Source organism: Capricornis sumatraensis, chromosome 3, assembly GCF_032405125.1.
Source record: "Capricornis sumatraensis isolate serow.1 chromosome 3, serow.2, whole genome shotgun sequence".
In the NCBI taxonomy this organism is placed as follows: Eukaryota; Metazoa; Chordata; class Mammalia; order Artiodactyla; family Bovidae; genus Capricornis; species Capricornis sumatraensis.
The window spans coordinates 14,859,243-14,995,688 of NC_091071.1; the positions used below are offsets into that span (position 1 = coordinate 14,859,243).

Here is a 136,446-nt window from a genome sequence, read left to right on the forward strand (position 1 = left end):
GCTGGAGATTCATCAGTGAACCAGGCAAGGTCCCTGCCCTCCTAGAACTCATGTTTTGGTGGGGAGATGGGTACCCACTAAGTGAATAAATGTCTAATAATGTCAGGATCACAGCACTAGAAGGAATGGCAATCGTTACAACCCAGCTGAGAGGGGGGAAATGTAGGATTCCTATACCCACCTAGGAAAGAGAGCCAGGATTAAAACTGAAGACTGTATGGCTTCAAGCCCACAGCAGTGAAAGCGTCGAGTCCTAACCCCTGGACTGCCAGGGTATTCCCAAAACTGCATCTTTCTAAAGAGCTTATGTGGAAGGTAGGGCTTCCCTTGTGGCTCTGCTAGTAAAGAATCCACCTGCAATGCAGAAGACCTGGGTTCGATCCCCGGTTTGGGAAGATCCCCTGGAGAGGGGAACGGCTCCTCACTCCAGTATTCTGGCCTGGAGAATTCCATGGACTGTATAGTCCATGGGGGTCACAAAGAGTCAGACACGACTGAGCGACTTCACTTTCACTATGTGGGAGGTACACTTTTAGTTACTGGTATCTCCCTTGAGTCATGAGGCCTATTCACTCATTGTTGATCCCATAAAAAATTTATTGAGCTCCTTTAGGCCCAGCACTGCTCTGGATGCTGCAGATTATAACAATGAGCTGGGCAAGCATATTTACAGCCTGTCAGGGAAGACTGATGCTAAACAAGTGCACAGAGCTAGTTGCAATTCACAGTCACAGTTGTTACGAGAGCTACAAATAAGTAGCAGGTGTTTTGAATTGGAGAGAGTCTGAACTTGGTCTCCAGAGAAAGTAACATTTCCCTTAAGACCTAAAATCGTGAGAGCTTGTTAGACAAAGAGTGAGGGAAGAGAGTTCCAGGTGAAGGGAATAGTATGTCCCAAGGCTTGGAGAAGCAAAGGACCCTGGCACATTTGCGGAACTGAAAGGACAATGCAGCTGGAACTCAGAGACCGAATGGGGGCAGGATGTGGTGCAAGACAAGGCTGGTGTGGTCCACAGGGGCAGAGCAACAGGGCCCTCCCAGCCACGTGAAAGGCCAGTGAAGGGTTCCAGCCTCGGCCTGGCCTCCAACATCAGCCCACGCCACCTTGCATGTACTCTTCTGGGTCAAGCCCCTTGACCCCAGAATGACTCTCTACCATGACTTTCCCCTCAGCAAAGAATTTTCTCAACCATTACAAGTGTGTCTTGTGATCAATTTCCAAGAAATTCAGTTCCTGGGGGACCAAATCCTGGCTCTTCCAGGAGGTATTTGGCAAGGTTTCAGGCACCATCAGGTTTCCCTGGTGGCTCAGATGGTAAAGAATATCCTTGCCATGCGGGAGACCTGAATTCTCTCCCTGGGTCAGGAAGATCCCCTGGAGAAGGGAATGGCTGACGGGTGGACTACAGTCCATGGGGTCGCAAAGCGTTGGACACAAATGAGCAACTAACATGCTTTTTTCAGGTTCCATCAGGTAACCCATGTTATGTTGGAATATTTACAGAGTGGACAAAGGCGTGTTGTCATCCCCGTTTTGTACATCAGGAAACTGAGGCTCAAAGAGAGAAAACACACATAGTTACCTCTACCCTCTTTTTGACACCTCATTTCTCCCCAGTTTGTGGAATTTGGGAAGCTACCTGGTTCTGGCTGTTAGACATGTGAGAGGGGATGCTAAGATTTAGGGAAACATGGAGATTTCAGGGCTCTAAAATGCCATGAGTCAAAGCCCTGATGCTCCAGTAAACCTGGCTCCTGATTTAGCTAGCTAGTCCAAGCCTAGAAAAGCAGGCACCACCCATGAGCCCTTTTCCACTGGTCTCCTGGGTCACTCCTCAGAGATCAGCCAAAGGATGAGATCTGGGCGCCCCCCCTCACAGATCAGCCAAAGGATGAGATCTGGGCGCCCCCCGATGGCCAGGAGAGGACGGGAAGACGCGGGATAGTAGTTAAGTCTTACACCCGAGGGCAACGTTCTGAGGCAGAGACAGGAATTGAGAGCAGGCGGGGAGTTTCTGGTCCCGCCCCAGAGGAGGCTTTCCAAACGGCAGACACCCGAAGTGAGCGGAAGTGGCGGCTGCGGCGGAGGACCCCGGAGACATGGGGTGCACACGCGATGCCATCCTGGATGCTCTAGAGAACCTGACCGCGGACGAGTTCAAAAAGTTCAAGATGAAGATGCTTTCAGTGCCGCTGCGGGAAGGCTATGGACGCATCCCCCGGGGGACCCTGATGCCCCTGGACGCCGTGGACCTTACCGACAAGCTCGTCAGTTACTATCTGGAGGCGTACGGTGCCGAGCTCACGGCGCTCGTGCTTCGCGACATGGGCATGCAGGAGGTGGCGGAGCAGCTGCAGGAGACCATGAGGAGCAAGGGTGAGTGCGCCCCCGCCACGCTCCTCCTAGGTCCACCCCAGTCTCCCTCCCTTCATCTGCACCCTCCCAGCCCCAACGTTTGCCTCTCCAGGCACTTTCTCTTCCTGTTCCTCCTACCCCTTCATAAAAGCTTCTCCTGCTGGGGAGGCTTCCTGCACTGGGTACTGACCTTGGCTTCCAGACCGAGACTTCAGAAAGACTTGGAGACACCATTGAACATTTTCTTACAGGTGCTAGAAACGTGCCAGCCGAGGTCAAGGCCCCTCTCCAGAAGATAGCCAAGCCAGGTAAGGCCTTCAAATCTCTGACCTCACCTACCTGAGCACCTCACCAGCCCCGCCCCACCGCACCCCTGCACAGCCTAAATCTGTTGTCAAGGCCAAGAGCATTCAGGGCTTACAAAGTTGGGCCAACTCTTCCCACTCACCTACCCACACTCCTGGGGCCACGTCTGGCTGAAAAGGAAGTAAAGTTAAGCACATCCCACTCTATGTAGGTCCTGCTGAGCCCTGCCCCTTAGATCTGCATTCAGGGGCAACCTGAAGGAAAAGTGTTCAAGAGGGATAGACAGGCTCCAGTGCCCACCCTGGGTGCCAGCTCCGCCCCTCTCCTCCCTCTCGCCCCAGGACTGCACTTTGTGGAACAGCATCGGGCGGCTCTCATCGCACGGGTCACAGTCGTGGATGAGGTGCTGGATGCCCTGTACGGGAAGGTCCTGACAGAGGACCAGTACCAGGCAGTGCGGGCAGAGCGCACTAGTTCGGATAAGATGAGGAAGCTCTTCAGCTTCATTCCATCCTGGAACATGACCTGCAAGGATCTGCTCCTCCAGGCACTGAGGGAGACCCAGCCCTACCTGGTGGACGACCTGGAGCAGAGCTGAGGCGCCTTCTCCAGCAATGGCTCCCACATACCACCCCTGGCTGTTCCAGCCAACTTATCTGGAATCTCTGATTTTCTCATACACAATACATGAAAATCCCACTTGTACTTGGTGTGTTTTCCTACTTGCAGCCTGGAAGCACATGTGGATGAGCTACAGATCCCCGCACAGGGCAGCAGGCTCCCCAAACACTTCACCCTTCCTGCCTCAGGCACATGGAATAGTCCCTCATTCACCATTTGGTGGCTCCTTCGATGCCACCCTAAAGGGTCTGCCCTTTAGACCTGTGAACCATGAGTTAACCTTGTGGCCAAGGTCTAAAAATTAAAATAGAGATATGATCAAAGGGCCTGGAATTGTGGGGGGCTGAATTTGACAAGGAACCCTGGCATGCTGCAGTCCATGGGGTCACCAAGAGTCAGACACGACTGAACAAGATCCGACAGATGCGCTTAGAAGCAGACTAGTCTACAAAGCTTCTCTTTCATTTTTCATAGGGAAACAACTACAAAATTAGAGCCATTTTCAGGAGAAATGATGAAAGTGAAAAGTGAAAGTGAAGTCGCTCAGTCGTGTCTGTCTCTTTGCGACCCCGTGGACTGTAGCCTACCAGGCTCCTCTGTCCATGGGATTCTCCAGCCAAGAACACTGGAGTGGGTTCCCATTTCCTTCTCCAGGGCATCTTCCCGACCCAGGGATCGAACCCGGGTCTCCCTCATTGGAGGCAGACGCTTTAACCTGAGCCACCAGAGAAGCCTAAAAAAAATAAGAATACTGGAGTGGGTTGCCATTCGCTACTCCAGGAGACCTTCCCAACCCAGGGATTGAACCCAGGTCTTCCCACACTGTAGGCAGACGCTTTACCGTCTGAGCCACCAACAGGAGAACACAAAGCAAGTATTCCTAGGGTTCCTTCAGGCACTGACACCAGTGGACTTGGCTGCTCCCTCCCACCCCCTGCAAAAAGGGATTATAGGTTACACTTTGCCCAGAAAACACGCCAAACACAAAAGCAAAACTTCAGGAAATGACTTCCAGCAGCTGTTTCTTCTCTTGATGGAATTGTGTCAACAAAAGAAAATAGTATTTATTTCTAGAAAACAGCACCTGAAGAAGTCTTTCCAGAGGCTGTTACAGAACCAGCATCCTAAGACCACATCCTGGGTACACTTTGCACCCCAATTCTTTCTGGCTTGGAGGGATGGATGCAAAGCAACAGGCAGACACCAAGGAGGCCAGATACTCCATACACAGGAGTCAGATCATCAGACTTGGGGATCCAGGTATGACAGTCCAGGGTGTGCCATTCATAATGATACACCAGCACAGAATGAACAAAGCCATATGAAGGCTTCACTTGGAATACCTTCCCTAGACACAAGAACTAGCAAATGCAGCATTTATTCTCCACGCCCACCCCACCCCCACCACACACACACAGTCTGTGAAACGTTTCCCTACTCTGATTACTGAATCAGCCCATGGATGGAGGAGCCTGGTAGGCTGCAGTCCATGGGGTCGCTAAGAGTTGGACACGACTGAGCGACTTCACTTTCACTTTTCACTGTCATGCACTGGAGAAGGAAATGGCAACCCAGTCCAGTGTTCTTGCCTGGAGAATCCCAGGGATGGGGGACCTGGTAGGCTGCTGTCTCTGGGGTCGCACAGAGTCAGACACGACTGAAGAGACTTAGCAGCAGCAGCAGAGCAGCAGGAGAAAACAAGTGGTTTGCGGTAGGAGGAAGCTACCAAGAAGCTAAGCTAATGGCCACTGTCAAGGCTACGCAGTCACCTGAGATTGCTTCTAATGGTATTTAGGACTCCAAAAGGAAAGCTGAGCTTCTCCCATTGCCCCCCTCAGTCCCAACGCTCAGGACCCCATGGACTCATCTTCTGTCGCTAGCCACCCGATAAAATGAATGCAGGTGCTCCCCATTCCATCTCAGCCCTTTTCTGCCAAGTCTTCTTAAATCTATAAACCAAGCCTTAATTCAGCCTAAGACGTGTGTTCACTTATGTTCTACAAGGACCTTGAAAGTGAAAGTGGAGTCGCTCAGTCGTGTCTGACTCTTTGCAACCCCATGGACTGTAGCCTGCCAGGCTCCTCTGCCCATGGGATTTTCCAGGCAATAGTACTGGAGTGGGTTGCCATTTCCTTCTCCAGGGGATCTTCCCGACCCAGGGATCGAACCCGGGTCTCCCGCATTGTAGACAGAAGCTTTACCGTCTGAGCCACCAGGGAACAAGGACCTTACCACTTCCCAAACCGGAAGTTGTCTTCCTTTTACTATGCTTGATATGACAACAGCCGCAGCCTAACCAGAAAACAAGAAACCCTACCATGTTCCATAAAGCCCAGGTGGAGTCATTCTTCCAACTCACATCCAAACACCTTCCTTTTCAACTTCACTGCCCCATCTGGTTTATTCCCTCATGTCTTACACACAGCAGGCCTCTGACCTCCCTACTTCTAGTTAAACACCATCAAGGGCCTGAGTGATCAAAACTGATGATGGAAATGGACTCCCTCCTAACGCTAGGACACCTGAGTCCGCCTTCCAGCCTGACCCTGAGTGGCCCCATCCAACCTCTCCTGCCTTTCTCTTCACATAGCCCCGGATCCCAACACTGCTTCCTCACACCCCATGTCCTACCTAGCACACCCTGGGCCCTTAGACCTGAACACCTTGAAACCCCACCCCGGTCCTCGCATGCCCACAGGTGGCCTTCCTCTGGGCTCCAGCGGCACTCCCACCTACTGTCCCTATGGTAGCGCGAACCACCCTATCATATTTTTATACCAGACTCCCCCATTAGAGTAAGCTCCCCTCAAAAGACATCTTTTCAACCTGTGTCATGCTTTGAATTTGAAAAATAATAAATAGCAGTTACTGTGTATGTCTAATAGGTAATTTAAAAAAAAGACTTCATAGAAAGTTAATGTTTTGGAGATGGAGCCATAACTAACACTTCCCTGCACAGCAGATGCTCAAACAGAGCAGCTACAAAATCCAGTGCAGGCCTGAGGCAAGATAAGTCTCTAAAAAACAGCTCCCCTAAGTTGAAAGACTTCTTGGGGGCTTTCTTTTTCCTTTTTATTGGGGTGGGGAGGGAGGGAGAGTAGGGTGAAGCTCAGTTCTACCAGCCACAGCATACTAGTTAAGCACACAACTTCTACAGCCAAACAATATTCAAATCTCTGGTCCACCTCACTCATCAGTTATGAAACTTAAAGTCAGTTTGTACCTCAGCATCTCCAGCTATAAAATAAGGATAATAGGACCTAACTCATCACCTAGCAGCAACTGGCCCATTAGTGTCAACAGTGATCTCCAGGATACTTTTGTTCTTAGTTCAATGGCTTCAAAAAGCACCTGAAACAATGGACATGTTCTGCCCAAACCTCTAAGCATCACAAGACTGAAATAAGAGCAAACAGAACAAATAGTCTGTGTTAGCTAGGCATATGCTAACTAGGAAAATCCATATGCAGAGCCCCGCCTTCCCTGAGTGACCTTTTTCTTAGCTCCTGGCTCAAACTGTCTTAGAGTAAGTTTTATACAAAATCAAGTTCCCCTTCACGGAGGGGGCAGGTGGTGAGCAGACGAGTCCCTGCAGGACTTCAAAGTCTGGCTCTAAGGGTGTGCTGCTCAAACAGCTCCATCAACATTGCTAGAGAACTTGTACCCCACAGGGACCTACAAGCTAAATTAGAACCCACCGCCAAGTGATTCTGGAGAAGGAAACGGCACCCCACTCCAGTACTCTTGCCTGGAAAAATTCCATGGATGGAGGAGCCTGGTAGGCTGTAGTCCATGGGGTTGCGAAGAGTCGGACACAACTGAGCAACTTCCCTTTCACTTTTCATTTTCATGCACTGGAGAAGGAAATGGCAACCCATTCCAGTGTTCTTGCCTGGAGAATCCCAGGGACGGGGGAGCCTGGTGGGCTTCCGTCTATGGGGTCGCACAGAGTCAGACACGACTGAAGCGACTTAGCAGCAGCAGCCGAGTGATTCAGGTGCATATCCAACTTAAGACACACATTGTCAGAGAGGATTTGGCTTTGCCACCTTGGTCAGACTGCCAAGGTTTGCAGAAGCAAGCCCTCCTCGTGGCTCTAACGGTAAAGAATCTGTCTGCAACACTGGACACCTGGGTTTGATCCCTCGGTCAGGAAGATTCCCTGGAGAAGGGAACAGCAACCCACTCCACAATTCTTGCCTGGAGAATCCCAATGGACAGAGGAGCCCAGCAGGCTACAGTCCATGGGGCTGCAGAGTCAGAAACTACTGAGCAACTACACTGTCACTTTTTTCAGGGATTTGGCTTGCTGGTGACTCAGAAAGTAAAGAATCTGCCTGCAATGCGGGAAACCTGGGTTTGATACCTGGGTCGGGAAGATCCCCTAGAGAAGAGAATTGGCTACCCACTCCAGTGGGCTTTCCTGGTAGTTCAGCTGGTAAAGAATCCACCTGCATTGCAGGAGACTCCGGTTCAATTCCTGGGTTGGGAAGATCCCCTGGAGACGGAACAGCTACCCACCCCAGTATTCTTGCCTGGAGAATTCCACGGACAGAGGAGCCTGGTGGGTTACACCCCATGGGGCCAAAGAATCTGACAGGACTAACTAACACTTTTCACTTTCATTCAGGCAAAGAGTACACAGGATGGGGCCGCTCCCCTTCTAATTCTGGGAAAAACAAAATACCCATGGCTGATGTATGGCAAAAACCATTACAATATTGTAATAATCCTCCAATTAAAAAAAATAATAAAATAGCCATCAGGCTAAATCTAAGACAAGTTAACCCTGAGGGGGCTGCACTACAGAGCCCTAAGGATCCTGCGGGAACAGCTACTGGGAAGCAGCGTGGGTGCAACGCTGCCACCCCGTGGCACACCTGCAGGACGCTACCCGAAAAGCCTGGCTCCTTGTTCCCTTGTTTTTTCTCCTCCCTCCTTGGCATTCTCTATCCAGAATCGCCTGAGCTTGGTCCCCCACTACATACAAGGAATCTCCAATCAGACCCCATAGTCCTAGCTCCTTTTCTGTCTCCAATCTCCATGTTAGTGGCTCTCAATCGTCCTTCCTGTTAAAAGAGCCCTCCTCACTAGCACCATTACCCTGATTTAAGGTTGAAACCACAATCCAACAAGCTGAGAGCACAATCCATCCACAGAGCACTATTCCCAGACCCAATCTCATGACACTTCTGTTCCTGCCTCGAGTGTTAAGAATTTTTTAACCAACAAGGAGTGACCTATGTATAGTAGAGGGAACTCTGCTCAAAGTTATGTCCCAGCCTGGATGAGAAGGGAGTTTACAAGAGAATGGATACATGCATGTGTATGACTGGGTTGCTCTGTTGTGCACCCAAAATTATCACACATAATTAGCTATACTTCAATATTTTAAAAAATAGCAATTTTAGATTCAGTGGTTTCCTAAAGCTCTAATAACCAACACCATAAGGACTGTGAACCAGACTTCTACAAGCCCAGAAGTCAAACCTGATGGCAAGTTCCACCTGACACTACTTCCTCAGTTCTTATACACCCAGCAGCATGAAGACCACTGCATGGGGAGGTGAACAGATATTTGTAGAAACCTGTTGTCTAAAATTATTAACACAAAAAGTTCAGGAGGGAAGAGTCAATTTTGAGGGCCCAAAGGTAGCAAAGGTAGTCTGAGTTCTGGAAACGCTGGAGAGCAATGGCTGCAATGGACCCGAGCTGAGTCTATGAGACTAGTACTGGGATGAGATCTGGTAAAAACCCCTGGTAGGGAATTCCCTGGCAGTCCAGTGGTTAAGACTCCATCCTTCCACTGCAGGAGGCTCATGTTCAGTACAGGTCAGGGAACTAAGATCCTGCATGACTCATGGTGCGGCCAGATAAATTCAATTAAAAAAAATTTTTAATTAAACCCTGGTGGATGATTGACTCAATGACCTAACCTCTGCACTATATTATCTGAGCTACTGAAATCCAGTACGTGATGGGGGGCAAAGGTGAAAAAGATTAAGAAATCAGGCAGTGGCAATCAGACCTCCAGCACACTTCTCCCCACCCACCCATAACATTCTCCCCCTGGCTTCCTCCTAAGTTAGCCTGTCCCAATTCAAAAACGCCAGATGCCTAGTGCTTCAAGACCGCAGGACATTTTCAGTAACTCAGTTAATAATAACATATTCTTTAGAACTCAAAAGACCAGCCAGCCTACAATCCTCATCAAAAACACATGCCTGGCTATCACCAGCCAGGTGCTGCTTACAGGGGAATACAGCAAAGAGCAGAGGATCCAAAGTTCAAACCCCTCAGGGTCTATTTTTTCACCAAAGGATGAACTGGCACTGGAATCAACCACCAAAACATTCCCTCAGTTGCTATTTCTGTCTTCACCCATCTCTACCCATCCTCCTCGAAGTCCCCCAAACTCATCTACCCACTAGACACTCGGGACTCTTTTTGTTTGACCACCTCAGCTCTTAGTTGTAGCACAGTAGGACCTTCGTTGTTGTCACACGTGGATCTTAGTTTCTGACCAGGGATCAAACTCAAGCCCCCTGCACCGGGAATACGCAGTCCTTAACCACTGGACCACCAGAGAAGGCCCAGGACCCTATTTCCTTTTACTGAAGGGTGAGGCCAATCACTGAAGCCTTCTAAAGGACAAGAACTAATTGCTAATAATCCCACTTATTCCCAGAGCTTGGGTGAGACCAGACTCACCTCTAACAGCAGGGATAAAGGAACCACCATCAAACCCTAACACCAGAGCCCTACCAGGTGAAGCACCCATAAACCTCTCAGCTGTGTTCGTGCCATTCAAACCAAACATCATTTTAAGATGGATCAAAAGCAGAAGAGGGCAGGAGAACCACTGTCATTTCCTTGGCTCTAAATCTCAGGGATTCTCATAAGTACCAAGTTCCACAAGCCAAATAGAAGCACTGCCTGGAGAACTTCAGCCAAGCTCCACCTCCTCTTGACAGAGCACCTCCACCCAGCAGTGAAGTGAAGTGAAGCCGCTCAGTCATATCCGACTCTTTGCGACCCCATGGACTGTAGCCTATCAAGCTGCTCCTTCTGTCCATGGGATTTTCCAGGCAATAGTACTGGAGTGGATTGCCATTTCCTTCTCCAGGACCCTATTTCCTTTTACTGAAGGGTGAGGCCAATCACTGAAGCCTTTTAAAGGACAAGAGCTAATTGCTAATAATCCCACTTATTCCCAGAGCTTGGGTGAGACCAGACTCACCTCTAACAGCAGGGATAAAGGAACCACCATCAAACCCTAACACCAGAGCCCTACCAGGTGAGTGGATTGCCATTTCCTTCTCCAGGGGATCTTCCCGACCCAGGGATCGAACCCGGGTCTCCCAAATTGTAGACAGACGCTTTACCGACTGAGCCACCAGGGAAGTCTCACCCAGCAGGGCTGTCCAAAGCTATTCCTCTGGACAAAGCCACAGCCTCATCTCAAATCACCAGAGGTTTGAGAATGAATCAACTCTTAAAGGGAACAATTTCAGAAATAGAAAAGCACTTCCCACAAGGGGTCCCAGGCACTCTTATGAGCTGTTTCTAACAACAAAGAACACTGTTTGCTGTTGGTTATAAGTTCTGTGTAGCCAAAATTCAACTGCTTGGCAAGAGTGGGCAAGCTTCCTAAATTCAAGTTTTGAGTTGGAAGGAGGGGGTAGTTTTCTGGGGTCAAGAAAGATATATCAGGTTAAGGGGCACTATTGAGGTGGCAACTCATTGGCCCAACCCCTTCCCTTTCTCAAAATACCAAAGACTTTTGAGTACTGGCTGATGTGAACGTGACCTAATTACACCAGTCTCAACAGACAATACCCGGAGTCCCACCTTCAGGAAAACTACTGTTGTGGGGAGGGAGCCCACTCACTGAAATATCAAAGAATTGCCTTATCTTACTTTCTCAGCTAACCTTCCCCTTTCACCATCTTATCTCATTCCCAAGTCTTTTTTCCTAAAATTCAGCATCCTCTTAAGCCAGGCCTACATTCAGGTATGACCTAAATCAAATCCCTATGATTATACAGTGAAAGTGAGAAATAGATTGAAGGGCCTAGATCTGATAGAGTGCCTGATGAACTATGGAGTGAGGTTCGTGACATTGTACAGGAGACAGGGATCAAGACCATTCCCATGGAAAAGAAATGCAAAAAAGCAAAATGGCTGTCTGGGGAGGCCTTACAAATAGCTGTGAAAAGAAGAGAGGTGAAAAGCAAAGGAAAAAAGGAAAGATATAAGCATCTGAAGGCAGAGTTCCAAAGAATAGCAAAAAGAGAAAAGAAAGCCTTCTTCAGCGATCAATGCAAAGAAATAGAGGAAAAAAACAGAATGGGAAGGACTAGAGATCTCTTCAAGAAAACTAGAGGTACCAACGGAACATTTCATGCAAAGATGGGCTTGATAAAGGACAGAAATGGTATGGACCTAACAGAAGCAGAAGGTATTAAGAGGTGGCAAGGATACACAGAATTGTACAAAAAAGATCTTCACGCCCCGGATAATCACGATGGTGTGATCACTCATCTAGAGCCAGACATCCTGGAATGTGAAGTCAAGTGGGCCTTAGAAAGCATCACTACGAACAAAGCTAGTGGAAGTGATGGAATTCCAGTTGAGCTATTTCAAATCCTGAAAGATATGCCAGCAAATTTGGAAAATTCAGCAGTGGCCACAGGACTGGAAAAGGTCAGTTTTCATTCCAATCCCAAAGAAAGGCAATGCCAAAGAATGCTCAAACTACTGCACAATTGCACTCATCTCACATGCTAGTAATGCTCAAAATTCTCCAAGCCAGGCTTCAGCAATACGTGAACTGTGAACTTCCAGATGTTCAAGCTGGTTTTAGAACAGGCAGAGGAATCAGAAATCATTGCCAACATCTGCTGGATCATGGAAAAAGCAACAGAGTTCCAGAAAAACATCTATTTCTGCCTTTACTATGCCAAAGCCTTTGACTGTATAGATCACAATAAACTGTGGAAAATTCTGAGAGATGGGAATACCAGACCACCTGACCTGCCTCTTGAGAAATCTGTATGCAGGTCAGGAAGCAACAGTTAGAACTGCACATGGAACAACAGACTGGTTCCAAATAGGAAAAGGAGTACGTCAAGGCTGTATATTGTCACCCTGCTTATTTAACTTATATGCAGAGTACATCATGAGAAACAATGGGCTGGAAGAAACACAAGCTGGAATCAAGATTGCCGGGAGAAATACCAATAACCTCAGATATGCAGATGACACCACCCTTATGGCAGAAAGTGAAGAGGAAATAAAAAGCCTCTTGATGAAAGAGAGTGAAAAAGTTGGCCTACAGCTCAACATTGAGAAAACGATCATGTATGGATGTGAGATAGTCATGTATGGAGTACTGTATGGATGTGAGAGTTGGACTGTGAAGGCTGAACGCCGAAGAATTGATGCGTTTGAATTGTGGTGTTGGAGAGACTCTCGAGTCTCTTGGACTGCAAGATCCAACCAGTCCATCCTGAAAGTGATCAGCCCTGGGATTTCTTTGGAGGGAATGATGCTAAAGCTGAAACTCCAGTACTTTGGCCACCTCACGTGAAGAGTTGACTCATTGGAAAAGACTCTGATGCTGGGAGGGATTGGAGGCAGGAGAAGGGGACGACAGAGGATGAGATGGCTGGATGGCATCACTGACTCAATGGACGTGAGTCTGAGTGAACTGCGGGAGTTGGTGATGGACAGGGAGGCCTGCGTGCTGCGATTCATGGGGTCGTAAATAGTCGGACAGGACTGAGTGACTGAACTGAACTGAAGCAAATAAATGTTTGGGGTAGGAATTTGTTTCAGAAAGAAACGCCAAGAAATGAAAATCAAGTTGGAAGATGACAAGGTCTGCATCCTGGCATCAAACCATTTCCTGACTGTGAGAGCTACAGAACCCAGGCACTTCGTTTTCCATTTCCATCTGCGAAAACTTGTGAACAGCCTATCTGCCACTAGGCAGGTGCTCAGTTAAGTTTCTCCCCTTCCTGGGAAAAAAACCCAACTGGTTAACTACATGATCTAATCAGGGTCAATCAAACTTGAGTATCACCCTCAAGTTTAATTTGTTTGAGCCCCACCCTTAGAAAAGTGCCAGAACTCCTTAAAAGGAACAAAACTGCTAAAAATAAGCCCACAAAAATCAGCACATCAATCAACACGGTAGAAGAAAAATTTCCACATGGCTGGACAAAAATGGGGGGCAACACACGATGTTTTTCATTTACCCCTTTCATTCATCTGATTTTTACTGTGAACAGAGAACTTTAATCTCTACTTTCAAGGATACACTTGACCTTTGCTCCCCTGAACCAAGTATCAAACACTTTATTCTAGTTCCTGCTGAGCGGGAACAAACACATTTATTCCAGTTCCCACAAGGCAGGTTGGTTGATCTGAATAGAGGAAAAACTCCCCACGTTCTCGACCTGGACATCCACGCTCCAGGAGAGTGAAGAGGGGGAAAAGGAAGAAAATTTAACTAAAATGATGGTTTTTAATGGGAACCAGAGGTATGGTTACAGATACATAGTCCGACACAAAAAACCCGTGGGTGATCAGGAGGTGGAAGGTTACAAAATAATGAGGGCAGTAACACTGGGTACAGGAAGAAAGCTGCTCCAAGGCCTCGGGAGCCAGGCTAGTACGGCCTCTCCCTGCGATCCTGTCTGTGCTCACCCCTGCAAGAAAGAGCATCCATGAGGTCTGGGTTCCAACCTCTCTACCCATCCACCCCCAAAACCCAACGTGCCCTGCTACCCACCCCAAGAGACAGCTCGTCTCCCTGGGCACGGAGTGCACACGGGCATCCAGACCAGCTCCCCCAGGTAAGTCTCCTTCCCTTGTCTCCTACCCAAGCGTTAGTCTCAGCTTCCCAACCCCGCCCTCAAAATGAAACCACGCTCCCCAAACCCTGCAATCCCATGACCTCTGGTCAACTGCTCTAGTTCCCTTTCAATTTAGTCTTACTTACCTGGAGTCCATCTTGCCAGGGCCGAAACCACCTCTGTCCCCACCACCCCGGCCCCCTCGGAAGCCCCCACGGTCCCCTCCTCGGCCTCGGTAGCCACCCCGATCATAGCCTCCTCTGCCACCACGACGATCATCTCCGTAGTTACCCCCTAGGAAATAAACAAACATGATTCAACCCTCTATCACATCCCCCAGACCCCTCCTCCCTCCCCTTGTCTAGCCTCCTTGCAGATCCCAACACCAGCTCTGCCTCTTCCTTACCCATATGAGAGCCTCCTGGTCCCCCTCCTGGGCCATCTGGTTTAGGGGCCTTACACTGGTTACATTCATTCCTCCAAGAGAAGTTCATGTTTTCACAGGTACTAAGGAAAAACAAGACAATCAATGTGTGTAGGAGGGGGGTGGAAATGGCCAAGACCTAGAATTATGAAGATTCCAGTGACCCCAGGGATACGTGAGGAGAATGAGGCCTCGGAAAAGCAAAGAGGCCTGTTTCTCAGGAGCAGAGACAAAGACTGCAGGTTACTGAGCTGTCTAGATGACTCCCAGCCACGCCTATCCCTGACATTAGCAGAAACTACAAGCTCTGTCCTAAGGTCAAGGTGGTGCTAGTGGTAAAGAACCTGCCTGCCAATGCAGGAGACATAAGAGGCTTGGGTTTGGTCCCCAGGTTGGGAAAATCCCCTGGGGAAGGGAATGGCAATCCACAGTCCTTGGGGTTGCAGAGTCAGACAGGACTGAAGCAACAACTTGGCACATAACTTAACATCAAAGGGCACATGTACAAGAGGGCTGAGAAAAAAATTAAGCAGTTTCACTCACGGATTAGGACACTTCCAGTCCCCTGCTCGCTGCTGTCCTCCGCCACCGCCACCGCCACTGGGGAATCCTCCTCGGCCACCGCCGCCGCTGCCACCACCTCCATAGCCTCCACGGCCCATAGGTCCTAGAACAGAGCGAAGAACAGGTCTGCTCACCTTCCAAGTGTGGTTAACCTGTCTTTCCCACACAAGCCCTTACCATCCTCCTTCCCTCTTCTCTCCCCATCACTTCTTTACAGCAACACAAAGAGCTCCTTACCTCCTCGCCCTCGGCCTCCACGACCATTGCCGCCACCCCGATTGAAGTCTGCTCGCCGAGTAGCAAATGAGACCTTGATAGGATTCCCAGAGAATTCTTTACCTATAAGAAATAAAAGGGGTATAAAAGAGACTTCTAATTAAGACCTATGACCTGTGGGTCCAAAAGTATACCTGGTACAATCAAGAGAAGACTCTGCCTTCTTACAAATGTTTACAATCTCATGAAACATAACCAAATATAAGACTACACCAACAGGGTAGTGCTGTTAAGTCTTGGAAGACTCAAAGAAACCCTAAAATGCAGCCTGTTTCTCCAGGCTAGCTGCCCTCTCCCCCAGCCTCCTCAGACATACCATCAAACCAGTCAATAGCTGCTTTGGCGGAAGGTGGATCATCAAATGATACCGTGGCCTCTCCCTTCAGCTTGCCTGTTTCCCTGTCTGTGTACAGATTAATCATGGGCTGTCCTGTTTTCTTATTTGTCTGAAGAAAGCAACATGAGATCACATCAGTCTATCAGAGAATACAGCACTATCAAAACCATACCTTCCTATTTCATACATAACTTGAAAGAAAGCCATCCACTGTTAACTGCTTCTCCCTTCAATATTAAATGACAAAGATTATAGACTACAAATTCAAAAGTTTTAATCATCTTTTAAATCAATTGTACCTTTTTGTGTTAAAATGATTCCCTTTGGAATGGCAACAGTTAATGCTTTTTCCTCAACAAATGAAGCAGGCAACCATTAAGACTTCTATTTTCACTAAGGTATGAAATCCCAAAGCCTGCAGCACTAATAGAATGCACCCACTCTGCTCCAGAAGTACCTTTCTTTGGTCTTTTAGGGCTGGGAGGGACATAGCCACTCTCTATTGGGGCCGGGGGGAATCTTAGTTCCCCAATGAGGGATCAAACCCGTGCCCTTGCAGTAGACGCGAGGAGTCCTAGCCACTGGACTGCCAGAGAAGTTCCCATAAGTACCTTAATGATACCAATCTGCTTGAAGTAATCAGCTACAGACTCAATTGTAACATTCTCGCCCAGCCCTTGCACGAAGATGGTGTTGTTGTCTGAATTATCCTGTTCTGCTTGCCCAACACAGCAGGAAACATGGAGACAGGAAACAACCAGAGATAAAATAAGTCAGTGACACTTAGTAACCTGAACTTTGATACTTGATAGTTTGCTTTCAAAGAAAGAAAATTTCTAAACCAATTAATATAAAGTACTGGTGCTGTAGGTCCTCCAACTCTACTTCATTATCTGAGTGCCTGTATGCTAGCCGCTTCACAAATTAAAATTTAGTTTTACAACTACCCCTTAAAATATGTTGAAATTCATAAAAGAATCCAGGGCTCAGGATTTAACTGCCCAAGACCACACCACTGTTTGTCAACTTTCAGTTGAAGACCCGCAAAAAACTAATTTTACACTAAAATGCAGCATTCCCACCAGGGAAGCCCTATACAAACATTATCAAAACAAAACGTACACTAAGCGCGTCCCTGTGTCATTTTTGTTAAATACACTATTCAACACAGCTACTCCTAAACGCTCTTCCCCACTCTTCTCTAGCCCTGCTCTTCTTCAGATTCCCTTAAGTTTGAACAACATCCAAGCAAAGTCCTGCTACCACTTTTGCCTTTCTTTCCTGCTACCTGCGGACTTACCAGAGTCATGACGTGATCCTTGGTCCCGAGGGCCTTAAATGACATAGAAGAAAAAACAAAAACAAAAAAACAAAAAAACAAGGAAAGAGGAGCCGTTAGTTAAGAGGCTGAGAAAGACAAGCAAAAAAATTAACACCAAATCCAAACTTTTGCAAAATATCAGGTAAGTGCTCACAGCCAGCCTCACTCCAAACCCTGTTCTGGGTTGCCTGCCCAGAGAAAACCCTAGGCAGGTCTGGGAAAGACACAGGCCCCTTTTCTTAAGGTCTGCATGTAACTTGAGTCCCCACAGGGACAACTCCACACTTCAGAAAATGCTGCCTCCCCCAGCTCAGGCTGGGAAATGTCCTCAGCACAGACTGGGAGGGCTAGGAGGGAGACCCATTGAAGTTAACAAACCAACTCATAGCTTGGCCCTCTTCTCTCGCCCCAGAGAGAAATGGGCTCACCACCAGCAATGTGATATGCATTCATACAGTTTCTCCAAACTTTAGCACCAAATACACTTATCCCTTGTGGAACAATTTTTAATGTCATCTTTCGAAACCAGTCTTAAAACCATGTTGTTTCCCCAAAAACCACATGAAAATAAAAATCATACAAAATCGCTATTGTATGTTTTAAGCATGTCCCAGGGAACAGACCAGAAATCTTATTTCCATAATGCAGCCTCTATTTTTTTTTTTCCAGAGACCATCTTCGCCCAAAGTTTATCTGAATTCACCATATATAAATGTTGTACCCACACTCAATGACACACCTAAGTCATGAACCCAAGCCTTTGGCTTTACATGTTGAGACAAATCAAGAAACCCTTTGTTAGTTAACCAGACCAGAAAAGTTCCAGCTTACTGGGAGACTTCTCCAATTTGCCATTTTTCCATGAATTCAGTTTGTGCTGTTATTAAGACCTGATTATTTCCCATGAGCCACACATGCTCCCAACCTTTCTTGGAAGCAGTTCACACCTTCCTGCCCAGAGCTAGTTGCTATTTAGCCCATCTGAGTTGAGTTTAAATACGTGTAAGTAGGATTGCATTGACACCATTCAGTATTTAATACATAAATATATACCAACGTCACCATCCTCAGGGCAGGGCAATACTTCATCCCTCGTCCAGAATTAAAACGTTTGGAGGTTGTTACCCACACACACACACACACAAGCCTCGGACACACTGATCAAAGGATCGATCCTAAAGCCAAGTTGGCACCACATGCTCCAGCACACTCTCCAGTTTCTCGTAACGGTGGTCACTAACTGCCGGGTGTGGCGACACTCGTCAAGAGGCCTACTAAACACCTCTTATTAACCTGGGTCAAACCAATTTGGTACCAGACGACTGCTGAGTCTCACTCCCTGCCTGCCTCCAGGTTAGCACACATCTGGCAGCAGGTGGCATTCCACCCCACCCCTTTCTGGAGGTGGATATGGACACTCCAAAACTTTTGACACTTAAAACACGCTAAGACAACTGCAAATGAACAATCAGACAAAGCATTGCTGGGAGTTGGGAATTTTGGAAACTCTGTTCACTTACCACCAAATTTATTGAAGCCACCACGGTCACTTCCGCTGGAGAAGACAAGTTAGAAGAAAGGACATGAAGCTTCCAACGGCTACAAAAGGGCGGTTTTTGGTTTTGTTCAACATTCCCCAAACATAGGTAGGTGTTTTGGGAAAATGATAATGCAAGTGGCTACTAAAATACATTCCCCTTCCTGACCACCCCTTGTCTGACCTGTGAGCATGTCACACACACGTGTGCAATTTCTCAGACACAATTGTTAAGGATTTTGCTTAAAAGGTTATGTATCTATTTCCTCTAGGAAAAAAAAAAAAAAATGACCCATTTTCCTTGGCCGTTCTTCCGACGTAGCAGATGTTTTTCCTCTTGTCGCAAGCAGTTGCCAACCCAGTAGTTGGTTTAAAAAACCCTACCCCCAGTTTACCCAGAAGACACTTCACACCAGGCTGGGGTAGCCCTGAACACATTTTTGTGATTTTTTTCTTTTTTTGCTTTGAAAGCAGCAAGCAGACCCAACCCCATTCCATAAAAAGTCAAAACCAAAGGCAATTTCCCCTTAAAGCAAGACAAAACTTAGCTAAGCCCTTCCCTAACTACTGAGCTGGTTTTGATCTCTCCCCACCCCCGGGGTCACCCCTTCTACACTGCGAGAAGAGCGGAGTATTTTGCAATGTCACCTTTCATACCTGTGGCACATAAAATGCAGAGCAAGTTAACAGTCACATAACAGTTGCTTTTCTTTTTTTAAAGTTTTGCATTATAAACACACGCACACAAGAGTTTTCCTTATTTCTGTAAGGTTTTTGGCACTGCCCCCACCCCCCCCTCTGAATACTTACCATACACAAACTTTTTTAAAAACTTACTTTTTCCCCAAAAGGAGTAACACACTGACATTCCTCCCCTTCTCAAGAGAGACAGAGAAGGGTGCCTCCAATCGTTATTTACCAACAGACTTGACAAATGCTCTAACATCAAATCTAAGGTTTTACTTCAGCTTCAGCAGGAAGGGGAGGAAAGAAGGTCCAGCTGGACAAGTAACCGGAGGAAGGGGGACAGTGGAGCAAGTGGGTGGGAGACCACTGTCGAGTGTACTGTACTTTGTCCAAAAGGTCTGCACACTTCAGAGAGCCCCATGAACCAAGTCACACACAAAATCATTACAGTCCGTCAGATTAGTACAAGTCAAGTTCGTGGATTCAAGTGACTAGAGAATACAGGAAGAGAGAGCAGCCAATTCCTGGAAGCTCAAGTCAGGTTAACCATTGACAGCTCCTTTAGCGGACACATGGGAATACAAGTAACAAGTTTCCCTGTCACCAGGAGTGGGATCATCGGTTTCCCTTGCAGAGAAAGAAGCCTTTACTTCCATGTTTCTTGCCTAGGATATCAATGACTCCAATCCACATACACCCCTACATTTCTTTTTCTTTAGAGATGAAAGTTGTCAGTACTCAAATCTCTGTACAGAAGTGTGGATAGAAGTTCAGGCTCCCAAGTTCTCACAAAAATAAAATGGGGATGGATGTACGAAAAAGAAACAGTCAAGACCCCAACTCAAAGCCCTCACAAATTCCCAGATCAGACTAACCATGCACTACAGGGCTAGGCGTCAAGGGAGACTCATGCAACCCTCCTCCCGTCCCACTGATGGTACTCCCTGGCTCACAAGACACCTACCCCATGCCGCCTCTGCCTCCACGGCCACCTCCACGACCTCTGGGTTCATAGCCACCACTGCTGCGGTTGTAACCACCGCCACCGCCCCGGCCACGGCCCCCACGGTCCTGCTGGCCTCCCCCGTAGCCACCACTCTGGTCCTGGTTGCCATAACCACCGCCGCCGCCACCACCGCTCATGGAGGGCTGATCTTGGCCATAGCTACCTGTCAGGAAAGAACAGCCTGCCTTTAAAAAGGACAAAACAGACTGGGGGGTGGCATGAAACAGTTCAAGAGTGCCAGGGAATAAACGTCAACAGAAATGCAGATAAAGCTGAGGTTTTTAAGAACCCTTTCAGGGTAAGGACCTAGAATATAATTTCTCGCGAAAAGCAGGCATGAGACAGAGCAGAAGGAAACCTCTCACCTCCGCCACCCCCTCCGCCGCCGCCACCGCCACTACTGTACTGGTTCTGCTGCCCGTAGCCCTGAGGCGGGTTATAGCTCTGCTGCTGCCCATAGCCTTGCTGCTGCCCACCATAGCCAGACTGCTGGCCATAGCCTCCACTCTGGGGCTGCCCATAGCCGCTGCTTTGAGAACTGCTACCGTAACTAGGGGAAGAGAAAGAGACAAGAGTCACAATGCCAGTGTGTCCAGGACTTCACTTCTGGTACATCCCATTCTCTGCCCCAACAGAGACCACCTCTCCTCCATTACCCCTGATAATTACTCCCACTGCTGAACTCCTAATCTTTTCAGTCCTCTCCACACCCACTCCTTACCTTCCTGAGGTGCTGCTAGGAGCTGGCTGCTGGCCATAGCCAGGGTACGAAGACTGTTGCCCGTAAGACGACTGAGAACTCTGGCTACTGCCATAGCCACCAGCTGAGCCATATCCCTGGGGAGCTGACTGCGTGCTGTAGCCTGCTACAAGGAAAGGAAAAGGGAAGTCACAGAAGCTATGAGGAAAGAGAACAGGCAGGGAATGCATTGAGAACAACACTGTATACCACTTAATGCTTCCTGTACTTGATAAGTCAACTTCTTAGAAAATGCTTGGCAATCTTGCAACTCATAGCTAAAGAGATTACCTTTCTACCTGAAAGCTGTGTTTCAACTTCTACTCAAGTTTTGAGTTCTAATCTCATACCACACACCCCCAAAGCCAGCCTCCAGGACCACCACTAGTCACAGCCCAAGAGATCTCTTGTCACTAACAGCATTTTAACCTGCCCACCCCTGGCAGAACAAATAAAGACAAAGCGTTTTATTTACACTCCAGGGACCTCAGGGCAAATTCCACTTCCTGGTGTATCCATGTGATGCCACCTGACTTCAAACGTCTTCAAGCAAGTCATTTTCCCTCTTTAAAAGCCTAAAGCATTTCTCCCTCTAGAGAATATTCCTCCCACCTTCATTTCACTTTCATGCTTAGGGGAAACTGGGAAAATAGCAGCATAAACAGAAAAGTAAAAAGTCACAGAAAATAAAAGGAAACAGAATTACAAACCAATTAAGTCTTTTTGTTTCAAAGGACTCAAAACATCAAAGAGCTTTAAGGGTCAAAGACTGGTTAAGGGGAATGTTTCAGCACTGCTTAGGTTTCAAGAAAAGCAACATTCACAAAGAGCAGAAGCGGTGGGGTGACCCACTAAGACTCACTGTTCTGGGTCTGTCCGTAAGAACTACCGTAGCTGCTCTGGCCATAGCCCGAAGTGTCCGCAGACTGGCCGTAGCCACCGTAACTCTGTTGCCCGTAGGGTTGACTGCTCTGCTGGGAGTAGCCTTGCCCAGGCTGAGTTGGGTAGGCCCCATAGCTGGAGAAAAAACAGTGCTTTCAGGAAAAGACACCTTAACCACCCTCACCCTCTACAAACTCTGGAAGTCCAGAAGGGACACTCACCTTTGGGTTGCTTGCTGGGTATAGTCTGCAAAAGAAAAACAGGATTATATTACCTTCAGCCATTTCTCAGAATAGACGAGCTAAAAGACTTAAGCTTCGGGGTCCCCAGATAAGAAAATCAACAAAGGAGGCATATATTCCCTCACGAAACTCTATGCAGAGGGGCAGTCTGTGAGACCCCAGACAAGTTTTCTTACAATGAAAAACGCAACGAGAAAGCGTATTTCCACAAAACCAAGAAAGAAGCCTTAAGTACTTGAAAAAGCAAGAGTGCTAACGGACAGCAGCAACCTGTCCGCAACTTCAATCGATGTCAGAACTGCAAAGATTTACACATTTCTTTCCCACGCTCCCTCGAGAAAGAAGACATCGCCAAGAGTTAGGCTGAAATCACACAGCTGTTTCAGCAGGACAGGTTTTTAGTTCAAGCCAGAGGCAGAACTGTTCCGAAGGGAGCCTCCGCTTTCTCAATCCAAAGAACAAGAATGTCTCACAAAACGCCACGCTTCACCCTTTGCCCAATCTTGGAGCCTGGAAATGGGAGCTTCTGGTGCAAAGCCAGCTAACCAAGGGAAGAGAGCACTCTGATCAGCACGTTGGCTGGTACTCAAGCCCCCAGCCCTGTGGCTCCCAAACGAGTGCGTTTTCCTATCCCTCTTGCCTAACTCGGGGCTGCGGGAAGACTAGGCGAATCCAAAGCAGCGAAAGTGCTTTTTAAAACGCCACATGGAAGACGCACGGGCCTGATCGGCTCATCTCCTCGATACAGGAAACGAGGCGCTTCCCCCGCAGGAAAGAGCCAAAGCACCGAGAGAGGGTGTGGCCCCAGGCGGCCGTTCTTTTCAGTTCCCACCTCTGTAAGAGGAAATTCAGGCGGGAAAGGCCTCGGGCCCAGTCCTCAAGACCGTTGGACCACTCCCCAGCCCCCCACCCCCAGCCGTTAAGCGGGCGCGCGGCCCAGACCCCGAGCCTCCGCCTCCGGCCGCGTGGCAAGGGAGGCGGGAACGAGGCGGTCCCGCCCCTTCCCGAAGGACCCCGGGGGCGCGGCCCACACCGGACGCGCGCCGCGGAGCCTCCAGCCGAGGGTCTCGCGACAAAAAGCAGGGCCGACAGGAGACCGGAGGGGGGGCGGTTCGCGCCGCCAGAAAGGGGAGGAGGGGCTAGCAGAGCGCGTGCGCGCTCCTCCGAGTGCCCGGATGCAGCACTGCGACAAAGCGGGCCCGAGCGCGGGGCTGGGAAGGAGGGGGAGAAGAGGGTACGGAGACCGAGCATTTCCATCCATGCCTCCCATTCCCAATCACTAAGCCGCGTCTCTCCCAACCCTCACCTCAAGGAAGGGGGCAACGAAGGGACGACCTCCCGCCCCACGCGAGGCGCCAGATGAGCAAACCAAAATGGCGACATCGGCCTCCCCCTTCCACCCCTCTCCGCTGCTCCCAGCCAGTGGTGCGAGGAAAAGATCCTGCACTCGATAGCCGCCCGGGTCCCACCGAAAAACAAAAGCCGGACTGGGAGGGAATGAGGTCCGGGGCCGGCGCGCCACGATCGCCTCGCGCCCTTACATACCGTTTGAGGCCATGTCCGCGCACGCGCGCACAGGCCGACAAGCAACAAGGTTCCAACACTACAGAGCACCGACGCCTCGAGGACTGAGCAACCCCGCCTCCTGCGTCGAGGTTTATGTACGCCTCCCCCGCCTACGTCTCCCGGGGGAACGTACCAACTACGGAAAGGAAAGGGGGAAACATGGCCGGACTCCTGGCCCTCTTCAGGGAGTATAGAGGATCCTAGCAGGCAGAAAGGAAATATGTTAACTAAGAATAGTTAAGATCATATAGATAACCGTGTTTTTTCTGACAAAGAACTATTTGCTTTGCAAGACTAGCCCACGTTTCACCTCCGCCCCTAGGATGGCATAATGGTACGATCCGATTAACCCCTGGGGGCGGGGCAAGGGGCCCAGGGCTGCTGCGGGCGGAACTGTAGTCAAAGCCGGGAGTCGTAGGGCGGGAACCGAAATTCCTCAGGCTGGCCCCTTTCACTGGGCCTCACTTTCACTCGGGGTGTAGAGTTCCTGCGTTCCGTTCCCCTTCCACTTTTTCAGACGCGAACTGCCTCCGGCACATCCTCCCTCTCTGGCTCTAATGTTCCTCCCAAAACAACAGACACAGACCCTCTCCCAGCGTCTCGGTTTTCTCTCATCGTCCTTTTGGCTTACCTCTCTTGAGTCCTTTATCAGGGTTTGTAGATTGTGACTTTTGACATGAAAGAAATAAAGCAGGGAGTTCAGCCCAGACCCTTCGGTCCTAGTTTGATCAAGCACTGATCGCCCACCCAGCGTCCTCAAGCCTTGGCCCCTGACTAGCTGTTGGACGGGAAAGCCCAAACCCTCCGGATCTCAAAGAGCGTTGAGATTAGATAGGTATCTCCCACCCTTTCACAGATGTTTTCCTGAAACTCTATCAAGAAACCAATGTGGAGATCCAGTAGTAACTGATATTTGTATAGAGCTGAAGTGGTTTCAAAATGCACAGTTAAATGCTTTCCCAACACAGTCTTATGAAGAAAGTAAGTTATCCCCATTTTATAGATAAGAAAAATAAGACTCCGACCAAGAACAATCCGTGATTATAGAACAGGTATCCTGATTCGAATCCAGGTCTGTGCAGCTACAAAACACTCCTTTTGTTGGTTATATGAACACTTTGCAGTATTCTGAAGTCTTTTCACTCTCTATAAGAACGAGGACAAAATGTGAAATTCAAATTAACTTGCAACTTGCACTCTAGTCAAAGTTCCTAGAGAAGGAAATTTGAAAGTATCTACTAAAACAAGACAAAGGAGGTTATTCCTGGTACATGTGCCATACAGATGTTCCCTCCCAATTTACCTTTGACCTGAGTTACCAGAACTTCGTTTGTAGACACGTTTTAGACACGTTTTCCTAGAGAAATACTTTTGGACTATACCCACAAACTTCTAAATTTCTGATTTAGGCCCTAATGGCACTTGAACACCCTGTCACCCACCCCAGCCTTACTGGAAGGGCACTGTCACACTAGAATGAGGACAAACAGAGGGAATTCCATCACTCATGCATTCATTGATTCTGCAAATATATAAAAAGTATCTACAGAATTCCAGGGATTGTTCTGAGTAACAAGGATGCTTTAGGGTACAAAATAGATGAAGCAATTTAATAACAAAGATAACATCTAATAATAGTATTGATAGGGTTTCCAAATCCACCTGCCAAGCAGAAGATACGGATTTGATCCCTGATCTGGAAAGATTCCACATGCATCGGAGCAGCCAACCCTGTGCGCTGCAACTGTTGAGGCTGTGCTCTAGAGCCAGGAGCCCTAACTACTGAGGCGGTGCGCCCTAGAGCCTATGCTCCACAACAAGAGAAGCCGCTGCTGTGAGAAGCCCACGCACCCTGACTAGAGAGCAGCCTTCACTCGCCACAGCTAGAGAAAAGCCTGCGCACAGCCAAAAATAAATAAATACTAATAATATTTATATAGAGAACGTATTTATAATAACATAGCACTTTGATAAGACTTTTTGAGTATTAAGCACTGTTCCGAGTGCCGAATATAGCTTGTTTAATTTTCTTCTTCACAGTAAAATGTTGACCTGAGGATTACATTTTACAGATGAACAAATAGGGATGGAAAGGTTAAAAACAGTGCCCAGGGCTACACAGAAAGTGGAAAAGCTAGGTTCCTAGCCCTAGGAACCTGGCTCAGAATTTCTGCCCTTAACTCCTGTGCTTCAGCAAACATCGCTTGAGCACTGCACAGTATGTACCAAGCCTGGGGCAGACCTAGAGAGGGAAGGATTAAAAAGGACCTTATTGCCTGGGGGTGAGATGCGGGTGAGACCCACCGAATCCAAAGTGTACTTGGATCAAACGTGGTAACTGATGTAACTTCAAATCAAGGACTGTGGAAACTTCCGGGAGAGCGAGTCATCCAGCAAGTAGACAACCACAGAAGAGGAAAGAAAGGTGGAAACACTGAAGCCAGGGTAAGGGGGGGTTCACAAAGCAGCCAAGGAAGTGCTGGAACAGGCAGAAGGGATGGCAGGGTCAGGGAACCGCACTCCTAGAGCAGCACGCTAGTGCTCGCGAGTAACAGGCTCCAACTGTGACTTCTGAAACGCTCCCTCACATGACTCTTTTTCCAGGCTTATCTCTCTCAGTGAACCTCTTCTGAAACAAAGGGGCCTCTCACTTGTCCTTCAAAGTCTCCTTACTGGCCATCCCTGCTCCCCCTCCCACCTTTCCCTTTGGCCATTTAGCTTCTTCCCTGCCTTCTCCTCCTCTGCTCGCCCTGCAGATAGCAATGAACCCTAGTACTTCAGAGTTCTGTCTTTCTTTGCTTCTCCCTCAAAGCCCCAAATGCAGTCTGGTGGTGTGAAATGCAGCAACCCTCAGACCGGTTCTCTGTAGCCTACATGTTGTTTTTAATTTTTTTAATATTTACTTATTTGGCTGCACAGGGTCTTAGTTGCAGCACTTGGGATCTTCGATCTTAGTTATGGCAGGTGGGATCTAGTTCCCTGACCAGGGGCCTTCTGCATTGGGAGTGAGGAGTCTTAGCCACTGGACCACCAGGGAAATCCCTCAAGCTTGACTGTTAATGTTCTCAAAAATGTGGTCATCCCCTATTATAATCCCTTTCTGTTTAAACTAAAGTAAATCATATCATCTGCAACTAAGAACTCCAATTTATACCATTGTCACTACAGCAGGGTCTATATATCAAAATATTAAAAACCACCTAAATGGTTATCAACAGAGAATCTGGCTAACTGAGTTATTATACAGCAAAATTTTTCAGTCTCAGCACTATTGGCAATTGAGGCCAGATAATTCTTTACTGTGGGGACTGTCCTGATATTGTTTCAGTTCAGTTCAGTTCAGTCACTCAGTCGTGACTCCTTGCAGCCCTATGGACTGCAGCACACCAGGCTTCTCTGTCCATCACCACCTCCCAGAGCTTGCTCAAACTCATATCCGTTGAGTCGGTGATGCCATCCAACCATCTCATCCTCTGTTGTCCCCTTCTCCTCCTGCCTTCAATCTTTCCCAGCATCAGGGTCTTTTCCAATGAGTCAGTTCTTCGCATCAGGTGGCCAGAGTATTGGAGTTTCAGTTTCAGCATCAGTCCTTCCAATGAATGTGCAGGACTGATTTCCTTTAGGATGGACTACTTGGATCTCCTTGCAGTCCAAGGAACTCTCAAGATTCTTCTCCAACACCACAGTTCAAAAGCATCAATTTTTCAGCATTCAGCTTTCTTTATAGTCCAACTCTCACATCCATGACTACTGGAAAAACCATAGCTTTGCCTAGATGAACCTTTGTTGGCAAAGTAATGTCTCTGATTTTTAATATTGTTGTTGTTTACTGTGTAATGTTTATTGTTGTTTAAATCCTAAGTCATGTCCAACTCTAGCCTGCCAGGCTCCTCTGTCCATGGGATTTCCCAGGCAACAATACTGGAGTGGCTTGCCATTTCCTTCTCCAAAGGATCTTCCCAACCCAGGGATCAAATCGGGGTCTCCTGCATTGCAGGCAGACTCTTTACTATCCGAACTACCAGGGAAGTCCTGTGTTTGGTGTGATATTTAGCAATATTCCTGGCCTTTACCCACATTGGATGTTTGTGAAAACCCCAGTCCTAATAACCAAAGTCTTCTCTTGACTGGAGAGGGTGGGATACAAAGTCACCCTAGATTGGGAACCACTGTGATATAGCTATAACATGAGATTAAGAGAATGAGGTGAGGGACTTCTCTGCTGGTCCAGTGGATAAGATTCCACGCTTCCATTGCAGGGGGTGCAGATTCAATCACTAATCAGGGAACTAACTAAGGTCCTGCATGCCTTGCGTCGTAGTATGGCCAAAAATTAAAAACAAGAAAGATGGATCTAAGTGTACAGACACCACACCTTGAGACTTTTGTTTTTTAATGAGGTGGATCTAAACCCACAGATATAAAGACTATTTAATCTCTATTAATAATGGGAAGGGAGGAGCAAGTACTAAACAATATAAAGTAAGGGGGAAGTGTTACTGATTTACATGTTTGTTTATGCATAAAATATCTATGGAAGAAGAAAAACCAACTAGTAACAGTGGTTATTTCTGGGAAAAGAATATGTGAAACTTGGGATTGAGTGTATGAAGAAAACTCACTTTTCCCTGGATCCTCCTTTACCTTTTAATTTTTTTAAAAAATTTTATTTATTTATTTATTTATTTGGCTGCACCAAGTCTTCGTTAGGGCATGTGGGGTCTAGTTCCCTGACCAAGGATGGAACCCAGGCCTCCTGCCTTGGGAGCGTAGAGTCTCAGCTGCTGGACCATCAGGGAAATGTATATTGACCAAAAAAGAAATTGACTCTTACAAAGTGACATAGCAGTAGGTGGTAAAAGGATATTGTAGGGTGGGACCAGTGGTGGGTAGTAAAAGGGTATTATTATAGGAGGATTAGTTTGGCAGTGGTGTGGAATGGATAAGCCTTCCCTGATGACTTTTCAGTTGGGAGTTTACCAGATGAACAAGGCATTTATCTGCCCAAGAATGACAGGAACAGAGGAAGAGGGAGGAGCCAACTTGACTGAGAGCCTGTCTTCTGGGCGCTGTGGCTGGGTCCCTGACTATAGGGCCCCAGCAGAAGAGCAGGCAGCATCGGTCTTCTTAGGGACTTTGACAGGTATGGAGTGGGGCTGTGGGCCAAACCTCGGCACTTCTCACCTGCAGTGCATCTTTGTGTGACTTGAGAAGGCATCCCTTCCTCCAGGCCAGTACAAGCCATTCCAAGTCCAAGGCTTAAGGAGTAAAGTAGGAGCTGAACTTCACTCAAGGTGGGACAAAACCCTCACCAGCCTAAGCATAAACTCAGGTGTGAGAAGACCCCACTACTTCCTATAACTCAAGGTAAAAATGAAAGAAAGTGACCTGGTAGGTCTAATGTCAATATCAAATGATATTTCCACCTGCAAATCACCTGTATCTCGGCCTAGAACATAATTGCATGAATAAATGTCCTTTCTCTCTCTCATATGTCCTTCAAGATGCCTAGCCTCAAGGCTTCCCTGGTGGTCCTGTGGCTAAAACTCCAGGCCTCCAATGCAGGGGGCCTGAGCTCCATCCCTGGTCAGGGACCTAGATCCCACATACCATAACTCAGAAATGAGAAATAACTGCTTTATTATTTCCTTGGGCAATGCCCAAGATGGGGAGTGTCTCTGTTGGCTGCTCTGGATTCGTATCTCCATATGAAGTTGTCACGGTAAACAGTTGTTGTTCAGTCACGAAGTCACGTCTGACTCTTTGCAACCAGCTAGAAAAGGGCCACATGGTTCACTGGCTATGAGCAAGAATGGCAGAAGGCCTCCGAGGAGGCAGAGCCAGGAGACAGAAAGGACATGGGGTGAGGAGTCTGGTGGTTATGGTGGCATGAAAGGGCACAACTGTCCATTGGAGTGGTACATCCACTTCCAAAGGGGCTAGAGGTCCCTGGGGAACAAACCGGCCAAACCCAAATACTGGTCCCCGGTTCATGAAAATGAAATGTGAAAGGCTCATGGTGGCATTTCCGCATCATTGCCTGTGAGGAGAGTCTCTTGCTCTGAAGACAAAGGAGAAAAGAGAAGGGCCAAGAAAAGGCAGCAGTACAGGGGCTTCCGGAGAAATAAGCAGAAACTCTAAGGAAACCTGTTTTTGCTTGACTTGTTTGTGCAAAGACCTGAACCCTGACATGCCAAATATATATATTTTTTTCCGATTCATTTGCATGTTTTGACAGGAAGCAAATAGCAAGTAAAAGTTCTCCTTATTTTCTTTATAGGGCAACTAAAATGAAAACTACACATATACAAATATATCTCTAATGAATGTGCAAAGGAACAATCTAGAGCCTTAAGATCTGCTTCTGTACTTTTAAATTTTCTAGGCCACATTTTAAGAAGTAAAGCAAATCAGTGAGATATTCTGCCCTATTATTTTTTCATCCTGTCTTCAGACCTAGTGAGTTACTGCCAGAACCTAAGCAAACTGCACTTACCAAGAATATACAAACCGTCACAAACACACACCTAGAAGGGCCTCTGTTATAATTTCCACAAGGAATTCTATTTCCTACTAAACAGCTTTTCTTTAAAATTCTTTTTAAGAATTTTGCTCTAAGGCTGTCTCCTCTTAGCTGTCTCGAAACCAGAGAACTTAGCATCTCCTTTCTTTAGTGAAAGCTTCATATGAAATAACTTAGGAAAGTCTTACTTAAAAAAAAAAAATGTGAGGACTTCCTGGTAGTCCAGTGGCTAAGACTCTTTGTTCCTATGCAGGAAGCCCAGGTTCAATCACTGATCAGGGAGCTAGACCCTATATGCTGCAACTAAGACCCAGCCTAGCCAAATAAATACATATCTATTTTTAAAGTGTGAAAAAAACATGGCATAACAGAATTAGATTTGCTTCTCATTTCAGGGGGTTTCCATGTTTAACATTATCTGTTTATTTTTTGGCTGCATCAGGTCTTAGGTGTGGTAGGTAGGCAAGCTCTTTGTTGGGGTGCTTGGGCTCAGTAGTTGTGGCATGCAGGCTCAGTCCCCACCTCCATCTGCCCCCCACCCCCAGCACATGGGATCTTAGTTCCTCGACCAGGGATTGAGCTGGCATCTCTTGCATTGGAAGGCAGGTTCTTAACCACTGGACCACAGGGAAGTCCCTCAAGGGTTTTCTTACCTGCTGATCCCTACTGAAATAAGACATTTCTACGGGTAAATTTTTTTTTTAATTTTTGTACTTTACATTTTGTTTTTTGGCTACACTGGGTCTTCATTGTGGTGCATGGGCTCTCTAGTTGTAGAGCTTAGTTGCCCCATGGTATGTGGGATCTTAGTTCCCTGATGGGATGGAACCAGCGCCCCCTGCATTGCAAGGTGGACTTTTAACCCCTAGACCACCAGGGAAGTCCCTCTGTGGGTAAATTTGGCTTTAGCAGTTTTTCAGTGGAGCTGTATTTCTTCTCTGCAGTAGAAGAAACACATCATTCCGTCACCCAGAAACCTAACCGCCGTGGTATGTAAAATTGGAGATACAAGCATGGTCACCCAACTGTGTTTAATTGAGGCTTCTGTTCCTTTTTTTTTTTTTAACAGTTTCTCCTTTTGATGAAGTTGTTTCTCTGAATGCATTGCTGGTCAAGAGTCAGTTTTCTAGTTTCAGCAGTTTTTGTCATAAAACACCAGGAAGGACCTTTCCTGGGTATAGTCTCTCTTGTCAGAGGGTACACAGATTGGAAACCTGTTGAGCTCACATTTGGGTGACAAGAAGAGGAAGGAGGGAGAACTCTCAGACGCTTTTAATCTAGAGTCCACATGTCATGCCTCGGAGCAGCTAAGCCCATGGCCCACAGCTGCTGAAGCCCACCCACTCTAGAACCCACACCCCACAACAAGAGAAGCCACCGCAATGAGAAGCCCGTGCACTTCAACTACAGAGCAGCCCCCGCTCACCATACTAAGAGAAACCCACTGCAACAAAGACCCGCAGAGCCTTCAGGGGTCTTCTCTGGTCTCTGTATGGGCCACCAAAACGCTGACCTAAAATAAACCCACTGCCAGATATTTTTCCAGCAAAGATGGGTTTATTTAGGATCAATGGCTGCACTTATCTCACACGCTAGTAAAGTAATGCTCAAAACTCTCCAAGCCAGGCTTCAGCAATACGTGAACCTGATGTTCAAGCTGGTTTTAGAAAAGGCAGAGGAACCAGAGATCAAATTGCCAACATCCGCTGTATCATCGAAAAAGCGAAATTTCCAGAAAAACATCTATTTCTGCTTTATTGACTATGCCAAAGCCTTTGACTGTGTGGATCACAATAAACTGTGGAAAATTCTGAAAGAGATGGGAATACCAGACCACCTGACCTGCCTCGTGAGAAACCTAGATGCAGGTCAAGAAGCAACAGTTTGAACTGGACATGGAACAACAGACTGGTTCCAAATAGGAAAAGGAGTACGTCAAGGCTGTATATTGTCACCCTGCATTAAATAACTTATATGCAGAGTACATCATGAGAAATGCTGGGCTGGAGGAAGCACAAGCTGGAATCAAGATTGCCGGGAAAATATCAATAACCTCAGATATGCGGATGACACCACCCTTATGGCAGAAAGTGAAGAGGAACTAAAAAGCCTCTTGATGAAAGTGAAAGTGGAGAGTGAAAAAGTTGGCTTAAAGCTCAATATTCAGAAAACGAAGATCATGGCATCTGGTCCCATCACTTCATGGGAAATAGATGGGGAAACAGTGGAAACAGTGTCAGACTTTATTTTGTGGGGCTCCAGAATCACTGTAGATGATGATTGCAGCCATGAAATTAAAAGAGGCTTACTCCTTGGAAGAAAAGTTATGACCAACCTAGATACCATATTCAAAAGCAGAGACATTGCCAACAAAGGTCTGTCTAGTCAAGGCTATGGTTTTTCCTGTGGTCATGTATGGATGTGAGAGTTGGACTGTGAAGAAGGCTGAGCACCGAAGAATTGATGCTTTTGAACTGTGGTGTTGGAGAAGACTCTTGAGAGTCCCTTGGACTGCAAGGAGATCCAACCAGTCCATTCTGAAGGAGATCAGTCCTGGGTGTTCTTTGGAAGGAATGATGCTAAAGCTGAAACTCCAGTACTTTGGCCACCTCATACAAAGAGTTGACTCACTGGAAAAGACTCTGATGCTGGGAGGGATTGGGGGCAGGAGGAGAAGGGGACAACAGAGGATGAGACGACTGGATGGCATCACCGACTCGATGAACGTGAGTTTGAATGAACTCCAGGAGTTGGTGATGGACAAGGAGGCCTGGCGTGCTGCAGTTCATGGGGCTGCAAAAAGTTGGACACAACTGAGTGACTGAACTGAACTGAATGGCAAATTGCAGTTCAGGGTCAGCAACCACTGGGAGCCACATACAAGTCCCTGTATAGCAGGAGAAGGAGAACTCTTCTTTTTCTAGAAGGGAAAAGGAAGTTGGGAAGGTTGTAGTAATCAAAGAATCCACGGCTTTTCATTGACTAAGTCTTTTTGCCAGAAAAGAAGAGGAGTCTTTCTTCTTTCTGATGTTGCTCTCTTTCCTGTTGCAAACTCTTCTGGTCTCCCAACTCTATTTAATTGAGGTTTCTGTTTATTTTTTAAAAACCTGAAATAATGTGCTTGTTCTTTATTAATATAGTCTGAATGGGTTTCTGTTCCCTACAGCTTCTCCCCTCATACACACTCTCGTTTTGTATGTTTAAAATTCAGAAAACCCAAGAAATATACAGGAGAAACATCTGCTCCAGTATGATTGCCCAAGGTCCCACCTTGCTTCATTCCTCATCTTTACAGAAGGGTCCAGTGAGCTTTCAAACTCAGACCTCCAAGTCAAGGCCTTGTTGCCATGGTTGCTTCTTAAAAGTCTTGCCCTCAGCGCTTCCCCCATCATCTCCTGGCCTCCTCTTTATCCCCAAGGGCTAAACCCCGCTCAGCCATCCAGTTTGGAGAGCCCCACAGCTGCTCTCCTCCGTGGCAGAGGATCTCTCTCCCAGACCCCAACCCAGATCCTTTCCTCTCTCTCAAAAACCACCCTCCATGTGGCATAGAGCACATCTCACTAAAACGACTACTCTTGAATTAGGACTGCTCGTTTGAGACCAAAGTGCTGAGTCCTGGGACAATTTCTGTCTCCAGTACTCCTCGGCTGCTTGGGGGCTATATTGGAGGCAAGGATGGGAGACCGCGGTGGTGACTTTGTGCCAGCGTGGTCCCTGGAGACCACGTGATAGCGGCAGAGGTGGGAGGCGGGTGTCTGGTAGAGTGAAATGGAAAGCAGAAGGGGTTATGTTTTCCTGCCACAAGGGGGAGCTTCAGGAGACTTCTTGACCATACTGTCAACTTGGCTTCTGGTACAGATTGAAATCAACTCTGTCAGACTTGATTAATGATCTTTCAAATATTCCCACTCAGAGGAACACTCCATCCAGTAATATGGTATATGCATTTTAGAACCCACCTCAAGTTATTTTGGAGCACACTCCAGAAAGTCTCATTCTTCCGAGTAGAGAGGCAATAACACAGTAACTTAGCAAGACAATGTTATAGCCAAGGGAATAGGGTTGCCAAATTTAGCAAATAAAAATGCAGGATGCCTAATTTAACCTGAGTTTCAGATAAACACAAATAAGAATTTCTCAATATTGTATGGGACATAGTTATACAAGAAATTACTTGTTGATTATCTGAAATTCACATTTAACTGAACATCCTCTATTTTATCTAACAATCTCACCAGGGGTTACATCTACTTTAAACAGTTTTCCAAACTACAAAATGTTTGGAGCCTTGCTGTGTGATGGCACCCTTCTGGTGTGCGTTAGAGCAGACACCCCTGATTCTTTTCCAATTTTTGCACATCCTCTTTTCACAAGATGGTGTAGCACTATCTGGCTTAGTCACATAGTGTACGTGGCCCTATCCTTAACCTGTTGAAACAATCTCCTGCTCCTTCTGCTCAGTTCAGTTCAGTCGCTCAGTAGGGTCCGACTCTTTGTGAGCCCATGGACTGCAGCACGCCAGGCTTCCCTGTCCATCACCAACTCCCAGAGCTTACTCAAACTCAGGTCCATCGAGTTGGCGATGCCATCCAACCATCTTATCCTCTGTCATCCCTTTCTCCTCCTGCCTTCAATCTTTCCCAGCATCATTGTTTTTTCCAGTTCTTTGCATCAGATGACCAGAGTATTGGAGTTTCAGCTTCAGCATCAGTCCTTCCAATGAATATTCAGGACTGATTTCCTTTAGAATTGACTGGTTTGATCTCCTTGCAGTCTTCTCCAACACCACAGTTCAAAAGCATCAATTCTTGGGCACTCAGCTTTCTTCTCAGCACCTTTCAAAAGCTTGGCTGAGATAAACAATATTTTTTTAAAGATTATCTGAAGAATGTCTTTTTTTCTAGGTCAGTGATTATCAAGTTTTTTAGTGAGAACATTGATTCAGAAAAACAGTAACTTGTTACCCAATTTTTAAAAAGAAGCTATCTTCTTTATCAGGAATGGAATATCAACAACTTTGTTTTACTGTGCTTTTATTGTTTCTCCAATCACTACAGGGCTTCATTCTTCTGGTTAAACTTTCAGAAACTATGTAGTATGCCAGCTCTGGTGTATCTGATGGAATGCGCCACCTTTTACCAAAGTCCATGGTCTAGGCAAGAATTTTTGGAGCTGACTCTGTTTTTCCTTAACAGACCCTGGAATCCACTTAATTGTAAAATGTGTTTTGTCATTGTTTATTCAGGCTAAATGACCATACGGTAAAATTGCACAAAGTGTGCTAAGTTTAAATCTTGATGAAATTCTACATTTGTATACATCTGAATAACCACCACCTAGATCACGATATAGAACTTTCCTGCACTCCAGCAAGTACTTTTGTGCTCTTCCTGGTCAATACTTCCACCAGAGGTCACCACTATTCTGACTTCTATAATCATTGATAAGTTGTGTTTATTCTGAAATTGCATATAATTGGATTCATACAGTTTGATACTGATATTCACTGAACATAGTTTCTGTGAGATCCATTCATGTGGGCACACATACCAGTAATTCATCTTTTTTATTGCTGCATAGTATTCCACTGTATGACAATATCACAGTTGATTTACCAGTTTTCCTGTCACTGGGCATTTATTTTGGTTCTCATGTTTTGGTCTTATGAATACAGCTTCTACAGACACCCTGCTATGCTCACGTCTCTTGGTGCACTCATCTCTTACATCTAATTGTAAGAATATTGTTATTGAATCATGATAGAAGTATACGTTCAGCTTTACTGAATACTGCTGCTGCTGCTGCTAAGTCGCTTCAGTCGTGTCCAACTCTGTGTGACCCTAGAGACGGCAGCCCACCAGGCTCCCCCGTCCCTGGGATTCTCCAGGCAAGAACACTGGAGTGGGTTGCCATTTCCTTCTCCAATGCATGAAAGTGAAAAGCGAAAGTGAAGTTGCTCAGTCAAGTCCAGCTCTTCACAACCCCATGGACTGCAGCCTACCAGGCTCCTCCGTCCATGGGATTTTCCAGGCAAGAGTACTGGAGTGACTACTGAATACTACCAAACAATTTTCTACCCACCCTCTCCACCCCACAGCAATGTATGAGAATTACACTCAGTCTGCATCTTTTTCTTTTTTTTTTCAGTTTATTTGGCTGTACCCATCTTAGTTGTGGCACATGGGATCTTCAATCTTCCTTGGGTCATGTGGGATCTTTAGTTGTGGCATGCTAACTCTTAGTTGCAGCATGTGGGATCTAGTTACCTGACCAGGGATTGAACCAGAGCCCCCTGCATTGGGAGAGTGGAGTCTTAGCCACTGGACCACCAAGGAAGTCCCTAATTATTTAATTGAAGTATTTTGCCTCCCAGGTGGCATAGCAGTAAAGAATCTGCCTGCTAATGCAGGAGAGGCAAGATTGTTTCAGGGTGCAGTCCCTGAGTGGACAAGATCCCCTGGAGCTGGAAATGGCAACCTACTCCAGTATTCTTGCCTGGAAAATTCCATGGACAGAGGAACCTGGTGGGCTACAGTCGATGGGGTCCCAAAGAGTCAGACACAACTGAGCACATGAACATCAGAGCACATATCTGATTTACAGTGTTGCGTTAGTTTCAGGTGTACAGCAAAGGGATTCAGTTACATATATATATACATATAACATATAATAGATAAGAGATACTATATTATGTTCTATTATAATTAGATAACAATATGTTATTATCATAATAATATGATAATATAATATATTATTACTATATTAGTATAATTATATTATTTAAATTATATATTATATAATATATTATAATATATTTTAATAGATTATATATAATATAATAATATGACATAATATAGTATATAATATATAATTATATAATATTGTAATATATAATTGCTATAATATATAATATTATTATATAATTATATATTATATATTATAATTATGGGATTATATAATTATATTTATATTTATATAATTGTATAATTATAACCTATAATAAATATATAATATAATATTTATAATTATATAACTACAATATATTATAGTTATATAATTATAATATCAATAATATTAAAATTAATAATTATTAATGATATAATAATTATGTGATTAAATTTATGATATTTATAATTTTATAATTATAATATTTAATAATATAATATTTAACAATATATTATATTATATAACAATATATTATATATAATAATAAATATAATTATACATAATATATAATATATCTATTATATTATAAGATATTATGATAAAATATAATACAATATTTTAATATATTATAATTATATTAAATTTATATCACATAGTAAATATATATTGAATATTAAATGTTGATATATTATATATTAAAATGTATTAATATATTAATAATATATAATAATAAAATATGATATATACATGTATGTTATATAGTTTATATAATATATTTATACATAAATATATTGTATAATATAATTATATATAATATAGAATGTTTATATATAGCGCTGAATATATATATATTCCTTTTCAGATTCTTTTCCCTTATAAGTTATTACACAATATGGAGTATAGTTCCCTGTGTTATCTGTTTTACACGTAGTAATGTGTGTATGTTAATCCCAAGCTCCTCTAATTTATCCTTCCCACTCTTTGTTAACCATAAGTTTGTTTTCTGTCTGTGAGTCTATTACTGTTTTGTATATAAGTTCATCATATTTTTTAATGGGTTCTAAGTTACTAGGTTTGGGGATAGTTTATTACACACCAACAGATAACTAAAACAAAATATTTTGCCCCTTTTTTAAATTGAGTTGTTTTGTTTTTTTCCTTAATGATCCTTAATTAAGGATTCTTTAAAACAAGAGTTTTTCCACTGCAAATAAGACACACAATCATATCATAAAAATCAATACCCTTAGGACCTCCCTGGTGGTCCAATGGCTAAGACAAGGGGCCCAGGTTCAATCCCTCAGCAGGGAACTAGATCTCACATGTTACAACTAAGAGTTCGTGTGCTACAACTAAAGCCCTGGTGCAGTAAAAAAATCAAAAGATAAATACAGTTTCCCACATGTGTCCGTTAGCTGTTTCATAAGCCATCCTCCTAACTTCTGAAATGCCTGGAATGAGTCAGTATGTTTTCATAGCCTGCATGGACAAGAAGTGCAGAATTAGGCTAATATTGGTGTCAGGTGAGTCCCAATTTCCCCATTGAATATCTGGGACTTCCGAATATTTGATCTTAGAATACATTGGAAAGACAAGTGACATAGTGCTCACCACTTCTCTGGCTGTGGTGGTCAGGATAATGGACCTCAAAGAGGTTCACACTCTAATACCCCAGAAACTAAATATTTTACATTACATGGCAAGAGAGGCTTTATAGATATGATTAAGAGTGAGACTTTGAGGACTGCCCTTGCAGCTCAGTGGTTAAGACTTCACACTTCCACTGCCAGGGGCACAGTTTCGATTCCTGGACTGGGAAATTCCACATGCAATATGCTGTGGCCAAAAAAAAGAGAGGAGTATGGCCTTTGAGACGGGGAAATGGTCTTGGATAGTGCAGGTGAGGCCAGTGTAAGCACATGAATTGTTTTTTTTTCTTCCAGTTTTATTGAGATATAATTGACATATAGCACTGTATAACTTAAAGGTGTATAGCATAATGTACACATGAAACGATTATCACAATAAGCTTAGTGAATATATCTGTCATCTCATATAGACACAAAATTCAAGAAATAGAAAAAATACTTTTCCTTGTGATAGGAACTCAGGATCGACTCTCTTAGATTTCATATGTAACACAGGGCACTGTTAATTATATTTATCTTGCTGTACATTACATCCCTTGTACTTATTTATCTTATAACTGGAAGTTTATACCTTTTGACTACCTTTATCCAACTCTCCCCACCTCCACCCCCTCTGATCACCACAAACCTGATCTCTTGTTCCACAAGAAGAAGTTTTGTGTTTTGAAGTATAATTGACCTACAACACTATTTTAGTTCTTTGTACACAATATAGCTGGACTTCCCTGGTGGCTTAGATGATAAAGAATCTGCCTGAGATGCAGGAGACCTGGGCTCAATCCCTGGGTCAGGAACAGCCCCTGGAAATGAGAATGACTACCCACTCCTGTAGTCTCTCGTGGAGAATTCCATGGACAGAGGAGCCTGGCAGGCTACAGTCCATGGGGTCACAAAGAGTCAGATATGACTTAAGTGACTAACACGTTTCAGAGGCAGCCTACATGAAGTCGTAAGGTACTTGTCTTTCTCTGTCTGGCTTATTTTACTAAGCATAATGTCTTCTAGGTCCATCCATGTTGTAAATGGCAAGTTTTCATTCATTTTTATAGCTGAGTAATATTCCATTGTGTATATATATATTATATATATATATACATTTTCTTTATCTGTTCATCTACTGATGGGCACTTGGGTTGCTTGTATATCTTGGCTATTGTAAGTAATGCTGCAATGAACATAGAAGTGCGTACATCTTTTCTTTTTTGCTTACTTATTTATTTATTTTGACGGCCCTGGGTCTTTGTTGCTGCATTCAGGCTTTCTCTGGTTGTGGTATTCGGGATTCTCATTCTGGTGGCTTCCCTTGTTGCAGAGTACAGGCTCTAGAGCATGGACTCCGTAGTTACAGCGCACGAGCTTTGTTGCCCCCGAGACATGCGGAATCTTTCCAGACCCGAGGTTGAACCTTTGTCCTGTCCACTGGACCACCAGGGAAGTCTGCATATACCTAGTCTAATTAGTGTTTTCACTTTTTTGGATAAATACCCAGGAGGAGAATTGATGGATCATATGGCAGTTCTGGGCTGCCCTGGTAGCTCAGCTGTTCTATTTTTAATTCGTTGAGGAATTTCCATACTGTTTTCTATGCTAGCTGCAACAATTTGAATTCCCACCAACAGGGCACAAGGGTTCGCACTCCCCTTTCTTTACATCTCCCAAATCACGTAAACCCTTAAGCTCAGAGAACCTTTCCTGGTTTTGGTCAGAGAGAAAGATGTGAAGACAGAAAAAGGGTCCGAGAGATGCTACAGTGCTGATTCTGAAGATGCAGGAGGGGAGCCATGAGCTGTGAATACAGCCTCCGGAAGCTGGAAAAGGCAAGGAAGTGGGTTTTCCCTTTGAGCCTCCGGGAAGGAACTAGTCCTGATGACCTGGTGATTTTAGCCCAGAGAGACCCCTGTCAGACCTCTAACCCTCAAAACTGTAAGGTAGCAAATTTGTGTTGTTTTAAGCAACTAAATGTATGGCATTGTGCTACATCAGTAGCAGAAAACTAACACAATAGCTGATCTATACACTCCCCGCCACCAAATACAGCAGCAGTGAACCGCGCGTCCATGCACTGCCTCTCTTACCAGAGGCATCGCCGTATAATTAGTGTGTTGATGATATTTGACCACGGTGTTATTGGCTGACATTCTGCCATAGTATAAAAGTCAACCTTATGAAACTTCTTGCTGTTTTTGCCAGAATGATACTGTTGAGGGAGATTTCCTTACACCAAGGTGTCCTCTCCCTGAGGACCTACAGGAGAAATTGATATTCTGTCCTAGTTGCTTGGGTTTCCCTCTTTGTGTTGGCTATTAGGAAACTTAGAGCAGTGATTCTCAAGCTAGGGCATGTTGGGGTAGAGGAACGAACTATCAGAATCACCAGGGCAGCTTTTGCTAACTGCACTTGCACTCCCAGAAATTCTCATCTGTCTCTCTAGAGAAAAATGTTCCCTCTGCTTCCCACAATATACATTGCTTTGGTGACTTCCTGTCCTATTTAGAGAGGTAAGTTCTATTCCTCAGGCCTTTTGGGTTGGGGAAAAGGTAAGAATTATTGTCTTTTGGAGGGGGTACATCCTGTGTCAGGGAATTTTAGTTCCCCGCCCAGGGATGGAACCCACACCCCCTTCATTGGAAGTGTGGAGTCTTAAACTCCGGACTGCCAGGGAAATCCAGGAATTAGTCTTTTTTTTTTTTTTTTTTTTTTAAGAATTATTGTCTTTAAGCAGTATTTCTCAAGTATTCTTGGTAACCCCTGGAGAGACCCCAAGACCCTTTCAAGGGGTGCCCAACAGCAGAACTATTTTCATCACATTAAGTATACAGTGTAGGTTTCCAAAGGATTCTTGACAATGATAACCCAATAGACTGGGTGCAGAAGCAGATATGGGAATCCAGCTGTATTCTATTAATACAAGGAGACACTAAAGGGAATTCCACACAGTCCGGTGGTTAGGAGTCTGCACTCTCACTGTTGACAACCGGGTTCCATCCCTGGTCAGCCAACTATAATCTCACAAACTGCCCAGCGTGACACTCTTATTAAAATCAGCTCTCAATGGCTGAGCTGTTGCCAGGAAGGGAGAAAATCTTTCTTCCCCTTGCTGGGGGGTAGAAAAGTAGTGTCACTTTCTGCTGGAGATGCAAAATACTCTAGTGTCTCTTCTGACTGGGACCTGTATAGACATCAAGGAGTGTGTGCATGGGGCTTCCCTGGTGGCTCAGATCATAAAGAATCTGCCTGCAATGCAGGAGACCCGAGTTCGATCCTTGGGTCCGGAAGATTACCTGGAGAAGGAAATGGCAACCCACTCCAGGATTCTTGCCTGGGAAATCCCATGGACAGAGGAGCCTGGCAGGCTACAGTCCCTGGTGTGGCCAAAGAGCAAAAGAGTTAGACATGGCTTAGTGACTGAAAAACAATAACCAATATGTGCATGAGAGCTCCTCCTTCTGGCCTCCCAACTCCATTTCAGTGAGGTTTCCCTTTATTAATTTTCACACCACCTCATTTACCTTCATTGCCAACCACGGATTAGCTAAATTTAGCAAGATTATCTGGAGAAAGCAATGGCACCCCACTCTGGTACTCTTGCCTGGAAAATCCCATGGATGGAGGAGCCTGGTGGGCTGCAGTCCATGGGGTTGCTAAGAGTCGGACACGGCTGAGCGACTTCACTTTCACTTTTCACTTTCATGCATTAGAGAAGGAAATGGCAACCCACTCCAGTATTCTTGCCTGGAGAATCCTAGGGACGGGGAAGCCTGGTGGGCTGCTGTCTATGGGATCGCACAGAGTCGGACATGACTGAAGCAACTTAGCAGCAACCGCAGCAAGATTATCAGTTGAATCCAGTCAATTGTTGGGTCTCTGTATTTGCATTTCCTCTCCCTGATCATTTCTCATTTTCCCTAACTCTTGCCACCCTGGGATTGTACCTCCCCAAAAAGCAAAAGTACTTAGGTTTTGCCTAGACCTCCCAAAGAAAGGCAATGCCAAAGAATGTTCAAACTACCGCACAATTGCACTCATCTCATACACCAGTAATGTTCAAAATTCTCCAAGCCAGGCTTCAGCAATACGTGAACTGCAAACTTCCAGATGTTCAAGCTGGTTTTAGAAAAGGCAGAGGAACCAGAGATCAAATTGCCAACATCGGCTGGATCATGGAAAAAGCAAGAGAGTTCCAGAAAAACATCTATTTCTTCTTTCTTGATTATGCCAAAGCCTTTGACTGTGTGGATCACAACAAACTGTGGAAAATTCTGAAAAAGATGCGAATACCAGACCACCTGACCTGCCTCTTGAGAAACCTGTATGCAGGTCAGGAAGCAATGGTTAGAACTGGACATGGAACAACAGACTGGTTCCAAATAGGAAAAAGAGTACGTGAAGGCTGTATACTATCACCCTGCTTACTTAACTTATATGCAGAGTACATCATGAGAAATGCTGGGCTGGAGGAAGCACAAGCTGGAATCAAGATTGCCAGGAGACATATCAATAATCTCAGATATGCAGATGACACCACCCTTATGGCAGAAAGTGAAGAACTAAAGAGCCTCTTGATGAAAGTGAAAGAGGAGAGTGAAAAAGTTGGCTTAAAGCTCAACATTCAGAAAACGAAGATCATGGCATCCTGTCCTATCACTTCATGGGAAATAGGTGGGGAAACAGTGTAAACAGTGGCTGACATTATTTTTCTGGGCTCCAAAATCACAGCAGATGGTGATTGCAGCCATGAAATTAAAAGACACGTCCTCCTTGGAAGGAAAGTTATGACCACCCTAGACAGCATATTAAAAAGCAGAGACATTACTTTGCCAACAAAGGTCCGTCTAGTCAAGGCTATGGTTTTTCCAGTAGTCATGTATGGATGCGAGAGTTGGACTATAAAGAAAGCTGAGCACAGAAGAATTGATTCTTTTGAACTGTGGTGTTGAAGCAGACTCTTGAGAGTCCCTTGGACCGCAAGGAGATCCAACCAGTCCATCCTAAAGATCAGTCCTGGGTGTTCATTGGAAGGGCTGATGTTGAAGCTGAAACTCCAATACTTTGGCCACCTGATGCAAAGAGCTGACTCATTTGAAAAGACCCTGATGCTGGGAAAGATTGAGGGCAGGTGGAGAAGGGGGGGGGGGGATGACAGAGGATGAGATGGTTAGATGCCATCACCAACTCAATGGACATGAGTTTGGGTGACCTCTGGGAGTTGGTGATGGACAGGGAGGCCTGGCGTGCTGTGGTTCATGGGGTCACAAAGAGTTGGACACAACTGACCGACTGAACTGAACTGAAGACTGCTATTTTCTAGGAAAATTGGACAAATCGAGTATTTTTAAAAATCTATTTATTTGACTGCGCTGGGTCTTAGTTGCTGCTCACAGCTTCTGTTAGCTGCATCATGAGAACTCTTATTTGCAGCAACCACACTCAGAGTTGGGGTTATGTGGGATCTAGTTCCCTGACCAGGGTTCGAACCTGGCTGAACTTTGGGAGTGCAGAGTCTTAGCCACTGGACCACCAGGGAAGTCCCTGGACAAACGGAGTATTGTTAGTAGTGTTATTAGTTTATATTATTGTTAAGAAAATGGATGTATGTGTGTGGATACTGTTTGTTTGACCTTCCATTTCCACTCCCTATACTTCTCCATCCTGATCTGTCCCCTCAGAGGGTGACCTTTCTGGGCCACATCATGGGCTGTCTTGCACTCTGACTTCCAGTAGGTTTCAGGTAATGGGAGGAGCCAGCAGGTGACCAAAGTGAGTGAGATGGGGACTTGTTTTTGTTTCTCCCCTGAGGCACTCCTATTGGCTGGTCCTCTCCTACAGCCCAGCTCTCTCTTTCCCAGCTCTAATATCTGCTTCCTCTCTCTGCCTCTTCAGGAGGGGCTCTCCAATATTGCTGGCCCCCAGGTGCTTCACCATCCCTGATGGTTGCCCAGTTCCCTGCCTACCATCTATAAATAGTTCTTTCCTTAAACTGTTCTCGATTCCTCTTTGAAGCATCGTATTTCTTAAGTCGACTCCTACCGTACCTGGGTTGAGTGACTTTCCTGAGGTCATACGAAGTAAGTGGCACAACAGCCGAGAGTACTTACGCTAACACAAAGAAGGGTACAGCCTTTTTCGGGCCCTACCAGCCTGCCCAGCCCCCTCCCAGAATCCTCTGCCCTGCCCCAAGCTGCCGGAATCTGTGATCCCTTTGTTGGGATGGGATTGAATTCCCTAGGGCTCCCGTCCCAGACCTGGCCAGCAACTCCAGTAACCAGAGCTGTGTGAGAAGAAAAGGCCAACCCATTGGGGTAGCCGCACCCTAAAGAGAGATGAAGTCTCAGGTGAGTCACGCCACTGAGGGGCCACCTTCCCTGTCCCAAGGGCCACTGCTGACCTGCCTCACCAGGGACCCAGGGCTTTGGCCTCCTAGCCTCTGGCCTTCCCCCCCTTCCCCCCTTGAGGGTTCTCTGCTCCTCCCTCCCCCACCCAGTAGGTGTCCAGGAGCTATGACCTCTGCCTCCCACCCCCACCCCGGGCCTCTAGAGACGTGAGATGTGCACAGGGCTCTGGGTGGGGCCTTCAGGCTCCCTACTTCCTCCTTCCAGCCCCAGATCCACTCAGATGCCCAGAGATGGGCTCCAGCCAGGGAGGGCGGGGCTCTTTCTGGACCCTCAGGAGTCACGGGGTGCCGAGGCAGAGACAGAGCTGTGTGGCAGGGGGTGGCTCTTCACCCATCGCCGTGCCTCCACCTGACTCAGACGGACCATGTCCCAGCACCTGCTTCTCCCGCTTGTGATCCTTGGTAAGCTCGGGGACAGGGCATGGCTGCAAAGGACCTGGGTCCTAGCTTCTGGGGAGCTGGAAAGCAGGACTCCAGGGGTCCACCTGGGGAGTAGGGTGTCAGAGGAGGACACCAGAAGATGAGAGTAAGGTGTCGGGAGGGGCAAGAGCAATAGCCTATGAGAAGGAGGGGCATGGAGGTCTGGGTGCCATGGGGAGATGGAGTATTTGCAAAGTTTTGGGGGAGGGGCCATGGAGGGCGCATCGTCCTAACTGTAGGTCTCCAGCCTCTTCCTGCCTCCATCTCTCCAGCCATCAGCCCCATCCCGGGAGCCTTCCAGGACTCAGGTAAGGCAATGCCACTGGGGGAACATCACCGGCAGAGGCAGAAAAGATGGGACGGGTAGCCTGGGTGCTGGCAGGGCAGCTGAGAGAGCAAGGAATTGGGGAAGAAGAAAGCAGGAAGGTGGGGGCTGTGCATTGTCAAGAGCTGGAGGTCACCAATATTTCCCTCTCTTTACCCCTCTGACTCCCAGCTCTCAGTCCTACTCAAGAAGAACCTGAAGATCTGGGTAAGGAATCGGGGTGGGGAGGAACCTCAGATCTTAAAAGAAGTTAAGGTTGGCTAGACAATGAGGTTAGAGAGCATCACCAACTCAATGGACATGAATCTGAGCAAACCCTGGGAGATAATGGAGGACAGGGGAGCCTGGAGTGCTGGAATCCATAGGGTCTCGAAGAACCAGACAGGACTTAGAGACTGAACAACGAAAGGTGATGAGAGGTGGAAGTGATCAGAAACTTAAAAATGCGAAACTTCTGTTTGTTTCTTTCGCGGGGCACGGGGGGGGGGGCAAACTAAGGGGAGTGGGCGATGGGGCTTTGTCCTGAGTTACCTGGGCCTCCGGCGTGGGGGGCAGGGACAGGCGATGACCTCCACGGTACCCCTTTCAGACTGCGGTCGCCCCGAGCCGTCTGCCCGAATCGTGGGGGGCTCAGACTCTCAGCCGGGCACCTGGCCGTGGCAGGTGAGCCTGCATCATGGCGGGGGCCACATCTGCGGGGGCTCCCTCATCGCCCCTTCCTGGGTCCTCTCGGCTGCTCACTGTTTCGTGACGTGAGTATTCGCGCACGTCCAGTCCCTCTCCTTCAAAAAGCCGAGCCCGACCGGCAGCTGGACTTCGCGGACCCAAGCTTAACTTGGAGCCCGGCCGCCCCTGCCTCCCCACCCTTCTGACGCTAAGTGCTCTGCGGGGTATCCGGGTTCTGACTATCTGGGGAGGCAGTCAGCGGACTCGCCCCGTCACCCCACCAACTATCCGAATCTGAATTCCATCTTTCCAGTTCTCCGCCCCAACACCTCCAAATCGCATTCGCTCCTCCCCCTTTTACGAAGCTAGCTCAACCCGGATCGCCCCAGCCCTAAGTCTAGATGGGACGCACCCCTCCTGGGGTCTGGCTGACCCTACCTTTTCCCTGACTCCGAGCCCCCACCCCACGAGGGTCTGCCCGCTCCCTCGGGTCCACCTGACCCCCTTCCTGCCTCGGCGCAGGAACGGGACCTTGGAGCCCGCGGCCGAGTGGTCGGTGGTGCTGGGCGTGCACTCTCAGGACGGGCCCCTGGACGGCGCGCAAGTCCGCGCGGTGGCCGCCATCCTGGTGCCGGACAACTACAGCAGCGTGGAACGGGGCACCGACGTGGCCCTGCTGCGCCTGGCCTCTCCCGCTAGGCTGGGCCCCTCCGTACGGCCCGTCTGCCTGCCCCGTGCCTCGCATCGCTTTGCTCACGGCACCGCCTGCTGGGCCACCGGCTGGGGGGACGTCCAGGAGGAGGGTGAGTGGAAAAGGGGGGTGTCTCAGGAGGTGGGCGATTGGGGGGTGGAGCCTACCGGGTGGGTCCCTCCCCGGGTACTTGATGGGGCCATTCCTGCAATGATGATGTCGGGAGAGGAGCCGGAGGGGACACTGATTTTGGATGTGGTGGGTTTAAATGCCATGGCGCAAGGAGACAGAGATGCCCAGAAGACAGTCGCAGGGGACCTAGCCGTTATTGTTCAGTCGCTCAGTCGTGTCCAACTCTATGGGACCCCAAGGACTGCAGCACTCCAGGCTTCCCTGTCCTTCACCAGCTCCTGGAGTTTGCTCAGACTCATCTGCATTGATTCGTGCCATGGCGCATGGGGACAGACATGTCCAGGAGAGCCCAGGAGGGTACCAGGCTAAGCCCTGGGGAAGAGAGAGCTGCGTTCCTGCCTCACAGCTTTCTTCTCTGGTTCTGTCCACAGACCCCCTGCCTCTCCCCTGGGTGCTACAAGAAGTGGAGCTGAGGCTGCTGGGAGAGGCTGCTTGTCAGTGTCTCTACAGCCGGCCTGGCCCCTTCAATCTCACTTTCCAGCTATTGCCGGGGATGCTATGTGCCGGCTACCCGGAAGGCCGCAGGGACACCTGCCAGGTGAGGGGAGGTGCCTGCACCTGCCTGCAAGGCCAGGCAGAGCCCTAACCAATAGGAAGCAGTGTGAGGAATAGACTAATCCTCCCTCTTCGTATTTCTGAACGTCATCTGCAAAAAGAGGGCAAGATTGCCAGCAGGAAGGATCGATGTGAGGATTATAAATGGACAGAACTTGGGGCTCAACAAATGGCCACTATTATTGATGGGCAGTATAGTGCAGTGGATGTCCAGTTTAGAAGCTCAGCGCCATTGCTTGTGAGCTGTGTGGCCTTGGCCAAGTTATTTAACCTCTCTGTGCAGACTTTCTCATCAGAAAGATGGGGATGATAGCGTTACCTACTTCGTCAGGAGGTTATAATGATTAAATAAATTTGTACATGTAAAAAGTATTTCTGGAATCCCTGATGGCTCAGTGGTAAAGAATTCGCTTGCAGTGCAGGAGACCGCCTGTAATACAGGAGACATGGATTCGATCCCTGGGTCGGAAAGATCCCTTGGAGAAGGAAATGGCAAGCCACTCCAGTATTCTTGTCTGGGAAATCCCATGGACAGAGGAGTCTGGCGGACTATAGTCCATGGGATCTTGAAAGCTGGACCCCACTTAGCAACTAAACCACCACCGAAAAGGATTTAGAACAAGGTCTGGTCCTTGTGCATGCATGCTAAGGCACTTCAGTCATGTCCTGCTCTTTGCACCTCTATGGACTGTGTAGCCCACCAGGCTTCTCTGACTATGGGATTCTCCAGGCAATTATCCCATACTGTAGCCTAGAGCACAGGACCTATTACTTAGAGGATACTCAACAAATAGTTCTTTTTAAAAGTGAATTAATCCTTCACAGAAGGGAATTTTCCGGATAATGGGCTGAAGGCCAAAACATGATATATTTTAACCATTGTCCCCAGAAATGTTCCTCAAACGGCACACATTTTTTACAGCACTCAAGCATGCATGGTAGTGATGGGAATTCAATTTTGATGATTTTCAGGGTCCCTCCCAATTGATTTCAGGGTCCCTCCCAATTATGAAAAAGGGGATTCCGTGGTATAATGGTGAGCACTCCAGACTCTGAATCCAGTGATCCAAGTTCATGTCTCAGTGGGACCTTTCTGTTTGGGCTTCCCCAGTAACTCAGCTGGTAAAGAATCTGCCTGTAATGCAGGAGAACCCGGTTCAATTTCTGGGTCAGGAATTCCCCTGGAGAAGGGATAGGCTCCCCACTCCAATATTCTTGGGCTTTTCTGGTGGCTCCATCAGTAAAGAATCTGCCTGCAGTGTGGGAGACCTGGGTTCAATCTCTGGGTTGGGAATATTGCCTGGAGGAAGGCATGGCAACCCACTCCAGTATTCTTGCCTGGAGAATTCCATGGACAGAGGACCCTGGCAGGCTACAGTCCATGGTGGTCGCAAAGAATCAGCACAACTGGTTGACTAAGCACAGCACAGCACCCAGTTACGAGGTTCCAGAACCTATGGACATAATCCCTGCCTCTTGAACAGGATTGCCAACAACTCAGCTTCCTCTAGACCAGTGCTGCTGTCCAATAAAACTTATGATGATAGAAATGTTTTTCTATCTGTACTGTCCAGCATTATAGTCACTAGCCACACTGGCTATTGAACATTTTTTTAATTTATTTATTTTTAATTGAAGAATAATTGCTTTACAACATTGTGTTGGTTTCTCCCATACATTATTGAACATTCGAAAGGTGGCTAGTGTGATTGAGGAAATGAAGTTTTAATTTTATTAAATGTTAATTAATTCAAATAGTCACAGGGGCTATCACATGTATTATATTGGACAGTACAGTTCTGGATAATTCTGAGCTTTCTCTGTAACCCTCCTCAGGTCACAGAAATGCCTGACCTGGATTATAGTCATATCTTAGGGACAATGCCCCAGCAGTAAACGGTCCCAGAACCCTTGTTTTAATGTCTGTTTCTTGTAATTCTTCCTCCTTAATTTTCTACAAACCATTCTTTCTTGGTGCTTTTCTAACAGCCTTTTCCTCCTGAATGCTGACATCTCTGATTTACTTTTTTTTTTTGGCTGCACGGGTTCTTAGTTCACTCGGGATCTTCAATCTAGTTCCCTGTCCAGGGATTGAACCTGGGTCCCCTGCATTGGAAGCAAGGACTCTTAGTCACTGGACCACCAGAGAAGTGCCTCCGATTTACTTTAACAGTTTAACAAGGAATTCGAACAGCTTAGAAACCAAAGACAGGGTTTAACAATTTATTGAGGAATCATTTGGCTCTGAATGAGACCAGCAGGCCTCTCAGATGTGGCCTTACTGCATTAGCCTGGTGCTCTTGGCTTTGGTTCCTCATCAGCCTTTCTGTTCTACAAGGCTTTCTCTTGCTCAGAGCTGTAGGGGTCACAGAGAACAAGGCACAGCCCACGTAGATTTCCAGGAGAAGGTGGCTGTGTGTAGGACCGAAAAGAAGAGGTAGTCCAAGATAAGCTGGTAGGTCCCTGGGCTGATCCAGTGACACTGAGTCATCTGCCATCAGGGAGACTCTGGGGGACCCCTGGTCTGCAAGGAAGGTGGCCTATGGTTCCAGGCGGGAATCACCAGCTTTGGCTTTGGCTGTGGACGGAGGAACCGCCCAGGAGTCTTCACTGCTGTTGCTCCCTATGAGGCATGGATAAGGGAACAGGTGTTGGGCTCAGAGCCTGGGCCTGCCTTCCCCACCCAGTCCCCAGAGGCCCAGTCAGGCCTCCCTGAGCCCACGAATGAGAACTGCACCATCGCCCTGCCAGGTGAGGAAGGCAGGACCCCTAGATGTCAGCTGGATCTGGGAGATTTGAGTTCAGGTGGAAACTGCCTGGGTTCAGGAGGCCCTCTGACTCAGGCCTCTCACCCCTCAGAGTGTGGGAAAGCCTCGAGGCCAGGGGCCTGGCCCTGGGAAGCCCAGGTGATGGTCCCAGGATCCAGACCCTGCTATGGGGCACTGGTGTCTGAAAGCTGGGTCTTGGCACCTGCCAGTTGCTTTCCAGGGTGAGTGAAAACCCAGTCTTGGGCAGATTCTTGCTCAGTCTGAGATACTATCTAACTGGCCCCAGCCATTCCCTTGGGTAGGATAGGGGTAGGGGTGTGGCGTCCCATTGGAGGTGTATGATCCAGCTCAAAAATCAGGGTCCTAGTCTCTCTGGGGCAAATACAGGGGTAATACAAATTCGACCCAGGATTGGGCGGAGGGGTGGGGGAAGGAGATGCAGAATCTTGCCTAGAGACCCAGACTCTAAGCCAAGGGTGGAGGTTTAGAGCTGAGCTTGCAGGATCCAGCTCATGTTCCCAGTCTCCCCATCCCGCAGTCACATCAGCTCAGCCCGCCCGCCCAGCGACCTGGACTACTGGCGCGTGCAACTGCCCTCGCGCCCGCGCGCGGAGCAGGTGGCGCGCCTCGTGCCACACGAGAACGCCTCGTGGGACGACGCCTCGAACCTGGCGCTTCTGCAGCTGCGCGCGCCCGTGAACCTGAGCGCGGCGCCGCGGCCAGTGTGTCTACCCCACCCGGAACACTATTTCCTGCCAGGGAGCCGCTGCCGCCTCGCTCGCTGGGGCCGCGGGGGTGAGCGGGGGCCCGGCGCCGGCCGGGCGGGGCGGACCCTGGGCCGGACGCGGCGGGAGCGCTGGTTCCCTCCCCTTCTCTCGCAGAACCCGCGCCCGGAGCCAGCTCGCTGCTTGAGGCGGAGCTGTTGGGCGCCTGGTGGTGTCACTGCCTGTACGGCCGCCAGGGGGCGTCAGTGCCGCCGCCAGGAGAGCCGCCGCAGGCGCTCTGCCCCGCCTACCAGGAGGAGGAGATGGAGGGGAGCTGCTGGGTGAGCGGCGGGGGCGGGGCCTAAGAGTTGGAGTAAGAAGGAGGAGCGGACTGTACGCGGGGAGGGACGGGGCCAGGGAGGGGCGGGGAACCGGTAGCCGCGCTGTGGGGGCGGAGACGGGGTTAAGGCGGGGCCTGATCCTGGAAACCTTTTGGGGAGGGGCCAAGACCCGCCAAGACCGTGGCACTCTTTAACTCCTCTTGGTTTAAAGAGAATACTAAAGTGAGGGCAGCCTTCTTACTCAGATTAGCGTTGGAGCCTGGCTTGGAGGAGGTGGGATTTCTTGTGTCCGAGTGCGGGACAGTTTGGAGTCCAGGGAAGCTCCAGGACTGTTGCTGTCCCCTCACCAGGTGACACACGCGCATAAAGGCTGTTAACACACACACCCTCTTGCTACAGAACTACTCTCATTGGAGCCTGCTGTGCCGGGAAGAGGGGACCTGGTTCCTGGCTGGAATCAGAGACTTGCCCAGTGACTGCCTGCGTCCCAGAGTCTTCTACCCCCTGCAGACCCACGGTCCATGGATCAGCCATGTGACTCGGGGGGCCTACCTGGAGGACCAGCTGGCCTGGGACTGGGGACCTGAGGGGAAGGAGACTGAGGCACAAACCTGTCCCCCTCACACAGAGAATGGTGGTGAGGAGGGGGCTTTGGGGCTTAGGGGCCCCTGGGGGTGCTTAGATCCATGATAGGGGCTTTGAGGGTCAGCTGTGGGGTCCCAACTGAGGGGCTCATCTCCTCTCCCTAGCCTGTGGCCTGCGGCCAGAGCCGGCTCCGATGGGGGTCCTGTGGCCCTGGCTGGCAGAGGTGCATGTAGCTGGAGAGCGAGTCTGCGCTGGCATCCTCGTGGCCCCAGGCTGGGTCCTGGCAGCCACTCACTGTGTCCTCAGGTGGGTCTCACCCATCTTCCTGGCAAGAGGGAGACATTGGGAGAGGGGCCAAAGGACAGTAGCGGGCTGTTCTCCCTTTAGGGCTTTTATTGCACCAGGAATTGCTTGAAGTGTTTTGAGACAAAAGAGATTTCAAAGGAGGGCTAATGAAGGAGTTAGTGGAATGACCCTGGACATTCGTTCCACGCTTTCCCCTGGGCTGGGAAGGATTCATCTGCAATGAGGGGATCAGGAAGTGACCCTGGACCTTGTTTCTGCAGGCCAGGCTCTACAACGGTGCCTTATATTGAAGTGTACCTGGGCCGGGCGGGGGCCAGTCCCCTCCCCCAGAGCCACCAGGTGTCCCGGTTGGTCATCAGCATCCGCTTGCCCCGGCACCTGGGACTGCGGCCCCCGCTAGCCCTCCTGGAGCTGAGCTCCCGAGTGGAGCCCTCCCCATCAGCCTTGCCCATCTGCCTTCACCCAGGGGGTACCCCCTTGGGAGCCAGTTGCTGGGTACTGGGCTGGAAGGACCCCCAGGATCGAGGTGAGAGCCCTGGGTCCTGGGGACGAGAAGGGACAGGATGTCAGAATGCCTGGGACAACCTTCCTTCCCGTCTCTAGTCCCTGTGGCTGCTGCTGTCTCCATCTTGACTCCGCGACTCTGTCACTGCCTCTATCAAGGCCTTCTGCCTCCTGGAACTCTGTGTGTCCTGTATGCAGAGGGGCAAGAGGACAGGTGTGAGGTACAGGGCCTGGGTATCCTGGCCCGGTCAGGGCGGAGGCTGTGCTGGGCAGCTGGACGCCAGGGGGAGAGCAGGGTGGGGCTTCGTAGTGCTGGGTTTCAGATAGGAAGATGCAGTGCTTTCTGACTGGACCGCGGGAGAGACCAGGGGCCAAGATGCCTAAGGATGGAGAGGAACAGTGGTTTGTGACTGGGTGCTAGGAGGCGCAGGGGACCGGAAGGAAGAGTAAGGGCCCCTGTTGCTCTTGGCCCTGATGCTGCAGGTAACCTCAGCACCTCCGCTCCTGTGCCAGACTGAGGGAGGCTCCTGGGTCCTCGTGGGCATGGCTGTTCGAGGCAGCCAGGAGCTGTTTGCTGCCACTGGCCCTGAAGAGGCCTGGATCTCCCAGACAGTGGGGGAGGCACCTTTTCTACCCGCAAGCAGCTTCCCCCACTGGCTCCCTGAAGGCAGTGATCTCTGTCCCCCTGACATGGCCAGGGCCTCAAGTTCCCCGCGGGCTGCTCTTTTCCTGATGCTTCTGACCCCCCTGATCCAGGGCTGAGGCCCCCCTCAACCTCGCCGGCCCCCAGGGCCCTGGGCTACCTCCCCTTCACCTCCCCCACCCCCTTCCACCTTCCACTTCCCGCCCAGTGAGGCTGGAATGTAGCCCAACCAGCTCCCTTCCCTTACCCAGAACCTCTGGAGCGCTCCACCCACCTAGACTGCAGCGGCTTCGGATAATTGGGCTTTAGTGCCCAGCTATTTCGGGCTCTGGCATTCTTGAGGGCAGCGGGAGCCAGCGGACAATAAACACGTAAACACAGACACGTGGCCTTGTGGCACGGCTGGAGGCAGGCTGAGGGGGCCGGGGGCCCCCAGGGCTGGGCCTCTCCCTGGGCCTCCGTGAGTCAGGCTGTGGGCAACCAGGAAATGTGTCTGCGATAAGGTGGCAGCTGTCCTTCATTCCTGCCCCAGGGCGGGGAGGTTGGGTGGCCAGCTGGGTGTCACATCCCCAGTGGAATCAGCGTCCCTGACACCTGCTGGCCACCTCAGCCTTGGCCCTGCTGCCCCTCCCCCTCGAGACCAAGAAGGACTGAGGGTGAGGGTCAGCGGGAGAGTCCAGGGGTCTGGGAGTCCTGGGTCTGTCTGTCATATTCTGCACCCATGGGGAACCTCCCCCATATACACACCTTGATGAATGGTGTCCCAGAGTGTACGCCTCCGGTGTCCTCGTACACACACCCCACTTGCATGCTTCAAGGGCCCACCACATTCTGCCCAAAGCCCCCAGGATCTGGACCCCATCATGAGTCCCTCATCTATACATCTCACAGCCTCTTCCCATCACTAACCTGTGTGTGTGTGTGTGTGTGTGTGTGTGTGTGTGTGTTAGTCGCTCAGTTGTGTCCAACTCTGCGACTCCATGGACTGTAGCCCACCAGGCTCCTCTGTCTGTGGGATTCTCCAGGCGAGAATACTGCAGTGGGTTGCCATTTCCTCCTCCAGGGGAATCTTCCCAACCCAGGGATCCAACCCCGGTCTCCCAAATTGCAGATAGGTTCTTTACCATCTTAAGCCACCAGGGAAGCCGCAGCCAGTGTACCTCCATGTATTAATTCAGCCACGTTTCCTGCTAACTACTGACTCCTGGCTAACTCCAGCTAACTCAGGACTCTGCGCTTCCACTGCAGGGGGTGTGGGTCCCATCCCTGATCAGGGAACTATGACCCCCGCACTGCATGGAGCAACATGGCTGGGGCCTTGACAAGCCCATGAAATGCTCCCAGCATGGTGGGGAACACGTGGACTGGGGGTCAGGAGAAAGCCCCAGAGGAGATGATGTTCTAGCACAGAATAAAAGCAAAGGAAGACCCATATGGGGCAGAAGGGTTGCTTGGGGTGGAAACCAGCCGCTAAGGGTAGCAATGGTTGCTACCCCCCACTGAGGGCACCTCTGCGGCTGGAGTCACCGTTTGCAGCAAAGAGTATGAGCAGATGGCTGAGTCAATCATATGCAGCAGAGGGTTGACTAGGCAGAGGGTAGGGGGAGACCTATAGGAAAGCTGGAAGTTCTTGAAAGATTGAGGGGCTGATGAGATGGACAGAGGATCTTCTTTTCTTTTTGGCTGTGCCAGGTCTTAGTCACAGCACACAGACTCTTTGCTGTGGTACGTGGACTTCTCTCTAGTTATGGCGCACAGACTCTAGAGGTCAAGGGTCCAGTAGTGGGGGTGCCTGGGCTTAGTTGCCCCCACGCCATGTAGTATCTCAATTCCCTGGCCAGAGATTAAACCTGCACCCCTTCACTGGAAGGTAGATTCTTCCAGTGGTTAACTGGACCACTAGGAAAGTCCCTGGACAGAAGTTCTTAAAGCACATGTTTGTTTTTTGTTTTGTTTTTTTTTTGCTATCCCACCTAGCATTCAGGGATCTTAGTTCACCTGTCCATGACCACCTCCTGCAATAGAAGTGCAGAGTTTTGACCACTGGACCACCAGGGAATTCTGGCGCCTGGCTTATCTTTAGCTGCCAGATCTCAAAGAGAATATTCCCCTGACTGTCTCCATAGGGACATAGACCCCTATCTGTTCCCCATACCCAGTCAGTCACACATATGCCATCCTCCATAAACATTTAATATGCCCCATTCTCTACCCAAAGCCACCCATCATGTCCAGCGTCTTGCCTTCTCCACCTCAGCTTAGATTCCTTCCCAAGTCAGTCTCATCTCCTTTCCCAATCAAGGAATTCCCTGCCCTCCAGCCTGGGCCCTAAAGTCCTGGCTCAGAGAGCCAGATGCCTAGTCTCAGGGAAGGAAGGTGGGCAAATGGGGGCTCTCTTTTTCTAAAGCTTGAAGTCAACACACATTCCCAGTTGCCCGAATTTCTACAGTCACAGAGGAAGCAACCGAATTCCCAGACCAGGCACATTGGCCCCCTGCACCCTCCACTAGAGGACCCTTCACCTGGACCACCCTTCCCCATCTTTGCCTTGTTAACACCTTTTCAAAAGCCTTTGAGGTCTCAGTTTGAAAGGCACCTTCTTGAGGAGCCCTTCTTGATGCCAGCCTGGGTCGCGCTCTTGTCAATGGCCTCCAGAGCCACCCCCCACCCCGCCCCGCACTTCTTTCTCCATCTCCAGCCTCATCTGAAGTTATTCTGTAATTGCTTGTGTCATCCTGTGATTCAGGTCTGTCACCTCAACTTCACCATGAGCTCAGGGAAGGCAGGACGGTGTCCGCTTTGTCTCCTGTACCTGGGACATATTAGGCTCTCAATAAATATGTATGGAATGATGAGCATCCCCGGACACGTCACCACACCTCACCACATGCAGATGAGGTTTCAGGCTCCACAGTAGGGCCTGAAGGAGCCCTAGCCCCGGGGCAGAGCCGGGTGTCCCGGGGCTCAGACAGCAGGCTTCAGGAGGGAAGGAGGGAGCAGTAAGATACCAGAGGCCAGGCCAGGCCCTGAGGGGGCATTACAGGTATGGGAGATCTGAAAGACCTGGGCCCAAGAGCAGTTGGGTCAGGAATCCAGACATCCAGGTTTCCAGCCCTGCCTGGGGCTGCTTAAACAACAGCCCCCCCCACCCCCACCTTCCTGCCCACCACACACACAGCCTAGGGGTCACACACACACAGAGCCTAGTCTGGTGAGAGAGTCCGGTGGAGCTGAGCGGCGGGAGTTGGGGGGGGGGCGGGGCCAGAGGCGGGGCAGGCAGGTAGGTGTCCTTTCCTGGAGCTGCCACTCCGGAAGGAAGGTCGGTGCGTACCCAGGGCGATCTGGAGACCGGTCCTCCCTGCCCGACTGCAGAGACCCCAGCATTTCCCTTGCGCTCGCTTCCTACCTTAGAAGCCAGCCTTGGACACCTGCTTCTCCCCCGTTCCGCGATCCCGACACCGGGAGCTTGCCTTTGAGCCCCTACCTCTTGGCTTTGAGGTCCCTTCCCCTGGGTGCCCAGGGCACCTGGTCCTGGGCCATGGCCAGGAGGTCGGGCCTGGGGCCCAGGTGGCTGGAGGCTGTGGCCACTGTGCTTTTGCTTGGATTATTCCGGAATGGGATAGGTGAGTGTGGGCGCGGGCGGGGAGCATGGGGCTGGCGAGGGTGGGAAGGGGAGGGGGGGAGTGCACTGGGGCCAAGGGTATAACCCTTTTCAAGGGTATGTCCCTTATTCTGGGCTCAAGAACCCCCATCTTCAGCCTCGCTGGCTCTTGGCCTGTCTCCTCAGCTTTGGTCTCCTGGGGCTAGGGTGAGGGGTGGGGGGGCCTGGGGTCTGAATTCTAGAGGCTTCCCTGCTTACCCCTCCCTCTTTCTCTCTCCCTCCAGGAGCCGTTGTGGCCGAAGGTGAGGCTCGCCTGGGAGGAATGGGGGAGGGGAAGGTGAGGGGTGGGGCCAGGGGTTCAGATTTCCATGGAGCATTGGAGCACCTGACCCTCTCTTCTGCAAAGCTGTTTCGTCCACTCCCGTTGTCTTATTTAGGTCCCTGGTAGCACTTGAGGCGGGGACGATAGCCTCAATCTTTAAGACAGATAAGTGACTTGCCCAACGGCACACAGCCAGGAAGTGGCTGCGCTGGGATTTGAAGTCAGGTCTGAGTCCAAAGGTGGGTTGTTTTGAGGGTAGCAAACCAAGGGTCAGTCTCCTTGGCAGTCCCTGCTTCACCATGTACTGGCTATGTCTCACGCGGCCAGTCCTCTCACTTCTAAAACCCTGGCGGTCCAATGGTTAGGACACTGTGGTTTCACCGTCAAGGGCCCAGTTTGATCTCTGGTTGGGGAACTAGGATCCCACAGACCATGCAGCGCACGCCAAAATAAAATGAAGTCAATTCTGTCTACCTCCTGGGGCTGCTTGAGGAGTCAGGAAGATGAAGGAAGTGAAAGCCCCTTCAGGGCCTGGCATTGCTTGAACTGTTGGTCTCTAAATGGTAGCTATTGTCCTTTTTACGAGGAGATGGGGAGGAGCCTGGCTGGGTGGTTTTCCCTGCACCTGAGAAGGTGACTTCGTGAAGGGCATTTGGGTCCTGCTCCAAACAGTGGCCTTCGCAGGGGTGGGGCTGTCCTGGAAATGAAATGAGACGCTCACACCCTGGGATCCAGGCTGTTCTGTTCATTTGTTCAACACATCCACAATTCCATTTGTGTGCCCAGCACTGGGGACATGTGAGTCTGCCCTCGTCTCTGCCCCTAGGGAATGCCCAAGTTGGTTGGTTGAAGTAGACAGTGAGAATGCGAACAGCCCTGTCCAGGAAGCACAGACCCTGGGAGCTCTGAGGCATCACCTATCTCAGCCAGCAGGGTGACGGCAGACTTCAGAGGCTCTGGTATTTGAACCACCTCTATAGGCAAATAGAAGTTGTTGTTATTGTACTCAGTTGCTAACTTTTGGCCAACTCTGCAATCCCATGGACTGCAGCACTCCCGGCTCCTCTATCTACTATCTCCCAGAATTTGCTCAAATTCACGTCCATTGATGTCTAACCATCTCATCCTCTGCTTTTGCCTTCAGTCTTTCCCAGCATCAGGGTCTTTTCCAGTGAGTCAGCTTTTCCCATCAGGGGGCCAAAGTATCACCATTCCACATTTCAAATAGAAGTGGGGATGAAGACTACCCTAGGCGGAGTGATCTGAGTAAGCAAAGGTCTGAGGTCTAGTGTGTGGCCCGACGTGACAGTGAGTATCCAGATTGTTGGCAGAGGGGACAGCAGCGCCATGAGAGGGCTGGAATCTCTCTTAAGGGCAGAATGGAGCCAGGGAAGGATTTAAACAGCAGTGTGAACTGGCCAGATGTGTAAGGGGTAGATCAGATGGAAGGCAGGAAGGCCCAAGAGGACAGAGGCTGGGTGAGACCTTAGGACAGCAGGTGACTGGTGAGCTGGGGGATGGGGACAAAGCCTCACTGGCCTCTGTGAACTCACCCCTGAAGCTCCAAACCAGACTTCCTGGGCTGTGTCGGGTGAGGAAGTGGTCTGGTGGCTCCAGAGGTCCTGACCCTCTCCCCTTCCTCTCCCGGCAGACTCCTGTGGCATGGTCCCTCAAGGACGCATCACAGGTGGTACCACTGCAGCTCGCGGCCAGTGGCCCTGGCAGGTCAGCATCAACCACCACGGCACCCACGTGTGCGGCGGCTCTCTCGTGTCCAATCAGTGGGTGCTGTCGGCTGCTCACTGCTTCCCAAGGTACCCATGGGGTGGGGGGCAGGGTGGGGAAGTAGGGCGGGGGTCAAGATTCAAGGATCAATGTAGGTCAGACTGGGGGTTCTTGGGTTGGATCTAGGGGGTATCAATAAACCCTGTTAAGGGTCTGTCAGGAGTGAAGGCCAGAGGTCACAGGTCACAGGATAAAACTAGGATGCAGTGGGACCCAAAAGGTCAGCTGCTCTGCCTTCATCCCTCTGCCTGCAGTGACAACAAGATAGAAGAATACGAGGTCAAGCTGGGCGCCCACCAGCTGGACTACTACAGCACTGACACCCAGGTCCGCGGGGTGGCCCAGGTCATTTCCCACGAGAAATATTCCCACGAGGGCTCCATGGGAGACATTGCGCTCCTCCGGCTCAGCAGCTCCGTCACCTTCTCCCGCTACATCCGGCCTATCTGCCTCCCCGCAGCCAACGCCTCCTTCCCCAATGGCCTCCAGTGCATTGTCACTGGCTGGGGCCATGTGGCGCCCTCAGGTGAGGGACAGGGCTGACGTCTAGAGACACAGAGGGGAACTGACTCAGGCTAGGAGACCCTGGGTAAGCATCTTTCGCCCCCCACAGTGAGCCTCCCGAACCCCCGGCCACTGCAGCAACTTGAGGTACCGCTGATCAGTCGTGAGACCTGTAACTGCCTGTACAATATCAATGCCAAGCCCGGGGAGCCCCACCTAATCGACCAGGATATGCTGTGTGCTGGCTACGTGAACGGGAGTAAGGACGCCTGCCAGGTAAATGCAGGGGGTCCGGCTGAATGGGGGAAGACAGGTGTGTCTTGGGAGATGAGGGCTGGAGGGGGCTTGGCCTGGATGGTTGGAGGCCTGGGGTCCCTACCTGAAAGCTGTTGTGTGGATTTTCTTCTCAGGGTGACTCTGGGGGCCCACTTTCCTGCCCAGTGGCAGGCCGCTGGTACCTGACAGGCATTGTAAGCTGGGGTGATGCCTGTGGGGCCCCTAACAGGCCTGGTGTTTATACCCTGACCTCCGTCTATGCCTCCTGGATTCACTACAAAGTGGCGGAGCTCCAGCCTCAGGTGGTGCCCCAAATGGAGGAGTCCCAGCCCGATGGCCACCTCTGCAGCCACTACAAGGGTTTCAACTCTGCCCCAGCCCAGGGCTTGGTGGGGCCCATCCTTCTGCTGCCACTTGGCCTGACCCTGGGCCTCCTCCGCCCACTGCATGAGGACTGAGCTACTCACGCCTGGGAGCTGCTTTGCTTCTGAGACCTCCACATCACACCCAAGGACGGATGCTGTTCCCATGTTAGGCCCCACCTGGGACACTCTGGGCCAGGGCCTGACTTGAGTCACTCCCTCCTCCCAGGACCCTGTGGGAGTTCAAGGCACCATCCTGAACTCTGAGCCCACTCTTCTGGATTGTTCTTTGGGACAGTAACCTCCGCTCCAGGAGTTTACTGCCTGTGGTACTGGCTAGAACCTCTGGTCACTTCCATCTGCTGTCCACAAGCCTATCTGCTGGGCTCCTATGAAGCCCCCAAGGACCCTCTGCTACGAAAATGGGCCCTGGCTCCCCACCCATTTCTAGAAGACTGGCCAGCTGACGGCCACTGAAGAAGGACTGGCTCAGCACCTCACCTGCTCTGTCTTATGAGCCCCATCACTTCACCCTCTTCCTGTCTTCTGGGCCAGGGCTGCCTCTGAAGTGTTTAAGTCACTTAGTTGTGTCCAACTCTTTGCAGCCCCATGGACTGTAGCCCATCAGATTCCTCTGTCCATGGGATTCCTCAGGCAAGAACACGGGAGTGAGTGGCCACTTCCCTTCTCCAGGGGATCTTCCTGACCCAGGAATCAAACCCTGATCTCCTGCATTGCAGGTGGATTCTTTACCATCTGAGCCACCAGGGAAGCCTGGGGTTGCCTCTGGGCAGCAGGTTTTCAAGGACAAAAAAGGCCCCAATCTTGCCTCACTGGCTGCCATGCCCCCCCGTGAGCCCTGACTCCTGGACTCCGGAGGACTGAGCCCCCACCGGAACTGGGCTCCAACATGCATCTGAGGTGGGGGGTCAGAAGGAGTAAAATGTTCTGAGCACAGCTGGCTATGTGTGTGTGTGTGACATGAAATGAATGAAGCCCATCAGCTCTGGGACACCAGCAGCACTTACTTTATTTAAAAAAGTGATGAAACAGGTCTGTACATATTTACAGGCTGGGGGCAAGGAGGCACGGGTCCAGGAGCAGAGGCGCAGGCCACTCACTTCTTGGACAGTTTGACTTGCTTGTGCTTGGGGGGTGCCCACTTGAGGCAGACAGAGTCCACTGCAGGAAGAAAAGACAGATGAGAGGCAGGACGGCCCCCCCACCCCCCTCCCCCGATTGGGCTGGTCACCCTGGCTGCTCTGCCCTGGGCCCAGGCCAGGTTTCACCTGCAGATGGGAACAAGGGCAGAGTGATTCCTGGGGTGGGGGTGGGGGGTGGGAAGGGAAGCCCAGGAATGAGTGGCCTGCCTCAGGCTTGGTCCTGGGAGCTGGTCAGACTGGTTTGGGATCAGGTGACAGCAAAAAGGAGGCCTTGGCTCCTGGAGGTCCTTACACCTATCCCCCACCACTCACACACACACACACACACACACACTCGCCCAGGGCAGCCCCTTTACCTACCTGTGATGGGTGGTTTCTTATACTGAGCACTTTTGAGGTGTTCCTCCACCAGCTTGGGTGTGACACAGATCACGTGCTGGCCCTTCCAGTACTTAACCATGTTGAGGGACTGGAGGGTGCTGATGATGTCATTCTGAGTGATGCTCGTCATCTGGCTGCACAAGCAGATTAGAGCAGATGCTGGAGAGAGGTCTACTTGAGGGGTTTGGCTGGGAGGGGCCAAGGAGAGGGGATCACGGGCAGTTGGAGGAGAGTCTTTCCCTCTGGAAGGACTTACCTAAGGTCCTTGATGGACAGGGTGCCCCGGAAGTCTCGCAAGATCTCCAGCAGGACCCAGGACCAGTAGCTGCGGTAGCTGAGCTTGCCCAGGTCAGACAGTGGCTTCTCAGGGGAGCCGACCGTGCTCTCCAGCTTTGAGAGCTCATAGCCTGGAGGTGGTGGAAACGAGGAAACTGAGGACCCACCCTGCCCTGGCACCCCTCATCATCGTCGCCCTTCCTGCAGGAACCACTCACTGAAAGCTATGAGGAACTTCCCGTAGCCACGGCGCTGGTAGGGGGGCAGCGTCAGGATGCAGGCCACGTTGTTCCCATCTGGGGACTCCTTCTCCTGCGGGGGTGGGTGGTCAGGGTCTCTGCGGAGACTCAGCCCCTACTCAGGTTCATCCACTCCCTGCCCCCCACCTCCCTCAACCTGGGCTTCCAAGCACCTTTGAGAAGTAGCCGACGATGTGGGCCCCCTGCCTGTCCACCTCGGTCAAGATGTAAAAGACGAACGGCTCCACGTCAAAGTATAGCGTCTTATGGTCCAGGAAGAGCTTGGCCAGCAGACACAGGTTCTGACAGTAAATCTGAGGGGTGGGGGTGGGTGGAAGCAGGCTCAGGGGGCAGGCAGAACGCCTCCACCTAGCTCCATCAAGGTCTGGGCAGGTGCTGTCACCCTGCCTGTTGCAAGTGCCAGGCTCCAGAGCGTAGCCAGTGCTAGCCCGGTGAGAAGTGGGATCCTCACCAGAACGGCCGTGTTTAGCATTGCAAGGAGTCTTAGAGTCACTTTCTGATGGACAGGGAAATGGAAAATCAGATAGGTAGGAGCACTCAAGGAGGTCACAGCAGAGCCGGGCTACTCATGGCTACTGCTGCTGAGTGCACAAGAGGAGTTTGCTCTTTAGAGACACAGACTCTTCTATTTCAGCTCAGGAAACAGGTTCAGAGACAGTGGCTTGCCCAAGATCCCCCAGCTGGTGAGCGTGAGGGCGGGACTCAAGCTGGTGTGTGAGTTCTGTCTGCTCAAAGCTGTGCCCTCAGACTTAGCACATGGCGAAGGGTGAACCTGGGGGGTTGGTAAATATCTGCAGATGAACAACCCTTGAGCCTGACCCCACAGCCCAAGCTATCTACCCCATGGGCCGTGCCAGGCCAGAGACCAATGTCAGGAGGGCCAGTGGGACCTTGAGGTTGGCTGCATGGCAGACATCAAGGACACCTTTTACAACCACTCTCATTTGACCCAACAGTTGTGTGAGCCCAGCACTATTGACTCATTTTGCTTAGGAGGAAACAGGATCTGTAAGGGTGAGGGACTGCCTGAGGCCTCAAAGCTGTACAGGATGGAGCTGAAAGAACACCCACGTCTCTGCTCTGTCTCTTTCTGCCCCTCCACCCCCACCCCCACCCCACTGATGTTCAGGAAGGCAGAGCAGGGGGCTCATGTGACGCTATTTAGCAAGCTATTCATCACAAGGCTGGCAAAAGCCCGTGTTTACTAAGTCCCTGCTCAATGCCAAGAACTGGGCTAAGTACTTGACTTTGCTGTTTCCTTTATTCCGTTAACAAGTCTCGTAGGTAAATATTAGCATGACTCCTATCTTAAAGAGGAGAAAACAGGAACAGAAGACCTTAAGTAACTTGTCCAAGGTCAGTAAGGAAGTGACAGGGCGATTTGAAGCCCGGTGCCACTCAGAAGCCAGCCCCTGCATCTTACACTCCGCTGTCCTTGCACAGGAATTGGGGACCCTCGGTGAGAACCTCCTAGACTGACCAGGCAAAGGCCAAGTTGTCCATGACAGCAAAGCACGCCCCAGAGACCATACATTGCCCCACTGAAGTCCTTCAGGAACAAGGAACTTGGCCTCAGAGCCACAGAGCTCTCGGGCAGAAAACCTCACACAGAGCAGTTCCCATCCAGGAAAAACAAACACCATTTCTTCAGGCAGAAAGAGAAAGCAGGTTTGAACAATACCCTGAGGCCGGACAATCTCCACTCTGGGTTCCAGAAGCACTTGAGCCTAAGCCACCCCCAGCTACCCTCTCAGAAGCCAAATCCCTCAGGGAGAGAAGAGAAACCCAGAAGCTGAGGGTGGCACCATGGGGAGCTGACTTTGCACAGAACACAGGCTGGGTGCCAGGCTGAGCACAAGCCCGCAGGCCTCTTCTCATGCTAAGGCTGGCCTCTGCCCTTTATCGATGGTGAGGAACACCAGGAAGTGCCTAGCGCATCCCCCATTTCCATGGTAACTCTGCCCAAGGGCTCACCTTGTGGTCTTTGCCATCCACTTCATACACGGAGATGTTGCTCTTGCGGTAGATCTCCTTTCCCGGGGGTTGCCGCCACTGGCACTGGCCCTGGGTGGGGGTTGAGAGCAGGGAGGCACAGACGTGGGGTCCCAAGTTTCCTCGCTGGGCACTCCATCCCACCCTGTGTGGCTGACAGCAGGCCTCTGCTTCTCTCCACTTCCCCAGGTGGAGACCCTGGGAATCCACCCTTCACCTATATCAAGTAACTCACCCAACCATCTGAGGAGACAAATCCTATTTTACAGACGGAGAAACTGAGGCACACTAACAGGCCAGGTAACTGGCATGAACATCACACAGCTGGATAATTACAAGTCCAGCTCAGCCTGGCTCTGGAAGGCCAGCACCCATGACAAGGTTGTTTCCTAAACTGCACACATTTGCCTAAGAATCCACCCTGTGGGAAACACACCACCACGCCAGCCAGGTGGCTCATGTGTGTGGCTGAGCATTCCAACCATCCAGGTGTCATGGTCCCATGGCTCGGGGCTGTGCTGACTTCCTCTTTTGCACAGAGGAACCTGGCATGGGACAGGCCTTGATAAATATGTGGTGAGGGCCAGGGACCCCAGAAGGCCCCCATGCCACAGAAGAGGAACCTGAGGTCTGCGGAGGCTCCAGCCACCGCACAGTCAGGCCTGGAAGCCAGGTCTCTCCACCCAGGCCAGCTTTCCCTTGGATCTACGGCTTGTGAGCCTGTCTCTCTTGCCCCGGGCCGCTCTCTCAGGTGTCCTTCAGCCTCGACGCCCACCCCCTGTGCGTACCAGACCCAGCCCAGCCTTACCAAGTGGAAGCGGTAGCTCTTCTCATATTTCATATACTTGAGACAGTACTCGCAGAGCCAGAGCTTGGGCTGCTTCCCATAGTCTTCAGGGAATGGGGAGAAGTACCAGGCGTCGATTTCGTAGTTCCCGATGTGGATCTTGTCCACGTACTTCACCTTGGTGATCTGTGGGCGAGGTGGGAGCGGAGGAAAGGCGGGCTTGGTCAGGGCAAGAGGAGCAACAGGGAAGGGGCAGCTCCGCTTAGGAGCCCTCCCCCTACTTACCGCCTCATGTTCCTTCTCCAAGGCTGCTGTTGTGGGATCCATCTCTGCATAGGTCTGAGTGAGAAAGAGCAGTGGACGGAGGTGAATAGAAGGGGTCAGGCTATCCCTTCCGTTTTCCAGACCTCATCCCTTAAACTACAATAATAACGAGATCGAGCAAGCTCATTTTACCTGGTTTCAGAGCTGGCTGGTCCAAGTTCCTCTCCCATCTGCCCACCCCCACACACATCCCAGAGCCCCCTGATGCTCAAGTTTGGACCATTTGCCTTTGGACCGATGAACAGGGCTAGGATCTAAAGGCCTGGCTCCACTCCTTAGGTTGCTAAGAGCTTCAGTGTTTCCAATCGGATCAATCCAGTTCTGCCATAGTTGTTGGGAGACAGAGGAAATAATAGGTCTGGTCTTCTGCGTCCATATCAGGAACTGGTAGAGACATCCCAATGTGCCTGGACCCCCTTCCTGCAAATGGGACTGCTCCCAGAGGCCCGTCCCACAGGCACAGCGAGCCCTAGGTGTCCAGAAAGGAATTTGGCCTTTCCTCCTACAAACCTGTTCATCCTCCTGGGTTCCTCAACTCACTGGGAAGCATCACCCTTGGGCCAACTGCCCCAGACCAATAATGAGCCTGCTCACAAGGCTCCTCCTCCTCGCTCAGCCTGGCATTCAAATAATGGCCACGTCGTGTCAGCTCTACCTCTTTGTCATCTCTGGAATTGGTTCCTTCTGCCCCACCCCGAATAGCCACTGCCACCATGTCAGATCTAGACAGCTGCTGACAAGGCCTCTGGGGATTCCCAGCCCTCTGTCTCAGCTCAACCCTGCTCTGCTGTTGATACTCCTGTTTCTGGTCTTCATGCCTTTGCGCGTGCAGTTCCTCCCAGCCTCCATGTCCTTCCCTCTTCTACAGCTGCCAAAAAATGCTTACTCAGCCCGGTACTGAGCATGAGCCAGGCGAGTGCCTGACAGGGCAGAGTGTGGTGAGTGATCACATGTCATTGTTTTTACTGTGCTCTTTCTGTCTTTGAAGGCCCAGCACCCTTCCCAATCCCATCCAAGAGGCCTGACTGGATTCTTCTGAGCCAGAATACATTCCTTTCCAGGTCAGGAATGCCTTGCTCAACAACAGTACCCACCGTCTCCCCCCGTCTTGGTTTCCCTATTTTCCAAGTCTTTGGAAGGCAGGGATATAACTCACGTGGCAATCATAGCCTGCCCAGGTTCTAGGCCAGAGGCTAAAGAAGGAACCAAGGCCTGCCTGACAAGTGACCCAGGAAAGCCTGGGACCTACACCAGAGAAGACGGCAGCCTTGCCTTGTCGTTCAGAAGGGAGACAGGGGCCAGTGTCTTACCCAGAGCCCTTTCCACCAAGCACTTCACCGGATGGCCTCATTTAACCCTTTGGCAATATGGATACACAATGCTTTACAGAGAAGTAAACAGGGAGAAGTGAGGTCATTCACCCTTGGGGACTAGCCAGCTGCCATTTATTCCAAGTACCAAGTGCTCACATCATAGGCATTACTCAGCACGAGCCTGAGATGGGAGTGCTCACTATGCACACCGCACAGAAGAAACTGAGGCATGGAGAAGTAGGCTCACAGAACCAGGACCAAGCAGAGTGGGGCATGGGCCTCCGGTCTGTCCAACACCAAAGCTAAACCCCTGCAAAAATAAGGGAAGGGAACTCTTCCTCCTCATGTGCCTCTTTAAAACACATCTCCCAATTCACAAATCAGTCCTCTTCTGCAAATGGGTTAAAGAACTACAAAAACACTATTTTCATAAATGCTGTAATTTATTTAGAATTAAACATTAATGAGGCCCTGGAGAACCTTGCTGATCGTTAACTCACTGATTATTCATTCTTTGGTTAACTTGCTGATTATTCATTCTTTGAGTAACCTGCTGGTTATTCATTCTTTGACCACCACTGGTCCACGGTCATCCACCATGCTGACTGCCAGCTTAGAAAGACATCTTTGAGACTTACTTTACCAGGGCAACCTGGCTGGGGAGCTGAGCAAACCTTAGACTGTGCTGTGGGATAAAGTAGCCACTAGCCACAAGCAGCTACTTAGATTTAAGTTCATTACATTCAAAATAAAATTCAATTCTCAGTACATTTCAAGTACTCAATAGCCACACGTGGGTAGTGGCTACTGTATCAGACAACACAGACAGAGTACATTTCCATTTCCATCACAGGATGTTCAGTAGGACAGTGCTGCCTTAGATGGTGCTTTACAGACATCTTTTGGGTTTTCTTCTCGCCACATGGCTTGCGGAATCTTAGTTCCCCGACCAGGGGCTGAATCTGGGCCATGGCAGTGAAGACGCCGAGTCCTAATCACTGGACCACTGGAAATCCCCAGTGAAAGATCTTTCTAATTCAAAGCATTAAAAATAATTTTTTTAAATGACAGCACTGTTAACCAGTTGGCAGTCTGTGTATACAAACTATATTTGTATCTGAAATAAGAGCTTCTCAACTTACCTTTATTAAAGGACAATATACTCTGATAGTTTGTACCTTGTCTTAGTTATTCCGTTTTTTAAATTTAAATGACCACAACCCAATGCAACTCATCTTGCATTCTACGAATAGCTGTGCCCCACAGTCTGCAAACCATTGCTGCAAAACCCACAATGAGTGCTCAGGATGCAATTGCACTGGGTGAAAATAACAAAAATCTGGGTTCCTTAAGAGCTTCATAAAGCCTCTTCTCATCTGCACACTCCATTTCACAAATCAAGAAACTGAGGCTCAAAGTGGGAGAAAAGAAACCCCCCAGGGGCAGGCTGGCTTCAAGAAAAGAACCCAAATTTTGTTTCTTTTTTTTAGCCCAGAGGCATGAGGGATCTTAGTTCCTCAACCAGGGATTGAACTCACAGCCCCTGCATTGGAAGGACAGAGTCTTAACCACTGGACCACTAGGGAAGTCCCCAAATCCAAGCTTTGGAAATAAATGGCAGGAGTTTCTAGGATATTTCCAAGTCAAGGCTAAGGGCTTGTGCCCCAAAGTAGAACAATCTAGTTGGAAAATCTAATCCATGACTGGGTTCCTAAAACTACCTGCACCTCCCTTATAAACTGGGGATATAGTTTACCTCACAGAGTTGCTGTGAAATTTCAATGAGATCATGTTCTAGAATACTTAGCCTAATACTGTGGCTCACAAGCCAATAAATGTGCCATTATTACTCTAATTTCAGCCCACCCTTTTATATACTAGCTGTGTGACCTTGGGCAAGTTACTTAACCTCTCTGAGTCTGCTTCCTGCTTTGCTCAAAAAGAATTAATTAGCTCTGTGGCATTAAGTTGTTACAGAAGACCTGATGAGCCCAGGCACAGCACTCAGCACAAGGGTTGGCGATTGCAAGCACCCCTAAATCACTCATTCTCTTCCTTCCCTTGGAACTTGCAGGTCCGTTTGTCAATGTGGCACAGCCAAGAGGGGGCATAAACGCTGCAAGAGGCCTGAGTTCCAGTCCCAGCTGTGTCAGTTTCTTGCCACAAGACTATGGCCAAGCTCTCACCCTCTCTGAGCCTGTTTTCTCATCTGTGAAGAATACCTGGGAGGAGGTAGATAGTCCCCCATATACTGCAGGAGCTTAAGCAATGGGAGCTGCTGTGGGTGTGGCACCAGGACCCAAGTTAGTCCGGAGAGGATGCTGAGCCTCCTGGGGCCCTGGGAAAGGGGAGGCACCGGGGGAAGGGGTAGGCCCAGGGGAAGGGGAGGGACCTGGGGAAGGGGAGGGATCCGGACCTTCTGCACGTGGTTGATCTCATCATGCTTGCGTTTTTGGTTGCGAGTGATCTTGCGCTCCGGCTGCTCAGCCAGCTCGCTCAGGTACTTCTCTGAGTTCTTCTGCACAGCATCTTTCACTGTTTTGGTCAGCGCCAGCCGGTTCTTGTCGACCCATTCATCCAATCGCCGGTTAACTGTGAGGATGGGTCATGAGGGTGCTGCCCTTTCACGTTCTCCCCCAACCCCGCACCCAGACCTCAATACCCTGTCACTCACAGCCCACATAGTGTACATAGAATTCCTCTCGGCCTTCTTGATCGTTCACTCGAGACTGGATCACTTCAGCAGAATCTGTGAAGGGAAAAGGCTAGGATCACCGAGAAAGAATACGGGGCTGGAACGAGTGACACTGAGGGGCAGGTTGCCAGTTTCTTGAGGCCAGATTCCGAAGCTAACCTCATCTGTTCACCTCTGCCACTCCCTTCAAACACTGTATTGAGGTGGGCCAGATTGGGGCTCTTATTCTTATACTAGAGACAAGGAAACTGAGGCTTACCCATGCTCACCTATTTGAAAACTAATAAGCACTAATATTTAACCGAATTCAAGTCTGGCTCCAAATTCAAGGTCTGTATTACTATACTCAGTCGTTCATTTGTTCAGAAGCCATGAGAGCTAGTTGTGGACTCACACAGCCCCACTTCCTAGCTATATTTAACTGAACAAGTTATTTTGGCTTTCTGAGCCTCAGCGCTTTCATGTGTAAATAAGGATAACAGCGCCCCCCTCAAATGGTGATAAGCTTTCAGTACAGCACCAAATGGCAGACCATTCAACAAATGACTAAGGCAACCACTGCAAGTCTGGCTCTGAGCTGGGTTGCTGCTGGGTACAGAAGATACACTGATGAATCATGAGCGGTCCTGCCCTCCAGAAGTTCACATTTTGATAGAAGACAGACAATGACAACACAATGGTACATATACCGTAGCTCAGGTATAAAGAAAATGTTGCAGGAATATACAGAAGGGAACGACGCACTCTGCCTGAAGGGAGTCAAGAATGGCATCACAGGGGATATGATGCTAAAAGGATGAGTGGGGCTAGCCAGCAGTAAAAGGCATATGGTCTTAAGAGCGTGGTCTGGTCCGTCAATGGCCTTTGCTAGGAGTGCTAAAAAACAGAAAGGCGACAAAGATGAAGGCCATTCTAAGGTATTTGGGGATTATTCTGGAAATGACGCAAAAAAATAGAAGGGAGGGGAAGCTCGTTTTTGTGTTCCGGGAGGTCCTCTCCGCTGGCGGCTGTAGGGGATGGATAAAAGGGGAAGTCACAGACACAAGGGAGACCAGCGAGGAAGCAGGTTAACCAAAAAAAGGGAATGAAGCCTAAGACTTGGCAAGTGGAATGGGAGCTCTAAAACACAGAAGAAAGACTTTGGTTAAAGCCCAGGCGGTGGGGATTGCAGGCGGCACCGGGGCAAGTCCAAAAGACAGTGTTCTAACCCCCTCAGGCCCCGCCCCGCCCTTAGGCCCCGCCCCCTGGTCTTGGGCCCCGCCCTCACGCCAGGTGCTATCGGGCCGCCGGCACAGGTAGGTTTCTCCGATCTCCACGGTGACTTCCGGCTCGCCGCGCGCCGGGGTCGGCGGAGAGATGCGGCCTGGGGACGGAGCGGTCCCCTCGACCGCCGCATTCTCCCCGGGTCCGGGCTCGCCCTCCCCCGAGACCCCTGAAGTCGCTGCCGCAACCGCCGCAGCTGCTCCCTGTGCCGCCATCGTTGTAGTGGAAGTGACGCCAGAATATAGCGCCGCGTAGCGCCTTTAGATCCGGGTCAGCGACGCATGGCGGAGCCCGCAGCAAGCTGGAGGGCGGGGTCTGTGACGTGGCAGGAGCTCGTTGGCTAGTGTGACTGTCTCCGCGGCGCCGGGCCAGATTGACGTTGACTGTGCCGGTTACATTGGAGTTTTCTGTTTGGAATTGTGGCTGCACCCTAGAGTTAAAAGAGAGGAGAAAGGCTTTCCTGATGTGATGTCTCAGCTCTATCTTTTTAAGACTTCTGGTGCCTGAGGAAGCCAAGATGTGTCAGTTATCGGGCGGCGCTGCCCCTAGTTTACCGGGGCAGAGCCAGAGCAGCCTCCCTGGATGCCTGGCTTTAGGGCAATGAGCCTGAGGTTAACACCCATCCCATGCAATTCCACCAGCCAAATACTGGTCTCCCGTTTTTAAAGACTGAAGAAACTGCGTTCCTTGTTCAGGATGGGAAAAGGAGATCGGATTGGGGAAGCAGGCCGAATTAATCACTCGCACAGAATCAAGCCTTTGTAAAGAAATGACCAAGTTCCCTAAAGAGAAACTAGTCAAAGGCCCTGGACATAATGGAGAGCGTCTTGGGCTTAATGAGTGAGGAATCCTGGGTTCTGACCCTACACTGGGAGTGTCCATTCCCAGAATGTCGTTAAATGTTACACTCTATAAGCCATATAACCATAAAGATTGAACCATATATTTATCTCTTACGTATATAAAACAAGTGCGTGTTGCACAATGGCAAACAGGGTAAGGTGTTCAATAAACATTCCTTTTGGCCACTCTGAGTCATATCTGACTTGTAATTTGGCTATTGGGCTTAGAAACAATTCTAAGAGTGGAATGCTCAAGGTCTAAGGATGAGGTTACAGATCAGGAAACATCTAAGTATCTGTGAGTGATGGCAGTGGGAAGAGCTGGTATCTTGGCTTTGGGAAAATAAAGGAGTTTGGAGGGAGTGGTAAATGCCCTTCTGGCAGCATATGAAACAGAAGAAATAAGTCAGGCAAGAAAAAAGTTTAAAATTAACACTGTAGTATTTGTTCCCTCTCCACCCACCCCTAGAACTATGTTGATGATTCACACAGATCCCACAGAATCATTTTTTGTTGCTTCCTTGTGCTCATATTACCTTTGATGTGCTTTCAGAAGTCAGCACCAGAGGCTTGTTTGGTGAAAAGTCTCTCAAGTTAATGGAACTGTTTTGCTTTGAAAGAGCTGAAAATGGAAGTTCTCAATCTGGGAGTTTTAAGTACCTGCCCAATCAAATATGGACAATAAACAAATGATCATCCAGCAGAGGAGTCCATCAATGACTGTGCTGCTTACCTCTCTTGCCTGGCCTCCTGCCCCTCCCTTTCCTGCCTCCCCTACTCCCTTCTGGAAGCACTTTCTCAACAAATTGCTTGGGTACAAATCTTTGTAAGATGTGCTTCTAGGGAATCCAGGGCTTCTTTGGTGGCTCAGCTGGTAAAGAATCCACCTGCAATGTGGGAGACATGGGTTTGATCCCTGGGTTGGAAAGATCCCCTGGAGAAGGGAAAGGCTACCCATTCCAGTATTCTGGCCTGGAGAACTCCATGGACTATATAGTCCATGAGGTTGCAAAGAGTCGGACACGACTGAACAATTCACTCTACGGAATCTAACCTCCCTTCCTAGCTTCAAACCCTTCCATGGATCCCTGCTCCCTCCAGGATATAACTCACACTTCTTGGGCTATAATTTCAAGGTCTTTCACCCTGACTCCCATCTGCCTCTCCAGCCTCCCCGTCCTCCTCCTCCCAGCACTGCAGCAGCAAGATTTTCAGCCTGGCAAATCACTAGGGTTTCCCACCACCAGATACAATTTCTGTCTCCTCTCAGTCCCCCACTTCCATCACCAGTCCCACCAAGCAGGCTTTAGGCCTTCTTCCTTCCTGACAAGATGGGTGGGAGGGGGGTCACCACCACCTGCTCCCTGGAGCCCTTTGCCCTCCCTACCTGGGCCCCACTGTCCTCTGGGGCCTGCCAGGGCACAATCCTGTGTGTTCTTTTACTTGGCAATAGCAGGCACGGCTGGCAGACAGTATTTTTAACCTTCCTTACTCAGGTTTAGGAATCAGGTGGCTCAAAAGAGTGCCCAGTCGGGTCACCTTCACCTCTATAACCTGTGACTGCTGGGAAGAATCGGAACTGAGGCCTGAAGCTGGGCCAACCTGGGCCTTCCATATTGTCTGGGAGGCAGAAACATTTGGGAAATGAATGAGAGGTCTGCACAAACTGCCCAGCTCATCCCCACTCCAGTTAAATTTACTGTGCAGGAGACCCAGGGCCAATTCTGTTCCTGGTCTGCCAGGCAGTGAGGATGGTTACAAGACCAGGACATGAACTAGTTAAACCCAGGGTCCAGGGGACCTGAAAGAGGGCAGAAACAAAGGTTCATCTGCCCTCCCCACACACGGGGCCTGAGAGGGCATTCAAAATGTGAACTTTAATAACAAACAGCAGGTCAAAGTGGGGTTCCCCAGGAACGAGAATGACGGAGCTGGTGCGGGAGACCTCAAGGGTCCCCACTTCCTCCCCTCTAAGGCCTGGAGGCAGGGAAGCAGTGGACCCTATGAAAGAGGGCCGGTGCCCGGCTCCATGTAAGTCCACCTGTTTGGGGCCCTAAGACCCGAGATGCAGCAGTGTGGAGCAGGGTGGTACCCTGCTGGGTCCGGGAGGTCCTGGCAGGGAGTGTAGCCCAGCCTGGGCAGGCCAACCGGCCTAGGGCTGCGAGGTCAGATGCGGAAGCTTTCTTCCCGGCCATCGATGTGACGGAGCCGCAGGTAGACATCTGTGCCAATGCCCTGCAGTGACTGCAGCCGAAGGGAACCACCGAGGTACTCTGCGTAGGCCCGCGAAGTGGGCAGCCCGAAGCCAAAGCTGGGGGTGGGCAGGGGGACAGGACACGGGCTTCAGAGGCTTGAGTCTCCTGGGCTCCCCAACCCCTCCATTCTGGCCGGATGGGGCCTCACCCGTGCATGGGTCCAGACTGGCCACCACTTTGCGTGTCCAGGTGGCCGAAGAGGGGGCTGATCCTCGGGTCCTGGGTGCTGGCCTCAGCTGTAGTGAAGTGGTAGTCCATCACCCGATCCAGGTCTTTGTGAGCAATTCCCCCGCCCCGGTCTGAAATCCTGGCAGGATGATGGTAACGGGGGTTTGGCTCAGCTTTGGTGGGGGTTCACTACCTCCCAAGCAGTGAGTGCTGAGTCGGCCTTCCTGTCCCTTCCACCCACCCAAACATGGAATGTGGTCACCTGGACTCTTGGGCCTTGCTTTTTGTAAGCTACTTTTGTCCCCCCGCACTTCTGCCACTGACTGCTTAAACCTTCTCACAGGACTTGACATTTATTCTCCACCCAGCACCATATTTCTAACTTTCCCTGCTCTGGGCCCCACAGTTTCTGACAAAGACAAGCCCCTGGGGCCTGCAGGTGGCCCCAGATCCACTCATGTCCAGCTCATGGCAATCTCAGGACCAGAGACTGTCCTGAAACACTAAGTCTCACTAAGCTTGAGGTCATTCAGCAGATCAGGAACAGTGCCCAGAAACCCGCATCCATACCACCCAACTCGCACCCAAGGCAAACCTGATGACGAGATCGATATCATTGTTGGCGATGGTGATGACGACATCTGGGACATTGTAGGGAGTGTCAAGGTGACTTTCCATTGTGGCTCTGTGCAAGGGGCCAAATACCAGTAGGTGGTGGTGCCCCCGCCTCACCTCAGTTCCCATCTGCCCCCTTCCAATACATCCAGCAGCCCACCTCATGGCGTTCTTGAGCAGCTCAGGTAGGATGTAGTCCAGTGGCATTGGGATGAAGGGGAAACGGGCAGCCACGTGTCCGTTGATACGGACTCGGGGTGCATTGCCATACTTGTGCTCACACAGGCGTCTGTGGATAGGAGCAAGGGTTCAGACTCCAACCAGTGGGTCTCAACTGGAGCTGATTCTGTCCCCACCCTCCCAAGGACACTTTGCAATCCCTAGCAACATTTTTGTTTGCCACAACTGGGGAGTATTACTGGCATCAAGTGAGTAGAAGGCAGGGATCCTTCTGAACATCCTAACAAGCACAGGCCAGCCCCTTACAGAAAAGAATAATCTGGCCCAAAACATAAACAGTACCACAGTTGAAAAGTCCTGCCCTGGACCACATCCTGGGCAAGTGCTCAGACCCAGAGCTTCCCTGCCCGATGATGTCCACTTCCTTAACCGTTCTAGCCTCACCTGGCAAAGTCCACCCACTTTTCAATAATCTTCTTCGGTGACAGGCGAGTGCAGATGATGCCAACAAAGTCGGGCTGGTAGGAGAAAGAAGGTCAGGACCAGAGATCACCTCTACCCACACCTTGGGCAACAAAAGCTTGTAAACTTTAGACTACGGAAGCAGCCCCAGGGCTCTCCCCAGGCCTGCGGGCCAGGTCCCCAGTTCAAGGGGGCTCCTGGCTCAGCTCCCTCTGGTCCACTTGACATCCTCAGGTCCCGGCGCCCCACCTTGTCCTCGTGTAGCGCCAGATGGTGGGTGGCCAACATACGGATCCCAAGCCTTGAAGTCAACGTCTTGTCTAAGAAGTAGCGGACGAGCTTCTCATCCTATAAAGAGCAAGCCTCAGAAACCTGGTGCCTTTCCCAGGCCCCCCACCAGGTCTGGGCCCCCATTGCGCTGCCCTGACCTCTATGTGCTTCCGGCTCTCACGCAGGCCTTCCGCTAAGAGGGTCACCACATCCTTGTGGTCATCCAACAGCTGTCGCACCAGTTGGCAGTATCGGGCCTCATCCGCCTGGTCCTTGATCTGCAAGCCACAGAGTCGTGAGCATGGATGGTCCAGCCCTGACCTCTCAGCCCCTCACCCTGCCCTGGCCCAGCCCTCACCGGAGGGAAGTCTGTCAGCTTCTGGAAGGCACGGATGTACAGCTCGTGCTGCAAGGAAGAGGTGTGGGAATTCACAAGGATGCTCTGGGCACAGGTAGAGAACAGTCAGCCATGACCACCTATGGGGACTGCCATCCACCCCAGTTCATTGGGTTCCAACCCCATCATGGTCTTTCAAGTCTCCATGAAAGCTTGGGGCCGAGTCCTCTAGGACTCAGAAACCTTTAGGCAAGTAGGTCTCTACCACTCTGGTTCCCTCTCCCCATCTGCCCCATGGGTGGTGGGCACAATGATTTAAGGTCCTCTCCTACGCCCCCTTGAGGCCACCTTACCACGTGCAGTATGGTGGGGTTGCAGCCAATGATGAAAGGAAGGCTGCGGAAGCCCTTGATGCGGTGAGCGATCCTCACTGGTAACTCCTGCTGCAAGTAGCGGGCACTTTTCTAGAAGAAAGAGAAGAGGGAAGTTAAGGCCAGGGGCTGGGGGGCTGGGTCAGAGCTCCAGGGCCCAAGAGCAAAACAAGAGGCAAGAATCTTACCAGAAGGTGACTGCCATCCTGAGAGCGGCCTGAATACAGCATCATGGTTGGAGTGAGACGGACTGAGGGCTGGAGGGGCAGACGGCCTTTGAGCATAGTATCTCCCACACCCTGCCCCCGGCCATATTAGCTTCACCCCTTCCCTGGAGCCCCACTCCAGCTCCAGACCCAGGCCTCACCGCCCTAGCTGCACACCTTCTCTGCTGCCACGTCGATGGCTGACTGGTTGTAAAAGGAGGTGACGGTCTTAGAGCGCTCCCGTGCCATCTCCACGTGGTGGGTATCAGTGGCTGATGTGGAGCGGGCCCGGAGGGAGAGTGCGGGCCCCAAGAGAGGCCGGAGGGGTGGCCCACTCCGGGGTCCGCTCCCCAGCACCGAAGCCAGTATCATCGTTCTGTTCCTTTGAACTGGACTGGGTGGCCAATAGGGCTGAGGACCCGATAGATGGAGGCGACCCCAAAACTGGGCAAGAAGGGTGTGGGTGGGCAGGGGCACTTCTCGGACTTCAGGGGTGAGCGCCAATTGAGGATGCTGACCAGCTCAGCCTCCGGGGAGCAGCTCCCATCTGCCAAGGCGGGGAAAGGGGGAGTTGTACGGATCTGAATCCAGAGGGGCCGTCTCTCTACGTGAGCACAGGTATAATCAGATTCGACCATCTCTGCCCAACCCCTTCAACCACCTCCCCCCCCCCACACACACACAGGGGGAGCCTTGGTCACCTTGCTTTCTGGAGTTACTATTCTCCAATCTAAGGCTCTATCTGGTAGCTTGGAGGGGAGGGGATCCTTAGACCAGGCCAGCCCGAAAACCTTGCCCCAGATCTCTCGGATCAGCTGCACTCTCGTTCAGGGGGCGGGGCTGACCCCTAATCCGTCGCCTTCAGACCCCAGCCGGGGTCTGGCCTGCACACGTGTGGCACAAAGAACTGTGCACCGAGGGTCGGCTGCGTGGAAGCAGCGGCTCGGGAGTCCCTGTCTAGGTCCCTCCCTCCGCAGGGTCACTTGGTTCGGCCCAGATCTCCCCCATATGGTAGATGCTGGTCCCCCCACCCCCGCCCTCCACGCGCTCTCCAACGATCCAGCGCAAAGGCGGAGGCTGCGGTCGAGTGATGCGAAGCCTTAGCGGGCATGGTCTGCGCAGGTCGCTCCCCTTACCGCTGGGCCAAAGCCAGGGCCGGGGTCCGAGCGGAACAGCCCAACAGTCGACCGGGCCGGGCGAGCCTAGCCGCCTGCGCCCTCTGCCGCCGTGACGTCGCGTGGGCTATGGGCGCCCGGTGCCTCCTGGGAGTTGTAGTTTGGAGCAGAGGACTCGCACCCTCGCGCCCAGTCCAAAGAGGTTATGTCCCTGCTCCTAGACCATCCAAATAACTCCAGAGTTACCTGGTCTCTCTGGAAAGCGGGCCCTCGGGAAAGAAATGGGACAGGGCGAGAATACCCTGAGATGCAACGTGCACAGACCAAACGCTATCTGGATTCCCTCTCTGAGGTCTGGTCCTTCTCCTCAAGGTCTTGACTCATTTGTGGAAAACCAAAGTGCCTGGTTCAAAACCCAGCTCAGTCACTCACTATCTGGGGCAACTTACTTAAACTACTCAATCCTTAAATTCCTGTCTTGGTAAAATGAGATTGTATCAACCTTGCAGTTGTGTTGTTACATGAATTTATACATGTAAAGTGCCTAGAATAGTGCTGGGCATGGAATTAACACTATATTAGCTATTGTTATTAATATTATTACTAATTAGTGTCAGCAACAAACACTGATTAGGTGACATTTCTGTGCTAGGAGAGATTTGGTCTTGAGTTAATAGACCCTTGTCGACCCTGTAAAGGAAGTAGGACTCAGCAACTCCTGGGAGCTGGAATGGGAAGGGCGTATCATGACAGAGAAGAGCCTAGAGCCTTGTGGAGTCAGAGGAGAGGGGTTGAATGAGGTGACCAGACCTGTATTTGACCTGAGGTAGTAAGAAGTTATTGAGGGAGTTTAACGGAATAGATCTGCGTCTTAGAACCCTTTGGCTACAGTGATTAGGATGTGAGACCAAATGCAGAGACTACTGAAAGGAACAATTTTTTTTCCAAGCAGGAGACGATGGGAGAAAGACTTTTCAGTGTGTTTGTGTGTACTTGAACTGACTGGATTCTAAATATTTTAAAAATTTAAAGAAGCAAGTAAGCAGATGTCTTTGAAGCTATCTTTTTTTTTTTTTTTCCTTTTTCGGCTACGATCTACCCCTTGCGGAATCTTGGGTCCGGAACCAGGGATTAAATCTGGGCCCTCCGCAGTGAAAGCTGGACCCTTTACCACCAGCTAGCCTGCCTGAGGAATTGGCTGGAAAGTCTGCACAGATCATGAGGAAGGGGCTCCCTGAGTCTCTGGATTTCTTCTTCGCCCCTCATCCCCACACCATTCCCACTCTCTTTTCCCGCATCCTGGCGCTATCCTGGAGTGAAGCCGGAGGAGGCTGGAGGCAGCCAGGGCTTGAGCCAGCGGAAGAAGGCAGAGGGGAGGATGCTTCCGGTGGGAGGCCAGCGTGCCCATAGAGGCAAAGAAGTGCTTGCAGTGTGCCAGAACTCTGTGCTCTCGTGGCCGCGGCGAGGCCGGGAATGCGGGAGACGGCTGCTGTCACAGAGTCTGCAGACATCCGGGAAGAGCCTCACCTCGTTTGACCCTGCACGCTGGCCCAGAGCCCTGCCGGGACTCGCTGCTGCCTCCCGGCGGTAGAGGTTGGACATGCACCACCGCGAGTGCCCCGCCAGTCAGGCCCTTGTTTAAGAGATTGACGTGTTCGTTTCATCTTCATAACAGTACCTCTGAGGTAGGTACTATTAATATCCTCATTTTTCACAGGACGGGATAGAGCCCCAGAAAGATTATACGGGAGATTTCCCTGATGGTCAGTGGTTAAGACTACTTGCTGCAGATGCATGGGGCCCAGGTTCCATCCCTGGTCAGGGAAAGAGATCCCGCATGCCAGCAAGGAAGATTCCACCGTGCCCCAAGACCCGGTGCAGCCAAATAAATTTTTTAAAAAGAGATTAAATAACTTGTCCCCTCCCTCCTCTCTGTCCTTACCTCCCATTACACTGGCCCACCTATTTTCCCCTAAACATACTTAGGCACATCCCACCTCTCAGGAGCTGTTTCCTCTGTTTCGAACACCCTTCCCCTCTACATAGCTTACTCCCTCACCTCCTCAAAGCTTTTGCCCGAATGTAAGTTGGACGAAGCCCAACTTGATAATCCTACTTAAAATTGCAATCGCCCCCATTCCCCTCTGGTTAGTATGGCTTCCCGGGTAAAGCTAGTGGTAAAGAGCCTGCCTGCCAATGGAGGAGACCTAAGAGATGTGGGTTTGATCCCTGGGTCGGGGAGATCCCATGGAGAAGGAAGCGACCACCCACCCCAGTATTCTTGCCTGGAAAATCCCATGGACCGAGGAGCCTGGCGGACTACAGTCTATAAGGTCCCACAGGGTCGGACATGACTGAGCAACTTAGTAGCAGTAGCAGCCATTCCCCTCACACTGCTTTACTCAGTTATTTATTTATTTGGCTGGACTTCAAGGCTTTGGGGCTCTTAGTTCTGGGACCAGGGACTGAACCATGACTCCCTTGAGTGAAAAATGCTGAGTTCTAACCACTGGACTGCCTGGGAATTTCTTCTGCTCTACTCTCTATTTCATCCATAGCATTTATCACCAACAACATATTATATGAATTTCTTATATTAATTACTCGTTTTTTTCCCCTAAAATGTAAGACCAATGTATGAATATTTGTCTGCTATACTGATTTATCTTGTGGCCCTAACACAGTCTCTGGCATGTAACAGGTGCTCAATAAACATTTGTTAAATCAATGAAAGAAACATTGGGCTCTCTGAGCTGTTGAAAGGCAGAGTGACAAAGCTACATCTTTATTTTATTTTTTATTTTTATTTTTAAAGGATCAATTTGATTGTTGCATGGAGAATGTATGTTGGGGTGAGGGACAAATATATCTGAGAGACCAGAGAGGAGGCTACTACATTTATCTAGGTAGGAGCTGATGATGGTTTGGGTCAAGGTAGTGGTCTGCATAAATTACCAGGAGTGAGAGAGACGTCCAGGAGGAGTGGTTTGGATGGACTGGGGGAGGCCAAGTTAAAATGCGAAACCCCAGAGAAGAGCCAGATTTGGAGAAGGTAAAGAGCTCAGTTTGCTCTTTGTAAACCGTTCAGATTTTATTTATCTTTTAAAGTTAATTTTTATTGGAGTATAATTGCTTTACAACGTTGTTAGTTTCTACTATGCTGCTGCTGCTGCTAAGTTGATTCAGTCATGTCTGACTCTGTGCGACTCCATAGACGGTGGCCCACCAGGCTCCCCCATTCCTGGGATTCTCTAGGCAAGAATACTGAAGTGGGTTGCCATTTCCTTCTCCAATGCATGAAAGTGAAAAGTCAAAGTGAAGTTGCTCAGTCGTGTCCACAGCCTACCAGGCTCCTCCGTCCATGGGATTGTCCAGGCAAGAGTACTGAAGTGGGGTTCCATAGCCTTCTCCAGTTTCTACTATAGAGCAAAGTAAATCAGCTATAGGTATACATACATCTCCTCTTTGGGGGATTTCCTTCCCATTCAGGTCACCATAGAGCACTGAATAGAATTCCCTGAGCTATACAGTAGGTTCTCATTAATTATCTATGCTATGTGTGTGAGTGCTCAGTTGTGTCCAACTCTTTGTGACCCCATGGACTGCAGCCCATCAATCATCTGTCCATGGTTTTTCCCAGGCAAGAATACTAGACTGGGTTGCCATTTCCTCCTCCAGTGGATCTTCCCAACCCAGGGATCAAACTCAGGTCTCCCATGTCTCCTGCATTGAGGGGGATTCTTTACCACTGAGCCACCTGGGACTCTATTTTTATACACAGTATCAGTAGTATGGGGCTTCCCTTGTGGCTCAGTTGGTAAAGAACATATCTGCACTGCAGGAGACCTGGGTTCGATCTCTGGATCAGGAAGATCCCCTGGAGAAGGAAATGGCAACCCACTCCAGTATTCTTGCCTGGAGAATTCCATGGACAGAGGAGCTGGGCAGGCTACAGTCCATGGGATCGCAAAGAGTCAGACAAAACTGAGCAACTAACTTTCACTTTTTCATCAGTACTGTATATAGTCAATCCCCAAGTCCCGATTCATCCCACCACACCCTCTTTCCCCTCTTGATGTTCATGTGTTTATTCTCTATATCTATGTCTCTATTTCTGTGTTTGTATGTGTGGGGGAGGGTTGTTGGAGTGTTTTGAGCTGTGCTAAGTCTCCATGATGGCACATGGGCTTTCTGTTACACTGACTTCTGTTGCAGGGTTCGGGCTCTCTAGTTGAGGAATTAGGGCTTAGTTGCCCCACGGCATGTGGAATCTTGGTTCCCTGACTAGGGATCAACCTGGGTCCCCTACCTTAGAAGACAGATCCTTAAACTGTAAACCACTATATCTGTTTTGCAAATAAGATCATCTATACCATTTTCTTGGAGAAGGCAATGGCACCCCACCCCAGTACTCTTGCCTGGAAAATCCATGGATAGAGGAGCCTGGTAGCCTGCAGTCCATGGGGTCGCTAAGAGTCGAACACGACTGAGTGACTTCACTTTCACTTTTCACTTTCATGCATTGGAGAAACCCACTCCATATTCTTGCCTAGAGAATCCCAGGGATGGGGGAGCCTGGTGGGCTGCTGTCTATGGGGTCACACAGAGTCGGACACGACTGAAGCAACTTAGCAGCAGCAGCATACCATTTTCTAGTTTCCACACATATGCGTTAATAAATGATATTTTTACTCTTTCTGACTTACTTCACTCTGTAAGACAGTCTCTAGATCCATCCATGTCTCCACAAATGACCCAATATCATTTCTTTTTATAGCTGAGTAACATAGGAGCTCAGTTTTGAGTGTGTTGCATTTCATCGGATTGAGCTGTGAGAGAATCCAGATGGTAAGGTCCTAGAAGTGTTTCTACTATGGGGTTTGGAGCCCAGGAGCAAGATCTGGGCTCAGAGCTCAGAAGCTGTAATCTGTATGGAGTAAAAGAAGACGTGGGTGGAAAAAAAGTTGCCTCATGTGGCAGTTTGTATTTCCCAAAGATGCTGCACCCCACACACCCACATGAACTTCTCTTTTTAAAAAAATTAATTATATATTTATTTGTGGCTGTACTGGGTCTTCACTGCTGTGCACGGGCTTTCTCTAGTTGAGGTGAGCAGGGGCTACTCTTTGTTTTGGTGTTCTGGCTTCTCATTGCTGTGGTTTCTCGTTGCAGAGGACGGGCTCTAGGGTGTGTGGGCTTCAGTAATTGCAGCACGTGGGTTCTAGAGCTCAGGCTCAGTAGTTGTGGCACCTGAGCTTAGTTGCTCCACGGTATGTAGAATCTTCCCAGACCAGGGGGCAAACCTGTGTCCCTGGCATTGGCAGGTGGATTCCCATCTACTGCATCACCAAGAAAGTCCCTGAACTTCTTAGTTTATGATTTTGACCCTTCCCCTATCAAGAGGTGAAGTTCTGATTTCCTTCCCATTGGTTCTAAGCAGATTTGTGATTATAGTGGAAGGGATACTAAATGATCTATGAAGCTAGATCATAAAAGATGATACAGCTTCTACTTGGTTCCCTGGAGAACTTTTACTGGAGACCTGAGTCGTCACAAAAACAATCTGATTGCCCTGTATTTTTTAATTATTTATTTTTTTGTGGTTATTATTTTGGCCATATAGGACCCTAGTTCCCCAACCAGGGATCAAACCCATGCCCCCTGCATTGGAAGCACAGGGTCCTAACCATTGGACTACCACAGGAGTCCCTGATTGCCCTGTATTAATTATCTGTTGTTGTGTGACAAATTACCCTCACAATACAACAGTTCAAAACAATAAATATTTATTATCTCACACAATTTCTTTGGGTTAGGAATCTAGGAGCAGCTGAGCTAGGTGGTTCCGGTTCAGGGTTGCTTACGCAGTTGTGGTCAAGATGTTGTCCAGTGGTCCAGTGGTTAGGACACTGTGCTTTCACTGGCAAGGACTTAGTTTCAATCCCTGGTCAGAGTACTAAGACCCCAAAAGCTGCATGGTATGGCCATAAAAGAAAAAAAAAAAAAGATGTTGCCTGAAACTACAGTCATGCGAAGTCTTGGCTAATGCTGGAGAATCCACTTCCAGGGTGGCACTCTCACATGCCTGGCAAGTTAGTGCTGGATGTTAATAGGAAGTCTAATTTTCTCACGAAGTGGACCCCTCCCTCGGGCTGCTTGGATGTCTTCATAACATGGCAGCTGACTTCACCCAGAGTCAGTGATCTAAGAGGGAGCAAGATGGAAGCCACACTATCGTAATGACAGCCTCCAGACTCATAAACCATCATGTCTGCATTATCGCATTGGGCCAGGTCAGCCCTATTTAGGGTGGGAAGAAATTACACAATGTTATATATACCAGGAGGTGGAAATCATGGAGGACAGTTTTGGAAACTGGTTGCTGTGGCCTGGAGTCTGCCATGCTGTGAGGAAGCCCAAATTAGCCCCTATGGAGGAGGGGCTACATGGATTCACGGAGAGTCCCTGAAGGCTACACGAAGGGGAGGGGGCGTAATTCTTCGGTAGCTCAGTGCTAAAGAATCCCCCTGCCAGTGCAGGAGACACAGGGAAGATCAATCCCACATGGCACAGAGCAGCTAAGCCCGTGCACCACAACTACTGAGCCTGTTCTCTAGAGCCCTTGCATCACAGTTACTGAGGCCTGTGAGCCTAGAGCCCAGGCAACAAGAGAAGCCACCATAATGAGAACCCCTGACACTGCGACTGGAGAGTAGCCTCCATTCGCCGCAACTGGAGAAAAGCCCACTCACAGCAACAAAGACCCAGCACAGCCAAAAACAAAGAAGAGCGAGAGAAGCCAAGTTATCAGCCTCCCATTGCTCCAAGATTAGTCATCATCTGACTGCAGTTATGTGAGCCAGTACTGCCCAGGCAAAATTCTCATATCAAACTCCTAACCCCTAAAAACTGAGAGAAAATGAAAAGGTTGTTTCTCTTCAGTCATTATTTTTGTGGTAATTTGTTGAACAGCAGTAAGCCCTCAATGAGTCCCACCTCCCTGTATTTATATCCCTCTGGAGCCTCTTCCCACATTGGACAGGGCTGACCTGACCCAGTAAGATAAATGACAACACGTGACTTTCAAGGCTGAGTCATAAAGATACTGTGGTTTCCACCTTACTCCCTCTAAGATCACTCATTTGGGAAGAAGTCAGCCATGAATAATAGGAACATGCCAGAAAACCGTGGAAAGAGCTGAGAAACTGGCCGAAGTCATAGTGCTTTTACTAGATTCCTATTGCTGCTATAACAAATTACCACAAACTTAGTAGCTTAAAACTACATGAACTTATTATCTTACAGTCCTGGAGTTCAGAAGTCTGGCATGGGTCTCACTGAGCTAAAATCAGGATGGCAATAGTTCCTTTCTGGGGAAGTCCCTGGAGATCCAGTGATTAGGACTTTGCCAGTTGTTAGGACTCTGCACTTCCACTTCGAGAGCAGGGGTTTGGTCCCTGGTTAGGGAACTAGGATCCTGCAAGTCATGTTGTGAAGCCAAAAAACAAAACAAAAAACTTCCTCTCTGCAGGCTCTAGAGGAGAATCCATTTCTTCAACTTTTCCTGCTGCTAGAGACCACCCACATTCCCTAGCTCATGACCCCTTTCCTCCATGTTCAAAGCCAGCAACATTGCATCTCTTTTCGCTGTTCTTCCATAGTCACACCTCCTTCTGACTCTTCTGCGGCCCTCACTTTTAAGGACCCTTGTGATGACATTGGACCCATAGGGTAATCTGTTTTAAAATCAGCAGATTAGTAGCCTTCATTCCATCTGCAACCTTAATTCCCATCTGTCATGCAAGCTAACATGTCCACAGGTCCCAGGAATTTGGCACTGACATCTTTGGGAGCCTGGAGAAGGGAATGGCAACCCATTCCAGTATTCTTGCCTGGAGAATTTCATGGACAGAAGAGCCTGGAGAGCTACAGTCCATGGGGTCACATACAGTCAGACATGATTGAGCAACTAATACACACACAACACACACACACACATCTTTAAGAGCCATTATTCCACTGACCACATTGTCTGGAAGAAGAGAAGTGGGCCTGAGAAGAAGCAGCCAGGGAGGGAGGAGGGCCATTTAGAAGAGGGAAATATAACAAAAGCCAGAGGAAGACAGGGTTCCAAGGAAGGATTAATACTGTTGGGAAGTCAAGCATGATAAGAACTGAAAAATATTCGTTGAATTTAGCTTCCTGGTGATACCAGTTATCAGGGGAGTATTGGAGGCAGGAGCTAGTTTATGTTGTGTTGGGCAGCAAGGAAAATGTAAGGAAGTAAATAAAGACAGAGTGTAAAATCTTCTGGGAAAAAAAAAACTTGATTGTAAAGGGATATTTATTGCAGCTTCTAAAATGAGGGGGGAAGTTCCAATGCAAATGGAAGGAAGGGGAGGTATAGGTGAGGTGTGTGTGTGTGTGCGCTCAGTCGTGTCCAGTCTTTGTGACCTGTTACCCGCTAGGCTCCTCTATCCATGGAATTTTCCAGGTAAGAATACTGGAACAGGCTGCCATTTCCTATTTCAGAGGATCTTCCCGACCCAGGAATGGAATCCGCGTCTCTTGCACCTCCTGCATCGGCAGGCAGATTGTTTACCACTGCGCCACCCGGAAAAGCCTATCCTGGGTGAGATGGCTCGTTAATAAATACTGGTGTGTGAAAGGGAGAGGTCAGCTAACCCATCGAAGGCTTCGAATGGAGGGACTGTTGGGTTGACCTGGGCTCAGGTTTCGCCAGGTGGCGCCACAATAGAACAGAGGTTAGCATACTGTCCAGGATATGAAGCTGATGGAGCTGGAAATGTAGGAGAGAGACGTAGATATCGGCCAGCAAGAGGCGCTGGTGCAGCAGGAGGGAATGGCTGGGCAAACTAGGCGGATTGGAGGCTATGCTGTCAGATAATTTTAGGGAAAACGCTTGGTTCTTGATCAGATCGCAGTATGCCCTGGATTCTCTGATCCGCTGGTCTCTAGTTCCAGGATTCTCCAAAGTTAAAACAGGGCTTGGACTAGAGTAAACGCTATATATTGTTAGCCCTATTAATATAACTTGTAAAACTCCGGAGATTCCATTATCCTTGAGGCACTGCAGCCGCCCGGACTACAATTCCCATCATGCCTGGCAGGCCGTCCAATCCATAAATACCCATGTCCCTTAATTGGTTTTCCAGTCCCAGCATTCCTCAACTGTTTTCCTACCGCGGCAGCACGCATGCCAAATCATAGGAACAACCAATTAGATCAGGGGGGGCGAGACCAGTAGGCCAATCGTTCAGTCAGAGGGGCGGGAGTGGGCGTGGTCAAATCCGGCCCCGCCCCTGCCCCGTGGCCGGTTCGTTTCCGGCTGAGGCTTTGGGCAGGACCCGAAGATATGGGCACTACCTGGCGGAATCCGGGGTGGGTGCGGCTCGCGCTCTGCCTCGCGGGCTTAATGCTCTCTCTCTACGCGCTGCACGTGAAGGCGGCGCGCGCCCGGGACCGGGATTACCGCGCGCTCTGCGACGTGGGCACCGCCATCAGCTGTTCGCGCGTCTTTTCCTCCAGGTGCACGGGGAGTGGAGGGCTTGGGGGACCGCTGCACGTGGGAGCGGTGCATGGGGTCCCGGTGTGCATGGCAGCCAGGCTGCCAGATCAATCGGGGGTTGGGGTTCCCGGGGAGCGGACGCGCGGGACCAGGCTGCTCAAGGGAGCGTTGCCTGGAGAAACGAGTGTGTCCGAGACAGGAGTGTGGGGCTAAGGGGACAGATAGTTCTGGGGACTGGGGTTATTCGAGGGAATGCATGTGAATCCTGAAGACAAGGTATAACAGTGACCGGGCAGGACACAGGGAGATAGGGTCGAGTGTAGGAACTGATTATGGTCTTAAAGATGGGCGTGCCTGGCGACAAGGTGGCCAGGTCTGGTTTTGCTTGAGGATACAGGGTTTGTGGGATGACCTGAGACAGAAGAGGGGAGAGGGTGGCGGGGGCGCTGGAGATTTAAGGGTCCAAGGCAGAGAGATTCTGTCCTGGTTTCCCAGTCTGTGGTAAATAAGATGAAGGGTTATACGCACCTTACCATCCTAGGATTTATTGAAAGTCTAGGATGAAAAGAAGAGCCTATGGGAGAGCCATGGCCAGGCCTGACCTGGGGATGGGGGAGGACAGGCAGTGACATGGACTCCTGCCTTGGCCAAAGAAAGGCTATGCTCGGAGGTCACTGACCCTTGGACTCATGTAGAGGTTGGGGGAAGGATGAGATGGGGAAGGACAGCCCAGCCAGCTTCTTGGAAATAACCCAGGATAGGGCTCAGGGCACTGGGTTGACACTCCTAACTTAGGCCCTCCCCTCCACCAAGTGTGGGCTTCCCTGGTAGCTCAGATGGTAAAGCGTCTGCCTACAATCTGGGAGACCCGGTTTCCATCCCTGGGTCGGGAAGATCCCCCGGAGAAGGAAATGGCAACTCACTCCAGTATTCATGCCTGGAAAATCCCTTGGACCGAGGAGCCTGGTGGGCTATAGTCCATGGGGAAGCAGAGTTGGACACGACTGAGCGACTTCACTTCACTTCCACCAGGTGGGGCCGTGGCTTCGGACTGGTGGAACACGTGCTGGGCAAAGACAGCATCCTCAATCAATCCAACAGCATATTTGGTTGCATCTTCTACACACTGCAGTTGTTGTTAGGTGAGTGGGCTCACCCTCTCGTGACAGCCCCCTTCCCCTCTTGGCCAGCCTAGCTGGAACTCTTGCAGTCTTGGTGACCCAGACATCTGATGGCCAACTAATTGCGCATCACTGAGCACCAAGGAGGTGGGAACTTACAGGAGTCTTTACTGTCAGAACCAGAGGGCCCTTAGAGACTTCCCAGGAGCCCGATTTTCTAGAAAAGACTCCCTTCTGAGGGAAACCCAAGGGTTGCTGTCTCTCATCTCACATAGAGCTCAGCAGGAAAATTCACTATTTTGGTCCCAGGGATCGTTGAACACGTAGGAGAACCAGGGTCGTGGTGGGGCCTGTCTGAGCTGCTCATTTTAGAGGCTCTTTCCCCAATAGCCCCTGCTCTCTGGGTGGCACCATGGAGTCATGGCATGTTCTAGTAATGGCTAGTTCCCAGAGCCTACATCTGCCCCTTTTCTGCTTTACAGGCTGCCTGCAGGGCCGCTGGGTGTCTGTTCTACTGAGGTTGAGTTCCTTGGTGTCTCTAGCTGGTTCTGTGTACCTGGCCTGGATCCTGTTCTTCGTGCTCTATGATTTCTGCATCGTTTGCATCACTACTTACGCCATCAATGTGGGCCTGACGGTGCTCAGTTTCCGAGAGGTCCAGGGACCCCAGGGCAAGGTCAAGGGGCACTGAGCCCTCACCCCAAGCCAGAGTGACCTTTGCCCAAGAAGGCCACGTCTGGGTCCTTGGAAGAGTCTGCAAGTTGCCCCTGCCATACTCCCACACAGGACAATGAACCAAACATGCCACACTGTTTGCTCTACCTTAGTGCCTCTGTTTCTGTCCCCAAAGGCTGATTTCCAAAGCTCCTGCTGTTGCTCCAGGAGGGAAGGTTTGAAGCAATAAAATTTCTTATTTAAATTGGCCAAATCTGAGCCATCTGTCTGCCAGGGACCTTAGTATTGGGCTTCCCCTGATCTTTCCTCCTCTGGGACTGGAAGATATGAGTCAGAGGGAGAGTGGAGGGCCTGCCTGGGAAGGGTGATTAGTCCCTTCTCCAGTATGTGGCGTCAGCAAAACCTGGGGCGCCATCAGCCCCCACCCCCAGGAAACAGGCTGGCAGCTTGTGCCTGCTACCCACAGAAGCCAGGCCTCATCTTCTTGGGTAGCCAGGTATGTGCTTGCAAGGGCGAGCTGACTTTCTGGTTATGTGCAAACGTGCCTGGAAGTTCTTCCTGTAGTCTAACCTTAACCCCTCCAGCTCCCTTATCTACCACTGGAAGCCAGTCTTGATAGCCCTGGAAGGACAGGCACAGGCTGTGTTTTTGTTTTGTTTTTCCTAATGTATACTAAGTACTTATCTACATACAAAGCACGGTTTAAGAACATGACATCTGTCTACTCATTTAATCCCTATAGCAATTGTATGAGGTAGGTATTATTACAGTCATCCCTTGGTATCCATAGGAGATTAGTTCCAAGACCCATCCCACTTCCCAAACCAAAATCCAAGGATGCTCAAGCCCCTTGAATGTTGTAGGGAATTCCCTGGTGGTCCAGTGGTTAGGACTCCACACCTTCACTGCCATGGGCCAGGCTTCGATCCCTGGTTGGGAAGGTAAGATCCCACCAGCTGCACAATGCAGCCAAAAAATTAAAATGGTGGGGGAGGTGCACCCCACATAACCCTGTTTCCCAGGAAGGTGGCAGAAAGGCATTGAGATTTGCTAGCTTCAGCCAGCAAGAAGCAGAGAGTCTGACCTCTTGACACCCAAACCGGCACATACTGACTCTGAAGCAAGATGGGAGAAGGTATGTGAAACCCACTTGGGCCCAGACCTGGGAGAGAGGTGGGAAAGGCCTGCCAACCATGCTCTTCACCTGTACCAGGTTCCCTGCTGGTAGCAAGTTCACTCTGCCAGGCTGCGGTGAAGGCATTTTTACATCCAACAGCTCTGAGCTTTTCAGACAAGGCATGAGGAGCTAATTGTCCAAAGTCATTCACGTGTTAGGGGGATCTGGGATGTGAACCCAGGCAGCGAGGCCACGGCTGAGGCCCAGCGAGAGGTGCTGAATAGCCCAGGGTCACACAGCCACAGCCCCAGAGCTAGAAACTGCTGGCCCCCTTCCAGCCCAGCAAAAGCAATGACACCTGACTCCTAGCAAATTGGGGGTGGGGCAGAGGTGGAGCTAGGGAGACCCAGGTGGCTTCTCTTGAGAACCAGAGCACAGGCGGCAGATTGACCTGGGGCAGCATGAAGCAGAGCTGGGGACTGAAGCTGTTCATCCTGGGAGCCGTGGTCCTCACAGAGGGTGAGTCACCCAGGTTTGGGTGGGGGGGTTACGGTGATGGTTTGGGGGCTGTCCTCTGCCGGAGCAGCCCCTGAAGCTGGGTGTGTGGGAGGGAGCCTGCCTGGGGGGGTGACAGTCAGCCTGTGGCAAGGTAACTGTGTCCAGGTGTGTGTGTGGGGGGACGTGTATGTGGCCGCCTGTGTCCAAATGGGTGTGATTTCCTTGGACTGGATTATAATCTGTGTCTGCAGGAACTGTCATTATGCCTGTGTGTGTACCCTGTGCCCTCATTGGCCTCTCTCCTTCCATAATGGCTTTAGGCAAGTTCTAGGGCCCTTTGGTCTCAGGCTCCCCTTCTTTACATACATCCTGTCTCTCCCATGTTCAATGGGTGTGCCTGTGATGGGGAAGACGCAGGGCAGGGAAACCTTTGGTAGAGTCTCTTTCTAAAAAGACGGGGGAGGCCAAGTTGTCAGAAGAGGGGTGGAGTGAGTCTCAACTCTTGATGCCCTCCCCAACTTGGACATGACGCAGGCCTCTAATCCTTCCTCTTAGGCCTCCACAGCCCAGGGCACAATTAAGCTAATGCTCTCCACAGGCACAGGCTGCTCCCTGACTCAGCAGTGGGGGCAGGAGTTGGGGGTTCTGAAGCCTGGAGGAGGGTTGGCCTGGTCCCAAGCTGAACCCCAGGTCCTGCCACTCAATGCCCAGGAGTGCTGAGCACAGCTGAGAGAAGAGAATTAATGACTGAGTGTACACTCTGAATAGCTTCCAATAAAAGCTGTTTCTTGACCTCATATAAATATTTTCATTCTGGGAGGGGCCGGTGAGGTAGCCACAGACAGTCATAGCAAGGACCCAGGCCAGTCCCCCGCAAACCTGTCCCCTCCACCAAGGCTGGGCTGGGCAGGTCCCCTCCCCCAAGGCTCACCTGTGTCTCTCTCTTCCCAGGTCTTCAAGCTCAGCGTGGTAAGTTGTGGGGCCTGGGCCTTACTTGGGTCTGGGTCGTGCTGGGGGTGAGGGCAGGCCAGGGCCCTGCTATCAGCCTGATTCCTGCCTCTCCACAGCATGTGGGCAGCGAGGCCCTGGTCCCCCTGAGCCTCAGGAGGGCAACACAGTGCCTGGCGAGTGGCCGTGGCAGGCCAGCGTGAGGAGGCAGGGCATCCACATCTGCAGCGGGTCCCTGGTGGCGGACAGCTGGGTCCTCACTGCGGCCCACTGCTTTGAAAAGTGAGTCATGGCTGCAGTCAAAAGATTTCTGGCTTTGGGCTGGGTGATTTGTCCCCAAGCCCTGCAAGACTGAGCCCTGCCCCTAGAATAACAACCTACCATTTATTTAAAATGTGCCACATGCCAGGAACACACTATCAAGTTAATGTCAAACTTTCATGGTAGAAGTCTTACAAGTGTGACAGCTGAGGTTGGGAAAAGGATGGCCCTTGTTCAAAACCACAGTTTTGTCCATCTGTCACCTCCTTGTGCTATCTCCTATGGTGTCAATGTCTCTGTTGGCACTCAATGTTTGGGTCTTGTCCCCTCTCCCCCTTCCAGGGAGGCAATGACAGAATTGAACTCCTGGTCAGTTGTCCTGGGTTCTCTGCAGCATGAAGGTCTGAGCCCAGGGGCTGAGGAGGTGGGGGTAACGGCTCTGCAGCTGCCCAGGGCCTACAACCACTACAGCCAGGGCTCAGACCTGGCCCTGCTCCGACTCGCCCACCCCATAGCCCACACACCCCTCTGCTTGCCCCGACCTGCCCATCGCTTCCCCTTTGGGACTTCCTGCTGGGCCACTGGCTGGGATCAGGACACCAATGATGGTAAGTGCTAGCCTGAAGCCCAGAGAGGTACTTGGCTTGCCCAAGGTCACACAACCTCAGCTGCTAACTGTTCCCATTCCCGGGCTCCCTTGCTCCTCTGGGCCCAGACTTCGGCCCCAACCCCCTCTTTTTGCCAGCTCCCAGGACCCTACGGAATCTGCGCCTGCGTCTAATCAGCCGCCCCACGTGTAACTGTCTCTACAACCGCCTGCACCAGCGGTCACTGGCCAGTCCCGCCCGGCCTGGGATGCTGTGTGGGGGTCCCCAGCCTGGGATGCAGGGGCCCTGTCAGGTCTGAGGAGGAGGACAGGGGAAGGGAACAGAAGGGAAGAGGGCCTGCCATAGGCTGGACACTCAATCCACAGGGATGGATGGAAGGGCGGCCCATGGAGGGTGTCCACCGAGGGCTGGGGCTCAGATGTCTGTCTCTGACAACACTGCCCGCTCCAGGGAGATTCCGGGGGTCCCGTGCTGTGCCGCGAACCCGATGGACACTGGGTTCAAGCTGGGATCATCAGTTTTGCATCAAGCTGTGCCCGGGAAGATACTCCTGTGCTGCTGACCAATATGGCTGCTCACAGCTCCTGGCTGCAGGCTCGAGCTCAGGGGGCAGCCTTCCTAACCCAGAACCCAGAGACCCCGGAGATCAGTGATGAGGACAGCTGTGTAGGTATGAGCAGTGGGTGTCAGGAGTGGGATGTGGGGGAACCTCCCCCTGGGCTGCATGAGGACTTCTGGGCAGCAGGTGGGAGCCACAGCGGAATAAATTTCAGTTCAGAATAGAAAACTGATTAATGAGGCATCCACACACTGCCACGGGCTAACGGGGATTTAAAGGACCCTTTCAGACCAGGATGGGAATAGCTCCATTTATGGCTGAGAGATAGACATTTCAGAACTTCATGCATTTGGATTCAGGTAAGAAGAGGAATTTGGTACCTGGCTGAAGGTCTGGGGGGGTAAGATGCAAATTTCCAAGCAGGGACTCCACAAGATTGGAGAGGGCAGGGTTCCCACTCAGTGGGGCGTAAATTCTGGCATTAAGTGACTAACATGCAAATGGCATGCAAAATAATTCCTGGGACGGAAGGCCTATCTTGATGGTAAGAGAAGCATCAGTGAGCCAGGAGTTCTGGGGCCATTCCAAGCCCAGAGGGGTGCAGACAGGCGGGGTAGAGGAATGATGAGCGGGCCACTCCCATGATGCTGGACCATCAGGGTTAAAAGCTTAGGCCCTGCGTTTTGCATCCCAAGTTGGCTACTTGCCTGTGGTTACTGAGCTAGAAAGTCACTGAACTTCTGGAATGTTGGTTACTTCAGTAACGAAAATAACAAAGATTCAGCTTAAAAGGATAATGTGAGGATATTCGATAGCACACGGGAAACTCTTAGCGCAGGGCCTGGCATGCAGTGAGCATTTAGAGAGGGCAGATGATGTAATGCATCTGTTTCAGCCTGTGGATCTCTGAGGAGAGAAGGCCCTCAGGCAGGAGCTCCCTCCCCATGGCCCTGGGACGCCAGGCTGAAGCACCAAGGGAAGCTGGCTTGCGGCGGAGCCCTGGTGTCAGAGGAGGTGGTGCTGACTGCTGCCCATTGCTTCATTGGGTGAGCCCTGATTCCCTCACCCTTGTGCCCCAACTTCTGATGGTGGCTCTGCTACCCAGTGCTGTCAGTGCTGTCCTTGCACAGGCGCCAGACCCCAGAGGAATGGACGGTAGGCCTGGGGGTCGGACCAGAGGAGTCGGGCCTGAAGCAAGTCATCCTGCATGGGGCATATACCCACCCGGAGGGAGGCTATGACGTGGCCCTCCTGCTGTTGGCCCAGCCTGTAACCCTGGGCCCCAGCCTGCGGCCCCTCTGCCTGCCCTACTCGGACCACCGCCTGCCTGATGGGGAACGCGGCTGGGTCCTAGGGCTGGCCCGCCAAGGAGCAGGTGTGTGGACAGGAGAGGGCTCCCAGAGCTGGGCATGCAGCCTGGAGGCTGAGGTACCAGCTGGGTCTTCTCCCTCACCCTGCAGACACCGGCTCCCCTCAGACAGTGCCTGTGACCCTCCTGGGGCCCAGGGCCTGTAGCCGCCTGCACACAGCCCTCGGGAGCAACAGCATTCTGCCGGGGATGGTGTGTACCAGTGTTGTGGGCGAACCGCCCAGCTGTGAGGTGAGACCCATTCCCCCTAACGTCACCCCACAGACCCCTCGCCCTCCCACTCACAGCCTGACCTCTCACCTGTAACTCAGGCTTTCTGCCAACTGGCTCCCAAAGAGCCAGACCCCCAGCCCCAGCCCCTCCTGCCCCATGCAGCTGCCTAGGGAAAAGAGGAAGTCAAAATCCAGTGTCCCCTGACCTGACCCCTTTCAGGGCCTGTCGGGGGCACCGCTGGTGCACGAAGTGAGGGGCACATGGTTCCTGGCTGGGCTGCACAGCTTCGGAGATGCCTGCCAAGGCCCCGCAAGACCTGCCGTCTTTGTGGCGCTCCCCACCTATGAGAACTGGGTCAGCAGTTTGGACTGGCAGGTCTACTTCGCTGAGGAGCCCGAGCCCGAGCCCGAGCCCGAGCCCGAGCCCGAGCCCGGAAGCTGCGCAGCTAACATGAGTACGTGGCCCTGGGGCCTCCTGCCAACACCTGCCTCCGCAGACCCCTTGTCAGCTGGCCTGAGGCCATCTGTCCCCAGCCACCTCCAGCTGTGGACGGAGTCATGGGGATTCAAGTACTGGCTCTTGTCATTGACTGGTTAGGAGCACACCTCTTAACCTGTGCAGCCTTCACTTTTCAAATCTGTCATAGGGGCTCAGGGGCACCTCCTTCCTCTTCCTTTGAGGGAGGGAGGGAAGCTGTGAGCTCGAGACCAACCCCACCCTCCTTCCTCTCCCTGACAGGCCAGCCAGCCAACTGTTGACAGGTGGCTCTGGGACGCTGCAGTCACAGCAAGGCAACTCCCACGGAATTGCCTCTCTCCCATCCAGCCCCCCGCCTTTCCCAGGCAGGTCCAACAGCACAAAGGGCTCTGGGAAGGAACCTGCCCTGAAAGCTCCACCCTGCAGGACAGGGAGATGTCGCCCGTGGATGCCCCCTACCCAGCTCTGCGGTCCAACGCAGGCGTCCCGAGCTTTTCCTATTCATCCCTTCAGATTCAATGACACCAGCCAAGTACTTTGAAAATTTCTTTTTTTGGGGGGAGCAATTTTCCTGTTTTTTTAAACTTAAATAAATTGTTACAAAATAGACTTTAGAAAATAAGTTACAAATTGTAGTAAAAGGCTCCCCGTCCACAGGCAACATTTCCACCTGTGGGGGCGCTCTTTGAATCTGCCTCTCCCTGGTGTTGGAATCTGGCTGGTAAGGGTGGCCCAGCATCGTGGCCAAGCCGGGCACTGGGTTTCTTGGTGGGGTTGGTCATAGCAAAGAACCTGTTGACAAAAGCTGAGGCAACGGAGGTCCCTCAAGGACAGGACAGAAGGAACATTTCACCCCCTCCTTGGGAAAGAAGCCAGATCTGGGTCCTCTTTGAAGGAGGAGAGGAGAAAAGAGCTGGGGATGCCCAAACTACTCCTGAGCAAAACAAGGAGATCAAGCCTTTCCCTGCAACTCGCCCTGACCCCCCACCCCCCCATATTCTGATCTTTGGAGACTGGAACTTCAGAGGGAGAAGCTGAGGTCTGTAGGCCACTGGGGTGAAGGGTCCAGGAGTGGGGCCGTGGGGGTGGGTGGAGGCGGCAATGACAAGTCCCCTCTGCCCGCCGCTGGTGCCTTTGGGGTTCCTGGGGAGAGAGAGAGGAGGTGACTGAGGGGGCAAACCCCACACAGCATGTACCCAGCTCCCTACCCTGCAGGCCATACCCCACAGTCCTGTATGTGAATTCCCAATTATTTTCCCAGACCTGGCTAATTAGCTCCTTGCTCATTCCCTTGGGGTCACAAGAAATCTTTTATCCTAAAAGCCATCTTGTCAGCACTCTCAGGGGAATCTCACCGCTGTCCCCACCTGCCCTGATGATCCCCCGTCAAGGGGACCATCTACTCTCTCAGGGACACCCACGCACTAGATGGAAGGGGTCTTGGGATAAGAGCTACAGGCCCCTAGAGGAGGTGGAGAGTGAGTCTGCGACTTGCAGAGAGAACCGGCCCTCCCATTCCTCCACAAGTCTGGGCGGAGGTGACTTTCCATGAAGATTCCCCTGATAGAGGACGGGAGATAGGGGCTAATGACTGTTGTTGCCACAGCTGGGCCTGGCTTCAAAGAAACAATTATCTATGACTCAGTCCTCCAGTTAAAGGTGTGCTGGCGGGGAGGGGGGTGTGCAGGTGGAAAGGGTGGTTTAGTTGGATCCCAAAAAGGAAATGCACAGCACAGAGAGAAGGATGAATAAAGGGAAGAGGAGACGCGGACCAACAGGGGTGGGCAAGGGCCAAGGGTCCATTTTCCAAGAAAAGAGGAGGGGGAGCAGAGACAAGATATGGGGAAAGGGACAGGGCACTGAGTGCCAACAAGTGACCTGGTTTCCCCGAACAAGTTGGCATGGAAGCCACAAAGCAGTCCAGTCTGGGGGTGCCTCCTATGCCCCTTCCTCATTTCCGGGATCCTGGCCTACTCTAAGAGCAGAACTGAGATCATCTTTTTCTCTGGAAATCATTACTTAACTGGCTGGATCAGAAGGGTTTCCAGAGGTGTCTATAATAGCCAGATGGTAGATGGCTACCAGTCCCCCCCAAACAGAAAGACCATTCGTCTTTGGCTCCGGTACAGCAGGGGAGCCCTAGCAGTTGCCTTGGCTCCGACCCTGCCATCCCCTCCCTGCACCAACCCTGGATGCTCCCTATATACCTGACTCAAGGGGTCAGATCTCAGCCACTCAAAAGGCAGCATCCTCGACCTAGCTTTCTCCTTATCCCAGCCTGAGCCACCTCCTGGAATCCCCATGATCCTCTCACTCCTTGCCTTCCTGCCCACCATGGGGCCAGTGTTTACCCTCTACTGTGTGCTCACCTCCTCCAAGACCCTTCAGCCCTCTGCCCAAGCCTGCTGGTGCCCCCGTACCAGAGCTGGCCACTGTCCACTCTTCCTGGTGCTGCTGCTCGTGCTGCAGGAAGCTGATTCGACGGCGGAAATGGCGGGGACAGTGGGGGCAGGAGAAGGGCCCCTCCCGGGGCGCATGGACCCGCCCATGGCCCTCCAGCCGGGCAGCTGTCCGAAAGGCCTTGCCACAGATGCTGCAGCGATGGCGCTTCGGGTCTGTGTGGGTCCTGCCATGGTTCTTAAGGGACAGCAGGTTGGGAAGAAGTTTGGGACAGAGGGAGCAGGGGTAGAGTCCCGTAGTGTGAGCCTTCTGGTGGTTCAACAGGCTACCGGCATGGCGATATGAACGCCCACACTGGGCACAGCGGAAGGGCCGCTCCTCATGCACAGCCACCAAGGACTCAACACCCTGGCCTCCATTAGCTCTCCCCACATTCTCACCTGGGGTCCTGGGAGGTTCTGCTGGGGCTTTCCCTTGACCAGGGAGTTCCATCTCCTCCTCCTCAGCCCCTGCTTTGGGGCTTCTGGCCTCCACCTGGGGTGACACCTGACTGAGGCCCCTGGCATGAGTCTGCAGGTGGCTGGCAAGTTCACAGTGGGACTCAAAGGCCTCGCCACAGTCAGGGCAGGAGGTCTGGGCAGCTATGTGGTTGCGGCTGTGGCTCTTAGTGGCCTCAGGATTCAAGAACTCTTTGGAGCAGAGCAGGCAATAGTGACGGTCAGTCTTGTGGGTGCTGTGGTGGTTCGAGGGGCCTTCTGACTGGCAGGAGATCTTGCCACAATGGCTGCAGGAAAAGGAGTGGCTCTCTGGCTGGGGCTGAGGGCCACAGTCTCCACTGTCCCAGCTGTCCACTGGAGTCAGACTAGGTCCATTGGGCTGGGTGTTGCCAAGGGGACAAGGACTTCTGGGGACACTGTCCCCGGACTCATCTTCTGGCTTGGTCAGTACATGACCCCCAGGAACCCAATCTCCATCATGATTCACTGGTCCCCGGTCTCCTCGCCACTCATCTGCTTCCCCCATGCCCCAGGATGCTGGCTCTGTGGCTTCTAAACCCGCTGCCCTGATGGGGCTCTGACTTGGCTCTGCTGGCCTTGTGGCTCCATCCTCCAGCTGAGGTCCCGACTCAGTACCACCCAATCTGTCCTCCAGTCCCTGGTCATCAGCCAGGTTCCCCTGACCACCCTCTGTGCCATCTGGGCCTCCCTGACCACCTCTGGTCTCTTCCTCATGCTCTCGCAGGTGCCGTTCCAGGGACCCTCGGCCAGGGAAGCCCCGACCACAGAGGGCACAGCGCACAGCTGCCCGCCGGGACAGCCCGGCCCGCCGCCGCCGGCTCTCCGAGTGTAGCCTCTGGTGGTCCCTCAGGGCCATGCGGTTGGAGTAGGTCTTGGGGCAGGTGGGACAGCTGTACTGGCCTGTCTCATGGCTGCGCCGGTGGTTCAGGAGGCTGCCCGCGTGGCGGTAGGTCCGCCCGCACTGCCCGCAGCGAAAGGGCCGATCTTCCAGCGACAGCTTGCGGGAGCCCCCACCCCCACTGCGCTCCAGGTGGACCCGCTGGTGGCTGGCCAGCTGCTTCCGCAGGCGGAAGGCCTTCCCGCACTCGGCACAGTGGAAACGCCGGGGATCGGCGTGGATGCGCCGGTGGTTCTTCAGGGACATGAGGTTGGAGAAGCCTTTGGAGCAGGCCTGGCAGCCAAAGTGGCCGGTCTGGTGGCTCTGCCGGTGATTGATGAGGCTGCCAGCATGCTTGTAGGAGCGGCCGCACACCTCACAGCTGAAGGGCCGCTCAGAGCTGGCTTCAGTCTGGCAGCCCTTCTCCGCTGTCTCCAGCCTTGGCTCCATCTCCTCGCCCTTCACAGTCGTCTCCTCCCCCTTCACAGTCGTCTCCTCCCAGGCCTCTTCTTTCACTCTAGCCCCCTCCTCCAGGGGCTCCACTTTAAGTTCTTTCTGGAATCTCTCCACTTCGGCCTGCTCAAGGCCCTCCTCTGCCAGAGTTTGGGCTTCACTGCTGCCTTTTGCCTCTGGGACAGGCCCCACCTGGGGCTCTGAGCCTTTGCAGCGTGGGTGGTTTCGCAGGTGATTGCGGTAGGCAGCCAGGTTGGGGTAGCAGCGGGAGCAGACTGGGCAGACAAAGTCCCCGGTCTGGTGGATCTTGCGGTGGTTCACCAGGCTGCCCCCATGCCGATAGGTCTTGCCGCACTGGTTGCAGCGGAAGGGGCGGGGCTGGGTCTCCAGAGAGCTTTCCTCACCCTGCCGGCAAAGGCTGTCGGCAAGCGTGGCACCTACACCCTCACCGGGCTTTGCATCCCCACCCTCTGCAGGGAGAGAAGTCACCGTGCCCTCAAAGACACCGTCTGCCACCACCACCGTGGCGTCACCTGACTCTGCTGGGTGATGCATGAGACTGGGAACCTCATCAGTGGTGTTCCCGGAATTCCGGCTTTGGTGGTGACGCTCCAGGCTCCCCAGGTCATCATAGGTCTGACCACAGCAGCCACAAATGTGGCCATACCCAGCGCCATCCAGTGCTTCCACCTCCCGCTGCAGCTGATTCAGCAGCTCGGCTTCTGAGAGCTGCAGTGGGGGGCTGTGGGTGGAAATTGCCCCTGCAGCTCCTTCCTCCTCCCCCTCCTCTTCCGAGCCCTCAGTCATGCCAGAGTCATGAGCCTGGCGCCGGTGAAGCCTGTAGCCAGCCCGCCCAGGGAAGATCATGCCACAGAGGCAACAGAGGAAAGGCTGGGTTGAGACGGCCTCCCCGGGCCTGTGGTTCTGGAAGTGGCTGCGCAGGGCAGGCAGGGAGTCAAATTCCTTTGGGCAGAGGGAGCACTGATAGATGCCCGGTGGGTGGCAGGGCCGGTGGCTCAGCAGGCCAGTGGCATGGGGGAAAGAATGTCCACAGTCAGAACACGTGTGGGAGACTTCAGCCGACCAGGCAGAGCTGGCAGAGCGGGAAGGGGAGCTGGGCTGGCCAGGGGCTGGTTTCTGGTCTTCCTCCACCCCAGGGAGGCCATCGCAGAAGCGAGTCCCATTGCTTTCCTCAGCACCTGGGATGTCCACGTTGTCAAGGAAACAGGCCTCCATCCTTTCCAGTCCTTCCTCGGCGCCTTGGCTCTCTTTATCACCCTGGAAACAGGCCTCATTCCTCTCAATCCCACAGTTGTCCCTTTCAGCTGCAAGCTGCAAACAGCCCCCACTGCTTTCCATGCTGCCTTCGGCTCCACTCAGACTTGCCCTGGAAGAGTCTCGGGGACAGCCCAGGCCCTCACTGTCCACTGGCTCCGGGGCCCAGTTCCCGTCTGATGGGGGTTTGGCTTCTCCCCCGCCGCCGGCACTGCCAGCCCGCCTCCGGTGCCGCCTGCTCCGCCGTCGACTGTGGCGACGCAAATGGTTCTTCATGGCAGCCATGGTGTGGAAATGCTTGGCACAGGCCCCACAACTGAAGTCTCCCGTTTGGTGGGTCTGCCGGTGGTTGATAAGGCTGCCTGAGTGGCGATAGCTCTTGCCACAGTCTCGGCAAGCAAACACCCGAGGAGGTGACTCCCTGGCCTCGGTCCTGCTCTGTGCCCCTTCCCCGTGGGTCCGCCTGTGATGTTCAAGGCTCTGAGAGTCTTCAAAGAGCATCCCACACACACTACATATCTGTGGCATGGTCCGATCTGTGGCTGGGGGGACAGCAGGGGCCCCCTCTTCATGTTTGCACCCAGGCCCCTGATCTGAAAGTAGAGTCGTCTCTGGCCCCGCTGGGTCAGGTGGGAGCTCCACCTTGAGGAGGCCAGGGGGCCCCTCAGGCTCTGGGCCTGTGCTGCGGCGAGCAGCCTTGCAGTGTACCCGCACATGGTTGCGCAGGGCCATGAGGTTGGGGTACTTGCGGGGACAGAGAGAGCACTGATACTCTCCTGTCCGATGGCTGTGGCGGTGGTTCACCAGGCTCCCCCGGTGCCGGTAAGCCCGGCCGCACTCATTGCACTTATACGGGCGGTGGTCTAAGGTGCTGGAGGGGGCCTCTGTTTCTTTGCGAGTGGACTCCGCCAGAGGCAGGGGAGCTGGCAGCACTGACGGCTGCCCATCCTCTCCAGCTCCTGGCCGGGGCCTGTGGTGGGCCCGCACATGGTTTTTGAGGGCAGCTGCATTGAACAGCTGCTTCGAACAGATGGAGCAGGGGTAGACACCTGTCTGGTGGCTCTTGCGATGGTTGATGAGGCTCCCAGCATGGCGGTAAGTACGGCCACAGTCCCCACAGCGGAAAGGCCGGTATTCCTCCAGGCCAATGTCTTCCAGCTCCCCAGACGTGCTCAGCTCCCCTGAGCCATTCAGTATGTGGGTCCCAGGGAGCTGGTCCTGGCTGCTCTCATCTGTGTGCCCATTGGTGGTGGGCATCCCTTTCTCTTCCCACGGCTGCTCCTGATTTTCACCCTCGTGGGACTGCTGGTGTTCCAGCAGCTCTCGGGGGAGCCGGAAGGCACGGGGGCAGTGGGGACACTGGTAAGGCCGATACTGGGCATGGAGTCTGGAGTGATTCTTCAGAGCCATGAGATTAGAGAACTCCTTGAAGCAGATGGCACAAGGGTAGACACCCAGAGTGTGGCTCTGGCGGTGGTTGGTGAGGCTCCCAGCATGCTTGTAGGTCTTGCCACATTGACTGCATTTGTACCGCCGCTCCTCCTCAGCAGGAGGGGACTGGGTGGGCTCCTGGCCCCCGGTAAAATTCACTACTGATTCAGCCAGATATTGTTCCAAATTGCTAAGGAGACTGCTGGCTGGGGTGGGGAGTGGAGTGTCTCTGGCAGAGTTGGTGGTGGGACCCCAGCCCTCTACACCCTCCTCAGGATCAGGCTGGCTTTCCCAGCCTTCTCTTTGTCTGGTGGGTGGACCTTCCCATGTGCCCGCAGTTGCCCTAGGGTCTGGCCCAGACTCACAGCCAGATGTCTCTTCAATATGTTTTTTCTGGTTTTCCCAGCCTTCCCCAGGGCCAAGCCTCTGGGCCCAGGAGTCAGTGGACACTGTCTCCCCCTGGAGGCATGGAGTGGCTTCCTTGGGGCGGGGAGGCCTGCGCCTCCGACGGCCTTCAGGAGCATGAGTCCTCATGTGGCTCTTGAGTGCCATGGGGTTGGTGAAGTCCTTGCCACAGGTGGTACAGGGGAAAAGGCCAGTCTCGTGGGTCCGGCGGTGATTGACCAAGCTCCCTGGGTGACGATAGCCCCGCCCACACAGCTGACAGCGGTAGGGCCGAGGGATGCTGTCGGCCTCGGCCTCGATGCCCTGGCTGGAAGATGGATGGAGCAGTTCTCGGTGCCGTGACAGTTCTGGGAGGCTAGGAAAGTGGCGCTGACAGTCAGAGCAGCTGAGTGAAGTGGGCGTGTCCTCCATGGGGCAGTGTGGCAGAAACCTGGAGGTTCAGGAAGAGCAGGCAAATGGCAGCAGCATCTTCCTCTGATGGAGGGTCCAAGGCCTAGGAAAAGGGGGCAGTGGTCAGAAGGAAGGCCTGAATTAACTTTGCCTCTTGATTTTATATGAGCAACAAGTTCACCAGAGGTCACAGAGTTACCCCCAAGTAGCAATGCCCAGAGACCTGCTCTAAACTAGACCTGTTCCAGAAATACCATTTAAAATGTCTCTGAATACAGGTTCCCCAAATATGAAAGCTCTCCTAGGCCTAACTCATCTCTAGAAGTATATATAAGGAAACTAACATCTAAAGGATTGCATCCCATCTCTAATCACAAACCTTGCCTTCAGACCAAGACCCAAAAATCTTACCGTCCCTAACCCTCTGTTCTCTATAATTTTGAAACAAAAATGTCTTACGTGACATCTTAAAAGGAAACTTGTACCTCTCCTAGGACCTTCAATAAGATAAGTCCAATCCTCCATCTTTCATCCCTCAGCTAAATAAAGTAGCTTAAAGGCACTGAAAGGGGCTTCTCTGGTGGCTCAGACAATAAAGAATTTGCCTGCAATGCAGGAGACCCAGGTTCAATTCCTAGGTCAGTAAGATCCCTGGAAAAGGGAATGGCAACCCACTCCAGTATTCCTGCCTGGAGAATCCCATGGAGAGAAGTATGGTTGGCTACAGTCCATGGAGTCACAAAGTCGGACAAAACTGAGCAACTCTCATAGAGAGGCACTGAAAAAGCAGCCTCTTTCTTCAATAGACAGCCTAGGACCTGAGAAGTGAGGTTAGAAGCCTCCGACAGAGAAAAGGGCTGATTTGTTCCCCCTTCTGCCCTATTCCTTTCAGGGTCACAAAATCTCCTTTCTGAAGGACTCTCTTGGGTTCCCCGGGTTCCAAACCATCTTCCATCTTGGAAATTCCATCTCCTTTCTGGTACTTCGCCCCCTACCTTTTCCTTTCCCATTATTCATCACTTTTTTCTCTCCATCCCTTCTCGTTTTTCCTTCTACCTTCTCTTTTAATGTTGATAACAACAGCTACCCGTGCTACCTAAGCATTACCAAGTGCTAGGCCCTGTGCTAAATAAATTCACTGTGTCACCTAATTCTCCCAACTCATTGCAATGCCTCTATTATTCCAGTTGACACACGAGGAAGCCCATTCACTCAATCTTCTTTCCAAAGCCCTTACTCCATAGCAGGCCCCCATGCCTCCTACATCACCTTGGCCTTCTCTGACTCGGACTCTTCCAACCTCCGGGGGCCCCAATACAACTCCTATCTCCGACTTTAAACCTCCTTGCTGAACCTGCTCCCAGAATTCTCACTTCTCCCAAAGCCCCTTGGCTCAAGAGTCTCCTCTCCGAATCAACTACCTAAGAGGTCCTCATTTCATTCACCTCCTCAGCCAGTTTTCTCTTAGGACCCCTACCTCACACCGGTGGCCCCTTCTCGTTCCCGCCGCGGGTGAGTCCGTTGGGGACCGCGAACGGGAGTGCGCCTGCGCAATGGGACCCTCACCCTAACTGCAGCCGCGCGCCCCAAAGGGTGGTTGTGCGGGGGCTCTCGCGCTCCCACACACGCACACTCTGCAAGGGCTCAAGGAAGTGGAAGAGGAGGGAAAGAGGGAAAGGAGAGGGGGAAAAGAAAGGAGGTAGAGGGAAAAGGGCGCAGCTGGCACTAACCAGCCGTCTATCGCCCAGCTCCGCGGACACTTCCTATTGTTACTAGGAAACAGGAAGTGTCCTATCCTCAAAAGCTTCCCCGCGAAACTTCCGCCTTAAAAATGCTTCTGTCCCGCCTCCAAGCAGCGGTTATACAGACACATTTCCGGTGCTAGGAGAGAAGCAACTAACGCGCGACTCCGACCCCGCCCACGTAGGTCAAAGAGCTCATTCTGCACTAACCTTAGCCACACTTCCGGGAAGATCCGCTAAAATCGTTCCGGTGCATATTGACTGAGCGCAGGAGAGAAAAAGCGTTCTGCAGCCCTGACCTCAGTACTTGGGCGACACTTATCGTGGGGCTCCTTGAAAAATTTCTCAAGCCAGATGGAGGGAGCGTCACTTAGTGCTTTCTATTAAGGGAAATGTGGAATATAAGCGGATTTAGGTATTACAAATCTTGGGCATGGCCTTTCTGTCCTCCCACCTTCCAGTTCACGGTGATCTAGCGCCACGCCAGCAATAGTCGGTGCATCCCGTAAACCTATTCCCGTGTTCCTTGTCATTAGCACCCAGAGAGACCCCTTGCAAGGTGTTTCTCCGCCACCTTCTCTTGGGGCTGCTCCGGTGAACTTTGTCTTTCTCCCTTGCCGGGAAAGCTCTCTCCCACTTCCGCTCGCCGGCCCCGCCTCCTGTCCCTCCCCTTCTTCCCTCCCCCACCCCCACCCCCCCCCGCTGGGTCCTAGCGCCTGCCCCTCGCTGGCAAAGGCCCGGGCTCTGTCGGTGAGAGGAGCTGCAGCTGACGCCACGGAGCCAGCCCAACTCTCTTCAGGTAGGAAACGCCGGCGGGAAGATGCAGAGATCCCTGGGCAGCCCCAGTGCAGACGCAATCCCGCAGGCCTCAGTTTCCCTTTGGGTGCCTAGGGCGGATGGGGTTGGCCTGGCGCGAGCGCTGCGGGCGGGGCGGGAGGAGTACGGCCCCGGGCGGGCGCGGGCGGGCTCCAGGCCCAGTGGGTCCTAGAACCCGCCGGCTGTCCCGGCGGGGCGGCAGCGGCTGACGCCTGGGCTTAGGCGGCACGGCTGCCCGCGTAGTGCCGTGCGGACCCGAGGGTCCTAGAGCCCGCCATGTTGCGGGCTTTTGTCCCAGGCGCGCTGCCCGCCTAGCACGGTCCCTGGTGCCGGCGGCCCCCCCGCCCCGGTCGAGGGCCTGGCCGCCCCTCCCGCGGTCCTAGAGAACGCCATCTTGCAGGCCTTTGTCCAGGGTCTGGCCTTCGGTCCATTCATTTGTTCATTCTGTCATTCTTCGTTCACCTTTTTGCTGTGTTCTCTGAGGCCACGTTTTCCCAGGGCATTTCCTGAGAAGAGCGAGCCCAGGGCCCTGCCATGTGGGGTTGTCTGTCTGGCGGAGGCGCCGACACGTAGATAGTTGCAGGGAGCAAGAAGCACAGGGTTTCCGTAGCTCTTGGCTCTAACGCCCTTAAAACTCCCACACGCCTTAGAGACCCCATTTTACTGATGAGGAAACTGAGGCCCAGAGCGCCATGGCGCTCTTACCTCTACTGCCTGTTAAGTCTTCCTGAGGACATTGGGGAAGCAATTTATTTGAAGAATCAGAAAGAGTTTTACCACTGGAGAAAGCAGAGGGAACTGCATATGAAGATGGATTTAGGTGGGGAAGTTTGAGAATTGTAGCTGGAGCTGAGGTCGCTGTCGGGAGGGGCACACTGCCGCTAGAGGTGAGGCCGGAAAAATGGGTTGGGATTACATTGTGGACTGACCAGATTGGATGCCTAAGAGACGATTAGCTCTCATCTCTGCGTGGTTCACAGTTCCCCATCTGCCATCTCACCGGATCCCTCATGGCCTGTGAGGCCTTTTGGTAACTACTTGTTTAGACGTTGGGAGACTGAGGTCTGAGAACATTAAAAAAGTGGCTCTTCACTGTCCCTGCCCGCAGGGTTTAGCTTAAACTCGGAATTAAATCTCTTGATCCCTGGCGATAAGAGTCTGTTCAGGCAGCAGGAAGTCATCCCTCTCCTAAATCCAGTAGTAAACAAAGATAAGGCTCCCACACCAAAGCAGTGAATCCACTGGGATATTTGAACCTTGTGAACTTGGAAAGGCAGAGAAATTCAGTACAAACTCCTGTTATGGGAGAGGTGGAAGCTAGAGACCTGGGTTCAGATACTGTCTCAGAGGTTGATCTGTTCAGTTTGTTTTGGGGCACCAAGCATGGTTCTATTTTTAGAGGGTACAAAATAAAGGTACCTAGCTCTGTGCCAGCCTAAATGCTTGCTCTGGAGACAGAGAATTAACAACTGAACCATAAGATGTGTAAGTGCTAGCAAAGCAATAATCAGGGGACAGAGCAGAAGTTTGGGAGGCAGACCACCTGGCTTTGAGTATGGGCTGTGACCATGACTCATTACTTCCCTTTTGTGTGCCTCAGTATCCTTGTCTGGAAAATGGAGGAAAATGGGGAAAACACTACTTAACATAGTCTGTTCAGTATATAATAAGTCTGTTATATAACAGGCTCTACCAAGTCTGACTGTAACCAAAACAAACAAACAAATGATAGCAGACTGGGGGCACAATGGAAGTTTATTTCTCATGGTTCTGGAGGTTTAGGTGTCCAAGATCAAGGTGCTGGCTGATTCAGATCCTGGTGAGACCTCCTTTCTAGGATTATATATGTGACCACCTTCTAAGTTCTCACATGACCCTTTCTTCCATGCCTGCACATGTTCATTCATAACAAACTCCTAGGCAGTCGTGAAGCTTAGCTTGAGTAGTACACATAAAATGCTTAGAATGATACCTGGCCCTTGGTAAATTTGCAAGAAATGTTATCCAGATGAACAACAGAAGGAGATTAAAGAGGAGGGGAACAAAGAGTGATTAGCAGGGATGCAGATAGAACTAAGAAAGGTGGTCAGGGACTTCCTTGGTGGTTTAGTGGCTAAGACTGTCCTCCCATTGCAGGGGATCCGGGTTCGATCCCTGGTTGGGGAACTAGATTCCACATGCTGCAGCTAAGAGTCCGAATGCCACAACTAAAGATCCTGCATGTCACATATAACACCTGGTGCAGCCAAGTAAACTTAAAAAAAAAATTTTTTTTTTTTCAGTGTCAGGAAAACCCTCTTTAAGGAGGTGACAGGGAGCTGAGACCCAAATGGAATCAACGAGATAGCTACACACAGATCCTTGGGGAATAGTGTTTTTAGCAGTGGACACGGTTAGTGTGAAGTCCCTGAGATTGGAAGGAATTTAGGCTTTTGAGAGTGGAAAAGGGGGAACCTGTGTAGGTGGAGCCAAGTGAGCCAAGGAGAGGGGAGTGGGAGATGGGATAAGCAGGAGTTAGGTAGTTCAGGGCCTTTCTGGCCATGGTCTTTGTCTTGGGAGCCCTGGAAGGTCTCATGGTTTGGTTAATAAACCTTAAGTAAATGAAGAACTGTAGAGAAAGAGCCCAGCCCAGTTCAGTTCAGTACAGCCGCTCAGTTGTGTCCGACTCTTTGTGACCCCATGGACTGCAGCCCGCCAGGCCTCCCTGTCCATCACCGACTCCTGGAGTTTACTCAAACTCATGTCCATTGAGTTGGTGATGCCATCCCCCCATCTCATCTTCTGTCATGCCCTGCATGAGTTATTAGCTATGTGATCATGAGTTAATCACTAACCTTCTTGGAACCTCAGTTTTGTTTTTAATTTATTTATTTATTTATTATTTTTGGCTGTGCTGGGTCTTTGTTGCTGTGCACTGGCTTTCTCCAGTTGCGGCAACTGGGGGCTACTCTCTAGTTGCGGTGCTCGGGCTTCTCATTGAGGTGGCTTCTCTTGTTGTGGGGCACAAGCTCAATAGCTGTGGCGCACAGGCTTAGTTGATCTGAGCATGTGGGATCCTCCCAGGTTGGGGATCAAACCCATGTCTCCTGCATTGGCAGGTGGATTCTTAACCACTGGACCACAGGGAAGTCTAGAACCTCAGTTTATTTGTCTGTAAAATGAGAATAAACAATCCTGATCTCAGAAAGCTATGAGAGAATAAGATAGCACATGCAGCAAAGTGTCTGGCTCTGATAAAATTCAGTAATTGAGGGTAGTAATTATTATCTCATTGAGCCCTGCCCAGCCCTGTGAAGTAAGTCCTGTTATTACCTCCCTTTTTTCAGATGAGAAAAATTGAGGTCCTGGAGCAGGAAGTACATTGCTCAGGGTCAATGTACAGCTAGGAAGCGAGCAAGCGAAGATTCAAAGCAAGGCAGTTTGACTTCAGAGACTGCACTTAACCACAAAGCTACATTGTTTCTCTGGGCCTCAATCCCTTATCTGAGAAAGAAGGGTAATGATAGAACTTATCTCCCGGTGCTCATGTGAAGTTCAAATGAGTTAATACATGTAAAGAGTTTAGGATATTGTCTGTTATTTAGCAGGCGCTCTGTACATGTGAGCTCTTATTTTTATTAAGGAGACTGTTCAGACTGTCCAGAGATGATCTGGGAGGGAGGTTGTGAGAGCCTCATCCAGGGATAAGCAGATCCCCTGAAAACTGTAGGTGGAATTCAGCCCTGGGGAAGGTGGGGCCTCAAACCCTTAATTCAACTTCCAGTCCTAGAATTTAGTGGGAAAAGTACGAAAACCAAGCTGGGGGTGGAACAGAGCTATGCAGGATGGGGCCAAAAACCAACGGGAGATGCAAGGTGAGCTTCTTTTGGGAAGTAAGGCTCCAAAAGGAAGGATTGGTGAGATCCGTAACAGCCAGGAAAGACCTGGGAACTTATGTGGTGTGATGGAAGCCATGGGAAGTTCCTGACTAGGGGACTGAGCATTACATGGCACCTTAGGGAGAAGACTCTGGCTGCCTGTGCACGCTAGACTGTGTATGTAAGGGACAGGAACTGAGGCAGGGCCACTAGGCAGAAGGATGCTGATTCTAAAGATGCACCCCTTGCCACTCCCCATCAGGGACTCCTGCGTCCTCCCTGGGTCATAAATTAAAGCCACCAATCCCTGAGGTATAGGATGAGGAAACAAGCCCAGAAGGGAGAATCCTGACCTCCCATCTTGCGGTCCACCTTCTGGGCACACCTTGCTCCCCTCCCCTCTCCATAGCATTGTCCTCCCCACCCCACCCCCTGCCCTGGCTGCCCCCAGCAGCTGCTGCAAGCACTCCTTAAGTGGATCTGCTATAATCCTCTTCCCTTCATCCCCCAGGGAGGATGAGCTGGTGTTAAGACTAATGTAGCCATTAATCCTATTTCCTCCCATCCATGATCCCCAGGAGCAGCTGGGTGGAGGGTGTCTGGACTCTGAATGGAAAAAGAAGGGGTGGCTACAGCCGGGTGTCCCAGGAGGCCAGGCCAGAGCAGATACATTGAGTAGGAGACAGAGGCTTCTAAGTTCTGCTAGCAATGACTCAAGCCGCTTGGAGAGTGACTGAGCTCCCCATTACCAGAGTTATGGGAGCAAGAACCAAAGGGCCATTCCAGAACAGAGGGTGGACCAGGATTCCTATCCGGGGTGGAGTATCTTACAGCTGTGCAAGGCCAGAATTCTGTGTGAACAGTTGTTGCCTCTGAGAGCTAACCAACCAGAAGGGAAAGACAAAATAAACATGCTGGGGACCCACCCTTCCAGACAGATGATGCCAATCACCACATTTAGCCCGCTGGCTCTGCCCTCCTCTGGATCCTTGTCTGTCTTTCCTGAGAACTTAGAGACCTTCAGGTCAGACTCACATCTGGGTAGCCTCCGTGCCTGCAGCCTGGCACAGGTCTTGGATGCTGAGGTCAAGAACGTAAAGATGGTGAGATGGACCAAGCCTGGGCCTTCTCTGAATGCCACAGGGCTTGGAGAAGCCCAGAAGCTGGGGAGAAAAGTGCCACTGAACATTTGGATGACCCCAGCTTCCCCCCTCAGCTCCTCTGAGGTCACCTAGTCCAGCCCCTTTCATCAGTGAATGGACCAGAGGGGCAACAGGAGCACAGACAGAAAGGACATGCACCCGGGTGGGACATGCAGATAAAGAGTTCCTTCTGAGGCCTTCGAGGGCTTTGGTGAGGAGAGAGCCCTTGGAGAATTCGGAAAGGGGTGTGGCTCCTAACTTTGCTTCTCTTGCAGAGAAGATCCGCCCATCGAGGCCATGGAGGTAGAGTCTCCGGAGGACCGGTCCCCAGCCCCGGGCTACAAGCGCTCAGGCCGCCGCTATAAGTGTCTGTCCTGTACGAAGACGTTTCCAAATGCACCCCGGGCAGCACGCCATGCTGCCACGCATGGGCCTGCAGACTGCACTGAGGAGATGGCCGAGGTGAAGCTGAAACCAGAGACAGACCCCAAAGCAGAAGATGCTAGCGGGGACAAGGTGTCAGGTGCAGCGGCCAAGCCTCGGCCCTATGCTTGCCCGCTGTGCCCCAAAGCCTATAAAACAGCACCAGAGCTGCGCAGCCACGGGCGCAGCCACACGGGCGAGAAGCCCTTCCCTTGCCCCGAGTGCGGCCGCCGCTTCATGCAACCCGTGTGCCTGCGCGTGCACCTGGCCTCACACGCTGGCGAGCTGCCCTTCCGCTGTGCGCACTGCCCCAAGGCCTACGGTGCGCTCTCCAAGCTAAAGATCCACCAGCGCGGTCACACGGGCGAGAGGCCCTACACCTGCGCCGACTGTGGCAAGAGCTTCGCCGACCCCTCGGTGTTCCGCAAACACCGGCGCACGCACGCAGGCCTGCGACCCTACAGCTGCGAGCGCTGTGGCAAAGCCTATGCAGAGCTCAAGGACCTTCGCAACCATGAACGGTGAGGGAGGTGGACTGAGTGGGGGCGGCTGAAGGGGTTGGGAAGAGTGCACCAATAGGTTAAAGGCGTTGAGTCCCAGAGAGCCGAAGGAGCCAATGGGAAGGCGAGTGAGGCGGATCTATGGGAGCTGGAGGGTAAATCTGTGATCTGATTGGCTTGGGTTCCTAGCGTGCAGGGAAGGGGGCAGGGCTTGAAGTTGGGCTGCTCCTAGGGTCTTTGGTCCGTGCAAGAGGTGCGAATGGGGGCCGGGTCTGTGGCCTGCAGTGACGGATCTGGAACCTACACCTGTCCTGAAGGCTTTTTACTCTGGGGTACAGCGCTGTGGCCCGTAGACCAAGGCCCCAGAGAGGTTAGGGGGCCCTAACTTACAGTGCAGACAGGAGCGGGGGTCAGGCGATGGGCTGCCACCTTCACACTGGGTCTCCGCACTTCCACAGGTCCCACACGGGCGAGCGCCCTTTCCTCTGCTCAGAGTGCGGGAAGAGCTTCTCCCGCTCTTCCTCGCTGACTTGCCACCAGCGCATCCACGCGGCGCAGAAGCCCTACCGCTGTCCAGCCTGTGGCAAGGGGTTTACGCAGCTCAGTTCCTACCAGAGCCACGAGCGCACGCACTCAGGCGAGAAGCCCTTCCTGTGCCCGCGCTGTGGCCGCATGTTCTCCGACCCCTCAAGCTTCCGGCGCCATCAGCGGGCACACGAGGGCGTGAAGCCCTACCGCTGTGAGAAGTGCGGCAAGGACTTTCGGCAGCCGGCCGACCTGGCCATGCATCGGCGGGTGCACACGGGCGACCGACCGTTCAAGTGCCTGCAGTGTGACAAGACATTCGTGGCGTCCTGGGACCTCAAGCGGCACGCGCTGGTGCACTCGGGCCAGCGGCCATTCCGCTGCGAGGAGTGCGGGCGAGCCTTCGCGGAGCGAGCCAGCCTTACTAAGCACAGCCGGGTGCACTCGGGTGAGCGCCCCTTCCACTGCAATGCTTGCGGAAAATCCTTCGTGGTCTCATCCAGCCTGAGGAAGCACGAGCGGACCCATCGAAGCAGCGAGGCCACAGGGGCTCCCGCGCAACAGGAGCTGGTGGTGGAGCTGGCACTACCGGTCAGCATGGCTGGCGAGGGCTCAGCCGCCCCAACATCAGGGGCGGCGCTCGGAGACCCTCCAGCTGGGCTGCTGGGGCTGCCCCCGGAATCGGGTGGTGTGATGGCTACCCAGTGGCAAGTGGTAGGCATGACGGTGGAGCACGTGAAGTGCCAAGGGGTTGGGGAGGCTCCTGGTCCTATGGGGGCGGCAGGTGAGGTGGGGGGTGAGGAGGTGGATGAGAAACCACCCCAGTTTGTGTGTCGGGAGTGCAAGGAGACGTTCTCCACGCTGACATTGCTGCGACGGCATGAGCGCTCACACCCAGAGCTCCGACCCTTTCCCTGCACCCAGTGCGGCAAGAGCTTCTCAGACCGGGCTGGGCTACGCAAGCACAGCCGCACCCACAGCTCTGTGCGCCCATACACCTGCCCCCACTGCCCCAAGGCCTTCTTGAGTGCCAGCGACCTGCGCAAGCACGAACGCACCCACCCTGTGCCCATTGGAACCCCCACGCCCCTCGAGCCCCTCGTGGCTTTACTAGGAATGCCTGAAGAGGGACCAGCCTGAGGTCCAGGTCCCCTCTGCCACACTCCTGGGAACCTTGCCCCTATGAGGTGCTTCCCGAACCCCCCTTTGCCCCAGATCACTGTTAGACTTCAGATCCATCTCTGTGCCCAGGCAGCTAGCTCATCTTCCTGACAAAGCTGGGGACAGTGGTGGCCGGTAGCAGTTGGCGGGAGACCTGGCTCCCTCCAAGCACCACTCATTAAAGCATTCACTCGACACTGGGTTGTCTTCTGTGTTCTGGTTGGGGGTAAGTAACAGAGGAGTTTGGGCACCTGATAAGGTTTAGTGGAGATCCCTGGACTGACAAGTTAGAAACTAGAAGGGTCTTTGGGTGCATTGTTTTCTCTAAATATGTTTTCAGAATATCTTGTGATGAAGGGTTCCATGGTCAAGTGAGTACCAGGAATTCCTGTACCTTCTTGGGAATTCTTGGTGATCAAAGTATATTAAAGTCATTGATAAGTCCTGCAATGAACAAATCTGTTTAGCTTTCTTTGGCCCATACTTATTTAACCTTTTACTGAGAGTTCTACTTCTGTCTTTTTACAGATAATAAACTGAGGCCAAAGTTATATTTCCTGTAAATTACAATAACAGACTAGAAAATATACTTGGAGTCCCATTCTCAATAACAACAAAACCCATAATAAAGCTCACACACAAAAAAACATACAAACCCTACATGAAGAAAATGGTATCTCTATCCTGAAGGATATAAGACCTAACTGAATGAAGACATACCATATACCTGAATGGAAAGATACTATTAAAAGCTGTTGATTCTCAGTTTAATCTTTAAGTTCGTTGCCATTCAAAAGGATATTTTTAGCATAACTTGAAAATCCTAAATTCCTGTGCAATATATATTTTCAAAAACAGTGGAGGTGATGTATTTAACACTAAAGTAATTTTTCAAAGACCAAAAATGGAAAAACAAAAATGAGGCCCTATAGTATAAATTGGTACAGCCTCTTGGAAAGATGATTTGATGTTTATCAAAAGTTAAATGCTTTGTGATGTATGTGATCATTATACTGTACACCTTAAACACAGTGCTGTATGTCATAGCTCAGTAAAACTGAAGAGGAAAAAAGAAGCAAGCAAACACATTTTTTAAAAAGTAAAAGGACTTCCCTGGCAGTCCAGTGGTTAAGACCCCTCACTTCCAATGCAGAGGGCATGGGTTTGATCCCTGATTGGAGAACTAAGATCCCACAAGCCATGCAGCACAGCCAAAAAAAAAAAGCATACACTTTTCGACTCAGCAAATACACCTCAAAGAATTTACACCACAAATTTCTTTTTCCAATTCTGTGACAAAACTGAAAACCAAAGATTGTTCAGTGCAGCAAAATGTGTGATGACTGGGAACACCCTCTATGTCCATTACAAAGGACTAAAAGCCACTGTAAAATATATTATGCAACAGTTTTTTAAAAAATTAGGCTTATCAATCTATGTCGTTGAATAATATCCAAAAAAAAGTCAAATGAAAAAGTGCAAAGCAGTGTGGTTAGTATCCTCCCATTTGGGCTGAATTACTCATAAGTGCTCAAACTCAAGTGCACGGAGGAGCCTGGTGGGCTGCAGTCTATGGGGTCGCTAAGAGTCGGACACGACTGAGTGACTTCACTTTCACTTTTCACTTTCCTGCATTGGAGAAGGAAATGGCAACCCACTCCAGTGTTCCTGCCTGGAGAATCCCAGGGACGGGGGAGCCTGGTGGGCTGCCGTCTATGGGGTCGCACAGAGTCGGACACGACTGAAGCGATTTAGCAGCAGCAGCAGCAGCAGAGTATTTCTAGGAGGATACTCAGGAACTGATTCTGAACTATAAATTCCAACTACTAGGGCCTTTCACAATTATAAGACAAAATAAAGCAAAGGTCACAGTGAACCAGATCCTCCTTTCCACAGTCACCTGTAGACTTGGGGGCCACCAAGTTGGCAGCCTTAGGAAGTGTCTGGTGTTCAGGCCCCCTCCAGCCCATGTGCTGGTAGCACCTGAAGCAGAAGTAGTAGGTATCACCTTAGTGTCAGGGACCTCACGTCCATTCTTCATAGCAGAACAAGGTGGCCACATGGCAACAGCAAGGACCAGGGTGTAATGGCTGCAGAAAGAGGGCACCAGTTTGACCAAGGACACTCACTGGCCATACTCACACCCAGAGCAGGATAAGCACTGTCCCCAGGCCTCCTTCCTGTCCAGGCTGGGATCAATGTCTAAGGGTCCAGGAAAGAAACAGACATCAGATTGGGAGATTGAAAGTAGAACTTCTGTTTCCTACTGACTTGATTTTTGGCCTCGAGCAAGATGATTTATCTTGGGGGTTGGGGTGGCATCTTTTAAAAATATATTCGTGTAAAGATACCATATGGGCTTCCCAGGTGGCATAGTAGTAAAAAATCATCTATCAAACAGGAGACTCAAGAGATGCAGTTTCCATCCCTGGGTGGGGAAGATCCCCCAGAGTAGGAAATGGCAACCCAGTCTAGCATTCGTGCCTGGAAAATCCTGTGGACAGAGGAGACTGGTGGGCTCCAGTTCGTGGGATCACAAAGAGTATTGGGCACAAGTGAGCGTGCGTACCTACACACATATACACAAAGAAACCATATACACTAATCGATAGATCTCCCTGGCTATCTATTTACAATGAAGGATGGAGTGGGTTCCCCAAATGTTTGGAAGAGACCCACAACTCCTGCTCCCTTTCTGGGCCCAGACAATCCGCCCATCCCTTGGTCCCCCTTCTCTGACACCCCCAGCATCCTATACCCAAGTTCCTGCTCCCTGAGGACTCAGGGACTTTCAAAAAAATTAACAGTGTTATTAAAATAAAATTCATGGAGAAGGAAATGGCAGTTCACTCCAGTATTCTTGCCTGGAAAAGCCCATGGACAGAGGAGACTGGTGGGCTACAGTCTATGGGGTTACATGACTGAGCACACACACACATGAGGCGGGTGGAGGGAGATGGGTTGGTAGCAATAAACTGGCAAAACTAAAAAAAAATTAATATACCCTACAATTAACCTGTCTGAAGTATATAATTCAGGGGGTTTTAGTATATTCACAGTTATGCAATCATCATGATCTAATTTTAGAATTTTTTCATACCCTCTAAAAGAAACTCCATAGCTGTTACTTCCTATTGATCCCAAGCCCCCATTCCCTGACAATCCTTTACCCTCAGCGCTAGGCAATGGATAATTTGCTTTCAGTCTCTCTAGATTTGCCTGTTGTGGACATTTCATGTAAATGTAGTCATACAATATGTGGTCTTTTGTGACCAGTTCTTTTACTTAGCATAACATTCTCAAGGCTCATCCATGTTGTACTGATAGTTTGATCAGTTCTTCTTTCCTTCTTATTGTCAAATAATATTCCATTGTATGGATATACTACTCTGTTTATCCATTCATCAGCCAAAGGACATTTGGGTTTCCATTTTGGTTTATTATGAGTAAGGCTGCTGTGAACATTCATGTACAAGTTTTTGTGTGGGCATCTTTTTAAATTCTGTGTGTATATATCTAGGGATAGAATTGCTGGATCATATGGTAACTCTATGTTTAACCATTTGAGCAACTGTCAGGCAATTTTCCAAAGTGACTGCACCATTTTACATTCCGACCAACAAGGTATGAATGTTCCAATTTCTCCACATCTTCATCAACAGTTGTTATTATCTGTCTTTTTTATTACAGCCATCTTAGTAGGTGTAAATTCGTGGTTTTGATGTGTATTTTCCTGGTGGAAAATGATGTTGAGGATCTCTTCATGCACTTATGGGGCATCTGTATATCATCTTTGGATAAATGTCTGTTCAAATCCTTGGCCCACTGTTTTCACTGGATTGACTCTGTTGAGTGGTTAAGACTTATGTATTCCAGATACAAGTTCTTTATGATTTGCAAAAATTCCTTTCCATTGGATGGGTTGTCTTTCTACTTTATTGATGGTACTCTTTGAAGCACATTTTTTAATTTTGATGATGTCCAAATTGTCTATTCTTTTTCTTATTGCTTGTGTTTTGAGAGGGACTTCCCATGTGGCATTAATGGTAAAGAACCCACTTGCCAATGCAGGAGACTTCAGAGACATGCGTTTGATCCCTGGGTCGGGAAGATCCCCCAGAGGAGGGCACGGCAACCCACTCCAGTGTTCTTGCCTGGAGAATCTCATGGACAGAGGTTACTGTCCATGGGGTTATAAAGAGTCAGAGATGACTAAAGCCACTTAGCACCACGCACTCACGCATGTGTTTTGAAAGCCATATCTAATAACCCATTTTCTAATCCAAGGTCATGAAGATTTATGCCTTTGTTTTCATCTTAGAGTTTTATAAACATTTACAAAGTTTATAACTTAGTTATAAACTTTATAACTTAAAAGTTTAAAATGCATAAAAGTTTTTTTTAATAAATTTAAAGTTTTTATAGCTAAAAGCTCTTCTGTTCAGATTTTTGACCCACTTTGAGTTAATTTTTGTATACGGTTTGAAGTAAAGGTCCAACTTCATTCTTCTGCATATGGATATCCAACTATCCCAGTTCCATTTGTTGAAAAGCCTATTGTTTCTCCATTGAGTTGTCTTGACTTCCTTGTTGAAAGTAAACTGACTATAAATATGAGGGTCTATTTCTAGACTCTCAGTTTTATTCCCTGGGTACACAGCATTCTTTATGCCAGTATCACACTGCTTTGCTTACTGTAGCTTGGTAGTAAATTTTAAATCAGGACATGTGAGCCTTCCAACTTGTTCTTTCAAAATTATTTTTGTTTTTCTAGATCCCTTGCATTTCCATATGAATTTTAGGATCAACTTGTCAACTTTTGCTAAAAAGAAAAGGAAACTGGCTGGGATTCTGATAGGGATTGCACTGCCTCCATAGATCAATTTGAGGAGTATTGTCATCTTGACAATACCAAATCTTTTGACCCATGAACATTTGGGTGTTTTAAATTTTATTTAGATTTTAATTTCTCTCAACAGTGTTTTATAGTTTTCAAGAGTATAAGTCTTACATTTCTTTTGTTAAATTTATAGAAGTATTCTTTCCTTTTGTTTCTATTGTAAATGGAATTATTTTCTTTCTTTTTTGGATATCTCATTGCTACTGATGAGAAATACAATAGATTTCTGTACACTGTTCCTATATTCTGCAACCTTGCTGAGCTGGTTTATTAGCTCTAATCTTTTTGTGTATATGAATTCCGAAGGACTTTTTTTATACAAAATCATGTCATCTGTAAAATGAGGTTGTTTAGTTCTTCTTTTCCAATCTGGAGGCCTTTTATTTATTTTTATTGTGTTTATAATTAGCAAGTTAAGGGAATTCCCTCTTATTCCTAGTTTCTTAAGCTTTTTTAAAAATGAAAGTTGTTGGATTTTATCAAATGTATTTTCTGTGTCTATTGAGATGATCAAAAGGGTTTTGTCCTTTATTCTATTAACAGTCTTTATTATTATGACATTAACTGATTTTCAGATGTTAAACCAACCTTGCATTCTTGAGATAAATCTCACTTGTAGAGTCATTTTTATATATTGCTGGATTTTGTTTGCCAGTATTTTGTTGAGGACTTTTACATCTATGTTCATAAGAAATAGTGAGCTGAAGTTTTCTTTTCTTGTGATGTCTTTGTCCCCATTTTGTTATCTGCATAATTGCAGACAGCCTGACTTCTGGCCCTCACTTTTCTTCTGTCCCAACTTCCTTTAATTCCCTGACTCTGCCAGGACTGTTCCAGGTAGTGAATGCATCTTGGGAATGCAAAATCATAGCCCCCACTGCTAGGGCAATAGCTGACATCACTCCTTATCATGGATTGCAGTCATCATCCCCTCCCCAGCCAAGTGGCTGGCTAAATTAGAATTCCTCACAGGAGAAAACTCTACCACCAGGGCTGGAGCAGGGGTAAGGGAAGGCAACAGACTTTGTAGGTGGGGCAGTGATTCTGGATTCAACCAAGGAAATTTGGTGACTTGTTCTCAGTTACTTATGCATAACCCACTCTCAGGCTTCCCAAATGGTGCTAGTGGTAAAGAACCCACCTGCTAACACAGGAGACTGTAAGAGTCTCGGGTTTGATCCCTGGAGGAGAACATGGCAACCCACTCCAGTATTCTTGCCTGGAGAATCCCATGGACAGAAGAGCCTGGCAGGCTACAGTTTATAGGCTCTCAAAGAATCGGACACAACTGAAGCAACTTAGCACAGACAGACAGCCCACTTCAACAAAAATCCCTCTCCCTGGAGCCTGCCTTCCATTCAAGTCCTATCCCAGTTCTGACTAATCTCTTACCTGTTCTTTATACTCAGCAGGCTCCAGCCATGCTGACCTTCTGTTGATTTGTTTCTTCTCCGTCTTGGAACCTTTGCACTTGCTCTTTCCTGGGGATGGAACCCATCACCCTAGATTTGCCCATGATGTTTTCTGTTCTTTCACGCCTCAGCTCAAATCTTGCTGTTTCTACTGCTGCATAATAAATGACCACAAACTTAACATCTTAAAAACAACATATATTTCTTATCAATGGTTCTGTAGGTTCAGAAGTCCAGGCTCTGACTGGGCTTCTACTTAGTGTCTCACAAGGCTGAAGTCAAGGTCTTGCCCAATGTGAGCTTTTATCTGGAGGCTCTGGCATAGAATCCACTTGCAGACTCACCTGGGGGTATTAACAGAATTCAGTTCCATTTGGCTGTAGTACTGAGGTCCCTGTTTCTTTGTTGGCTGTCAGCCAGAGGTTTGTTCTCAGTTTCTGTAGGCTGTCTATATTCCCTGGCTAGGAGCTCCTCACTCTTCAAGGTCAGCAATGGTGCATTGAGTCCTCCTGCTTCAAATTTCTCTGACTTCTGTCTTCCTCTTCTGTAGCTAGCTGGAGAAGCTTCTCAGCTTTTAAGAGCTCATATGATTACGTTTAGCCCTTATGAATAATTTAGGACAACCTCCCTGTCTCAACAGATTGGTGAACTTAATTACATCTGCCAAGTCCTTTTTGGCACATAACATTCACAGAGATTAGGGCATGGAATCTTTGGGGGCCATTATTCTCCTTACCACAGTTCACCCTCTAGGCCTCAAAGGTGCACATCTGTCCCACAAGCAAAATGCATTTACCTCCTCCCAGGCTCCCTAAAAGTCTCATCCCATGGCAGCATCAAGTCAGAGTAAAAAAAAAAAAACAACTCATAAATCTCATCAAAGCAAAAGTCCCAAATCTCATTATCTAAATTAGATGCAGATGAGGCTCTGGGTATAATCCATTCTGGCGCACAGTTCCTCCCATCTGTGGACCTATGAATCTAAAAAAAACAAGTCATGGGAACTTCCACGGCAGTCCAGTGTTTAAGACTCTGCGCTTCCAATGCAGGGGGCTTAGGTTCAATCCCTGATTGGGGAATGAAGATCCCACATGTTGCGCCATGCCACAAAAAAAGAAAAAGAATGAAACAAGTCATGTACTCCAACATGCAATGCTGGGACATGTATTTTTTGTTGTTTAGTCTCTAAATTGTAACCCACTCTTTTTCAACCCCATGGACTGTAGCCTGCCAGGCTCCTGTCCATGAGATTTCCCAGACGAGAGTACTGGAGTATGCTGCCATTTCCTTCTCCAGGGGATCTTCCTGACCCAGGGATTGAACCTGTGTCTCCTGCACTAGCAGGCAAATTCTTTACCACTGAGCCACCAGGGAAGCCTGGGACATGCATCAGATAATAGTAATAGACATTCTGGTTAAAAAAGAGAAGAAATGGAAAGCAAAAAGGAGTCATTGATCCAAAGCAATTTCAAAAACCAGCTGAGCAAATTTCTTTAGCTTTCCAGGCCTAAAAACAATCCTCCATAGTTTTATTCTGCTTTCTGAGCTGTCAGTTCTGCTCTTTGAATTAGTCACCTTCCCTAAGAAGCCATTCCTGACTATCTTTTACAACAGCCCCTGTAATTTTTTTGTCACAACACACTGATTAATTTTTTAATAACACATATCCTGGTTTGGGGATGTCTTGACTGTTTGTTTATTTTTAATATTTATGTGTTCACTTTATTTATTTGGCTGAGCCGGGTCTTAGTTGTGGCCTGAGGGACCTTTCTTGCATCATGCGGAACCTTTCTTTGCTGGGGATTAGCTCCAGAGCACGTGGGCACAGTAGTTGTGGTTTGCAGGCTTAGTTGCTTTCAGGTATGTAGAATTTCAGTTCCTTGATGAGGGATTGAACTCATGCCCCCTGCCTTGGAATTGCAGACTTAACCACTGGACCATCCAGGAAGTCCCACAAAGATGAGTTTTAATGAAACTTTGTGGCTTAAGGGTCTTGTCAGTTGCATCTTTCACTGGTTAAAAATTTGGGTCAGGGAATTCCCTGGGACTCTTCACTCACACTGCAGGGAGCACAGGTTCAATCCCTGGTAGGGGAACTAAGATCCTGTATGCTGCACAGCACAGCCAAAAATGCATTCTTTTTATCATTTGCCTGGAGTTTCTATATTCTCTTCCATTTCTGCTTAAAAAGTGGCCAATTATTTTCTGAATCATCTTTCTTATAGTAACTTGTCAGATGCACCCAACAGCAACCAGGGCATGCTACTAATATTCTCTTTCCCCATTTTTTTGCCTAAATCTCTAAACTCAGTTGGACATTATTTGTACTCTTAGTTCTATTTCCAGCTTACAGTTTAAACAAATACTAGTTTCCTCACCAGCCACTGTCCAGATCCAAAGTTAATGACACACAACTCAGGTTTTTCTTTTTATTGTAGCAACACCTCACTTCTGGCTACTACCTCTGTAACAGCTGAACTAGACTTATGATAATGTGGTAAAAACCAACCTCCAAATATCAGCGGCTCCCAGCAGGAGAAGTTTCTCATTTACATTATACCTCATTTTACAGGTGGGCTACAGATCAGCTTCATGTCCTGTTAATTCTGGGTTCCAGGCTGAAGAAGTCTCCATCTGGCAATTGACAGGCTCGTGGCAGAGGAAAAAGAGATGGGAAACCGCCAGACTACTCATTGGTGCTTAAAGCTTCTACTTGGAAGTGGTGTCTTAATATCTACTCAGATTCGAAAGCATGTTATATAGCCAAGCCTATTGTAAGGGGGCATGAATGTATAATCCTCCTCACGTGAGGGGCCCAATAGGAAGAACAGCATATATTTGGAACGACAATATAATCTACTACAGGGCTGTACCAGAAACGTCAATCACTGAGTTCAACCATTCTTCTTTCATACATACTGTGCTGACGTGTTTTGTACCTTGTAACATCTCTCATACGTCCTGTGTATTCGCTAAGTCACTTCAGTCATGTTCAACTCTTTGCGACCCTATGAACTGTAGCCCACCAGGTTCCTCTGTCCCTGGGATTCTCCAGGCATACACCTTGGTCAAGGGTAAAATCTTGACTCAAGGTCAAGGTCAGACAATTCCCAAGTAGGTCAATGTAACTTGCCCTAAATCAATCAGGTCCCTTTTCTTAAGAATCTGAACCATGAAATATTCAGTGGGTGAGGAATAAGTGGAGAAGGCTACAGCTGAAAGGTTGTGATACAAGATGGATTTGGAAAAGCCACAACTCACGCAGACCATGTTCCTTAAAAGTTGGGCTGACAGCAGCACCCAAGCCAGGATTTCAGTGAAAAAACCTTCCCATGGCCCCTCACTCAGGTTGATTTCTCTCACAGAAGGGGTATACACAAGGGAACTTGTAAAACCTCCAGTTCCTGGGTCCACTTGCCTACTAGGTCTGCTCCAAACCTGCCACTCACCTGTTCAGAAACCTTCCATGGGTCCCCACAGCCCACCGGAAAAGTTCAAATTACTGAACCCGCCATCCAAGCCCTTGCTTGGCCGTCTAGCCAACTCTTCTGAGAAGTTATAGATGGCGTCCTGAGACAAGTAAGCAGCCTTTCGGAGGTGGCGCTGTCCAGCACTGCCAAGCAGAAGGCACATGCTCTACGTGGACACCCAGCTGCGTAGACGTGGCAATCTCCGCGTTGGTTTGACAGTCTCTGTCAGATCCCGGTAGGCGCCACGGGTTGTCAACTTCAGTTGATTCTGAAGACAGAAAAGTGAGAAAGTGGGTAAAGGCGACCAACAAAACAGGATTCCGCTGTAGAAGCAGGCCGTAGGGGAAGAGATGGAGAGTGGAGAATCATGGAAGCCCAGAGTCCAAATCAGTCTTCTACTGAGGCAGCATCCAGCCAGTCTCGCAGTTTCCCCACTGGGTGGACATCTAGAGTGTTTGCACGCTGCTAAAAACGAGGGGCTTCTTCCTGCAGGCATATAGTTTCTTCTGTACACAGGGCACAGGACCTCAAGCAGGACTAAAGCGTGGGTACACTCCCAGACTCACTCCCGGACTCTCTAGCAGCCACAAGTTCCGGCTGCTAGGGGGGCGGCACCCGGCCACGCTTTCTCGCGTGAGGTCCTGAGCCCCTACCCTCATGGGTCTCTCCCAGGCCAGCCCCCTTCCGCCTTATTAGGCGTTTTGATCACGCCCCTTACGTTCTGTGATCCAATCGCTTTTCGGTGCGACTGCGGTCTCGCTTTGAAGCCCCGCCCACATCTAATTGCCGTTTAATTCTGGATGCTCACGCCTTCAGGACCGGGAACTTTTAGGTCCGCTGGCCAATCCGAGCGGTCCGTTTTCTAAGTGTCAGCCCGGCCACCCCCTCAGCCACGCCCCGTACGCTCGGTGCCAAGTGTACACCTCGGACCTGGCGCAGGCCCCGCCCAACCGCCGCTTCCGGGCCACAGGGAGTCGTTGCAGGCGGGCGCCCAGCCTCGGGTAGAGGCGGGGCAGGTCCGATCGCACGCCACTGCGGCCCAATCCCGCCCCCCCGGTCCCTTCCCCAGCCCAGGTTCAGGAGCGGGGCCGAGTCTGCACCAACTTCCACTGGCTCTTCCACTGGCTCTTCCACCGTCCCTTCCTTTGCTCGCGTCGCCCCGGCTTCCACGTGTGTACCTCGTACTTGGCGGCCGAAGCAAGCGGTACAGCTGGGCAGCCAGGAGCAGCAGCGGCAACCAGTGGGATTGAAGGTGGGATGGGACAAGGCGGCTGGAACCCCGCCCCCAGACCTTGGTCAGGGGTCAGGCCCTGCCCCATTCCTACCAGGCTTCGGAGGCAGGAGCCCTGAAACCAAGTGTGCATGGGGCTTGGAACTCTTTAGAAATTTCGAGCTGGAGTCTGGAACTCAGGTGAGTCACAGAAACTCGGCTCCTCAGCCTCCTCTACCCGCTTCAGCCACAAGACCCCTGAGAAACAAGGTGTGGGCTGATTCAGAGTGCCTCCCTCTCTAATCTGAACTCTTATATAAAAGGCAATGCCACACCAAGTCGGGAGAGGGAGCGGTGGGCAGATGACTGGGAGATTGGCATTGACATATATACACTATTGTTTTGGGGTTTTGTTCAGTTGTTCAGTCGTGTCTAACTCTTTGCACCCCATGGACTGCAGCATGCCAGGCTTCCCTGTCACTATTGTTACACTACCGTTACTATGTATAAAATAACTAAGAGAACCTACTGCACAGCTCAGGAAACCCTATTCTTTGCCCTGTAGTGACCTTAAATGGGAAGGAAATACAAAACAGAGGGGATAAATGTATACATGCAGTTGATTCACTTTGCTGTGCAGTAGAACATTGTGCCTGGAAAATCCCATGGACCGAGGAACCTGGTGGGCTGCAGTCCATGGGGTTGCTAAGAGTCGGACACGACTGAGCGACTTCACTTTCACTTTTCACTTTCCTGCATTGGAGAAGAAAATGGCAACCCACTCCAGTGTTCTTGCCTGGAGAATCCCAGGGACAGGGGAGCCTGGTGGGCTGCCGTCTATGGGGTCGCACAGAGTCGGACATGACTGAAGTGACTTAGCAGCAGCAGCAGCAGAACACTGTAAAGCATTCCCTTGATCCAGTGGTTAAGAATCCGCCTGCCAATGCAGGAAACACGGGTTCGATCCCTGTCTGAGAAGATCCCACATGCTTCGGGGCAACTAAGCCCCGGCACCCTGAAGCCTGTGCTCCACAACAAGAGAAGTCCCAGATAGGAGAAGCCGGTGCACCATAACTAGAGAGTAGCCCCTGCTCACTGCAACTAGAGAAAGCCTGAGAGCAGCAACAAAGACCCAGCACAGTCAAAAATAAGTAAGTTAAATAAATGAATACAAAGGAAAGAAAAGGCAATGGTTTTTTCTGAGCACAAGGCCTGGCCTGTTGAACCCTCTGCCTGGCAATCTCTTCACTGATTCTTCCCATAACCAGCCACTGGACTCCTCGCTTCCCATTGGACTCAAGTATGGCCACCTCTGAGACAGGCCCTTCCTTGTCCACTGTATCCAAAGGAACAGACTCAGTTCCTTTTTCACAGTGCCTCTTCTTCTTGGCCTCAGGAATGCCCACAGATGCCACACACACATCTCTGTGTCCCAGCCTGGCCTGGCTCAGCCTCACTGTTTTGGGCTTAGGTCCTCACAATGCTCTTTCCCCAGGGACAGTACTGAGTCACATGTCAGTGTCATCTCTTCCAGGCCCCACCCATTCTCGTAGAAGAGTAAAAGGGCGCTGCCAGCCTGGCATGGTCACCTGAGACAGTCTGATTTGAGTCTGTCACCTGGGCTGGGTCTGTCCTCCAGGGTGGCTGGGAGGTGGAGAGGCTGGACACCTGAAGGCCCTGGACCAGACTTTTCAAGGACACGCGTGCACAGGGGAATCTCCAAGCTTTTTTTTTTTTTTAATTTCTTACAAAACCACATGTCTTTGCCAAACAGGACACTGCAGGCCTTCCCCCAGGCACTGTGACCCAGGGGTGAGGCCCCCATGGATGAGTGGCTGCCGACCCCAGAAGAACTGTCTGCCTCTCTGCACAAGGCCACTGTGAGGAAGGAGTCTGGCTGGAGGCTCTGTCCAGCCCACCCCCAGCTGCTGGGAGAGAAGGCAGACCCTGGGTCCCTGGTGCTCTTAGTGTCTGCAAGGGAAGGTGGCAGAAGAGGGTCTGAGAGGAGGAGAAAAGCCTGGGGTTGGGTATGGGGCAGGCCAGGGGGCAGGCCCATGGTATCTCACCAAGAATATGCGGTGCTGTCAAATCAACGAGATGACAATGATGACCACCAGAATGAGGACAGTGACGGACAGACAGATGGCAATAAAGACTTTCTTCTGTGGGAGAGGAAGAGGGGTGGGGGGGTGGGTGTCAGGGAAACTCAGGAGTGGAGGGAGGGCCACCCAGGGGGAGGGGTGGCGGGGGGAAGGGCAGAGGCTCACCTTGCGCGCCTTCTTCTGGTTCTCTAGCGCCACCTTGACATGTTCCTGCCCACGTTCCACATAGTCGGCTGAGCTCAGAATGTTCTTCTCAATTCGGTTGATCATCTCCCCCTGCTCGGAAGAGGAGGCGGTTCAGGCAGGAAGGAATGACTGAAGGCGGAAGGCCCAGCAGCTCCTCTGCCCACCCCAACCAGAGGACTGAAGGACACTCCTGGCAGAGAACGGTGCACTAAGGAAAAGCTGGGGACAGGACCGCATCTGACAGAAGTCCACACGCCTGGGGATGGCTTCCAGGCTCCCTCCTACCGTATGCTCCCTTCTGTCCTGCGCCCTCGCCCCATACAATTTCTACTCTAAGTGCTGGCTGGGAGCGGAGCACCTTGACTGGCTCACAGAGGGTGAACTTATGTCCCCTCGCAAATCTGTCTGAAGTCCCTTGTTCTTTAGGCCTGTCCCCCAGCTGCCGGAAAGCCCTCCCTGTCGCTGCCTCCTCACGGTACCACCGGCTTCAGATCCTGGACTCCCCAGCTGCAAAAGGGCACTGGGGTCAGCTCCCCCCAGATGGGGCTGGAAGCTCCCCTTATCATGAGATAAGGGCCGGGGGAAGAATACCACCTCCCACCCCATCCTTGTCTACATTTTAGGAGGCAGGCCCCTCTAGGGGGCAACTGAAGAGCTCTTAGGTGTGTAAGAATGGATTCTGTTGCTGGAGGAGGAGCCAGGGTTGGGGCCATACGTGGTGTGGGCTCCGGTTCAAGGGATGGGGTACAAGGTATAGAGCAGTAATCATCTGAGTAACTAAGGATGAAATCTGGGAACACAGCTAAGGGTGGAAGTAAGGGCCAGTCTGGAGGGTAACAAAAGCCTTAGTGAAAGAGGCTAAGTGTGGAAGCAGGCTGACAGTCATGACACATCTGGGGACTGGATCAAGTCCAGCCAGCGGCCTCAGGCACCCACCTGCATCTCCACTTCAGTGGCCAAAAAAGTGAAAATCTCATGAAGTTCACGGATACTGCGTTCCAGCTGCTGGATCTCGCTGTGTCGGGCCGAGATCTCATTTAGGGCCTGTCGAGTCACTTGTGTGTCCTTCAGTATCTGCAGAGTGGACAGGAGCGATGGGACAGGTCACAAGGAAATCAGCGGCACATTTAGAAGTTCCTGTTCAGCTTCGGGGCAGCCCTCGGGCCTAGAACTGGGGCCCAGGCCTTAATGAGGGATGCCAGGCAGGCTAATATGTTCCATTCTGGGCCTCAGGATTCCCTCCATGAAAAAGGGCCAGGAGGGCTTCCCTGGTGGCTCAGTGGTAAAGAACCCACCTGCTAATCCATGAGACACCAGTTCGATCCCTGATGGGAGAAGATCCCACCTGCTGCGGAGCAACTAAGCCTGTGCACCACAACTACTGAGCCTGTGCCCTAGAGCCCAGAACCACAACTACTGAGCTCACAGGCTGTAGGGCCTGTGCTCTAAGAGAAGCCACTGCAAGGAGAAGCCCATGCACCACAACTGGAGAATAGCCCCTGCTCGCTGCAACTAGAGAAAAGCCTGCACAGCAACGAAGACCCAGCACAGCTGAAAATAAATAAATAAATAAACTTTTTTTTTTTTAAAAAAGGACTCAGAAAGGATGGGGGGCCCAGCAGAGGGAGCCTGGTGGCGGCCACTCACATTGGACACAAACACCTCGCTCTGCCCGCTGTCCAGCATCTGCTCCAGCTCCTCGTCAGACACCATTCCAGCATTTGCTGTGAAGGAAAAGGCCAGGCTCAGAGCCGGTTGGGTCAGCTGACCCTGTGTGCCGGGCACCACAACTCACTGATCTTCAGCTGCCTCCGAATCCGCTCCACGTTCTTCTCCCGGTATTCAGACTGCATTAAGTTGCACTTGTTGATGAGCTCCACGAATTGCTGGGACAGGACCCCATGCTAAGGAGGGAGAAGAGAAGCTGGGGACCCCTGGGAGGATCCCTGCCTGGTCTGGGCCTCAGCAGCCCCTTGGGTACAATGAGCAAAGAGCATGAGCTCAGAGGTGCCTATGGCCTTGACCTCCTTGAAAGGCTCCCCTGGTCTCTCAGAGTAAAAGCCAAAGCCCTTCCCAGGGACTACAAGGCCCTACAGGACCCGCCCCTTCCCACATTCCCTCTCTCATTTTACGTCCCCACGTCCCCACGCTGTCTCCCTCACTCCTTCCCTCCAATCACAGTGGGCTCCTGACTCCTCCCTGATCAGAACACAGCCCCACGTCTGGCCTCTGCAGTTGCCATTTCTTCAGCCCAGAATGCTCAAGCCCCACAGAAGCCTGGAAGTCTTTGTTCCAATGTCACCTTCGGAAGTTTTCTCCACCTTGTTGGAACCTGCCTTCTCCTGCTGTTCTCAATCCCTCTTCTCTTTTCCCTTAATACTTCTATTTCTACAATAATTGACTGATTTATTATGGTGACTCTCCCCACTGGAATGAAATCTCCATGAGGATAGAGATCATTTGTTGACAGCTGTTTCCTAAATAGCTAGAAAAGGGTCTGGCATACAGTAGGCCCTCAAAGAATATTAGTGGAATGCTTGCTGAACACCAGCCTCCCTGCTTAGACTAAAGGTGTGCCAGGATTTTGCATTTCCCAGATTTTGCAGGCCCACCTGGGCACTCAGCCACTCACACAATGACTACCACAAGCCCCCCACCCCCCGTAAATGCCTTCCCTGCTTGTCCATTTTCCTGATGTCTAAAATCTGCTCATTCCTTGGAGTTCCTTTCTCCAGGACACATCTGCTGTCCTGGGTTCAGTTGCACCCTTTCAAGATGCCCAAATTGTGGGGGGGCAGTTCTTGAGGCAATAGCCTACTATGTTCCCCCCTTTGTTTGGCAAAGTAATAAAACTACTCTTTCCTTCTCTTCCATTAAAAAAAAAATCCCCAAATTGTTCAATCTTCAATCTGGGGTCTTTGCTGATTTCTGGGCCCACCTACTCCAACTCTGACCTCCAAGAACTCCAAACTAGGCCTCTCTGGGCACCCAGAGGACACTGCTCAGACCATTTCAAATCTCCTTATTAAGATGATGATTCAGTGACCTTCCCCACACACACACACCAGGGAAGTTCCTCTTCCTGACTTCTTGAATTCTGTCCTTGGGGCAGAGGATGTCCCCATCACATGGGTAGGAAACCACCCAGTCACTTGACTGCACCCTCTTTTTCCCTGGGCAGAGCCATTAACTACCAAGTCCTACCTGAGTAATGTCTTTGTCATCTATGCAAGCTTAACTCCCCATCTTGGCTTCTAGAAAGTATATCTCCTACAGCCAAGCCCAGATCATGTCTGGGGTCTCAGCAACTTCTCACTGAATGGAGGAGAAGAAGGCAAGGTGTTATAATGGATTGGAAGTCAGGAGACCCGGGTTCTTAACCTTGGGGTAAATCCTTTTTTATCTCTGTGCCTCAGTTTCCTCATTTGGAAAATCATCAGGTTGGATTTAATGATCTCTAAGAGCCCTGCCTTCTTACATCTGCCATCTAATGATCTATTGAACACTTGCTGAAATGTCCTACTTCTGGGAATAATGAACCCACCTGGGTTTTTCTCATTCTTGTGTTGACGGAGTTATAATTCTCATCAGCTTCCTCCTTCTGGGGCTCTATGGCTGTGGAAAGACACAAAAGTATTGGTAGAGGAGGGGGTTTGACCTCTGGCTTCTGAAATTCATTTGGGGACTGGGACCCAGCCACGCAGCCATACAATAGAGAGAGATACAATATCTCCACAGGGCTTTTTTTTTTTGAAATAAAATTCATCATAAATGACTACTCTTGAGCCTCTGACAGGCAAAAGTATATTTTTCTTTGCAATAAATACATCAGAGAATTCCCACATGTTTGGAGAAGGTTCCTAACAAAACCCACATCTTCCCACCCAAAGAATATACACTGGGCAGCAAGAATTGTAGGAGTACAGATGATCCTTGCACTACTGTGTGGGTCCACTTATACCTGAATTTTTAGAAAATAAATGCATACTACAGTACTACACAATCCACGATTGCATGAATCCACCCTTGCAGAACCTGGGATGTGGACGGCAGACTCTACAGTTATATGCAGACAACGACCTGAAGGTGGAGGTAGCAACGCTAACCTCTGCCTTGGACAAAGATCAAATGGAAATGGTTTCATTATAAATAAGGGAACTTGAGAGGCAGGCATATGCTGTGGAAAGAACTTTGGACTGGAAGCCAGGAGATGGAGATTCTAGACGTTGGCCTGCTGTGTGACCTGGATATATCACTGGCCTCTCTGGACCACACACTGCCCAGAAATACCAGGAGTTGGGCAGGATCAGAGGAAAGTATCTGGCTAAGGTCCTAGGAGCTCACCCTTCAGCTGCGCGCGGATGTCCCTCCCTAGCTGTTTGATCTCGTCACGCAGGTTCTGCAGGTCCTGTTTCATGCCTAAACAAGAGAAAGCCATGATGCCCAAATAGCAACCTCTACCTCAACAAATCTCCCTGGCCACCACCTGTGTGGAACTACAACCCCCACAAGCCCTCCGGCTGAGCATGCGTTCTGCACCCGGGGTTTCACTCACTCTCCTCGGGAAGGGGCGTGGCCAGGATGGTGACCTGCTGCTTCTCCAACTCTCGGACTTTATTCTCTAGCTTGACGATAGTCTGCCGAATTGTCCGAACCTGGGGACGATGACCGAGAGGGCTGAGGGAGATGTGGGCGGTGCTCCAGGCTGCTCTGCTCCTCGGGCCCTCCAGCCCCCTCGTGAATCCAGGCCGAGACTCCAGCCTCTTACCTTCTGGAAGAACTCATCGTCCGGGCTCCCCAGCCGTGCAGTACCCGGGTGTACCACCAGCGCGACTCGCTCCTTGTCTTCATCGTCCGAGCTGTCATCCCCCTGCCAGGGCCGGGGTCACTGGCATCACTTCCTTGCTACTGCTCTCCCCCAGTAGAACTCACGGGCTTCCGGGACTTTCCTTCTAGCCCACAGTCATCCCTCCCGGCCCCGATGACCAGGAGTCCTGCATTCCAGTAGACCCCATCCCGTCCACCCGTCCCCAACCCTGCTGCGCCAAATTCTCACCTGCCTCAGCTCGTGGGTCCTGTCCCGCATGGCGGCCCGAGATCCCTCTCGCCGGCGCCGGAGCCCGGCGGGCCTCAAGATTCTAAGTTTGGAACTCCCGTACCCAACTCACACTCTGACACTCCTCTCCGCCCTCACCCTGCAGACCCCAAACCCTCCCCCAAGAGTCGCTAGAGGCTCTGTCCCTGGCACCATTCACAGTTTCAAAGGGAAGGAGCCGACCTCGGGGACCCCCAAGATTCCACAGGTTGGAATTCCCTTTTCTTTCCCCCCGCCCTCTCCTGTAGCCTCAGCCCCGCCCCCTCTGGAAAGACTGGAGCATGCGCACCGGATCGCGTCCCTTCCCCACCCCAGGGAAAGGCCGAGGTCGGAAGCCTCAGCTCCCCGAACGGAAGCGAAATTGCCAGGACGTGAGAACCCGCCCCCTTTGCCGGAACTATCGCATCTTCCAGCGGAAATCTAGTTGCCAAAAGGGGTGGGAATGCGTCATTGGTACGTGATCTGTGAGGCCCTCTCATTTCGCATCACCCCATTAGTGCAAACCGCCTCCCCGCGCGCGTCATGTGACCGGCCTGGTCCCAACCTCTCAGACCACGGAACCTGACGCTTAGACTGTCACATGTCTCGGCCCTGTCAACTCCATCTCTGGAACACCTATCTCCCCACGACGTCCTCGGCACCCCGCGCCCGAGTTACCTCTCTTCAGAACCCCCGCGAGGCGGGGAGGGGGCGCTGACTACCCCCAGAGACAGTGGGTGGTAGGACCCAGGCTGAATCCGGCTTCCTTTCTTTTGGGTCCGCGAGTGTGGGCAGACTGACGACTTAGAATTTAGAGCTGTCAACATCATGAGACCTTGAAATTCAGAAAAGAATAAGATCCAGTGTCAGAGAATTGCAAGATTTTGTAGGCAGAGCATCTGGGGGTGGGAAGTGACCTCACCCGAGGCGGAACTCTCTTCTCCCGCATACTCCTGGCACAGTTTCTGACAGGTGGGCGGCTGGCTGGCGCCCGGCTTGAACACTGCAGTCCCGCTGCACTCACCACCTTTGAGCAGGGCATTTCAGGGCAGCTCGGGCTTAGAAAAAAGTCTGTTACATTGAGCAGCATGTCACTTAGACAACCCCCTCCCCAGACCCCCACCTTGCACTGGGGGGTCTACCCTCTGGAACCCACAAAAATATTCCATATTATCGTGGCCTGTGAGTTACTAAAGTGAGGCCGTAATTGTGGACAGAGGAGCCTGAAGGGTTACAGTCATGGGGTCACAAAGAGTCGGACACGACTGAGTGACTAACACAAATTGTAGCCCACCAGGCTCCTCTGCCCATACGATTTTCCAGGCAAGAAAAACAGAGCGAGTTGCCATTTCCTCCTCCAGGGGATCTTCCCAACCCAAGGATCGAACCAGCATCTCTTGTGCCTCCTTCATTGGCAGACAGATTCTTTACCACTGAACCAACTAGGAACCCCAGCACATGTTAGGCCCTCAGTAAATATTTGTTGATAGAGTCTTAGCCTCTTATATAACTGAAGATGAAGCTTATGATTCCCTGGTCTTCTCTTTTATGCTTCAGGCTGTTGGTGACACTTCCCTAACCCTAACCCTAACCCTGTAGACATTCATTCATTCAGTGGATATTGTATGGGCCAGACACTGTTTTAGGGCCAGAGATATATCAGGGCAGACAAGAATGGCTTGCCCTTTTGGAACCCACTTTCTATAGAAGGATGCCCCAAAGTCACTCAGTGAGTCTCAGAATAGCTGAGAGGAATATTAGTTCTCCTGGATCCCAGGATGTCAACAGCCCGGGTGTCTCTGCCAGGGATTCCATGCTGCTACTCCTCCAGGGTCTTTCTTCCTCTTTTCATCTCCTGAGCCCCACCGTGCACCAGATCCTTGCCAACTCCTGCCCATCTCTCATGTCTTCACTTGGATCTAACATACCATGTATTTTGCTAATTTGTGTTATCTATTGTCTGCCTCCACCCCTCCTCTCCACCCTACTAGAATGTAAGCTCCAAAAGGACAGGGATTTTCACCTTAATTATTCACTACCATGTCCCCAGCACCTGCAACACTGCCTGGCACATAGTAGCTGATTAATAAATACTCATGAAAGAACGAATTTTTTTTTTTAACCACACCATGCAGCTTGAGGTATCTTAGTTCCTCAACCAGGGATGGAACCCAGATCCTTGGCAGTGAAGCATCGAGTCCTGACCACTGGACTGCCAGAGAATTTCCCAATTTCTTTTGTTTTTTAAATTAATTTATTTGACTGCATTGGGTATTAGTTGCAGCACTCGAGATCTCCTGTGTCACGGAGGATCTTCTGTTGTGGTGCATGGACTCTCTAGTTGTAGCATTTGGGCTTCTCTTCCGGTTGTTTGGAGGGCTCCAGAATTTGCGGACTCAGGAGTTGCCCCACGCGGGCTTCGTTGCCCCACAGCACATGGGTTCTTAAGTCTCCAATCTGGGTTCGAACCTGTGTCCCCTGCATGGCAGCGTGGATTCTTAACCACTTGACCACCAGGGAAGTCTGCCCAATTTCTTTTTAATTGACATTTACTTAGCATTTATTGTGTGCCAGGCACTGATATAAGTACTTAATAAAAATTTACCCATTTCATCCTTATGTATATTCTGTGAGATTGGTACTATATTACTGTCCTCATTTTACAGAGGAGGAGGCTAAGACACAGAGGCAGTAAGTAACTTGCCCAAAGTTACACACTAGCAAATAAGAGAGCCAGGATTTGAAACCAGAGAGGAAGCTCCAGACTCTATGCTCTTAACCAGTACACTATGATCCAAGAAAAACACCAGCCAGGAGTGGCTCCCTGTGTTCCACCCACCCTTGGGGGACTTGCTGCCACCTATTAATGCTCTACTTTGGATCATCTGGTGGGGAGGTGGGGGCCAACAGCAAGACGAGTCTCTTCCCTTCCCCTGTCATAGGGTCTCCCTTCCACATCTGTTGGGTGGGAACAGACTGCTCGGGAGGTTGTTGGTCCTCCTCTCATTCCCTATTTGCTGTCTTCCCAAGAGCCAAGGGTTTTCCCGGCGGCTCAGACAGTAAAGAATCTGCCTGCAATGCAGGAGACCTGGGTTCAATCCCTGGATTGGGAAGATCCCCTGGAGAAGGATATGGCTACCCAGTTCAGTGTTCTTGCTGGGAATATTCCATGGACAGAGGAGCCTGGCGGGCTACAGTCCATAGGGTTGCAAAAAGTTGGACATGACTAGAAGACTAAGCACACATACACACCAAAAGCCAAGATATCCACGCATGGGTCACATAGGGCTTCTGTGCGCCCTCAAATGTCTCTGAGGCTAGTTTTGTGCCAAAAACCCAAGGGCTACAGCGATGAAGCCCCCACCACTCTCTCCTCATGATGTGTCTTCAGCCTGACCTTAATCACACCCTAGAGCGCCACCTGGGAACCTCTTGTCTCTCATGGCTTTAATCGACATCCATATTTGGCTCCCAAATCCATATCTCCAGCCCCCACTTTTCTCCAAAGCTCTAGACCTCTGAATCCACTTGCCTTCTGGACATCCCCTCCTGGAGTTCCATGACTGTCTTAAACTCACCATGTTCCAAACACCACACATCGTCTCCCCTGAGAATCTCCTAAATTAACTTCTTGTTTCTCCTGTTTCCTTTCTGTGTGGATGACACCAGGTCACCTGTGCCATAACCTTGGCCTGGAACTTCATTCTGAAGGTGATGCATCACACAGCTGGTTAGGATAACCCCCATAAAAATGCTAGGAAAAAAATGGACAAAATTCTTTGTAAGTCAGAATGAGGAAGGCCTTTCTAACTACAGCTCAAAATTTAGAAACTACACTCAATAGTTTATAATAACCTATAAGGAAAGAGAATCTGGAAAAAACAGACATATGTATATAATTGAATCACTTTGCTGTACAGCTGAAACTAACACAATATTGTAAATCAAACTTCAATTAAAAAAATAAAAGCACATTAGAGAGTGAAAGTGAAAGTCACTCAGTCATGTCCAACTCTTTTTGACCCCATGGACTACACAGTCCATGGAATTCTGCAGGCCAGGAAACTGGAATGGGTAGCCTTTCCCTTCTTCAGGGGATCTTCCCAACCCAGAGATCGAACCCAGGTCTCCCACGTTGCAGGCAGATTCTTTACCAGCTGAGCTACAATGGATATAAAAAAATTCAGAAAATGTAAAATAGAAGATTAATATATTTGTCTACATGAAAAAGTTTTACATGGCAAAAAAATGAAAGCACAATCAAAAGACTAATTGGGACAATAATATTTGCAATTCTTATCATACACGAAGGGCTAATCTCCCTACTATTTAAAGAGCTCCATGTAGTGATAACGGAGAAGGCAATGGCACCCCACTCGAGTACTCTTGCCTGGAAATTCCCATGGGCAGAGGAGCCTGGTAGGCTGCAGTCCATGGGGTTGCTAGGAGTTGGACACGACTGAGCGATTTCACTTTCACTTTTCACTTTCATGCATTGGAGAAGGAAATGGCAACCCACTCCAGCGTTCTTGCCTGGAGAATCCCAGGGACGGGGGAGCCTGGTGGGCTGCCATCTATGGGGTCGCTAGGAGTTGGACACGACTGAAGTGACTTAGCAGCAGCAGCATGTAGTGATAACACCAACAGTTCAATAAAAAAAAAAAACAGTGGCCAGAGAACATGACAGATCACAAAAAAAGACAATAAAGACTTAAATATGCAGATGTTCATTTTTGCATGTAAGAGAAGTGAAAATTAAGATAATACTGAGATATATTGCATTAGCAACATTTTTTTTTTTTTTTGGCCGGAATGCCAAAGTTTGTGGGATCCCAGTTCCCTAAACAGGAATGGAAACCATGCACCCTGCAGAGGAAGCACAGAGTCTTAACCACTGGACCGCCAGGGAAGTCTAACAGAATTCATATTTGGCAACCCAGTCTTTTGGCAAAACTGTGGGGAGACAGGGACTTTCACTTGTTGATGGGGCCTGCAAAATGATGCAACCTAGACCATATGTGT

General features: G+C 50.5%; 11 protein-coding genes across 24 annotated transcripts; 6 read left to right on the forward strand and 5 right to left on the reverse strand.

Moving 5' to 3' along the window:
* The first annotated feature begins 2,075 nt into the window (after positions 1-2,075).
* Positions 2,076-3,323, forward strand: LOC138076929 (apoptosis-associated speck-like protein containing a CARD). Of its 3 annotated transcripts, none has more exons than XM_068969265.1 (3): positions 2,076-2,381; positions 2,615-2,664; positions 3,004-3,323. In XM_068969265.1, the coding sequence occupies exons 1-3, from the start codon at positions 2,101-2,103 to the stop codon at positions 3,258-3,260; spliced, it is 588 nt and encodes a 195-aa protein (XP_068825366.1). In that variant the 5' UTR covers positions 2,076-2,100; the 3' UTR covers positions 3,261-3,323. The 3 variants fall into 3 exon arrangements, with proteins under 3 accessions (XP_068825366.1, XP_068825365.1, XP_068825367.1); XM_068969264.1 differs by having other exon boundaries at positions 2,076-2,377; positions 2,608-2,664; XM_068969266.1 differs by lacking the exon at positions 2,615-2,664 and having other exon boundaries at positions 2,076-2,377.
* A 10,342-nt stretch (positions 3,324-13,665) lies between these two features.
* FUS (FUS RNA binding protein) lies at positions 13,666-23,776 on the reverse strand. 5 transcript variants are annotated; one of them, XM_068967192.1, is made up of 15 exons: positions 23,706-23,776; positions 22,140-22,164; positions 21,899-22,053; positions 21,019-21,160; positions 20,663-20,847; positions 20,256-20,460; positions 18,588-18,622; positions 17,047-17,079; positions 16,358-16,461; positions 15,726-15,855; positions 15,371-15,472; positions 15,113-15,236; positions 14,552-14,652; positions 14,292-14,439; positions 13,666-13,998 (listed from the first exon to the last, which is right to left on the reverse strand). In XM_068967192.1, exons 1-15 carry the CDS (start codon positions 23,716-23,718, stop codon positions 13,959-13,961), a joined length of 1,542 nt encoding a protein of 513 aa, XP_068823293.1. In that variant the 5' UTR covers positions 23,719-23,776; the 3' UTR covers positions 13,666-13,958. The 5 variants fall into 5 exon arrangements, with proteins under 5 accessions (XP_068823293.1, XP_068823295.1, XP_068823296.1 ...); XM_068967194.1 differs by having other exon boundaries at positions 20,256-20,456; positions 20,656-20,847; XM_068967195.1 differs by having other exon boundaries at positions 13,667-13,998; positions 20,672-20,847; positions 21,019-21,163.
* Positions 23,777-45,320: 21,544 nt separating this feature from the next.
* PRSS36 (serine protease 36) lies at positions 45,321-53,774 on the forward strand. The gene is made up of 15 exons (XM_068968379.1): positions 45,321-45,357; positions 45,648-45,683; positions 45,872-45,907; positions 46,290-46,452; positions 46,889-47,169; positions 47,621-47,787; positions 50,306-50,555; positions 50,664-50,793; positions 51,111-51,367; positions 51,454-51,617; positions 52,017-52,254; positions 52,367-52,508; positions 52,769-53,034; positions 53,112-53,233; positions 53,496-53,774. Exons 1-15 carry the CDS (start codon positions 45,321-45,323, stop codon positions 53,772-53,774), a joined length of 2,568 nt encoding a protein of 855 aa, XP_068824480.1.
* Positions 53,775-57,193: 3,419 nt separating this feature from the next.
* On the forward strand, positions 57,194-60,673 carry PRSS8 (serine protease 8). The gene is made up of 6 exons (XM_068969519.1): positions 57,194-57,278; positions 57,541-57,558; positions 59,230-59,392; positions 59,618-59,889; positions 59,977-60,143; positions 60,278-60,673. Exons 1-6 carry the CDS (start codon positions 57,194-57,196, stop codon positions 60,599-60,601), a joined length of 1,029 nt encoding a protein of 342 aa, XP_068825620.1. The 3' UTR covers positions 60,602-60,673.
* Positions 60,674-61,566: 893 nt separating this feature from the next.
* Positions 61,567-73,676, reverse strand: KAT8 (lysine acetyltransferase 8). The gene is made up of 12 exons (XM_068969084.1): positions 72,338-73,676; positions 70,964-71,389; positions 69,676-69,750; positions 69,418-69,593; positions 65,650-65,703; positions 65,386-65,550; positions 64,560-64,649; positions 62,738-62,878; positions 62,544-62,637; positions 62,306-62,456; positions 62,029-62,183; positions 61,567-61,687 (listed from the first exon to the last, which is right to left on the reverse strand). The coding sequence occupies exons 2-12, from the start codon at positions 71,172-71,174 to the stop codon at positions 61,623-61,625; spliced, it is 1,377 nt and encodes a 458-aa protein (XP_068825185.1). The 5' UTR covers positions 71,175-71,389; positions 72,338-73,676; the 3' UTR covers positions 61,567-61,622.
* A 15-nt stretch (positions 73,677-73,691) lies between these two features.
* BCKDK (branched chain keto acid dehydrogenase kinase) lies at positions 73,692-77,884 on the reverse strand. Of its 3 annotated transcripts, XM_068969085.1 has the most exons (12): positions 77,802-77,884; positions 76,843-77,212; positions 76,648-76,716; positions 76,442-76,552; positions 76,110-76,157; positions 75,910-76,029; positions 75,731-75,829; positions 75,464-75,537; positions 75,000-75,128; positions 74,820-74,909; positions 74,205-74,363; positions 73,692-74,112 (listed from the first exon to the last, which is right to left on the reverse strand). In XM_068969085.1, exons 2-12 carry the CDS (start codon positions 77,035-77,037, stop codon positions 73,968-73,970), a joined length of 1,239 nt encoding a protein of 412 aa, XP_068825186.1. In that variant the 5' UTR covers positions 77,038-77,212; positions 77,802-77,884; the 3' UTR covers positions 73,692-73,967. The 3 variants fall into 3 exon arrangements, with proteins under 3 accessions (XP_068825186.1, XP_068825187.1, XP_068825189.1); XM_068969086.1 differs by lacking the exon at positions 73,692-74,112 and having other exon boundaries at positions 74,201-74,363; XM_068969088.1 differs by lacking the exon at positions 73,692-74,112 and having other exon boundaries at positions 74,205-74,292.
* A 9,245-nt stretch (positions 77,885-87,129) lies between these two features.
* VKORC1 (vitamin K epoxide reductase complex subunit 1) lies at positions 87,130-89,309 on the forward strand. 3 transcript variants are annotated; one of them, XM_068967058.1, is made up of 3 exons: positions 87,130-87,329; positions 88,342-88,459; positions 88,849-89,306. In XM_068967058.1, exons 1-3 carry the CDS (start codon positions 87,157-87,159, stop codon positions 89,119-89,121), a joined length of 564 nt encoding a protein of 187 aa, XP_068823159.1. In that variant the 5' UTR covers positions 87,130-87,156; the 3' UTR covers positions 89,122-89,306. The 3 variants fall into 3 exon arrangements, with proteins under 3 accessions (XP_068823159.1, XP_068823160.1, XP_068823161.1); XM_068967059.1 differs by having other exon boundaries at positions 88,342-88,451; positions 88,913-89,284; XM_068967060.1 differs by lacking the exon at positions 88,342-88,459 and having other exon boundaries at positions 88,913-89,309.
* Positions 89,310-89,437: 128 nt separating this feature from the next.
* On the forward strand, positions 89,438-95,699 carry PRSS53 (serine protease 53). 3 transcript variants are annotated; one of them, XM_068967057.1, is made up of 11 exons: positions 89,438-90,741; positions 91,672-91,689; positions 91,788-91,950; positions 92,272-92,537; positions 92,645-92,829; positions 92,988-93,207; positions 93,992-94,142; positions 94,227-94,471; positions 94,557-94,696; positions 94,898-95,132; positions 95,417-95,699. In XM_068967057.1, the coding sequence occupies exons 1-11, from the start codon at positions 90,684-90,686 to the stop codon at positions 95,434-95,436; spliced, it is 1,701 nt and encodes a 566-aa protein (XP_068823158.1). In that variant the 5' UTR covers positions 89,438-90,683; the 3' UTR covers positions 95,437-95,699. The 3 variants fall into 3 exon arrangements, with proteins under 3 accessions (XP_068823158.1, XP_068823156.1, XP_068823157.1); XM_068967055.1 differs by lacking the exon at positions 95,417-95,699 and having other exon boundaries at positions 94,898-95,402; XM_068967056.1 differs by lacking the exon at positions 95,417-95,699 and having other exon boundaries at positions 92,675-92,829; positions 94,898-95,402.
* Positions 95,700-95,861: 162 nt separating this feature from the next.
* On the reverse strand, positions 95,862-104,436 carry ZNF646 (zinc finger protein 646). Its single transcript, XM_068968723.1, has 3 exons — positions 104,382-104,436; positions 97,576-103,007; positions 95,862-96,298 (listed from the first exon to the last, which is right to left on the reverse strand). The coding sequence occupies exons 2-3, from the start codon at positions 102,923-102,925 to the stop codon at positions 96,177-96,179; spliced, it is 5,472 nt and encodes a 1,823-aa protein (XP_068824824.1). The 5' UTR covers positions 102,926-103,007; positions 104,382-104,436; the 3' UTR covers positions 95,862-96,176.
* A 6,322-nt stretch (positions 104,437-110,758) lies between these two features.
* ZNF668 (zinc finger protein 668) lies at positions 110,759-113,096 on the forward strand. The gene is made up of 2 exons (XM_068969138.1): positions 110,759-111,405; positions 111,843-113,096. The coding sequence occupies exons 1-2, from the start codon at positions 110,759-110,761 to the stop codon at positions 113,047-113,049; spliced, it is 1,854 nt and encodes a 617-aa protein (XP_068825239.1). The 3' UTR covers positions 113,050-113,096.
* A 12,737-nt stretch (positions 113,097-125,833) lies between these two features.
* STX4 (syntaxin 4) lies at positions 125,834-131,673 on the reverse strand. Of its 2 annotated transcripts, none has more exons than XM_068968641.1 (11): positions 131,407-131,673; positions 131,119-131,220; positions 130,906-131,005; positions 130,695-130,769; positions 129,895-129,965; positions 128,146-128,254; positions 127,998-128,074; positions 127,287-127,424; positions 126,330-126,440; positions 126,129-126,221; positions 125,834-126,033 (listed from the first exon to the last, which is right to left on the reverse strand). In XM_068968641.1, the coding sequence occupies exons 1-10, from the start codon at positions 131,434-131,436 to the stop codon at positions 126,147-126,149; spliced, it is 888 nt and encodes a 295-aa protein (XP_068824742.1). In that variant the 5' UTR covers positions 131,437-131,673; the 3' UTR covers positions 125,834-126,033; positions 126,129-126,146. The 2 variants fall into 2 exon arrangements, with proteins under 2 accessions (XP_068824742.1, XP_068824741.1); XM_068968640.1 differs by having other exon boundaries at positions 126,129-126,224.
* Positions 131,674-136,446: the final 4,773 nt, after the last annotated feature.

Excerpts from the sequence above, each read along its gene's own strand:
- LOC138076929 (XM_068969264.1), top strand. The coding sequence starts at position 2,101 with ATGGGGTGCACACGCGATGCCATCCTGGATGCTCTAGAGAACCTGACC. Across the intron at positions 2,378-2,607 it reads GGAGACCATGAGGAGCAAGG|GTGCTAGAAACGTGCCAGCC; the intron begins GTGAGTGCGCCC and ends ATTTTCTTACAG. Across the intron at positions 2,665-3,003 it reads CCAGAAGATAGCCAAGCCAG|GACTGCACTTTGTGGAACAG; the intron begins GTAAGGCCTTCA and ends CTCTCGCCCCAG.
- FUS (XM_068967193.1), bottom strand. Across the intron at positions 22,054-22,139 it reads ACCCAGCAAGCAACCCAAAG|CTATGGGGCCTACCCAACTC; the intron begins GTGAGTGTCCCT and ends TTTTTTCTCCAG. Across the intron at positions 14,440-14,551 it reads ACCAGGAGGCTCTCATATGG|GGGGTAACTACGGAGATGAT; the intron begins GTAAGGAAGAGG and ends TTTATTTCCTAG.
- PRSS36 (XM_068968379.1), top strand. The coding sequence starts at position 45,321 with ATGTCCCAGCACCTGCTTCTCCCGCTTGTGATCCTTG. Across the intron at positions 51,368-51,453 it reads CGCTCGCTGGGGCCGCGGGG|AACCCGCGCCCGGAGCCAGC; the intron begins GTGAGCGGGGGC and ends CTTCTCTCGCAG. Across the intron at positions 52,509-52,768 it reads GCCACTCACTGTGTCCTCAG|GCCAGGCTCTACAACGGTGC; the intron begins GTGGGTCTCACC and ends TTGTTTCTGCAG.
- PRSS8 (XM_068969519.1), top strand. The coding sequence starts at position 57,194 with ATGGCCAGGAGGTCGGGCCTGGGGCCCAGGTGGCTGGAGGCTGTGGCC. Across the intron at positions 59,393-59,617 it reads GCTGCTCACTGCTTCCCAAG|TGACAACAAGATAGAAGAAT; the intron begins GTACCCATGGGG and ends CTCTGCCTGCAG. Across the intron at positions 60,144-60,277 it reads GGAGTAAGGACGCCTGCCAG|GGTGACTCTGGGGGCCCACT; the intron begins GTAAATGCAGGG and ends TTTTCTTCTCAG.
- KAT8 (XM_068969084.1), bottom strand. The coding sequence starts at position 71,174 with ATGGCGGCACAGGGAGCAGCTGCGGCGGTTGCGGCAGCGACTTCAGGG. Across the intron at positions 65,704-69,417 it reads AGATCAACCACGTGCAGAAG|ACCTATGCAGAGATGGATCC; the intron begins GTCCGGATCCCT and ends TTTCTCACTCAG. Across the intron at positions 62,457-62,543 it reads GAAGTTCCTCATAGCTTTCA|GCTATGAGCTCTCAAAGCTG; the intron begins GTGAGTGGTTCC and ends CACCACCTCCAG.
- BCKDK (XM_068969085.1), bottom strand. The coding sequence starts at position 77,037 with ATGATACTGGCTTCGGTGCTGGGGAGCGGACCCCGGAGTGGGCCACCC. Across the intron at positions 75,538-75,730 it reads TGGCGCTACACGAGGACAAG|CCCGACTTTGTTGGCATCAT; the intron begins GTGGGGCGCCGG and ends TTCTCCTACCAG. Across the intron at positions 74,364-74,819 it reads GATATCGATCTCGTCATCAG|GATTTCAGACCGGGGCGGGG; the intron begins GTTTGCCTTGGG and ends TCATCCTGCCAG.
- VKORC1 (XM_068967058.1), top strand. The coding sequence starts at position 87,157 with ATGGGCACTACCTGGCGGAATCCGGGGTGGGTGCGGCTCGCGCTCTGC. Across the intron at positions 87,330-88,341 it reads TCGCGCGTCTTTTCCTCCAG|GTGGGGCCGTGGCTTCGGAC; the intron begins GTGCACGGGGAG and ends CACTTCCACCAG. Across the intron at positions 88,460-88,848 it reads AGTTGTTGTTAGGTGAGTGG|TCATGGCATGTTCTAGTAAT; the intron begins GCTCACCCTCTC and ends GGCACCATGGAG.
- PRSS53 (XM_068967055.1), top strand. The coding sequence starts at position 90,684 with ATGAAGCAGAGCTGGGGACTGAAGCTGTTCATCCTGGGAGCCGTGGTC. Across the intron at positions 91,951-92,271 it reads GCGGCCCACTGCTTTGAAAA|GGAGGCAATGACAGAATTGA; the intron begins GTGAGTCATGGC and ends TCCCCCTTCCAG. Across the intron at positions 94,472-94,556 it reads GCTGGCCCGCCAAGGAGCAG|ACACCGGCTCCCCTCAGACA; the intron begins GTGTGTGGACAG and ends CTCACCCTGCAG.
- ZNF646 (XM_068968723.1), bottom strand. The coding sequence starts at position 102,925 with ATGGAGGACACGCCCACTTCACTCAGCTGCTCTGACTGTCAGCGCCAC. Across the intron at positions 96,299-97,575 it reads GTGGACAGTGGCCAGCTCTG|GAACCCCAAAGGCACCAGCG; the intron begins GTACGGGGGCAC and ends CTCTCTCCCCAG.
- ZNF668 (XM_068969138.1), top strand. The coding sequence starts at position 110,759 with ATGGAGGTAGAGTCTCCGGAGGACCGGTCCCCAGCCCCGGGCTACAAG. Across the intron at positions 111,406-111,842 it reads GACCTTCGCAACCATGAACG|GTCCCACACGGGCGAGCGCC; the intron begins GTGAGGGAGGTG and ends GCACTTCCACAG.
- STX4 (XM_068968640.1), bottom strand. The coding sequence starts at position 131,436 with ATGCGGGACAGGACCCACGAGCTGAGGCAG. Across the intron at positions 128,255-129,894 it reads CAAGAATGAGAAAAACCCAG|CATGGGGTCCTGTCCCAGCA; the intron begins GTGGGTTCATTA and ends CTCCCTCCTTAG. Across the intron at positions 127,425-127,997 it reads GCGAGGTGTTTGTGTCCAAT|ATACTGAAGGACACACAAGT; the intron begins GTGAGTGGCCGC and ends TCCACTCTGCAG.